Genomic DNA, 144,179 nt, shown 5'->3' on the forward strand with positions numbered 1-144,179 from the left:
AATTTCAAAAATACACTTTAAGACATAGATCATAACATATACCATCAGCAATAACCAGATTTGAACAGTTCTAAAAGCATTGATAATTTGAACATTGGATGGGATGGGGTCTAAAATTTGATACCTTAAAGCCAACTAACTCGTCTATATGTCATTTCAGATGCAAAACTGTAACGTAATTCCAAATGGCAAATAATATACACAACAAAGTCAGCAGGGGAGTCTCTGCTTGCAAAGGGATAATGTCGCTAACTTTCAATCACTATTTCTTACCAGTATAGGATCGACACCTGCTTGAGTCTTTGAATGTGAAAGTGCATCAGATCGTAGCTTTTATCCATATGTGCTCTCGAGACTTAATTAATCATGTGCGTAGCAAATATGCTTTCGTTGTGATAGTTGAAAATTGAACTAAAATGCTTCTATATACCTTAAAATCCAATTGAAAATGGAATGGTCGCTTTCACATCCAGGCGCGTAGCTAGGGCATTCTTCATAGTATGCAGAGGTAATGCGGTGGGGTCTTGGTATCCTCCCCATGATTTTTGTTTTCACCTGAGAACCGCAAATGGTGCATTTTGGCGTGTATTTGAAGCTAAACATTGCACAAAAACCTTATTCGTTCTTAATCTTTTATATAATATGTATTATTTTACTAGGTATGCGTGTAATATTGCACGTGCAATTTGTGGTTCATTGATCCATGTTATATGTGTGCAGTATTCAAAACAGATGGTTGGTGGTAACACACTTTTAAAACATCATTATGATTGGATAACAAGAGAAGTGTGTATAAGTATATATTCGAGAGTTGTTAAAAGGAATTTTGCCATACCTCCAAACTGAATACTAGTCAACAAAGACATGTTAAGTTTCATGATATTGCTACAAATGTACCAAATAAGAAACTGATGCCTTGCATAGGGAAAGTATTTCGGCGGATGTCATCGACGTCTGCATTATGTCAACTTCGTTAAAATGTATTATGATTTTTTCTTCAGCTAAAACAGCATTCTGCAAAACGTTTCTTACTCCTTTTAAATTATTTTGCAGTTTGCAATCGTGATCTTGCGCTTAGCGCTTAATGCATCTCTTTCTCTGGCGAGCTGTAAAGCGCGAGATAGCGGTGGTGAAGCCATCGTTAATTCGCGCTGTGAACACTTTGCGTATTGTGGAGCGTGAAGCGCGAAATCACGATGGTGAAGCTAAATATCACGGTGGTGAAGCGAAAAATTTCGAAAAAAAAAACAAAAAAAAACCCCTCCATTTCGTGCTTTGTCATTTTGATCTCGAGGTCACAACGACGAAGTGCGATACTATGAAAATTTCAGGCTTTAACATTAGCATTGGGCAGATTTCGTACCAACAATATTGAATCATAAAACAAATATTTAAACGTAGCGGGATTGTTGATATAATATTATGTAAACGACATCTAAAACCAATAAATTCTGTAAAAAGATCCTTTGGAAGCAAAGAATGCAACCAAGAATAATAACAGCAGACTCGGTTTGATTGAGTCATGAGTGGTAATGAAATGTGCAACACCTCTCACGCCCCCTAGCACCGGCTTAAGCGGAACTCTATTACATATGTTGAATGGACTCCATGATCCCAAAGGACCAGAAAATATAACAACACTGAATCCAAGTACGGGGAGACTTTTTACAGCCGCCACACGGCACTTAAAGATTGCTGTTGTGATAGTTAATAAAATCTGTAAAAAGATCCTTTGGAAGCAAAGAATGCAACCAGGAATAATAATAGCAGACTCGGTTTGATTGTGTCTGTTCATGAGAGTTAATGAAATGTGCAACACCTTTCACGCCCACTAGCACCGGCTTAAGCGGAACTCTATTACATATGTTGAATGGACTCCATTATCCCAAAGGACCAGAAAATATAACAACACTGAAATCTTGTTTTGATGATTTTTAAAAAAAAGTTGTTTAAGGTCTTCGAAATATTATGCATATACTTTAGTTACGTAATACGCATTGAAAATATTAAATCACCAATCATATAGAAAGAGCATATTTATCTCACTATGAATTGGTTGTCAAATACTGTAATATCGTATGACTTGTCCCGGTGTCAATAGCGTAAGATATAACTAGGTGTAATGAATGAATTTCTATTGAATTTTATTTTCTATGGAATAATAGTTGACAATTTCATACATTTAAGTACAATTATAACATACATCTATGATATCGGAGGCTGAGCGTGAAGCTATTATATCTTATTCATTATTTATATACCGTTACAATAGTTTCGCGCTCAGCTCAAGATAAAGTAAATATTATGCGAGACAAATTACGTCTGCGGTGTTATACAAAAAGTCATATTCAAAAGCTTTTAGCCTTGAAAATGTATTTTTTTTCCGATTTTTCAACCAACATTTTATTTATTGTTAACACTGTATTATAATTTTGTTATAGAAATTTCCTCCTAGAAAGCGTATGATTGTAATATTTCACATGGTCAGGATTATTACAAAATAAGCAATCATATAGTAGAACTATGAGATAAATTGCAAAACTGTACCTAAATTGTTATAAAGCTACAAAGACAATTGGTGAATTTCAATGCACGTTTAATCAACTAATCATATAAATTAGTTTGCTATATACAAATAATGTCTATAAGAAACAGGTTCGCTACATTTTTATTACAAACTCAGGTTATAACGAAACGCACTGCTTGTCCCGATGAGTTCGCTAAAACCGGAGTTTACTGTACTTCAAAGACAATATGAAGTAAGCAATGATAGTGTATGCGCATGACACTAGTCAATTAATTGTGTATGGTTGCCAGATTTTCACTACGCAGCTGCGTATTTGCGTGAAGGTAGCTACACGCTTGACATCTAACTTAATTTTAAACCCCGTCATTTCTTTTCTTCTTTTTCATTTTGTTTATTAAACTAGTTCTCACATTTCGTAAATCATAGCACTCGGTGTTGTGAATATGGTATTGTATATTATGAACAAAGTATACAGAATCAACTACTTTCATTTATTAATGATATATGTATCTAATGATTTAATTAAATGTTATAGTAAGTCTAAAAAGTAATTAAACTTAAATCAGAATAAAGTTATCAAACCTTTGCTTTCGATAATTGATAACATTATGATCATGTTGTACAAAGCCAATGCAGGTAAATTAAATGATCTGCGGTATTCTTGTCTTGTTATTACTAATGAAATTTAAACAAGTCATTTCTACCTGCCAAAAAAATAGGCTGAAGTCAAGGTTAAAAGTTTATTATTTAAAACGTTACACCATAACAAATACACTATTGACGTTAGGTGTATCTACGACTAATCACTTAACATTTTGAATACTTTATCATATGCTATTTTAACTTCTACATTTGAGCTCACCTGTCACGTAGTGGCAAGGTGAGCTTTTGTGATCGCCCTTCGTCCGTCGTCGTCCGTCCACAATTTCTTGTGAACACGATAGAGAATACCTTTTGCAATCGATTTTAATCAAACTTGCACACACTTGTATTGTCATAATATCCCTTCGAAAACTGGCCAGATCCCATAATGGGCTCCAGAGTCCCCTTAAAGGGCCAACATGTGCAAATTTGGCTTTTGAAGCCATGAAGACTTCATTTATGGTTTGATTTGATACAAACTTGCAAAATATCTTTAACAACAATAGGTCTTGGATTTACGGTGTGGATTACTTGATAAAATCGTTAGATCCAATCATAGGTTCTGATTTTACGGTCCTTGACTGACCCATGAAAGAGACAAAATTTGTTGTTTTTTTACCTTGTGAACACGATAGAAGTGACATTTTACATTCGATTTTAACTACACTAAAGTCTTACAAACAACTGAAGACACAATGAGATCTTTATTCCTTTTGAAAACCGGCTAGATTCCATCATGGGTTCTAGAGTAACTGCCCCTGAAATGTGCAAACATTTTCTATTTTGGCCCTTTCAGACACATGGAGGTTTCATTTATGCTTTGATCTGATAAAACCTGCATAGAATGTTTGTCTTGATGATCTCGAGGCCTTATTCGAAACTGGGTCATGTGGGGTCAACAACTAGGTTACCAGGTCAAATCAAATGAAAAGCTTGTTAACACTCTTGAGGCCACATTTTAAACCTATCATCATGAAACTTGGTCAGAATGTTTAACCTGATGATCCCTATATCCAGTTCAAAAGTGTGTCATCTGGCGACAAAAACTAGGACACACGGTCAAATCAAACGAAAAGGTTAACACTATTGAGGCCACATTTAAGATCCTATCACCCTGAAACTTGGTCAAAATGTTTATCCTGATGATTTCTAGACAAAGTTCGAAACTGGGTCAGTTAAGGTCTAAAACTAGCTTACCCGCTCAAATCGAAGGAAAAGTTTGATTTACATAGACTTTTTGTTTTTGAAGCAATGGCAAAGAAATTTAGACCACAAGTATAATGTTTGATACACATTTCAATACTCATTTTGAATAGTCTTAATCGTGACCTATTGACCTACCTCCTCGTTTTAGAAGTTACAGCATAGAATTTGGACCACATGTGTAATTTTTGATACAGATGTCAATACTGACTTACTTTTTTGTTTCTGAAGCTACAGCAAGTAGATGTGGACCACCTGTACATTTTTTCATACAGATTTCAGTAGTTATCTTGAATAATCTTTACCATGACCTACTCACCTACTTTTTTAGCCAGATATATTATTTTTTATACAGTTTTCAATACTTATCTTGCATAATCTGTTTAGAATTACACCAAAATTTGTCAGTAGCATGGATCTTTATCAAGTCTGTTCAAATGGTTTACACATTACCAGCCTGTATTTATTTAGTAGAATCTATTACCTGTTTGACCAAGCACTTAACTCAGGTGAGCGATATATGGTCATCATGGTCCTCTTGTTTTTCTTTTCTTTCTAATTAATGATATCTTATTAAAGTTTTGCCTAATATTAAATGTACTTGAATTGAGTACTCGCTTGAACAAATATTCAACAAATTTAAGATTACAACTTATGTTTATATATTAAATAGACATTTTGTTTTACGATCTATTTAGATATTTTCATTTTAACTGATTCAATGTCGATGTCCTTTCTGCAATTCAATCTTCAAAAGTGAACTGCAATTAAACATGTATCTAAAATTTAAAGTGCACCTGGAAATCTCATTCTGACAGTAGTTGCGATAGATACTTAGAATACTTTTAATTTGTTTCTCAAACAGTCGTTTCCCACAGAGATTTTCAAAACTCCTACACTAATAAAAAACGAAATTTATAGCGTAGCGTGCATTTACGTACTACTAACATAAATGTTAACATCGTACGAACATTTATATTTTCGCAAATAATATTAATCTTCCCAACAATTACATTCTACAATTACCCTAATAAAACCATGCGCTGTATTTATATAACAGTAGAAACTGTTTAAGCAAGCAATTAAACTCAGGTGAGCGATATATGGTCGCCATGGTCTTCTTGTTTAGCCTTAGTTTCTAATGAAAGATATTTAATTAAAGTTCTGCCTAATATTAAATTGAACTGAATTCTCACTTGAACAAATATTCAACAAACTTAAGATTAAAACTTATGTTTACATATTGAATTGACATTTTACGGTCTGTTTAGATATTAAAGCTGCGTACTTTTCAGCCGAACTAGTTCAATGTTGATCGCGTTTCTGCAATTTAATCTTCAAAAGTGAACTGCAATTATACATGTCTCTAAAATTTAAAGTGCACCTGGAAATCTCATTCTGACAGTAGTTGCGATAGATACTTAAGGTACTTTTAATTTGTCGTTTCGACAGATATTTTTATAACTCCCACACTAATAAAAACAAAAATAATAGGCTAAGCGTACATTTACATACTACTAATATAAATGTTAACATCGTAGGAACATCTATATTTTCGTAAATATAGATAAAATTATTCCTTCCCTTAACATTTTGATTCTACAATTACCCTAATAAAACCTGTGCGCTGTACCTTTAAAAAAACTCGAATGTCGCATAACTTCACAGAAACATTCACGTTCAGCCTTATTTATAAACACAACTGATAAGCGGAAGACAAATATAATTTATGTACCTGTACCTGCACATTCGTATTGCTATTGTATCATTTAGTAAATAGAAGAGTGATCCAATGCACACGGAAGTGCATTTAAATACTGATAAATGACTCATATCATGAAAGGTAAAGGTAATCGAGTAGTGTTTAAATATAGATAAAATGTTTAACGTTATGAAATTTTAAAGTGAAACGCCGGTTTATAAAACTATTTAAGGATGGCAGAGTATAGTAAAGTTCTAAAAGTTTATTGTGATCTTTGTATGTCTACCTTTGGACGGAGAAAACCAGCTGATGGTTACTGTGTTAATTGTTCTAACAACTTATGTGACGACTGCTGCAAATATCATAAAACTATCATTGCAACTAAAGACCATGTGGTGATTCAGGAAAGGTTTAGTGCTCAGTATGAAATACCTGTTGTAAAGGTCCAATTGAACAAAGAGTCACGGACAGTCAATGATCATTGTCCTTTGCATCAGGAAAACATCATTGAATATCACTGTGGTATATGCGATCACTTTATTTGCCGTCGGTGTAAATCGGAAAATCATAACCGGTGTGCCAAAGTAGAATTGCTAGTAGATACTACAGATGACAGTAAAGTGGAAACTGTTATTGAAACTCTTCAGAACATTATGACTGAACTTGAAAGACACAAGACGAAATTGATTGAAAATGAACAAAAGGTGAAAGATTTAAAGGAAAGGACCAACACCGTAGTTGAGGAACAAATAGTGAAGCTATTTCAATTAATTGACCAAATGAAGTCTGATTTTAAAAAGAGAATTGAGAAAATCGAGAAGGATAGCAAATCAAAACTTAGTTCCGTTTCTAGATTACATGGTACTCTAACGTCCGAGATTGAATCGTTACTCTCACACGTCAGAGATGCTAAAGAATTAGGTAAAAGATGCGAAATGTTTAAAGTTCTTAGAAAAGTTGATATGGATTTACCATCACTTCAAAGTGGTTTGGGAATGTTAGCGCGTGACAATGACATAGAAAGAGACTACTGCAAAAGTTCTACACATATCGATCAATTGGTCAATCAGATGAAGACGTTATTACATACGGTTCAAGGTGCGTGTGTAAGGAAGCAACATAATTGAGGACAATTCATTTTATTGCAGCATGTATACTTCATGTATTTTTGTAATGTGGAAAAATATGTCAGAGAAGAGAAAACAGATGGAAGGAATTTAACTATTGTAAATTATCTTTTCTTCCAAGGACTTTATTCATAACTGCGAAATCGCGTGTGTATTATGAAATAAATAAACGTTTGGCTTTTCATTTTAATTTGAACTGACTGAAAACAAAATGAAAGAATCATCAGTTGAACACAAATAGTCACAGTGTTAACCTGTGCAGACACGTGCAGAATTATTTAATTTAATTTTAAGCTTATTACGAATCATTTTACCTACTAAGTAGACTAAGACTGGTTTAATGGTTTCTTCTTTCCTTCTTTTTTTGAAACGTGCAAGTACTGTTCAATATCATTATGCAAATGGGACTAGGTAGACTCAGATAGTTTTGATGTTTTCTTCCTTTCTATTTTTTAAACGTGCAAGTACTTTTCAATTAACTATGCAGATGGAATTTAAGCGGAACAGCAAGCGAGAAAATACTGGTAGTGTTTGAAACACAAGTTATATATAGATATTTGAATGGCAAAAACAAAATGTTTCAAAATATTTTCATATGGACATCGTTTTTCAAAATTACTTCCCATTTTGTTCCATCAAAGTGTTTCTTTGAAAAGGATAAAATTGTGACGAAATCACGAATATCGTCCTTGTGTCTTATTAACCTGTTTGCGTAAAAATATAATTTCTGCTGACGACAGAATGTGAATATATTTTAGAGTCGAACTTCCGTATAGCAAAAGTTACTTGCACTATGATAAGAAAAAAAAGCAAAATATTATGAGTTTGTGTATTCGCTACTTATTTGATATTTTGACAATATACTGTATGATTTCGAAGGTATCGTGAAATACGTTTGTACGTAACGTATTAGAGCCTCCTGATGATTTATTTTGTAATGAAGTGTCACGGATTAAAACATGAAATAAAAATGCAAGCATTTTTAAGCTGTACTACTTCCGTCAATATATAAAGCACAGCTTTAACTTCTCTTATATTTCATGATGATATTATATAAACGATCATGATGTCATACAGGAAGCTATTAACACTTATATGACTTCCGGGAATATCCTTTTTTAGATATTATGATTTGTCATGTGTTTAGTTAGCCGGTTTATTGTTGTTTTTATCAAGAGGTAGTTTAGTTAAAGTTCCATAAGGCTTTTAATTTTCTGTTAAAAACAGATAAAGCTGTTGTCCATTTAGATGCATAATTACGTGGATAGAATGGCATCCTTTTCCATATTGCACATGAACTTATACAGTTAGGACCATAAAGTACATCGCTTATTACGCTACGCTTAGGATCTGAAAACGAGCTATTGATAGCCTCGTTTTGACGACCCTTCCGCTAGCCAATCAAAAGCTAACTTACAACATTCTGCAAGCTTAAAAATGCCTTGGTTTTTCATATCTACAATTCTTATGTCGTAAGATGTCAGATAGCCGGTTAGCTCAGTCGGTAGGGCACTTGCTGTATAAGCGAGGGGTCCCGGGTTCGAGCCCTGGACTGACTGCAAATTTTCTTACTCCTTGACATGCGAACAAGTCGTCTGATTGGTTAAAATAAAAATAGATTTGCGAAAACAAAAATAGCAATATTGGAAATCCAAAATATATAGAAGACGAATGTGAATGGGTCGTTCTCAGATCTTCGTTTAGAAGATAAAGTACTTTAGTCAGATTGGGTTTATTCATAAATGACGAATTCAATAATATTTTCTACGATTTAAATTGATATTCAAACCTTTGGAAAATATATGAGAAAATAATTATTGAAAAAATAGGATTTAATAAGAAATAGACATATTTGATGGTCAGAACAGAACATGTGGTAGCCGCATTTTGAACAAATGTATTATGAGCCTTTAAATACATCTATAAACTACTAAAATTTATAACTTCCCCTTCTGGGATGAATAAGTATGGGAAATTGTGTACTGTTTACGAACTTTTTGTAAATACATATACTTATCCCCAACGAGAACGTGATTCCCGCTCAAACTCGAGGACGCTTCCATTTTATGAAAATTGATCAAATAAGAATTCATATTGCTCGTTTATTACATTTAAAAGTGAATACTAGTATTTGTTTCACTTTAACTGTCCATTAAGGTAGTTCTGCACGTGTGATAAACGGGAAGTGATGGCATTTTGCAACATATTAGTGCCTCCTGATGATTTAAGTTTTTGTAATGAATTGGCACGGAATAAAAATATGAAATAAAAGTACAAGCATTTGTATGCTGAAATACTTCCGTCAATATATATTTAATATATAACGCACTGCTTCTGCATTGACTTCTCACTTATATTTCATAATATATAAACGATCATGACGGTTAGTTCAAATGTCGTTGATTCAAGAAGCTATTCACACTCATTCTATCATAAGTTTTATTATTAAATGCCAAAGGGCTTTTTCAAGTCCCTTTGATGCAGTTGATGGACAACGCCTTACAGATGTTATGACCTTGTGCCATCGTGACTCTCCTATTACAAAGCGTAACGTGTAATTCTAAAATGAGCAGTATTTTAGTGTACGGCATATAAAGTAATGATTGGTACTTTTCACCTAAGTGAACGAGAGTATTCCGATTAAATGAAGGCGTGATTTTATCTTATCTCGCGTAACATGTATCATACCGTTGCGAACTACCCATTTAAAACAAGGCCATTATTTGGCAGGTGCACTATATTTGCCTCTAAATAGATGACAGCGGATGTACCAAGGTCTGAGAAAATAATTCTACCATGCCCATAAGTTAGGAAAAGGAAACACCATCAGGGATATGTCAACAAATTCGGTAGAGCCTCGTTGTTTGGACAAACCTCATCCTTAAGTAGGATCTACATATCTACTGTAAGAGTTCTTCACTATTTCTTATTCTACGTACGCCTGCTACAATCCACATTTCTGCTAATACAAACTAGAAAGTAAAACACGTTTTAACATTTATATTGCCTTAGTTATAGACACAAAAATGTATCGAAATCAAGTCTATCTTACTTCCGGGTAAAGAGATGGCATGGTTAAATATGTCCGTCCACTAATCATAAACCTTCATAACTTCCTCTTATGGGATGAATTCAAACAAACATTGGTTAATTGTGGTTTGTTTGCGTACATAAACATTTAGTATCATCCTTATGATAATATATCTAATTATATCTTTTGTCTAAAATAAACAAAAACGCTACTTTTGTACGATTTAACAATACCATGATAAAGCCCTATGTTGATTTCGGTAGACAAGTGTTTAGTTACGTTAATATTCACTAGAATATCCTTAGAATTTTATATACTGTCAAAAGTTAGTTAAGGTGTAAATGTTGCACCACATATTTAATACACGATTGCAACCAAAATGATCAGAAATTAAAAAGAGTAAATCAGAAAAAAACGTTACGTTTCATTTCATCTAGCAACTGCGTTATGTTGCCAATATTGATTTAGACGTACCAATAACAACAAAGTCACGTCATTTCAGTTTAATGAGCACCAACGACTACGATGCGTATATTTTATCCCCACCCCCGCCCCACTCCATCTCAAAGGGGCATAAGGTTGGACTGCGTTCGTCTGTCAGGCCGTTCGTCATACTTCATATTCGGTCCATAAAGCTGCCACCCATTTAGGGATTTTGAAATTACTTGGCACTTCTGTTTTCCAGGCTGAGTCAATGTGTCGCAACTACGACCCAGTTAGTTAAATAGGAATATCGTGAAATAAATTCATTTTAAGTTCAAAACGGAAAGAAATGGCAGCCACGTGTTAAATAAAGGCATTATGAGCCTTTAATACAAATAACAACACCGAATTACACTGAAACCAGAAACGTCCAACACCGGTATTGAAAGTCTGTTATTAAAGCGGCAAACACATCCTTTGAATAGCATAAAAAGAAGGTTACAGAAGTTTTTTAAACACATATTGCAGACCATCTACGATTATACTATATTGTTTCTTTTTCAGATTAGCTTACAAAATTTTAAAATCTACTGGGACAGAGTTTGTACAGGACTAGCATTATTGGTGTACGATCTAAATAAATGTATGTTATACAACATGTTAAAAGAACACCGTTCAAAGCGTGCGGAATGTCGACATTCTAAAGGGAGATAATTATTCCTTTAAATCTCATATTTCAAATACTCTGCATTAGGAATTCTCAAAGACTCAAATTTTACATATTTGATAATGCTTTTAAATTGCTGAAAGATATGTCATAGACAACGGGGAAATTTAGTGTTTATCTGCTGGAATTCAACTTTGCTTATTGTTCCTGCTTTAGTGACATTGAATACAAAATAGATGTACTCAAATACATTCTTATTATTAAATGTTAGCACAAATTGTACGATAATAGAGTTTTATTTCAGTTAAATTAGCCATAACACCAATCGTTAAGTTTCGTGTCGTTATCGTAAACAGTTCCATGTAGTTGGACTTGGTGTTGCTATTCCTGTTACTTTTTTATATAAAGGTACGCTTTAAATAAATGTTCCGCTAACTACAGGGGTGAAGGGGGCATTAAAGGTGTTGCACTTTTTTTTCTAGCGGTTGTGACTTTTATTCACCGTATGATAACTCTAGTATACCGTACTGAATTAAGACTATTTAATTACTTCCCTTGTTCTTATGCAGAACTGTATGATGCCATTTCTTTTACTTTATTGGACTGTAAAATGTTTCAAACTTTGTAATTTCAAGTCATGGTATAAGTTGTTTATTAGATACAAACTGTGAACATTTTTAAGTATTTGCTAAACCTTTCAGCTGGCTGTTGCCGACTTATTTATTAGCTCTTTTTCTCTTCTGTTCAAGGAGACAAGCTAAAACCCCATCCTAAAACGGTACAGTGTCATTTCACGGTCCTGGACGGCCATATTCCGTTCTGGAGCTTTAAATATAAGTCATTTAAAGGCGTTTCACAGTTCTGGTAGCACTTTTGCGCATTGCATGTGTGAAAATTTCACTTTTCTGTATTTTGCTGGTCGTGTTTTATAGTCAAAATATGTTTTTTATTTACAAAGTGGTAAACAGACGGACAAATTCCAACCTGTGCCACTAGGGAAGGTTCCGACAGTGGCTTCCCGAAACTTTTGATTGATGGTCTTTATTATTTATAGTCGATAATAGATAATATTTAGGTAGAAGGTGTTTGGTTATAACTTTTGAAGGTTCTGATTTCCTACGTATGTGTTAATGTTATAGCGTCACATTTTCTATTTTTATTTAAGGGAGATATTTTGATTGATTATATATATTGTGTTTTAAAGGATAAGCTTTCAAGTCTTAAATTATTAAGGCCACTATAATTATGAAAGGTTGTTTTATCAGTTCTTAAGTATAGCACTTTGGGTTCGCTACTAGTGAAATTCTCATAAATGCGTTTATGACTGAAACTTTTCTACCATTAAATAAAAGTCATGAACTGTTTATCAGCTTGGTTCATTCTTTATTGGCTGGAGTTTAGAGTCAATGGATATACCCAGAGTCGAACCCAGGGGACAGTGACCGCCCCTTTATATCACAGCAAATCTTATTGCCATGGTCAGGCAAAGTTCGAAACCTATTGGGATAAGGTTCACATACCGAACACAGCTTGAACTCGAGAGACAGAATCATTCTGTCTCACGGGATCGGCTGGTGCGAGGTCATATAGCCATTCAGCATGTGACCGTTGTGTTCTACCGACCACACACAGACGAAAGCACTCAGGCACTTGCTTGACCTTTGACGGTAAAGAACCCAAAATGGTTACATTAGGATATAACTAAATTATAGAAAAGAATTTGTTGCAATCAAGGTTTTAAATCGTGTCTGCTTATCATTAGATTTAAAGAGTAGATTATCAAAAGCGTAAAACATGTTTAATTTTATAATTCACCAACAAATTATGTCTTACCTCTATGACCTTGACCAGCATGTCGATAATGTTTTTTCTTTAAAAAAAAAGATATAAAACATTCTAATATGCTTGTCTCTGTTAAAACACTCTTACGCTAAAATGACGCCACCTTAACGTGCGATGACGTTCAAGTTTTTTTTTGCGACCAAGAAAGAGCGCTACTATATTTTATCTACTGTTTTAGATTAAGGGCATATTAGAATCGGAATTTATAGAAAAACCGTGTTTTAACACTATTTATACACTCGGGTGGTAATACGTCGTACAAATTTTTTTACGCCCAACGTATAACCGTCCATCGTGCATTAATAATGTTAAAACACACTTTTGCTATAGATCTAAATTATTTCTTAAATCTTAACTCTTAATTATTCATGATTACATAATGACTTTACATTTAATTTAATGAAAGCTGGCGTAGAGTGACATGAACAACTTAGATATCTTGAACTGAAGAAAAGAATTGTAAAATATGAATTGTAGAACGGAGATTGTGCAAAAATCAAGTGTAAGTAAAGGTAAACAAAAAGTATTCATCTGCACCTTCTAAAGATGCCAAAATACTTTACGTTGATAACTTCTTTTACCTCAAGTGAATAATGTAAACGCTCTCGTTTGAGATATACCTTTTTAGATAGCTTTTTTAACCTTGAGGTATGTCCACAGCCTTTTCTTGTTACGAAACAAGTCTAGTTTTCTATTTTAGCATACAATTCCGTTGAATTTTAAGTGTCTATATCGTATGCTAAAGGTACGGGCTATAAACAGATTCCCAGAAAGGTTCAAATATCGAGTAAGGCGGTATCATCATTTAGATAAACAAATCGCATTTATTAGACAATTTTTCAGTATAAGATATTATATTTATTATGTTGTGCATATTTATTGATGCATTTTACTTGCTGACAATTAAATTTATTACATTTAAGGTGAAGTGCGACCTTTAATTTTTTTTTAAATACATCTATGAAAAATTAACGAAAGAAAATTGAGGATATTTCTGATTTATTCCCGTTTTCCGTTTGGCTCTTATTTAAGCCACATTTGTTTGGTGCGCTGTCAAACTTGGCCACTAATGGCACTTTTTGGGCGTCATTTCTTGGCGTCATTTTCATTGATTCTGTAAGGTTTTCAGCATATCCCTATTTCAGTTGGAAGCGGACACGAATGAAATTTATATATTTTTAAAAGATTTAAAATTCCCTTTCCTGTGATATAAATTTCGTGAATGTCTATGATGTACCTTAAGATTATGACGCATTAAAGCGTCAGACTTACACAAAATGTAACGTAGAGTTTAGCTGAGAGTTGTCCGTTTTTTTTAAGTATAAAATTTTTTCGTGTCGAGGAATTTTGTGTAAATTTCAATCATAAATGCGCAAGTATATTTACTTGCGTTTGATTAACAAAAAATTGTATGTCACCGAATTCGTTTTTTCAGTACGACCGATTTTGTTTCCCCACCCCCGAGCTAAAATGCGACGTTATTTGGTGGTATTTTTAAAGTTACGCTTAAGTTTCGGACGATTTCGGAAAACTTGTACTATGGAACAAGTTGCCGACATTTTATCCTAAAAATATACGTTCAACGAAAGCATATATTGAAATATAAAAAGTATCACATATACAGTAAATCGAATTATAATAGAAAAAAGAAGTAAACGCGATGTTACTTGGTTGTATTTTTAAAGTTACGCTGATAGTTTCGGAAGATTTCGGAAAATTTGTACTATGGAGCTTATTGTCGACATGATTTCGTTAATTTGTACGTTTAATGTTAGCATATACTGAAATATAAGAAAATAACACATAGGCCTCTAATTCGAATTATAATCATGATAATAGAAAAATGATGTCCCGGCTAGTTTTGAGCTGTGAATTTTCGGGATTTTTTTCAATTATAATTAACTTAGTTAGCATTCGAGTTTAATGTGTGATTATGATTGAATTCTTATGCGTAAGAATATATCACGAAGGCCTACGCAGAAGAACGAAAAACTCGGGTTATTCTACGATAAGGTCGCTGACTTCAAATCACTTGCCAAATGGAAGTTTTATAACAGAATGGCATAATGTTCAAGGCTAATTTCTGTAGAACAAGCACCATTAATTTTGTATTACATAAGGCATTAACTTTTAAACACATTAAAACATCAACATACTTTATCAATGGACAGAATGGTCATGTTCCAAAAGTTATTTCAAAATTGGACGCCAAAACTTTGAAAATGAACATTTAATTATAGCTTTAACTAATTTTTCTGGTGTCAAAGATCACAGAACACGACAGTATGAATTTGCACTGGAGTTAAAATATTTCAAACCAAAACCAGGAACTATTTTTATCGGAAGGCAAATTATCGTTGAACGTGGGCGGGCCTTTTTGACTGTTCTGTTATAGGATGACGGAAGGATATCTTGACATTTATTTTGATTTTCTGATATTTCTAGAAAGCAAATCAGTTATTTTTGTAGCAAGGTATCGTAACATGTAAATATTAGAACTGAATGCTATTTTTTGTGCGTTCATATGGTTATGAACCACACTGGAAGGCCAAGTATCGCTTGTGTGATTCATGAATTTGCAGGAAGTCCCAATGTACTTTATGCCCGTATAAACACACAGAAATTATTATTCAATTCTTAAATAAAGTATAATGTGTTCATACGTGTTACAACAGAATATATGCAAAGTACCTTGCATTAAATACTCTAGAATGTCTATGAACTGATCAGACTGCTGAGGGCAAACTTTGACTTATGCACAATTTAAAAACGGACAAAATGATGAAGCTATTTCAACAGATTCTTATTTCATTCTTTACCTAAATTTACGGTAAATTCTCTTTTAAATATTGCAGTTAGGAAAATGCTGTAAGCATTATATTGATCTCTAGACCAAGTTATTGTTTGCCATCTGTTGCATGTTTTTGATATCACAATCGTCTTCCTTTCCAAACTTCAAAACAGTTTCAGTGAAATGAATCACTACGTTATTGGAAACCATCAAGTAAATAATTATACAGAGACAAAAGTCTTGTGACAGGTGTAAAGGCTGAAATATTAAATCTATATCACGCAACAATGATAAAGGAATTGTGCAGACGATATTAGTAATTAAATATTATATTAACTGTTTCTGAGTATTTATTGCAGAGAGAGAGAGAGAGAGAGAGAGAGAGAGAGAGAGAGAGAGAGAGAGAGAGAGAGAGAGAGACAGACGGACAGACAGACAGACAGACAGTTTATTCAAACAAAAGGCAATATGCACATATGTATATCCTAGGTTTCTTAATTACTTTCTGGTACTTATAACATGTGTAAAAAAGTTTAAAATCTGGAAAGTAGATCCCTCGGAAGCACCGAGAACAAGGCAAACAGTGAAAATTGCAGACTCGGTTTGACTGAGTCTGTTCATGAGCAGTAATGGAAAATGCAACACTGCCCACGCCCCCTAGCACCAGCTTAAGCAGTATTCAATCTTCAAATCTAAATGAGTTGAAATCAATGATCCCGAAGGACCAGAAAATATAACAACACTGAGATGATTCTGCTCATCTCGGGGCTAGAGGGCTTGCACTTCCACTTCCGTCAATCAAACCGGACCTGCAACATTTTCGTTTAAGTCGTGTTGGGTGACCTGTGGTTTTCCACATTTTTATTTTAAAGAAATCGAGGTATCACCGTATTTCAAACGTATTAAGGTGTAGGACGTATAACCATTTCGCGCGTTACATGTATAGGATAGACAACGAGTGCCGTTGTCTACGGGATATATACAACCAGCAAAGCGAGTTGTATATATCCCGTAGACAACGGCACGAGTTGTCTATCCGACTTAGACCACGTGACATAAAAACTGCAATTATTGAAAACTGTCCCACGCGTTCTATAGAAATTAGGATTATACCCGTGTTTTTATAGTCATTGTACCGTTAGCGCTTATTTGTCAGTAGGTCATATGAAAGAATGCAGGTTAATTTGTATAAATTCAGCTTTATCCAAATACCGGATTTACTAAAGTTTGACGTTCATTAACACATTGGGTCAATTGCAATCGCAAGTGGTAAACAGTGAAATATGGAATTCCCCAAAATAATCAAAATTGAACTGCTGAACAATAAGTTTTTGTGAGGACTTGCATTTTGGCGAAACACGATGACAGATACGTTGATTAAGAAGATAGCCAGGTTCCGAAACTACAAAAAAAGCTGACAGCTAATCGGAGGTAAACATGTTGGATAAAAAAAAAATACTGTTATTTAAAGTAATCTGGTACATTGTATTTTAAGTATGGACTAGTGCTTACTGGTAATATATTATCAAATTCTATTAGAAATAACTTTCAGCAATCGGTATAAAATGACAAAATAATTGTGGTTAGATTTATTTTTGTTCCTATAAGAACACTTAGGAACCAGTGCTGGTGTTTATTTATTTATTTAACAGGATATAGTTACTGCGTAGATGTTCGTAGGAATACGAACCAATATTTCTATATCGTGCCTTTCTTGTAAGAATGTAATAGTTGTTCTACTTTCTAACAGGGCCCAGTTGTTCGAAACTTTAATGGGCTGTTAAACTAACCGCCTGTTAAATTTCGATTCAACATACTAGTCTTGGTGGGTGGGAAACACTAGTATGATGTTTTATGTTTACTGTAAAGATGATTTGGTGTTTATAATCCTTAACAAGTACATTTGTTTTTCCAAGTTTTCTAAACTGTCGAAATATAACTTAAAAAGTTAATCGACGGTGGGCTCAATCGCCTGTTCAAGTTTCGAACAACTGGATCTAGTTGTTTGCAAATGTAAGGATCGTGCTGACATGTCTTTTTTATAACAGTTGAACCTAAAAAGTTACAACTGTTGGAAACGTTTCAGTGAATGTGTGAATTACGTATTTACCCCGTTTGTTCTAAACTACAAATAGGCATGGGATGGGGTTTCTTGTAATTTAATTTGATTTTTACATGTATAGTTATTCCAGTCTTGTATTTCAGTCATGTGAACCCTTTTATTGATAGCCAATAGCATGGGGTCAACTGAATTTATCTCCTAGCGCATGCACCTGAAATTCTATCAATAATCAAGCCAACACAAGTATGAATAAAAATGTCCCTCTACGACGGTGAAAAACTGTGTTTTTTATTTAGAGAGGGGGTCTGTTTTATTCAGACTTGTGTTGGCTTGATTATTGATAGAATTTCAGGTTCCTGTGCTCCAAGTCAATCTTATTTTTATCCCATTTATAACTGGTGAGAATATTGCAAGGTCATTTTACTCCGGCGTTAGCCTGTATTGTTAGATTGTAAATTGACACGAAATTCACGCGTTTTTTGCCCCAGTTTCCCCCCGATATATATACAACGCTACTGTTGTATATGAAATATAGACGGGTACAAGTCTGCTTTGCGATTGGCTATTTACGGATTATCGTGGTCTAAGCCATGAATATACTATCATTTTAGATTCCCTACAGTTTGTTAACTCAGCACCAGGTTTTAGTGATTAGTACAGCCAGTCTATCTAACCCTATCTAACGAGAACTACATGCAGATATAGACTTGTCATAGTGCACTACTGCGGGAAATATTAAGTGGAAGTATTGGACTGGGAAATTCATGGCATGATTAATTTTGATTGATGTATTTTTTTCTACAATAAATTTTGAGAGATGAGTGTAAGGGCATAAGAAGAAGGCGGCTGGAATTGAAATTTGGTTTCTTTATACTAACCCCTCCCTCGACGGAGTGATGTAGGGTTGAGTAAGTGCGTTGCAGTAAAATGACACGGAAATATATAGTCATATGTTTCCAAGTAGAAATTAATGAAGTGATAGTTTATATGACTGAAATCGAGTGTTATACTATGGCAAAGAGGAAAACAAAGTCTAAATGTTAATTTATGATCTGTTCTTTTTGCTGTCGTTGATTCTCTTTGATTATGGGATAGGTAACTTGTTTTTATTTAGGAAATAATGCTTTGAAATTCATAGTCTGTTGTTACAGACACGGTTGCTTATCCTTCCAAATTTTACTAGTGATGGACAATTGCCTTTAAGCAAATTGTTCTTATGGTCAATAGCAGGTATAATATATATGCATCTGAAATCATGTATGTATTTAGAATTGTAAGTGTATTTAGATTTAAATATGTATTTACAATAACAAGTGCAAGTGGAGCAAGAAAAATCAACAACAAAATTTATAAATTTTGATCGAAATTTTGATAAAAGAGCAACAGCAATCTGCCGACTCAAACTTTATTAGTCAATGACCAAGACAACAACATACTCATATGCTATGACATTGTTCCTACCCCCATACTCACACCTAATCAGTTTTATATTGCTTCTACGGAGTGCGACGTTAACCCCGACCAAATATAAATATTCTACGCTAAATCTCACTTGGGAACTTCTTATTTCGATTCTAACACGATGCATGAGACCATTATAACACATATTCACATCAAATACTAATAATGAAGATAATACAAAAATTTAATGATGCGCTTTTTGACAGAAGTAATTTCATTAAAATCACGTATTAAAATCGAACGCTAATAAAGTTTATTATAATTGAAGTAAAAGCCAAAAGTTCGCACCAAATAACGTCGCATTTTAGCTCGGGGGTTGGGGAAACAAAATCGGTCGTACTGAAAAAACGAATTCGGTGACATATAGGCAATTTTTAGTTAACCAAACGCAAGTAAATATACTTGCGCATTTATGATTGAAATTTAAACAAAATTCATCGACCCGAAAAATGTTATGCTTAAAAAAAAACGGACAATTTTCCAGCTAAACTCTACGTTACATTTTGTGTAAGTCTGACGCTTTAATGCGTCATAATCTTAAGGTAGGTCATACATCATTCACGAAATTTATATCACAGGAAAGGGAATTTTAAATCTTTTAAAAATATATAAATTTCATTCGTGTCCGCTTCCAACTAAAACATGGATATGCTGAAAACCTTACAGAAACAATGAAAATGACGCCAAGAAATAACGCCCCAAAAGTGCCGTTAGTGGCCAAGTTTGACAGCGCACCAAACAAATGTGGCTTAAACAAGAGCCATACGGAAAACGGGAATAAATCAGAAATATCCTCAATTTTCTTTCGTTAATTTTTCATAGATGTATTTAAAAAAAATTTACAGGTCGCACTCCACCTTAAATGAATCTTGATGTGTCTTATTTTGCAGTTACTTGCATATGATATGATTCATCTTACCGAAATCCACCTACCCATTTTTCTCCCTTTTAAGGCAAGCTCGTTACTTTAACTGCTGATCACCACCCACCTTTCATGTAATTACAATCTGTGTATCATTTAAGGTTTCCGGGGGCCTCCGTGGCCGAATTGTTAAGGTTTCCGGGGGCCTCCGTGGCCGAATTGTTAAGGTTTCCGGGGGCCTCCGTGGCCGAATTGTTAAGGTTTCCGGGGGCCTCCGTGGCTGAGTTGTTAAGGTCGCTGACTTCAAAGCACTTGCCCCTCATCGTTTATGTTTAGTTTTTTTTTCCAACAGTAGATCTAATAAAGTGTTGACAAGGTTGAAATAAATCTACTCTAATGAAAACAACAGAAGAGACATTTCTTACTATAAGTTCAAACATTTCCTACAGGAGGCGTTTAAGCCAAAACACTCGACTACATCAAGATATTTCATTCAGTACGCTTGATAAAAACCCAAGAGTGATAAACTTTTACGCTCATGATGTCTCAATGTATTCATATCATTTTATCATTTAGATATAGTAAATGGTTTAAATACCTTTATTGAATGCATTTTCTTGATTAAATATTTATCGATGCTACATGAAATAAATTTACGATTGTAAAATTCAACAACAACACGTGAATATTTTTTTATGAAATAAATTTGTAATCCCATCATGATTAGAAGGCACACTACGAACTGTTGAAACATCAGTGGTGTCGTATTTTCTTTACTTTTTGTTTTCCTCTTCCTCATTTTTCTCCGCAATAAAGTATTACATCTTAAATAAAACACACATAATTCAATCTTCCGAGATGAATGTTTAAAAGAGTACTGAAATAAATGACCTATATCGTTGATGTGTACCAATCATAAGAGTAGCAGCTACAAACTTTAAAAAAGTAAGTTTAGACTATCATATGTAAAAAGCATAATTTCAACGAACAGTATCAATAGTCGCTCTTTAAATCTTGCTTGTCCGAAAGCGAAAATGACAAAGTAATTAATGTAGTTGTTTAGGAAACTATGGAGCTCTTTTTATATCTCAATGTTGTTGTTAGTGTTGGTTTGCCATGTAAGATACATGTTTGTAATTGAAAATGTAAATGAAATTTGAACTATCCCCTTCTTAACAATTTTAACTAAACGTTATCGGACTTTCATGCCCACGATGTCGAAAACCTGAGCGACATGCTGTGTTTGAACTGTCCGTCAGTCCTTCAACCCGTCTGTTTGTCAAACTTTCTTTCGTAAGCAAGGTCTCCTATCATTTCCATCCAATTGAAATATGTGGATTTGACTTCCCTGTCCAATTATTTTTCTCAAGTAACGGCTCTTTTTGAACATCTTTATAAGAATATTGTACTGCATTGCCATCGAACTGAAATGAAACTCGGTACACATGATCGACATGAAGTGGACAAGCGCTTATTATCAGCTCTTGTCAGATTATTGTCCATGAAGTGGATACGTGTATAATTATTGCCTGGACTTACATGTGCGATTATGTTTTCTGGAGTTACAGCCCTGCTGTCGATTTTATATGTTAGTCTAACAAGCATTTGCATGGGACATGTACATACAATACTGACACCACTAACAGTAACTTTGGCGGTTTTATAAATGTACAAACTAGTTGCAATTTATTCGTGGCATGATTTTTGTTTTTGTTTGCCAGATCTAGACTTTAATCAAGTTTTCTGGGTAAATAATTTAAAAGTAATCCGGCTTACCAAATTTGCAGAATTCCTTAAGTTTGTATTTGTATTAGAACATTAAAGGTTCATGTGTGCTAAAAGCTCACGCGGACAGCAATGCAATGTATGCAAACGTATAAACGTACAGACACTGAAGTTCGAAAAACATTTTATATCTATTTAGTTTTCAGTGAACATTATACATATCGTTTCAGAACAACTGTATTTTTACATTAACCAACAAAGTGCAAGAGGCAAAAATGTTTTTTTTTATGCAGACATGCCAGACAATGTTTTTGTTCTTGCTCATGCCACTACTACCAAATCTCTTGTTTACTTGTTTATATTTAACGTTTCATTTGTATGCAGAGTCTCAAACAAATAATAGTAGAACGTGTCATTTTATATGAAGATAACTTGTACCGACTTTCTTGTTTACTATTGTATATATTACGTTTCTATAGCAATAATACTCGTGGAACGTGGCATTTAAATTGATACCAACTTGCTTGTTTACTCGTTAATATTTTTAGTTTATTTAGCAAACAGGTTCTGAAAGGAATACTCATGGAACGCGGCACTTAAACTGATGGTAGCTATTAACAAGTTACTTGTTTGCTCAAAACCTTGTATAGATTACGATTCTTTAGCACATATGGTCTGATTTGTTCTAATATAATTTTGCTCTTGTATATAGCATACATGGTCTCAGAATAGAAAGTTCACATTAATACCATAAATGGTCCCAAAATAATACTGATGGAAAGTGTCTTGTATACTTATGCTAACTCAATGCTTGTTAAATACTTGTTTATTTCACTTATTAGTATACATTGTCTCTAAATATAATACTCATGGAACGTGTCTTTTATACTGATGGTAACTCATGAGAACCTGCTTGTTTACACATGTATATTTTACTTTTCTTCAGCATACATGACCTCAGAATATAATACTCATGGAACCTGACTTTTATACTGATGGTAACTCATAAGACTTGCTTGTTTACACATGTATATTTCACTTTTCTTCAGCATGGCCTCAAAATATAATACTCGTGGAACGTTACTTTTATACTGATGGTAACTCAAAAGACCTGTCTTGTTAACTCTTGTATATTTCACTTTTCTTTAGCATTATAATACTCATCGTACGTGATTTTTGTACTGATGAGAGCTTGTAGATCTTGTTTGTTTGCTATACTTTATATTTCATCTTGTTTTAGCATACATTGGTTTCACAATCATACTCATAGATGTCAAACGCTTGATTCAAACCGATGGTAACTAATAACAACTTGCGTGTTTACACTTGTGTCTATATAACGTTTCTTTAGCTTACATGGTCCCATTAATACTCATGAAATACAGTATTTTAACTCATGGTAACTAATAACAAGTTGTTAACTTTTGTATATTGTATTTTCGCATCATCTCAGAATAAACTGACACAAGAAAATACTTATTTATGCATGTAAAGCGTTTCAAGGTGCATTATTAACAAACAGAATCAGATGCATGTATATCATATGCATGAAATTCTTCTTATAAATTTTTGAATCAGTTTAATACTTTCAATTTATGTACATTTAAAATTACTGACAAATGAATGCTTACGTAAATTTAGAAATAGACATATGCCTGGAGACAAATATGATCACATTTCATCTTTTTACTGATATTCGGATATCTTAGGATATCTAAGTGACTTCTCCGTTGACGTCCCTTGCTGCGATCTGAATGGTAAACACATGAAACATATTTCAGCTCTCTTTTGAATATAAATGGTTGAATCTGTCAGTACTTACAAATGTAGAAAGTAGTGGTACGAACAGATACTTTTGAACTATGCAACACTGCAATTTCACACTTGACACCTTACGTTGAGCTAATTTAATGTTAACCATTTCTACTCTGTGATCTGTACTTACCTGCGGAAGTGAGGGCGGATGCAGCAGAACGAATACACGATGCGACAGAAGTACAACAAGATGCGTTGCACGACATTCCTGTTGCCTTATCGCATCGTATTATCATGCTGTCGCATGTGTTGTATCTATATCACCTTAACCTCTGCAGCGGTTGACATTTTAATAATACGACGGCCCTGTCAGAACACCAAAGATCGACTACATAGAGCCGCGGGTACGTAAAAAGATGTCATTTGATATAGGAGTATGTGTGTATCTTGGCGAGATTTAATCGCAATGGAAAGAGGGTTAATTCAGCACTACAGCTGAAATAAAATGATTCAAAAATAAGACAAATATTTGGTTTTTGTTACCTTAATTTAAAAGTTGATATTTTAATTTTATGTAATGATAACCTCATATTCATATGTCTTTTCATATATTGTTTGGTTTCATCGTAATTAAATTCAAAGATTATATCTTAATTGTACCCCACGACAACAAAGTTGTAAGGGGGGTATACTGGTTTCAGGTTGTCTGTCTGTCTGTCCGTCTGTCGGTCTGTCCGTCTGGTCGTCTGTCCGTAGACGCAATCTTGTGCGCACCATCTCTCCTTATCCCCTTGACAGAATTTAATGAAACTTCACACAAGTGATCAGTACCAACAGTAGTTGTGCATGGGGCATGTTAGGTTCTTTTAGAAAAAAAAATTGCAGAGTTATGGGACTTTGTTTTTTTTGTTACTATATACATAGACACAGTCTTGTGCGCACCATCTCTCCTCATCCCCTTGACACAATTTAATGAAACTTCACACAAGTGACCAGTACCAACAGCAGTTGCGCATGGGGCATGTTAGGTTCTTTTAGAAAAAAAATTTGCAGAGTTATGGGACTTTGTTTTTTTGTTACTATACTATATACATAGACACAATCTTGTGCGCACCATCTCTCCTCATCCCCTTGACACAATTTAATGAAACTTCACACAAGTGATCAGTAACAAGAGTAGTTGTGCATGGGGCATGTTAGGTTCTTTCAGAAAAAAATTTGCAGAGTTATGGGACTTTGTTTTTTTGTTACTATACTATATACATAGACACAATCTTGTGCGCACCATCTCTCCTCATCCCCTTGACACAATTTAATGAAACTTCACACAAGTGATCAGTAACAACAGTAGTTGTGCATGGGGCATGTTAGGTTCTTTCAGCGACAAAAATTGCAGAGTTATGGGACTTTGTTTCTTGTTAACATACTATGTACCTACAGTCTGCATATGCAGTCTTGTGCGTGCCTAATCTACCAAACCCTTACACACAATTTAATGAAACTTCACACAAGTGATCAGTACCAACCCTAGTTGTGCATGCTGCATGTTACATTCTTTAAGATAAATATTCTGCATAGTTATGGGACTTTGTTTTTTGTTAATATACTATATACTATACTGTATACATACAGTCTATATACATACAGTCCACATAATTATGCAATCTTGTGTGTGTCAAATTGCAATGTACTGTGTCAGTGCATGCGGGGGGTACATTCATCACCTTTAGTGATAGCTCTAGTTTTTATCCGGTTTTATCCGCTATAAAGCTGTATTTTGTATGTGTCAGTTTTCTGATTATTTCATATTCAGGAAGGAAATAAAAGCAATGAATTAAAACATATTTGTTGTTGTTTAGCTTATCTAGTTTATAAATCTATTTGAATTACATTCTGGAAGTGCTCCCGATATTTTTCAAAACTGGAACTGAAAAGAAGAAAGTTCTGATATTCCTACATCTACTTAAGCAAAAATAGTTTAATCATAACGAAAAGGCAACACTTCATCCAAGAAAGAGGAGTTGTATAAATTAAATCTTGAAAAATCCTAACATGCCGGCTGGATATTTACATCACAATGGAATTCTACACCCCAAACGAGTTTTCGAACCGATAACGGTGAGGAGCCAACCATTACTGAATTCATGTCGTATTACAAATTGATCTATTTACAGCAGTCCTAATTTGATCTTTCGGACAAAAAAAATGAAGGAGAAGATTTTACAGCGTTTCTTTAATGATTAACACATTGCAATGAAAATAAAACACACATTTTACGAATCTGTTTAAAAGGACATAAACGTTCTACCGTTCGTCCGAATGTGTGTCGTGCATATCTCAAAAAGTATTTGGCCCAGTCATCAAACCTCACAGGATTCAGCACGTTAAGTTGTGCACCGGTGTTTTAATTGGGAATTCACTAAGCAAGACCAGAGTTATGGCTCTTCACTTAAAAAATATGCATAAAAGGGCTAATTTTCTCCCTCACGAACATTAAAACGTATTTGACATAGAGCCATGAAACATAATAGGGATATTTTTCAGCATGTGAACTTGTGCACCTGATGTATTTCTTGGGATTTCTATCGGTCAGACCAGACTTATGGCCCTTGATTTAGTCAGAAATATACATAAAGGAAATGCAAGTTTGTATCGCATGTATCTCAAAACGTATTTAACCTAGAGTCGTAAAAATTATAGAATTGTTGTATAGTTCTTTTTTATAATTAACTCAGTCAGACTATAGTTATTGTCCTTGACTTATTGAATAATACATATAAAGTGCTTATAAGTTTGTGTTGCATATATCTTAAAAATAGTTCACCTTTACACTTGAAACCAAGCATGTGATTTTGCGAAGCTCAGTCCGTTTTGGAGTAATGTCCCTAGTAATTCTCTAGGGGCAGTATATGACCTAGACTTATAAAACATGTCATCTAATTCACTGGACAAAATAAGATAAATTGATCTGTTTGCAAGTTCCATTTATCACATTTTGCATGACATAAGAGTTGTTGTATGACATCATGTGATAACATATATACAGTGCGAACTTAGTTACTTAGGTTAGTCGAGAATAACGTCAAAACCCACGCAGCACCTCACAGACGCTATCTGATTCACAAGAAGATACTGGTCTGTTTCATTAAATTTAGAATGTCTATTTAGTTCAAGAATAAAAGACTTTCATCCGATGACTTGTTGAATTAACAGGAAAACGGGAGGTGAAACACAACACATTTTAGTAATATATCGCCATATATACCGCAATTTTGTAAACTTAAATATTTATTTTTAGTAACATTCAAATATACAACACCAAAACGTATACAAATTGATAAAATGAGTAATATTATCATTTCAAGTTTTTTAATAGAGAGGTTTTAAAAAGGAGTGTAACAAACATTGGAAGATAACTGTGTTATCAATTTACTTGTCATGTATAATTTGGGAAGTATTTGGATAAAATAAAGGTAACAATTACGTTTGTTTATCAGCGTAAAATGCTATAATTATAAAAATCTATGATTTCTATAATTGAACGCAATGCGTGTGTGTCCTAATTACTTTTAAATTTAACTAAGTAGGTGCGAATTATGACTGACTGAGATTTAATGTCGGATTTTTAAAATAAAAAAGTAGAAAACCAAACAATAAAACAAGCGTTTATCTTATCATAGAAAAATGTCTAAAAACCGATTTATTTTAAGGGTAATTCGATATACAAAGTAACAATACACAACGGACATGCGTATGTAGCAGTGGACCCATTTAACCCTAGACACAGCTGGATGAATTTCATGTCTCCGCCTAACACTGCTTTTATGGGGAAGGATTTATCACTTACCAGAACATCACCCTCTTTAACGAAATCATTGATTTCGCGAAAAATAGGTTCACATGAAACCTTTAAATTCTCATATTTACAATTACTCAAATAAATACAAATGAACTTGTTTCAAAAATTAACTACTGGGAAAATATTAATAAAAAGCAGTAGAAAATATTTACTTTATCAAATAAGTCATGGTATACAGTAGATTTAGGATAATGTGACACTAATGTAGTGGAAAGGAATTACAAAGTTTATTCATAATAATTATCATGATTATTGTTATATATAAGGGGTTACAGCTTTTTCTTTTCTTAGCGCGTGCTATACCTGCTTGAGATTAGCCGTGCGTAAGTACTAAATCGCTGTCACATTATCCTAAACGGTAATTAATACAGACTATGTATCTAACAACACAACATTTGTACTTGATTAAAAAATGATAAAATATATTTATAGTGCATGCAAATCTCATCCATTAAACATGTTACAACTTTCAAAATGCGCGTAATAATAATTATGTATATTACATGATTGTTTTTGTAATTGTATTGGCTATAAATGTGTATTTGTCATTTTATGCCAAATAAAGTATATGTTATGTTATGTATATATATATATATATATATATATATATATATATATATATATATATATATATATATATAACAAATACAAAATTACAAAGTAGGCAAAAGGCATTTTACAAGAGCAAAATGTTATCAATGACATTTACATTCTTAATAAATTGGCGAAATAGATAAATTTGGCTAAATTTCTTATTATTACTCTGGATTTTTCCGACAAAAGATTTGTAATTTTTGAATATTTGGCCACGTATAATAATATCGTTTTAAATACTTGTTTCTGAGAGTGCTGTATTTGGGACATATGAGAAGAAAATGATACTCAGTCTCAATCATACCTGAATTACAATTATTACATATTCTTTGATTTCGAGGTTGATTTTGGTACCTTCCATGCTCTATAGACAAGTCATGTGATGAAGTTCGGAATTTTGTCAAGGCTATTCTAAATTTATTCTCTTTGATGAATTCCAGGTGTTTTTCAAAAGAAAACGAGTGTTTAAATAGACAATATGTACTAAAACGTCTTGAATTATTGATACATGAGTACCAGCTTTGGTAATATATATCAAGAATTCTTTGTTTTAATTGTTTATAATCTATTAACATATTATATTGGTTTTGCCATAGGTAAGATAATCCACATTCATCGATTATAACTTTTATCTGGTATGCCCAATTGCTTTTATTACACACGGAGTTGTTATCTACATCTATTTTAAGCATATTATACGTTTTAAATAGCAAAGATTGTCTATTCAATTTTAACCATTTTAACCAATATTTGACCATCAATAATTTTCTTCTAACAAATATAGGGGTTCTACCAAGTTCTCCATAGAGTGCATCTAAGTTAGTGGAACGTTTAACACATAATAGTTTTCTACAAAATTTAGAGTGTAGAGTTTCGATATCACGGCCCTCGTTGTATCCCCATACCTCGGCCCCATAGTTAAGGACTGGAACGACCAGTGAATCGAATAATTTTATCTAATTACTTATAGGCAAATCTAACTGGTTGTAAACCGTGAATAAATTATGAAGTGAAAAGGATGCATGTTGTGCTACTCTTTTTTGTGTTCGATTCCAGTTGCCATTTTTAAAGAGATGAACTCCTAGGTACTTGAATGATTCAACTACTTCAATTTTAGAGTTATAAATGAACAAATCATACTGCGTATGTCGCCCATTTTCAAATATCATTATTTTTGTTTTATTGACGTTTAGACGTAGTCCCCATGTATTACAATAAATTTCTAGATCATTCAACATGGAATGTAAAGATACTGGCTCATGAGAAAACAAAATCGCGTCGTCTGCAAATAGAAGTAAAAAAAAGTTGAAGTTCATCTATTTGAAGAATACCATTTATGTTGCTATTGATATTACATAGAATATCATTTAAGAAAAATAAACACAATAAACTACTGGCCGGATCTCATTGTTTAACGCCAATATTTGAATTGATAAACTCTGATTTAGAACTTCTATAACGCACATAAGATTTCACTATGTCGTACATAGATTTAACTGCTGTGATGAATTTTGAGCTGACTTTTTCCTTTAACAGTTTTTGCCATAAGTATGCTCTATTTATTCTATCAAACATTTTTTCCCAATCCAGGAATGCCACATACAGTTTCTTTTTACTAGCTAATGTTTTTTAAATAAGTGCATGTAGAATAAAAATACAGTCTACGGTGGACTTCTTCTTTTGAAAACCAAATTGGTTATCAATAAGCTTTCCATGTTTGTCGGCCCATTTCGTGAGTCGATTATCTAATAATTTTGAATAAATCTTCGGCAAAATATTGTTCAGTGTTATACCTCGATAATTTTTTGCTTCGTCCAAGTTACCTCCCTTGAAAATTGGTATTATGATTCCTTCTCCCCAATTTCTTGGAAATACACCGTCAGAGAAAATTTTATTGTATAACTTGATTAGAAATGGCGATATGATATCAAAAGAATGTTTGAACACTTCAGATATCAGGTGGTCAGTTCCAGGACTCCTAGAATTACTCTGGGCAAAAATTGCACATTTAAGTTCTGAATACGTAAATTCTGCGTCTAATTCTCCATTGTATAGATTTTCCGTTTCTAAGTAGGTTCTGTCTTCAGATTCATTAGTTTGTGACCCGTACAAGCCATTGAAATGATCATACATGTCATTTGCGTTAAGTTTCTCCGAATTCATACTGTTCTTTTTATACTGTGTTTTAACATTTTTCCAAAATGATTTTGAACTATTTTTGGCTAAATTTGCAATTCGTTCTCCTTCTTGTTTTCCGTAACGCCTTTTAAATTTACGTTTTATTTTTACATAGTTCCGTTTTTTATCTAAAAACCGCAGTCTATTTTCGATAGTTCTATCTCTAATAAATGTATTTCTAGCTATATTATAAGATTTTCTTGCTTCATAACACTCTCTATTAAACCACTGTTTTTTACCGTCACGTGCATTTTTTATCTGAGACATTGTATTTTGTTTACGTACTTTTCCGAACACACTGAATGCAGTATTTTGCATAAAATCAGTGAACGACTGAACCGTTTCATCAATACTACAATTGTACATACTATCTGTTATTTGCCGAAGCGTGTCATTTTTATCCGATAATCTGATTCGAAATGTATCAATCCGCGAATCAACCCACGCAATAAATAGTTCTTGTGAAGATGCGTCATCTGCACGTAAACATTCCGGCGGACATATACGCTTTATACAAATGTTTAATGCGCAATGATCGGAAAATTCGTTCAGTGGTAAAATTTCAAAATGTTTAATAATATCAAAGTCGCCGCAGTTCAAAAGAAAATAATCGACTACGCTCGCGCCGTTTCTGTTCATAAAGGTATACTCTCTTATATGAGCGTCAGTACATAAACGACCGTTTCCGATCATTAAATTTGTACTTTTACATAACTGGAGCAGACGTTTTCCATATGTGTCAAGCACGTGATCTTTGTTTACTCTCGGAATATTGTAAACATTATACTCTAATCCTACGTGATTATCTAAAAATCTATCATATGTAATGAAATCATGTTCATTTGAGGTTCTACTGTTTAAATCCCCATTTATAAATACTTTACCTAACAATTTATATTTTTCAATGCCAGATTCTATTATTTCAAACAAATCAATCTCGTTTTGATTAAATACTCTCGACTCATTGAGTGTAATATATGCATTACAAAAATAGACATCCGTGTCAAACTGAAAAAGACTTCTGTTAAGTTTAACCCACATTATGCCACACTGTTGTTTTTCAATAATATGAATTTTGCCTTTGAGGGCTTGTTTATAATAAATAGATATACACCCACTATATCTGCCTTTTTTGGCATGATGCGATTTGTTTTCATATAAATGATCACAACAATAACCTTGAATATCTAAATTATAACAAGTTTTGGGTGATATCCAAGTCTCTAACAATATGATGACGTCATGGTTAAAGATAATGTTTAAAAAATCGGTATCACCTAATTTTCTGACAAGCCCGTTAATGTTCCAAGACAGAATGTCTAATTGCTTTTCTTGACGTTTTTTTTTTTTTTTTTTGAATTTGTGGTAGGGTTGTAAATTTTACCATTAATGTATAGTTTTTCACCAATAAATTTCACTGTTTTTCCTTTCCTTTTTTCACTCTGGAGAACGGGGTACAATTCTCTGCGTGCATCTCGCCATTCCTTTGGCAGCTGAACATCAACTCCGTGACGTGTCTTTTTCAGTTCATCCTTGACATCGTATAATGCGATCCGAACCCTTTCCCGCTCATGAAAATAATGAAATTTCACAATAATTGGGCGTGGCTTTTTTGACTTTGACGCATCACCCATTCTGTGTACACGATCAAAGATCATGTGTCTTTAATAAATTGCTTAACGAGATGTTCACAACTTTTATATATCGGTCCTACCTCTCCATCTTCGCCCATTATCACTTCCGTTGCGCCAGATCTCATGCTAGATTCCACGGGCGGCTCCGGAATGCCGTAGAAAATCAAGTTCTCCTTCATAGAACGAAATTCCAAGTCCGAAATCTTACTACTCATATTAGCTTTTTCCTCTTCTAGTGAACGCATGTTGTTTTTCAAATTGGTACATGATTTTTCTAAATTCTTTACTTCCTCTATAATTGATTTAAGCTCATCTGTGTGTATTTCATACTGCCCATTCAAGAAAGTACTGGCTCTCTCGGCGTCAGTTACTCTTTTATCAATCACTTGGACTTTTGTTTCAAGTTCGCTCATTTTTAAGTTTATCGAGTTGACAGTTTTTTCTACAGACTCTATTCTGGCTACAGAAATTTTAATGCTTTTAATATCATCAATAATTGTTGTTGCCCAATTGGGCGGCTGAGAAGTCGGTGAAACAACTGGTGGTACGGCCGAGAACTGCGGTGTATATTGTACCGATTGCATAAATTGTCCTCCATATGGTTGTGGGCAGTTCATTGCCATATTGTTCATGTCAAATATAAAATATTTTGGAGAAGAAGGATGAAAACGTTTACTTTCACTACTCACTGTGTTACCACTGTCCGGTTGATCAATTATTCGGGTATAAGTAGCAGAACCAGTTTTGTCCGTGTAATCCGTATTGTGTACACTGTGTATAAATAAACTGGTTTGATAGTTCCTCCGACACAAAACATCAAATGTCATTATAAATTATTCCCGCATTATCATTATAACTTCTATAATTATCTACAATAATATAATATAAGATGCACACCTGCTTAATTGAATACTTACCGCTTCTTTTGCACAATATCTTTGTCGTTAAAGCAGATTAATTAAAAAAAAATAAAATAAAATTATAGATAGTTTACATACTCTAGCTTATTTTCTAATTATACATTAAGTCATGGAATTGTTATGTCTTTCCTTTCTTTCTTTCTTTTTTTCTTTTATATTGTTGCATGCAGTAAGAACTACCAATTAATAATAATACTCTGTTAACAAACAGCTCTTTCTGTATCATCGGCATCTTAACTTAGGACGAGTTCGTACGTTTCCGCGCGCGTTAAGAAATATCACGAACACGAGCAGATGAAGAATTTTTACAAAACTCATCAACTTTTAAACGTCCAGGGAAGCAAGAAGACATTAAAATAATTTCAAAACAAAAACATATATAAAACAAATATTGTCTGTAAAATACTTCACTAGGATAATAAATATTAACAAATGACGAATGAAGTGACTACAGAGGAAAGAATAAGATATGTATCACAGGGTTTTGTTTATTTTATTCAGTAACTGTATGCCGTAAAAGGAGATTGCTGGTGGTGTTTTTAAATCACCAATGGAAGCAATTATTCTTCATTTTAAATAAATAATTGTTATATCTTTGTAAAGAGAAAAGAATGACGAACACTTCAATAGGATAATAAATATTGTGCGTTCATTCTAATGAAAACATATTTGTTAAAAATTCCTTCTTTGTTTCTATTGGAAAATATCAACCAGATACAAAAAAAAAATCGATATCGCCCAGCCAGGTGTTATCAAGGGGGATAATTTTACCAATAAGACGGCAATTTTACCTAATTGTTGATCATGACAAAAAGATCCTATAGAATAATATTGTTCCGTCACCCTTAATTTGTCGATCTATTATATTGTTGTGTGTTCGCCCCGTCGACACGATAACATGACAAAACATTCTCTGTATTTGTCGTTCTTTTTATGTCGTCTTGTCGTGTCTTCTCCCCGCCAAATTGGCAACTCAACATAGCAGAAGTCAGTCACAAAATGAACCGCATATGATTGTAATTATTGAAAACTGTAAATGAATGTTTATTTAGGTGTAATATCGAAATACCTTTCACCGAGTGATCACTAGATGCTATGTATTTACGAATGGCGTAGTCGCGTATGAAAGTGCGAAGTGTAGTTCTGTGTGAAATATCAAATATATTTCACTCTAATATTTCAACATTTCGCTTAAGTTAAAATATCAAGAATAAATATATGTTTTAAATATATTTATCCCACGGCATGACAATAGAATACGTGCAGACTTTATTACGTACAGACTTTATTACGTACAGACTTTATTTTTGTAGTCAAAGATCATTGCCAATATAAAAATTTAATGTTTAATAAGCAAATAAGAACTCTTTCTCATAACTTAAAAACAATCGATAAAACCAGGATTTAAAAAATGGATTTAAGAAATAATTTATAGCAAAAGGGTGCTTTAACACTATTTATGCACGATGAGCGGCTATACGTTGGGCGTAAGAAATTATTTGAACGACGTATTACCACCCGAGTGTATAAATAGTGTTAAAGCACGCTTGTGCTATAATTTATTTCGATTCTAATATGCCCTTAATCTAAAACAGTAGATAAAATATAGAAGCGCTCTTTCTTGGTCGCAACAAAAATATTGATTCTAGCGTAAGCGTGTTCTAACAGGGGACAAGCACATTAGAATAAATGTTATTGACTGTGATGATTTTTCGTAATATTGCATGACGGCGATCGTACGCAATATATTTTTTTCTGTTTAGAACAATACAGATAATACTCCAACTACACAACATATCTTTTCATCAAATAAGTAATGTTCTCTCGTTTTTGAAATACAAGTACATACTGTCAGGAGAGCACCTGGATAATTTTGAACTGGTCACCAGATATGAGCAGCATAGCTACGAACCAAGCAGATATTGTGCGCGTGTGGGGTATGTGAGGGAGGGAGTCTATATCTCCTGGTGAATTGTGTTTTTGGGGCCTCCCCTTGAAAATGTTGAATCGTTCTCTTGCTATATTCCAGCGTCAATATATTTTGTTTGTCACATTTGTACTACAGATTTCAAAGATAATCATTTAAGTTCATAGTTTATCACCCCTCACGCTTACCTTGTAGGGATCGTGACAGTGTCTGTATTTACAGCTGGAGCAGCCCCGAATATTTTGAGGAATATAACCATTTTTCATATAGAGGCCTATGTAAATTTACCCTGGAAAGTGTGTGCTTCAGTAGCTCGATCGCTCTGGCACAATACTAGTATTCATTAATAATTTCATCTAAGATTTTAAAATGATTGATATATATATATTTTGCAAATGTCTGCTTGAATTACTTCGATACAACGATACATAACAAAATGAAATATGCCATGAAAATGGTGAAAAGTCAGAGTTCTGTGAATTTCTCTTTACAATACACTCCACGATCAAACAACTTTAAATCAACAGTAACAGTAGATGTATAGCTATCTTTCAAAATATTTGCGTCACTGAAACACTGTTTCATTCTATGATATATTTTATTGTACAACTCCCAAGACCGCGCAGGCATATTGTGTATCACAAAAGGAACCTAATAATGCGTCTGTTAGGGTAACTGCATCTAAAAAACTATTACCTAGTCCCAACTGCTACACATGTGTATAAATCGCATATTCGAACTATGTGCAAAGTTGTTATTATCATCAATTTATTTATGTATTTATTTGTTTATTGATTATATCCTTTAATATTTGAAGATTGCATACTAGGCAATACTTGCACATTAAGGATATACTAGTTTTTTGTTGTTGTTATCGTTGTTGAAATCTTCGTCAATGTTTAATTTAATACATGACTTCTGCATCCGCATTTTGACATGTTTTTATCAAATGCATCTATCCACACATTGCAAATATTTCAAGTTTTCTCATGCGAAACGTAACTGGTTTCTAGTTAACGTAAACAACATCTAATATTTATGGTGGCTGATTTCTGCCATTTCGTGTGTTCGTGTCGGCGAGGCGAAATGTCGAAGTAACGAAAACAAGAAAGGTCGAAATAATGCATATTTTTTCGTGTCGGCGGGTCGAAATGTTGAAGACACGAAAACACGAAAGGTCGTAAACAGCTTACTTGTCGTGTGTTCGCCTTTCGACATTCGAGGCGAATACACGAAGTAACGAAACATTGAAGGCGAAATAACGAAATTTTAGAGACGAACACGAACTTTTGTATTAATCACTTTTCGTGTCGACGTGTATCAAAACTTCGTGTTGTCGCCCTTCTTTTGTCGTGTCTTCGTGTATTCGCCTCGAAAGTCAAAAGGCGAACACACGAGAAATAAGTAGTTTTCGACCTTTCGACCTTTCGTTACTTCGACCCGCCGACACGAACACACGACAAATGTGCAATTTCGTCCTTTCGTGTATTCGCCTTCTGGTAAGCATGCGCATAACAATTACACATATGCTGCTGAAATGAATATGCTATCTAAATAATGTGTTTACCATTTATAACATAATATTTGTCCTTAAAGCAGCATGCCTCCAGATTTGGCTAAAAAGTAGTCTTTCTTTCAAATTGAAGTTTGGTCATATTATGAACATTAGAATATGAATTTTTGTTTCTAAAATATTTTAAAAGTTCCAAATCAAGAAAAAAAGATGACAGCGTCGGGAATCGAACCCCGGACCGCCGCGGCAATAAAGACATTTTCTCGTTTTGTAACCAATAGCGCTATAGCTGAAGTAGTGAATAATGACTTCAAAATATAGATATTTATAATCGAGACAGTTTAAGCGTTTCGATTTTCATCGTAAAAAGCAGTAAATCAGCCAATTCTAATGTGTGTCCGTAATATAAAGTTTGTCAGTAATTAAGTTTTAAAGTCTTCTTAAGAAATATAGCATTTATTTCAAGATATCTAAAAAAATATATATATTTTTTTGTTATTGAACGATCTTGAGGCATGCCGCTTTAAACGAAAGCTAATGATTTATATTCCATAAAAGATCTCATTGTGTAGATATTTTATCACTAATATTAAATTTACATGCAGGCTACATACATTAAGCTTCTGTCAGTCTTACGGGGCATATCATTACGCCAACCTGAACTTTGAGTGCTATCTAGATAATGTGTTTTACCATTTATACATTTTTTTCTCAGTTTATGATAGAAAATGTTTCATATGCAATAAAACATGTCGCTCATCAAGTATTTCAGTTGGTATAAAATTCATATATGAGCCGCGCCATGAGAAAACCAACATTGTGCATTTGCGACCAGCATGGATCCAGACCGGTCAGGATTCATGCTGTTCGCTTTCAAAGCCTATTGCAATTAGAGAAACCGTTAGCGAACAGCATGGATCCTGATCACAATGCGCGGATGCGCAGGCTAGTCTGGATCCATGCTGGTCGCAAACGCACTATGTTGGTTTTCTCATGGAGCGGCTCATATACATTACGCCCCAGTTTGCGCCATTATTATAGCGTATTAAGGCAGACCCTACACGATATATTTGTCGTGTGTTTGTGTCGGCTGGTCAAAGTAACGAAAGGTCGAAAACAGCTCAGTTTTTGTGTGTTCGCCTTTCGTCTTCCGAGGCGAATACACGAAGTAACGAAATATTGAAGGCGAAATTATAATATAAACGAAGTTTTAATACCCGCCGATACGAAAAGTGATTAATACAAAAGTTCGTGTGTCCGCCTCTGAAATTTCGTTATTTCGCCTTCAATGTTTCGTTACTTCGTGTATTCGCCTCGAATGTCGAAAGGCGAACACACGACAAATAAGCATTATTTCGACCTTTCGTGTTTTCTTTACTTGGACTATTCGCCTCGCCGACACGAACACACGAAATGGCAGAAATCAGCCACCATAAATATTGGCAAACGTAAATCCAAACTGCGTAAATTGCTAAATAGTATTTTGGTATCCAGATTTGGATAAAGATTGATAGATTTAATTGCAACCATTAACAAGGGGATCATTGTGACCCTGGATCGCTCACTTGAGTAATATGAGCTACATGTTTCAAATGTAAAACTGATGCTAAAATATTAAGAACGTAGGTCAATAGGTCACATTCATGGTCATGGAAAGTCAGTGTTAACTGTATATGTCATCCAAATTTCAAGGCTGTATCTTAAAAAAACAAGAAAATAGGTCAGTAGGTCAAGGTCAGTCAAGTGACCCCTAATTACTTGGGTTTATGTAATTATAATCAAACAGTCTATGAAATATGATCAGATAATTTTTGAAGTAATTTTTCCTATATAACTCAAATACAAGTGAACCCCGGGTCGGGGCCTCTTTTCACCCTAGAGGCATAATTTGAACAATATTGTTAGAGTACCACTAGGCAATGCTACATACCAAATACCAAAGGCCTAGGCCTTGAACTTTCAGACAAGAAGATTTTTAAAGTTATTTTCCTATGTAAGTCTATGTAAAACTTGTGACTCACAGGGCAGGGTATTTTTTTCACTCCAGGGGCGTACTTTTAACACTTTGGCAGAAGATCACTGGGCAATGCTACATACCAAATATCAAAGGTCTAGGCCTTGCACTTTTAGACAAGAAGATTTTTATTTTTTTTCCTTTATAAGTTTATGTAAAACTTTGGACACCCAGGGCAGAGCCTCTTTTCACCCCAGGGGCATACTTTGAACATTTTTGGTAGAGGACCAAGAGGCAATGCAACATACCAAATAACAAAAGCCTAGGTGTTGTGGTTTCAGACAAGAAGATTTTTAATTTTTTTCCTATATAAGTCTATGTAAAACTTGGGACACCCGGGACGGAGCCTCATTTCACCCCAGGCGCATAATTTGAACAATCTTCATAGAGGACCATTAGTTGATGCCATGTGCTTAATATCAAGGCTCTATACCTTGCGGTTTTGGACAAAAAAAAAATTATTTAAGTTTTCCTTTCGTTTGCCATAGCAACCTGAGTTCTATGTGGACTTCAGTTCTTTGAATAATTTTGAAACGGGGCTACCCAAGGATCATTCCTGTGAAGTTTGGTGTAATTCTGCCTAGTGGTTTTGAAGAAGAAGATTAATTTAGAAATTGTTGACGGACGGACAAAAGACGACGCACGATGGACGACGGACAGAGAGCGGTCACAAAAGCTCACCATGCCTTTGGCTCAAGTGAGCTAAAATGTATTCAATATCAAGCCAAGAGTGTTATATTTAGCGTAACTTTTATCTTACTTGAGGCATTGTCTGATCATTTTATTCTCCTGCTGCTCTCTTGATTTACCAATAAAACGCATGTCATTTGAAACTTGAACAGCAGAGTGAGACGGGTGTCCTGTTTTTGTGCAAACAAATTTTCCGACATGCCTAAATTGAGTACATCGAGGTTCAATGGTCATACGTAGTGTTAAGTTGGTATGTTTGTAGAGTCGTTGCCGTAGAAACTTGAATGCACAATAGATTATTTGGGTATAACGACGCACCGACACAAATTTTGGTCATATGGGAAATTTCTAGCTTTGATGCTGGGGGAAGACCCCAGGTATCCCTCCGTGCATTATTTCATCACGGGGGGCTACCCAGATAGAACCATCGACCTTCCAGAAGCCAGCTGGATGGCTTCCTCACATGATATCCACAATAGAATCTTTTTTTGTGACAGAGTATCGCAACTTGGAGTTTGTGACGAAATGATTCCCCTGAAGTGGTGCTCTAGATCTAAAACATCCAATTACTGGTAGTATACATATATATTAAATAGAAATCATTGGCTAGACTTTTTGTACTAGTAATAAATAATTATACTGTGTTTATCTATACCTGCATTTCGTCTTATTTTAAGCATATTGCATAGTACTGTTAATTGTATGTTTACATAAACTATACATATGTATTGTTCTTATTTTCAAATGTGAAGTTCGGATCTAGTGTACCTTTGAAATATGGTCTGTAGCTCGTATCCGCTCCTTTGTTTGAAACCCCGCACGAGGTGTTCATGGCTAAGGGAGGCACCGGGGGTCTTTCTCCCAATATTAAACACTGTTTAAAGCTTGATTATCATAGTTCTTTTGAGACAGAAACACGAACTTGTAAAATACTGCAAGCTTACTTTAATTGATCATATTATACTAAACTTTCTGAACGTTTCAGGGTTTACCCGCATATTTTCCATGGCATTAATACACTTGCTTTACTTTCTTTGTTCGAATGTGTTTACTTAAGTTTGCCACTTTGGCCATTTTGGTTCTTGTGAGACATATCTATGCGAAGTTTCTTCTGTAGAAACCAAGGGATGTCCAATATATATATGTGTAATCAAGATCATATGACATGGTTGTGAAAACCTTTACAAGTTTAATTAAAAAATTACAATATTTTAAATAATTAATATAATATTATCGACACCAGTTGTTATGTCCGTACTCACTATTCGAGGTTTGTTCACTTTTGCGCTATTGGGTACAAATAATATTGATTCCACTAATGAAAATTGATGATCATGAGAACTGCATACTGCAAATATGATAATGTCAGTAAGACCAGCCTTCATCTGTAAAACTGCTTGTTTATGCATTATATGATTTAGAAAGAAGAAAACTGAGCCGCGTCAAGCTAAAAAGGTCCTTAACGTAATTGATGTTGTTTTGTGTAAATGACGTCAAAGTTATATGAAATTTCTATTTCATGTAAAGAATATCATGTACTTATCAAGTATGCAAAAATGTAGAAATGGCATCAAATTACTATAAGGTCCCCTTTGCTTGATGCGGCTCAAATATAAATAAATGTATCAATCGAAGGTGTTGCCATTGGCCCTTCCTGGACAGTGCCAAATGTGTTCCTTTATCCGTTCGTTTTGTCCTCAATGTCAGTTTGTGTACTTGTGAGTGCGTGCATGCGTGCGTGCGTGTTTCTATTTGTGGCAGGTCTATTCGGCGATCTGTGTCTCTGACTGTGTTTGCTGTATTCTATGCTTCCAGGAAATCTACACCTTCCCTTTATGTTTTTCTATATTCACGATTATTAAAAGAAACACAGATCAGTCTAATATTTCAAAAACGAATTTGATAATCTCATTAAGATGATATTGTTCAAATGAAGAACTTTAAATAGCCACCTAACCTCCTCAGGCTTTACATTTTATTGCACTTTTAGAATTTTAAGCCTTTTCATTTTCACGATGCCGAATTTGAATTGTACGCACAGGCGTATAGGCGTATGCCGAGGTACGCCCATGACCGTAATTTGTATAATAGTCTGCTTTCCTGTTCCGTTCTATTTTCATTCTCACATTGACTTGTGTGACAGGATGGACGTTCCCGGAACAATAACTACCAGAACAACTTAACACCCATTACAATATTTACAAGTTTATTTACAGAAAATGATTATTTACAATGAATGAAGGAAAGAAAATAAATCTTATTATAAGAAAAGAATAAACAGAAAAAAAAATTCTGAGCTTAGTATCTCTTTCTAGAAGATGTACAGTTCTAAACATTGCAGTTCATTTCTACCATGGCATATCACAGGTGTTTCCTTTTTCGTCAAACTTAAAGTAGCACAAAAAAGTATCTTCAAACAAAGTCCCTCTAAACCGTGAAAAACGTTGACTCCTTTTTGGCTCCCTATGTTGGTAGGTGTTTGTATCCCTGAGCTGTCTCAGTGGTCTACAAAAATCATCGTCTTTGCGGTTAAGGCACAACCATGGGACGAAAGCTCTGCGCTGGGAAAATCACATCCAGGCGAGTGAAGATAAATTAACCTCGGGTATTGTACTTCCGGATCGTGACATCATCACCAGGTAAAACTCGTCTGGTGGAAGATGCTAAAATATATAACATATGGTAAGCACCATAGCAAAATCAAATAAGGGCATAAAACTGCTCCTTTGGGTACACCATACCTCCGTATGCTCCCATAAATAATACGTGCTATTTATACAAAATATGAGTGCTACTAAGTTCATACGTCACGTGATTAAAATACGTCACTTAGTACTTCCATTATTTCTCAAATTAATTACTTACTAGTCTGATGTTAAAGTACAGAGAAGATATTAACACAATGCAATGCAAATTAAACGTTATACAATAGCTGGTATGAATGTAATATCAACTACCATACAACAAAACGAACATTGTATTTATATGCTATAGATTGGCATACAATAATTTCAAATTACAATTACATATTAAATAAACGTAACTATACTTGCCAACATATACATTTATATATTACAATACAATGCAGTACCGGCGTTCAATAATTTACAATAAAATGTTTGACATTTACGTTTTATGAAAAAGAGTACTTTACAATTATCATGTTACACAAATTTCAGTACAAATCGTACAGCTTATGCTAACGAAACATTTTAGATTCCTCTTTCGAAATAATTTACAAAAGTCTGAAACATTCAATATATTAGCCTGACATACCGAAACTAGGTAATTTCCTGCCGAAATGTAAACGTTTTTACAAAATTCTGTAGAACGAACAAAAATTTACTAAATAAAAATCGTTATTCAAAAATTATACAAAAATCTAGCAAATAAATTTCTTACTTCGATCGAGCAAAATTTTTACCAAGAAAAAAAATCGAAGTGACATTTCGTCTCAAGACTGTCAGAAATGGTGTGCCCTAAAGATATCTAGTCCAGTCTATTTGTAGGGTTATATCCCGCCAAATATTAGATTTCACGGAACTCACGGCATATGCGTGAACTCAGACTATTTACATTTTCACGGGAATCACGATATAGCCGGGAAATCCGACTACTTTTGCGCGGCTATGAATTTGACAATTTAAGGCCCGTTATAGTGGTTTTGGGGATAAAAACATAAATTACTGACGTTTAGAAAATATCAACTTTCTTATTACTGAACCAAATTTAATAAAATTTACATGGAAATTTAAGTTATGAAATACAGAAAAACATGAGAGGTATTTTATGCGTAAAATCTGTCATTTACCTCGATAACTCAAAAATTTACAAAAAGATGATGCAATTCCTGCATTTAAACTACAGATGCATTGAGGCCCGTATGTCAGTTTGTGACAATTTGACAGTACCAATACTGTACATTGGGTTCCGATAGTTAGATTTCCCTATGAATATAGTTATTAGGCAAATTAATTGACATTCAAATGACAGGCTAAATAAGGGGTTATTATGTGTTTTTCTTGTATTGCAACATCTCATTTTAAACCATGTAAAACATATTGTATAAAACATAGTTAGTTTTATATGTTTTTCAAGACAATTAATGACTTCAAGCTAAAGCATTCCATCATCCTAATTCTTTCTTGATAACAAAAGAAAATGGAATGTGTACTCAATATATTATTGTATTTATTATTGCTAGTGTATATCATATTTAATAATAGTTATTTATTTTAATTTGATTCAGATTTCAAGTTCTAGAATAAGTCTATATACCGCTTTCTTGAAAAAGAGCACTTGTATCGTATGATAGATTGACCTTTGTACGGTTTGAACCAATGACCTTTGTATTGATCTGGCAACACCTTTACCACTAGACTGCCTCTCAAACTGAACTTACTACAGACCACATGAACAGGATGAGGACAGTTTAACAGAATTTAGAAAATCTTTAGACAAGGTCACTAAACTCAAAGGCAAAATTTGGATTGTCAGAGACTTCAATTTCCCAAAACTGTCCTGGGACCCCGAGGGCACGCCAACTCTGAAACCTGGCTGCTCTCGCAATAGAATTTATAAAGAATTTCTCTCTGTCATAAATGATTTCTCCCTCCAACAAAATGGTTAGTCTTCCTACAAGGTTGAACAACACTTTAGATCTCTTCCTCACCTCAAACCCAACTCTGGTTAAGCATGTAAACACTATGGTGGGAATTTCTGATCATGATATAGTACAAGTGCACTCAGATGTTAAGCCAAGGTTCAATAAAATGATACCCCGCCTAGTTCACTTATATAGAAAAGCAGACTGGTCAAAATTTCAGCAGTTCGTAAAGTTTAAATCCCCTTCTTTGTTTAAAGGTTATAACACACGGTCAGTTGAAGACCTATGGTCAGAATTCAAAGAGGAACTATCTGAAGGTATGAATCTATTCATTCCAACCAGAGAATAGGCTCAAGACCCCAACTACTATGGATTACCCAAAGTATTAAACGTCGGATTAGAAAACGAAATTAGATGTTCCAAAAGGTCAAAAATATCACTAATCCAAAGGTCAAACAACATCACTTAGCTCTTTCAAAGGTCCCTTGACACGGGCACTATCCCAGCTGAAAGGTTCAAGGCCAATGTCACTCCTCTGTTTAATAAGGGCGACAAAAACAATCCTGCAAAGAACTATTTTCCTAATTTGTATTCTTTGTAAGTTACTAGAACACATCATAGCTTCTAATATTACCAAGCATTTCCAGGTTTACAATATCCTCTATGACCTACAGCATGGGTTCAGAGAGAAAAGGACATGCGAAACTCAGTTACTGGAACCTGTAGAAGATCTATCTCGAAACTTAATTCAAGGCCACCAGATGGACTTAATCCTTCTGGACATCTCTAAAGCATTTGACAAGGTTAACCATCTGAAACTTCTACACAAACTTCATCACCATGGTGTTCAGGGCACCACGTTGCAATGGGTCAAGTCTTTCTTGATTGACATGCGCCAATCCGTCATTGTGAATGGTGAAACATCAGATGAAGTTCCAGTAACGTCCGGAGTCCCACAGGGCTCCGTCCTAGGCCCCCCTTCTGTTCTTACACTACGTAAATGACCTGCCTGAAAATCTGATTTCACAGGTTCGTTTATTCGCCGATGACACTGCTGTCTATTTAACTGTAAATAGTACTGCCCAAGAAAACACCCTCCAGCAAGACTTGAATAGGTTACAGTTATGGGAAAGTAAGTGGGACATGGAGTTTAACCCCTCAAAATGCAGTTATGAACATAACAAGGTAAAAAAAAAACCTTCCAAATCAAAGTATACACTCCACGGCCAAGTCTTGGAAACAGTTCCTGATGCAAAGTATCTCGGGGTCACTATATTCTCAGATCTTAATTGGAATAAACACATCAATTTAGTCACGTCCAAAGTTACCCGAATACTTAACTTCATTAAGCGAAATATCCCATGCAAAAACCCAAAAGTTCGGGAAGTAGCTTATAAAGCTCTAGTCAGGCCACAGCTTGAATATGCTAGCAGAATCTGGAACCCTTATGCCCAACATAATTTCCACCAAATCGAAATGATTCAGCGGAGGGCAGCGCGATGGGTTAATGATCACTACTCCCCTTACAGCAGTGTCACAAACATGCTAAGTCAGCTGAGATGGCGTACCCTTGAAAATGGGAGATCTGATTCACGCCTCCTTATGTTCTACAAAATAGTGAATGGTTTGGTTGCTGTACCACTTCCTCCCTATGTCAGCTCCCCATCCCGTCTATCAAGACATATGCATCCCCACTCCTATACCCAGATCCTCACTCCCTGTAATTACTATAAGTACTCTTTTGTTTCCAGCCACCATAGTGCTTTGGAATTCACTTCCAGTACAACATGTGCAAGCCCCCACCCTGAACCAGTTTAAGCAGGGTGTGACCAAACTTTTTGGTACGTGGCATTCCCTGTTTGATATTTGTTGGGGTTTTTTTTGCATACAATGCTGAACATGATAGACCTGTTTTTAAACTGCTTTTATCTGTAAATCCTTCTTGTTTTTAACACTATCAACTGTATTCATATTTGCAATACACATCGTGTATTACTTTTATTCTCCTTTCCATTCTACTTTTAAATTTCTTGTACAGGCGCGCAGCTGCACGTAATACTCATAAAGAGGAGTGATACAGTATAAATAGATAGCTAGCTGGAAAGATTGGCTGGTAAAGCGATGAGGTTACATTACTCTTGTACGAATTTTATTACCTGTTGTATTTGGTAATGTGTGTATGGGTTTAGCGTCTTATTTTAAATTTTTCAGTCGTATAAATGACAGTATCTTCTTGTAGCAGTGAGAGTCATGCCCAACTTTATAGTGCTGCCTTAGTAGAATATAACGCCATAAACAAGGGACATACCCCACCCAGTCACATTATACTGACACGGGGCTTACCAGTCAAAGTACTATCCTCTGAAGGAACATGTAAAGCTTTTGAGACAACCCTCGGGTAAATTTTCATTTAAGAAATTCTACCTGACAGAACCATAATATTTATAACATATATATTTGGAATTGTTCAGAAGAAGTAGAAAATAATTTCTATTAAGGTCATCTTGTTCGGTGATATGTATATTGTATTTCGACTGTCCACGCTCTACTTTGAAGAAAATATCAAACTTCTTTTTCAAATATTTGTTTCTCTAAGTTTGTTTTTGTTGTTTGTCTAACATACTTATCTGGGTACTCCGGGAAAATGAAAAAAAAGTAACTTTAGAATTTTTTTTTGTCATTTTGACAGCAAGCTATTACGTTCTCTACTTACACTGTCATTTTCCAAATTTTGCATTTTTTTTAAATGAACATGGTTTGTCACATTTTCAACTCCCGGAGTACCTGGAGAAATATGTTAGATACACAATAGTCATTAAAGTAATAACAAAATACTTTTGAAAACGAAGCTTGATATCTTCTACAAAACAGAACATGAACAGTCGAAGAACATGTGATACAGGACAAAATGTATTGTTTAATAGAGAATTACCTATTTTGAAAGGTTCTTCATCATCAGCTTGAGTAATTGCCTCCCTCCGAATGAAGTATATTCGCAATTGGATAAAACTGTATAACACATGCGCAGCGGGCAGGACTGACTTCTTCCAAATAAAAATTCCTCTATATACAGTAGGATAAAAATTGATAAAAACATCTCTAAGAGACTAGTAGTTGTGCTGGTTGGCCAGAACCAGTTGGAAACCTTCCACAGTTGTCTGGACAACAGCAGTTTGAGGCAAATTGTTCCATAGGATGATGGTGACTGGGAAGAAGCTGTTCTGATAGATGTTTGTTCTTGCACGAATTTAGTAGTAACGCTGATTATAGCCTCTGGTGGTCTTGTCCCCATGAAGTGATGGGTCGGGAGTTATGATCTTGTAGTTGTAGTCCTTGAGGAGGTGCGTCGATCTTGTAGGATGTCCCACCTCAGTTCAAAGAGCATGTTGGCAACGCTACTAGTTCGGTCGTAGTTATTCTTCACAAATCTAGCATCTCTCCGTTGGACCATCTCAAGTTGGTTGATTTGACTTTCGGAGTGAGGGGACCAGACTGATTAGGCATGCTCCAAAGTTGGACTGACATAGGTGTTGAACGCATTGGACTTGACACTCAGGGGACTAGAACGGATATTTCTCTTGATAAAGGACATGGTGGAATTTGCCTTTTTAGTGATGTTATCAATGTGCTTTTTCCAGGAGAGGTCATTTGATATGACAACACCAAGGTATTTTGCGTTGTTTGTTGTTTTCAGTTGAATGCCGTGAATGCTGTAGGGGGCGATTTCAGGGTGTCTCGTTGTGGTTATGTGTACAACTTCGCATTTGTCAGGATTGAATGCCATCTGCCAATCATGCTCCCATGATGCAAGGTTGTCAAGGTATATTTGCAGCTGGCGGGTATCCTTCCTTGGTGTTGACGATCCTGTTTAGAAGGCAGTCACCCGCAAACAATTGAGCTGTGGACTTAACTTTGGACGGAAGAGGGTGAAGAACACTGCCCTTGGGAACACCGGAAGTGACGGAGGAGGTAGCTGAACTGGAGCCCGCAAGGACAACCTTAGGGGTTCTTGATGACAAAAAGTCTTCGATCCATGAGTAGATGTTTCCGCGGACACCGGAGTGATCTAGTTTCTGTAATAGAAGCGAGTTTGAAACTTTGTCGAAGGCTTTGGAGAAATCAAGTAGTACGGCGTCAATCTGATGGTTGTTGTCTATGCCTTTGGCGAGATTACTGATGGTGGTGATAAGTTGGGTGTCAAAGGAACGCTTTATGCGGAAACCATGTTGGCTGTCCGTGAGGATATGGTGTATGTCAAAATGGTACATGATGTTGCTGTGAATGATGTGTTCAAGAACTTCTACTTATATTCCTATGGTAAACCAAGGCCTATGAGGCGTAAAAGCTTAATCAAAAATTCCCACGAGGGAAGGTTTCAAAAGGTTTAACAAGAACATTAATGCTGAGCGCCACGTGAGGAAGCTGCTAGTACCATTTTCACGTCTCAGTGTTGTTATATTTTCTGGTCTTTCGGGATCATTGATTTCAACTCATTTCGATTTGAAGACTGAATACTGCTTAAGCCGGTGCTAGGGGGCGTGGGCAGTGTTGCATTTTCCATTACTGCTCATGAACAGACTCAATCAAACCGAGTCTGCAATTTTCACTGTTTGCCTTGTTCTCGGTGCTTCCGAGGGATCTACTTTCCAGATTTTATTTGGTATGACACGGCTAGGTATCGAGCCCACGACTTATCGCACTCAAGGCGGATGCCCTACCGAAGGACTATAACATTGGTAAAGACTTGAACATGTAGCAGTCACAACCGATGGATATCCAGCGTGTACATCATCATAAATAAGTTTTTTTTTATCAAAATGATTGCTGCAAATGAAAATATTCAAAGCTATTTCATTCATGCATGCTACAACCTCCAACCATTTGTATGATACACATTTGTAATGTAATCGACCTTGCGGTAAATCAGATATTGAGTCTCAGTGTCGGTATGCAAATAATCTATACATAGGCATATTGTGGTTTTTCTTTATTTTCATCCAATATTTCAATGCTGTCCTTTTCAGGATAACAGATAATGGAAAAAGACCAAGTTCTCCAAAAAATAGCCAAACTTGGGGTTTGATTACGCACACCCCAGACATACTGTCAAAATCTTAAATGTATTTTATCGATTTCTTTAAAGTCGTATATTCCCCAAATACCAGCAGAATATGTGCAACCATTGTATAAAAAGTGATAATCTCGTTCTATCATCTAGAATAATTCTACTAAATAGAGACAGCAAATTGCTCTTGGTCGGAGAGATTCTTTACAGCGTTTTTCATATTACCAGTGTATGTAAAGTTTACACCAAGATAGCAAAAATATCTACAATTTCTAAATTCTTACTATTAACATACCATTCAAATGGATGATTTTGTTTTCGTTTTTCAAAAATGCAGACTTGCATTAATTTTAAGGCCACATTGAATAGAATATTGATAAATACAATCTAGCTGTGCTATTTGCTGTGAATGAAACGATGCCATCTGCAAAGATTAACATAAACATTGATAACTGATTTAAATCATTCTCTGTTAATCTATACCAATACTTATATCGTTTAAAAATAGGCATTTTTTATCATTACCTGGATATTATTAGCTTGATATTTTGTTTAGCTCGATGGGATTTTCAGTCCCGCTATCTTGCCTGTACTGTTTCTACACCTGTTTTCGTCGATATCACAGCTTGTCATTTGTTTTAGTTTTATTCAGTTTTTATTTGTTAACGCTGCGCTGCGTAGTTAAGGCCGTTTCAAGCCAAAACTAATCAATCGTAGACCCGGCGAGATTTGAATTTTGAGACCTGATATCAAATACAGGTCGATGCCTGGATATGTTCGAAATTGTAATAGATGTATTGTGTGTAAAAGGGGGCCTTAATTCAAGGCACAGGTGTTATTTTAGAACATGTCTGGGTACTTGTGGAGTTGTTTTAATTTTGTTTTTGTAATGTTTCTGCTATTATTTTCCAATTAACTTAATTTACTAAATTAATAAAGGTTAAATACATGAAATAATGCCAAATGTATAAAGTTGTGTTTTAGTATTTTTGTTAATAGAATCATCTATAAAGAGACCCGCGGTCCCCTCCTGTCTTACACTTTTCGTTATCAAAATGATTACTCAACAAGGAACATTATTGCTGCATTGCCAATGTTTACATGTAAAATTTAAAACAAGTTTTATGTATGTACCAATGTATAAAGATGTTTTATTTATCAATAAAAGTAAGATCGTATTTACGTTTATATTATTTTTTTCCCCTTTCAAACCCTCTACAAGTAGCATGCGATGTAAAGACAATATAGACGTCCAATGTAGCCGGATATCGTTACGTCGAACTTAGGATACGTCGATGCAATTTTTGCAGTCTCTTGAATATCGAGCTAACGGTATTTTCTAATGGTAACAAATGAGATGAAAAAGCAGCACACTTGGATCCCTCGAGTAACTGTCTATTATTACATCTTATCATATTTTAGGCTTAATAAATGTTGAACAGTTATCTTAAATTAGAAACCAACAAATATATTAAAACACACAACTAATCTTTGTTGGCCTATACTCTTGTCATTGTAAGAGGAAACGACAGCTGGTGACCGTAACGTATATATTGCGGCAATGTCAAACTATCGTGTTTTTTTTTGTTTGTTTGAAGTTCTTCAAAGAGAAACTCGGGCAAATCGCCAAACGGAGATCTTTGATCTTCTTAACTGGTAGTAGTATTCTGTATATATTCATTAGCGACTGATGTGGGGATAGTAAAAAACCATTATAACAACGTAAGAATTTTATTTTCTTCTATTTTAGGTGCAATGAAGTTGTGGCAGTTTAAAATACTTGGAATTGCTGTACTGTCATTCGGTGGTCTTCTGTTTGTTTTCAATGGAACTGGTAAAATATTTACAAGAATTGGAAGCTGCAAGGAAGCTCTTAATGCTTATCAATTTCAAGAAGCGAATGGAAATTCATTGAAAGAATTAATGAAAACGTGTCTCGAAGACGGAGTTGACTTGAATGGCAATATTGATTACATATATTTGAAACGAAATTTGATAAATTTTAGTTGTCCACAGTCATGGAAATATTTGAGTGCTCCAAAACCACTTGTAGCTTTAGCTAGCTACCCAGGATCAGGGAATACTTGGACAAGAGAACTTATAGAGACAGCGACAGGTAAATATCATTTATACGCGTTTGAAGAAGGTTTATAAGCAATATATCAATACTGTAGGACACCGGAATACACTTGAAAAGTTTTGTTGTGGCAGTGTAAATCTAGTCGGGCAATATCATAAATCAACTACATTAGTATTAATATAGAACTTTAATTTCTCATATAAACATGTTATGTGCTTAGTTACTGTATGTATGAGAAGGTGTTTAAATGTAAGGATTTATTCTAACCAGATGTTTATCCACCCTCATGCATATAGATAATTAATCATAAACTGACCTTTATTTATTGTTTTAGACTAGAAACTGTTTAAAGTTTTGAGTCTTATAAAATGAGCCGCGCCATGAGAAAACCAAAATAGTGCGTTTGCGACCAGCATGGATCCAGACCAGCCTGTGCATCCACGCAGTCTCGTTAGAATCCATGCTGTTCGCTAACAGTTTCTCTAATTGCAATAGGCTTTGAAAGTGAACAGCATGGATCCTGACCAGACTGCATGTTGGTCGCAAAGCCACTATGTTTGTTTTCTCATGGCGCGGCTCAAAGTTACTTCTTCTTCTCTTCTTCAAAATAAAGGCAAAGTCTATACACTATCCTTATATTTTTGTTGTCGCCGACTGACCCAGCGTATTAAGAAACGAATGAAATGTAATTGTTGACATAATCGGGAAATGGCTCTTAACTTCAATTACATCGGCACTTATCTCATTACCTCAGGTTTGAACTTGAAATATTTAGTTGCTTGTTTAAGATTCAGCAGTATATCACAACACAACAGAAATTATAAGTAAACGAACAACATCTTGACAAACAACTTATCTGTCCAATGCAAGTTTTACTGTTCTGTCCATAGAGTTGGATACTTAAAAATCTAAAGGAATTGTCCCCCTTTAAAGACGTGACATTTGTAAAGAAATAAATGTAAACGGTTGTCAAAAACGATGTTTTACCTAGTTATGTTAAGTTTAAATAGTGGTACATTGTTGCAAACGAACACTTGTAACAGCTTTTCAAAAATGGTGAGTTTTTAAAGGCGCTGAACCGTCCAGAAGTGCGGCCTTTTTATGTAGACCCTTTTCGGTATACTAAAAAAAAAAAAAAAAAAAAAAAAAAAAAACAATGTATACTGTACTGTTACAAATGAGCCTAGCATCTCGATTTCTACATTACGATGCTTAGTAGAACGGATGGATCAAATGTTTGCCAATTCCGAGTGAGTGAGTGTGTGAGTTGGATTTTACGGCAAACCGACACAAAAAGGCCATATATCGCCGAAAACAAGCGTTTTGAAAACGCAAACCGCAAAGTATCTCCAATAACCATGCAAAATATATAAACATATAAAGGGCCAAAAAGCAAATTGTAAAGCATGTCTAAAAACATTTATGTAAAAACGCACATGCATACATGCCAAAACACTAGCGACAAACAAGAATGCTGCAAAATATGTGAATAAAAATATTTGATGTTCAGATTTGGTGATAAATGCCTATCTGCTTTAAAAAGACCAAAATATTGCCGACTGGAACTGTTTCAAAGAACTCTTTCAAAAGATTTAACGTCATAGTATGTACTGTGCTGTGGAGCGAAGTCTCCTCAGTCGATTAAAACATGTTTAACCTTTAGTCTGCTGGCGGCAAGAGATTCTGCCTTTGCGACCAGTGCAGACCAAGATCAGCCTGCACATCCGTGCAGTCTGATCATGGTCTGCACTGTTCACTATTCAGTCAGTTAATTTTCAGTGAACACCTCTTCGAATAATAAATGGTATTGCCCAAATGGAATGATGGACCAGTCCATTTAAGAAATTTAGCAGGCTAAGGGTTAATAGTAAGCGGTGTTTGACAAGGTACGCATTCAGGTTGTTCCTCTTTGTTCAGAAGATAAGAATGAGTCAAATGGGTATGGCCTGTTCGACAACAGGAAAGAACATTTTGCTCCCCGCGGATAGATCTGTTCCCTTGGTGCTATTCACCTAAGGTAGGTTTAATATCATGAAGTTTATTGAATGAAGCATTGTTCCATTACGATTGCCATTTAGATAAAATGTATTTGGTATTATTTGGTCTAAAATATGTATTTTATGGTAATTTCAAAATAGATTGAGGTAATTAAAGGGATTTCTGTGCTGCAGTATCAGCATCCTTGTTTCCATGAATACTAACATGACTAGGAATCCAACAAAATGTGATAAAATTTTCAAAAGATAGTGCATGAACTTTGAGAAGAATATTTTGAATGAAAGAATTTTCCATATTTCGGTTGTGAATTGAATGTAAAACAGACGCCATATTGTGCTTTTAGGACATCTAGAAGAATGTCGTGGTCGAAAGTGTCAAATGCCGCACTTAAGTCAAGCGCAATAAGGGCCGCGACTTCCTTTTTCTCCATACCACTTAGAAGATCATTGACCAACCGAAATAGTGCAGATTCACAGGAGTGGTATTTCCTATATGCAGACTGATTCTTAGGCAAAAGACTGTTTTGATTTACATGTTTATTTAATCTGTAAAGAACAGCTTTCTCAATAAAGATAGAAATGATAAATTACTCACCGGACGATAATTGGAAAGCTCTAGTTCAAGACCTGCTTTTTAGCAGAGGTCTAACATCTGCTTGTTTGTATTTCACAGGGAGGGAAAACACCTTGTAATGAGAGATTCACCAATTTAGTGATACTAGAGAGAAAAAAAAAACAAAGACAAATATCAAACAGGGAATGCCACGTACCAAAATCGCAGCCTCCCCAAAACGAAACCAACAGCACGCAGACGTGCACACCACAAACACAAACACACATACATATACACGGAAAAGTTCATCTACATGTGATTTCAGAATACGTGTTGGCAAAATATCTTACTCTAAAGACGTAGCATTCAATTCATTGATGAGATTTTTCATTTCTTCTTGAGTCAATTCAGTAAATTGGTTTAAATTTTGTATATCCTTTACTTGAGGTTCAAAGTTTTGGTAATCACTCCGGGATTGACGTATTTTTGAGATTTTTGCCATGAAAATGTCAGCACATTTTTCGGCCAATGAATTATTAGACTCTCCTTGAGGTAGTGTGTTTTCAGGTTTGATACCAGTTAGTCTGGAACATGCACAGAATCAGTTTGCGTAGACGCATCAATACATTTTGTTGTTTTGTTTGTGTTACATTTCGTAATTGAAGAATAGGTTGATGTGAGTGATGGGGATATGAATTAAGTATTGGCAATGTGTCTAGCTTCCGGAAATCCAATGCCCTGTGTAAATTTGACATGGAGTACCTCTTTTTCGATCTTCCATGTCTTGCAGTCACGAGACTGGGCCGAATGTGCAATTCACACAAAGCAGTGGACGACTGCAGGTATCATGCTCATGAGAATAACTATTTTGGCCGCACTTTGGGGAGATGCTGTCACCTTTACAGTTCCTTTAGTTATGGCCAAACTTAAAATAATTGTAGCACTGAGGAGGATCTGGTATATAGTAAAGACTTCTGTACAAAGATAGCCAACATTTACAAAAAAAAGGAAGAAAAGGAATGCCAAAAGTTAAAATGATAGTGTTAGTATTGATTTCTTTTCCAAGTCGTCCGATTTTCATGCGCCTTGCAGTAATGACAGTAAGTCCTTGAACAGTTTACGTCTCCGATACCCTATGCAAGATCAGGACAACGAATGACCCCTTCGAGGAATTCAGAGTACGGTGCGCAATACACTTACATGGGTGATTGATGTCAAATATGTCATGCCTAGTAGATTCTTGTGCATGAGCTGCTTTTTCGACCTCTGTCAGCAGGTCCCCTGTACGCAATTTCTTGACTGATTTTTGAGCACCAGCGACACTCTCTAGTGTTACCGCAATCACAAAAGGAGAGATACGTGTCATTTTGAATGTTCCGTCGGTGGACAGAATCACCAGAAATCTAGGGAAAGCTATCTTCGAGATGAATGATCGATGAGAAAAATTCTCACCTTCAGTGCCGTCAGAGATTGTTTCGGTATGCGGTCTTTTATCTTTATTTATAGTTTCCATATTGAATGGTTTATAAACTCGTCACTTGCAGTCCCCACCCACCAAAGAGTCCATCAAGGGAACATGTGAAAAGAGCGTATATCCAGCTCCTACAAGTTAGGGATACTGTGGAGATATATATTTGGTCAGGTATTTTGCAATATTTTTATCTCACTATCTGCATTACAAAAATGCAATTAGGGGATTCATGGCATTGCTACTTTACCCAAACAATTGACCCCACGCCACCGCCTTCTAGGAAATAGAAATTAAAATACATATTGCAATGGAGTGTTCAATAATTTTGTGTAAACGTAATGTAATAGGTCATAAAATAAGAATTGTCGAAGGTCTAGAGTATCAGTGTAAATTATATATTATGTTCTTATATTTTAATATGCATTTTCCTCTATGACCTATACATTCCAATACAATACTCTACTGACGGATGCCGTACCATACTAAATCAGATAACCCTTCCCGTGAACCCCTTTGTTATTGTTGTCCGCCATTATCTAATAGATAGATTGATAGGCATTGTATTGCAATAAATATATTATGTATATATTTACAGGTACGTTCCATCTATTATTTAATACACACAATATATGTTATGTCTTACATTGTTTTATACTGCAATTGTAATACGCTTTTAAATAAATGAGAAATCGTATGTTATGTTTTACGTGAACCTTTGTTATTGTTGTCCGCCATTATCTAATAGATGGGATGAAAGACGTTGTATTGCAATAAATATATTATATATATATTTACAGACTTCCTCATACAGAACCCATATAGCATAAAAATCCCCCGTGAGGTTTCCTGAACGCAGTGGAAAATATAACGATAGAAGGAAAGTACATTTGAGTTTGTGTGACGTAAATTTTGCAAAAAAGGCCAGATAAGTTTGCAATGTAAATATGAAAACAAAGATACAATTTAATATGAAGAATAAGAAGAAGTAAGCGTAACTACAGTGTGAAATTTCCTATGGTTTGACATGACTAGCCGGTTGATCGTATCGGGCCAATTCGACCGCAGAAACCGTCTAGACCAAATTAAAGGCCAAAGATGTGTGTTGGCACCCATACCCCGAAAAGGAGATGAACACATGTAAACAAGCATGCATTACCATGGGGCACCTCAATATCCAGGACCCTCCTCTCCGGCTTACGGGCCGCCAATCACGACAGACGGGTGGCTCCATTTTCGAGCGAGTCGTAGCACTCTGTATGGAGATTTTCTATTCCCCGAGAGTATAAAGAACAAAAACACGCATACACAAGAACTGCGACCGACTGTGACTCATTACTTCACTGACTGAGATCGATTACCATATAAAGAAACTGTACTACGATGTTGTGTTGTAAATATAATTGCGTGACCAACAAGGTGAAGCGCTGACCAAGTTACCTGGCCATGTGTTAGACGCTTAGTACGGGACCATGAGAAAACGGACTTATTGAGGACAGGTAAACTTGCTTATTATTTACATGTTATATATGGGATTTTTTTAACATTAAAGTAATTTATAGGTAACAAACAATGTGCTACTATTTGTTAAGATTTTCGTTAAGATTTGATTTGCTACATTTGATAAAAGAGTGTAGTTGAGAAATAAAATGTCACATGGCCAGCATTGTTTGTGTTTTCAAATAATATTTTCTGAGTTTACAACTTTACACCAGTACTTAATTATTCTTGGATATCTGTTTACATATAATGGAAATCTTACATGTTCAGCATACACTCCCATGTTGCTACTAAGTCCTGAGGTTTTTATTCTTAGTAGGCTTTTACAAAATTTTAGATGTATACGTACTATTTCTTTTGACTTTGACAAAGCCCAGACCTCCCTTGCATAACTTAGTGTAGACTCTACGAATGCGTCGAACACATGACATATGATTTTGGGTGTTAGTTTATATTTCTGTATATTATTGAAGTGGACAGTGTGGGCTGTCAGTCCCACTCCTGCTAAATTTTCTTGTTTCAGTGCAGTTTCCAGTGTAATTGAAAACAGTACCCAAATAGTTAAAATCATTTACTACTTCAAGTTCATTACCACCATAATACCATTGCTCATTAACTCTCTGATTTTCACGTCTTTTGAAAACGATTACCTTTGTTCTACTTGAGTTTACTTCTAAACCCCATTTATCACAATATATTTCCATTATGTCAAGGTTACTACTCTTGCACAGTGTTACCAAGTACTACAATGTCATCAGCAAACAACATTAGGATAAAGGTAATATCATCTTTTGTCAAGTCACTTGTTTGGTCTCTTTGAAGAAATAACTCTAGGTCTTTTACAATGATAATAATGGAGTAGACATTACCCCCTCCCCCACCTTGATTGAGCCAAACTGCTTATTAAAAAAAAATCTGAAAATGTATTACAACCCTGTATGCAACACTTCTCATTATTGTACATACTTCTTATTACATTTCATATTTTCCCTTTATATATTCAAGCTTTGTATAACTGGAACCATAAACCATTCAGGTATACGCTGTCGAAGACCTTCGTAAGAGCTACGAATACACAATATAGTCTACCCTTTTCATGTAAGACTTTTTGTATGACAGCATTTAGAACAAATATAGTGGACCTTCTAGATCTAGTCAAATTGGCTATCACTTAGTACATGTTTGTTTTCTACCCAAGAACTTAATCTGTTATTTTGTACACCTGTGAATTCTTTTTGCAAAACAACTTACTAGTATAATGCCCCTGTAATTGTTTACATCGTTTGGGTCATTTTTCTTAAAATAATGAAATATTTACACCCTCGGACCATTGTTGTGGGAAAAAATGCAAATGCTTATAATTAAAAAAAAATATTTCAGCAAGTAGGACCAAACCTCATATAATGTTTTATTATTTTTGCTCATAATGTTTTATTATTTTTGCTCACCCGATTTCACCCAGTAAAAGCAGATATTTTCCCTTGATATGTTTCGGGAAATAGCTGAATATGCTTATATTATAATTCATAAAGTATTTCAGACAGAATTACCAAGCTTCACAAATTATTAAGTAGCAAATGACCTTTGCTTACACATAGTGTTACCGCTTTTTACATAGATATGTTTGGATTTATTTTTCCTCTACTTCATATTGAAGATATATTTATTTCGACAAATAACCTTTACTGCAGAGTATGTCCGCTTGATTTGGGAAAAAGGATTTTTGACGGTATCTATTACCTATTAAATTATTTTCATGAAACTTTACGCACATATAGATCAATATAGGGCAGTTTTGCTCACGCAATTTTATCAGGATCTCTTCATTGACCAGAGTTATTGCCCTTTATTTATTTCACATTCCATGAATTCCAACATAACAAAGTTACTAATTAATGTATCTTCATGAAATTAGAAATAAATATAGGATGGTGATGCATGCGTATCTTTCATCAGACTCTCTTCAGTAACTTTAAGTATTCAAAAATTTATGAATTTCCACAAACCAAAGTAATCGATTGATAGATCTTTACGAAACTTATAGATAAAGTGTAGTGTTTTCCACCCTGATATTGTAAAAAGTAATAGAAAACAACCAAACGTTGCACGGTCCTTTTGTATATACCTTGTGTACATATCTGCAAATAAAATATTTCTCAAGATATTCCCGCTCATTCACAAAACTACTTACATGGCTTTGTAATTTGGCTTAATGGCCTAGATATTCACTCCGTTTTAAAGTTAACATACAATTGAAAAAGGCAAATATTCTGACCCGGTTTCATAAGATCCAGTAAAAAATATGGCCTCTGGAGTGTTGTATTGTTTTATTTTCTATGGTACAGCCTCATGATCCCGTTTTAATTGCAGACAATCCAATTCAAATCAATATCAAAACAGATTCTAATCACTGTTGTTATATTTTCTGGTCCTTTTGTATCATAGAGTAAACTCAATTATTATACCCTTACAGTAACAAAATTCCGCATAGGCCGGGGCTAGGGAGCGTGAGGGATGTTGCACTTACCATTACTTCTCATGAACATACTCAATCAAACTGAGTCTGCTAGTGTCTTGCTTGCTTGCATTCTATGCTTCCAAAGAACACTTATTATAGATTTGATTTATAAAAATCGAAAATAAATCACGGCCTCTAGTGTGTTAACGTTGTGCAACTCAATTAGATTTGAAGATTGAATACTGCTTAAGCCGGTGCTAGGGGGCGTGGGCAGTGTTGCATTTTCCATTACTGCTCATGAACAGTCTCAATCAAACCGAGTCTGCAATTTTCACTGTTTGCCTTGTCCTCGGAGTGTCGCAGACTTAGCGATTGTATAAAATATATTGTTTAAATTTTCTGGCGGACTCTATTCTTTTATTTACATGTATTTCATGTTTTTCATGCCTTTCTTTTGTTTTTAAATAGTATTCTTGGCGGGAAAGCCTTATATAAATAGAATGACTTGTGTCGACTAAAAAGGACTCGAAATAAGTTGGATTTAATTACGGAAGGTTGTGTTCATGATAAAATAAATAGGTAAAAATTAAATGAAATAACTTTGATAATAAGGTTTTACTTTTATTTTATATCCAATGTGTGGATAAATAAGGTATAATAAAAAATAAAATCAGGATATCCACAACATTGTTTGGCGCCGGAATCCGGGAACACAACTAATAAGGAGTTGAAAAAAAGAATTGGGAATAAACATGACAACTGCTGCATATGCCAAAGGTGTTCGGACTAGATATATGACCACTCTTACAGAAGAGATAACAAAAGGTAATTACTTTATCAAATCTGACATTGATGATAAAGATTTACTAATTTCAAATATTGAAAAATGCATTGAGAAATTGAAGTTGTACATTTGTAAACTTGAGATACAATCAGAGAAATTAGCTTCTGTATTATCCGAGTTAGAATCGGAAGACACAGAACAAATACAAAAGATTGTAGATGAAGATGAACATTTACGTTCAGTGGCAATTGATTGTCAATTAGATCTTAAGAATTTAAAAGACAAACTCCTGAAAGAAGAGGAGAAACCAAGCCCTTCTTCTGAATATAAAGAAATCATTGAAATGCAAGAGCAGTTTCAAAAGCTTGTGGTAAAACAAATGAAACAACAAGAAGACTTTTATGAACGACAAGAAAGTAAAGAAAACGATAAAGCAATGACAGTGAAATTACCAAAGTTAGATATGTGCTCCTTCAACACAAAATTACTCTCTGAACGTTATGGAAACGAACAGGAGTTGATCGATTTACACTACAACAAAATTATCAACATTCAAAGTGCATACAATAGTGTGCAAAATTTGAGAACGTTTCTTGATACCATGGAAAGGCATCTCCGAAGTTTAGAGGTGTTACATCAAGACATTAATCAAGATGTGTTTATTGCAATGATTAGAGCAAAACTTCCAGAGAACGTGCTCGTACAACTAGAAATGTTGAACGGAGCAAACAATAAGTGGACATTGCAATCACTCCGTGGGAGACTAAAAGACTACATAGTTGCTCGTGAGAGAGCCGAAAAGAAACCTAACACGAATGAAAACAAACCAAAGGTAAACACTGGGGCTCAGAGAAACTCTGGTGTTGGATATAAGAAAGACGTCTATGGACCAACGTCAAGTTTCGGTCCAAGGAGAGGCATACAAGGAGAACAACGAAGATTTACATCTGGTGAAGCTTTAGTGGCTAATATTAGAGAGTTTGAGATTTCAACCTTCGCCTTCCCCTTCAACGTCTCTCATATATATTTGGGGTAAAACGTCACCGATATGCGTGTATTTTATTTATATTAGACGTTGCTTCTAAAGTTTTCCATGTAATATCAAGTAAGCCTAAGACTTCGCTTCATTACTATGTGAAATAAAAAGCTTAGTTTCAGGATTTCTGCTTATTAAGTTATTCGATTATCCATATGTATAACTGGACTAAATTTAATGCGAAACACTATCAATAAGTATAAGAATAATGACGTTTTCTTTGGCTAATGATTTTAACTAAATACATTGAACTGAACCTGGAAGTATGAAGTTATCAATTGATTTTGAGAAAATTTGAGATTTTGTTCAGACTTTAACTTCTACGGCATATTCGTGTCCTCAGGCGGTATTGATTATACCAGAAAGGCCTTTTTGGCGTAAGAAGTGAAATTCTGAACGTCCGAAGATGTGATATCACGAAAGTCAAAACTTCAGTCTTTGTACATCTACTCTGTCCACATACTCGGCATCAAAGACTGAAATCTGGATAGAGGCATATAGCATGACAGTCATTTTACTTGAAAAATTAATGATAACGCGCGACTATCATTTGGTGGAACATTTTATTTTAACTTCCAAAAAAAAAAAATCCGTTTCTGTCGGACACTTAAGACAATTGCGTTTTAATTATAAACAGAAAATGGTACTAGTAAGACGGGAAAAAATGACTGAAGTATCAGACAATCTCAGATCTATGATATCATGATGCGAGAAGTTTCCTGTTAGCCGTATGTGATAACTCCATTCTTTACATGCACGGACCCAGAGCCTGGCAGAAGGGCATTGTGGGTCAATCCCCCTTTGATTCTTACAATTTACAAAGAAAATAGGTCTTGAAACTTGGTGTGACTAAGCCCCCCCCCCACCTCCCCACATGGATGGGTGACCCCTCTTTAAAGTTGGTGTCCCTCTAATCAAAATTCCTTGATCTGCACATGCTTTACTTATGAAATAGTATATTCAAACAAATACGTGTATATGCCCACATGTTATTTCGTGCGACAATTTTCGTCTCCACCTAGCAGTTCTTGACTGTTTCGCTAAACACATGGTGACTTGGCACGATTGTATTGTGCTGTCTGAGAGTTTGGCATTATACAGAGTCAAACTGAGTGCCACGATGCCAAAACGTATGATATCACGAGTGTATCAAATCGCTTGTTAAATGTATTCATAAATTGTGTATATTGGCTCATGTTATCAACATATCTTTTAAAAGGTTAGATTTTCAACAGGTACAGTCTACAAGTAAAACGCGTATTTTAAGGAATTCGATGTACAAAGTACCAATTCAAAGTAAAAAAAAAGAAACTTTAAGAAAAACTATGAAGTACTAGTCAACAGTCTTTTGTGTTTGCTTTATCTCATATATTTAACTTAACTTCAAAGTATATCGGGAAATGCATTTGTAGTAGTTATGTTTTTGTTTAAAAAATATTAACTGCAATATCTTTCAAGAACACCGTCAACAAAAGAATACGTTGATATTATTATCATTTTTATTTCCTATCATATATAATTTACAATCGTGCATTGTATACTGACATCATTTTATATAAAATGTTGTTTTTTTTTGTAATCACACTAATATCCATGCGATGATTATGTTAATTGAAATGTTTTTATTTAATTTTCATTTTTAAAACCTCTTGTAAAAGTCATGCACTTTCGGACAATTGATATCAAAATGCACGAGAAAAACGATCATAATTACAGATAAATTGAATGGGCGGATTAAAAGAAGTAAGGTTCATTGTAAAGTTTGAAATCTCAAGGAATTTTAATCGAACTTCAACTTCATACGTTAACTTCGCAGGAGACGTTGAAGGGGAAGGCGGAGGTTGAAATCTCAAACTCTCTAATGCTAGCAAAAAACGTCCTTCTAATTCAGCTAGTAAAGACTATTCTACACTCTGTAGATATTGTGGAAGAGGACATTGGAGCGATGAATGTCCAATGTATCGGTCGATTGAACAGAGAAAGGGGGTATTAAAGGACAGTTGTTACAAATGCCTCAAAATTGGACACAAGTCAAGTGACTGTACAAGAGGCAAGGCATGTGTTTATTGTGGTGAAAGAAACAGTCATCACAGAAGTTTGTGTCACACCAAATTTAAAATATCGAACTCAGCACACATTTATCAGGGGAAGTAAATAACGAGCAAGTATATGATTGTGATTCACCCGGAACTCCGGAGAATGGAAGTTCGCCGGAGAATGCATAAGTTTCATCTGGAGAAATGATACTTATGCAGACTGTTAAAACTAAAGTAAATAACTGTCAAAGTGACAAATCAGAAAATGTCCGAATACTGCTTGATTCGGGATCTCAACGTTCATATGTATCAGAATCATTAGCGAAACGACTTGACCTAAAGACAGAAGGTACCGAAGAAATCCATGTAATGACTTTCGGTAGTGGTAGGTCAAAGAGTGTGAAAACAAAGATCTCATCTTTGCAAATACAGTTCAGAAATGGAGAACATATGGGCATGTCTGTGAACATTGTGCCTATTATTAGCGGGTTTATTCAAAGAAAACCTGTTGGACAGTTGTCAGAGAACGCAAACTATATACTCCAATCTGTAGACTTAGCTGATACAGTTGCAAATGGAAATGAATCTTGTGAAATCGAGATGCTACTAGGCAACGACTACTACTTAGATATCGTGTTGTGTCAGAAACTCGAGATTCAACCGGGACTTTATTTACACAGCTCCAAGTGCGGGTGGATACTAACCGGACGAACTCAAAAAGTTGACGAAGACAGTTATGATGTCAATATGCTGATCTTGACACATGGTAGTTCTTTGGCGAAGACATGTGCGTTCACAGGTGTTGATAATTCATTGCCAGTTAAACCAAACTTAGAAGACTTTTGGAAAGTGGAGTCGATTGGTGTAATGGACAACCCAGAGATGTCTAACGATGAAAGAGCTATGAAAAACTTTAGAAACACCTTGGAGTTTTCTCAAGGTAGATATCAAGTAACATGGCCCTGGAAGGACGAAGAGCCACTTCTACCGATTAATCGCGAATTAGCCTATGGTAGACTTAAATCTACTATTTCAAAATTGCAAAAGAAACCAGAACTCATGAAAATGTATGGTGATGTGATCGACGAACAACTTAAGAAAGGGATAATTGAAGAGGTTGATAAACGTACTACAAGAGCTGGTCTCATACACTATATCCCTCATCATGCAGTTGTTACGCCAACAAAATCAACAACTAAACTGCGTATTGTGTATGACGCATCCGCAAGAGCAAAACAAAGCGACAGAAGTTTGAACTTGTATAGAGGTCCGGTGATGTTACATGACCTCTGTGGTATGCTCATGAGGTTTCGGCTTCATAAAATTGCGTTGGTAGCCGATATAGAGAAAGCGTTCTTACAAATAGGTCTTCGGCCTATTGATAGAGATGTGACTCGTTTCTTGTGGATTAAAGACTTCAATAAACCAGTTACAGAGAAAAACAACATTACCGAATATCGGTTTTGTCGAGTGCCATTTGGAGTCATATCATCTCCATTTTTGCTTGGAGCAACCGTTGAATATCATCTAGAATCTTTTGGTACTCAGATAGCTGAGAAGATAAAAAACGACATTTATGTTGACAACTTAGTAACTGGTACAGAAACTATATCTGAAGCGATCAATATGTATCAAGAAGGAAAATCGATGTTCGATGAAATCTCTATGAACTTGAGAGAATGGATCACAAATGATGAACAATTTAATGCATTCATTCAGAATAAGGACAGGGCAAACCACCGCGTAATGAAAGTGCTTGGACATAATTGGGATACAGAGACAGATGAACTTTCAATAAAGTCATCTGTAGTGGTACAAGATACAGAAATGAAAGAAACAAAGCGTAGTGTCCTAAAAACGGTTGCATCAATTTTCGATCCACTTGGTTTGTATTCTCCCACTATCTTACAAGGTAAACTCCTTCTCCAAATATTATGGACTAAAAAATTAGAGTGGGACGAAGATATTGGCGAAATTGAAAAACTTGAGTGGATATCGCTTAAGAAAGATTTGATGAAAATTAGCGAATGTAAGATACCTCGATATGTGATTTCAGTTGAAAAAACCGAAAAAGATAGTAAAAAATGTCTGACTTGTTTCTGCGATGCTTCAGCAAAGGCGTACTCGTGTTGTGTCTATCTCCACCAAGAAAACAGTTGTGGAACTAAAGCGATGCTAATATTTGCTAAAGCAAGACTTGCTCCGGTGAAGAAATTGACAATTCCAAAACTGGAATTAATGGCTGTTCTAATTGGAGTTCGCTGTTTACAGTTTGTGATAAAGCAGTTGAGTCTCGATCTCGATCAATATTTTTTATGGACAGATTCTCAATGTGTGCTACACTGGATACGTTCGAAAAAGGACAAGTCGGTATTCATCAGAAACAGAGTAACAGAAATCAACACACACAAAGATATCACATTTGGATACGTACCGACATCTGAAAACCCAGCCGATGTCGCGTCTCGTGGTGTTAACATAGATACATTACAAAATAGTGATATTTGGTGGCATGGACCAAAGTGGTTGTCTTTGGCAAAATCAGAATGGCCTCATTCGGATTGTGGCGAGCAGAATTTAGAGGAAAATTCACTGGAAGACATTGAAACGGATAAATTACAGACAAAACAATCTCAAATTCAAACCGTTAACAGCATGTGTGTGAATTCTGATGCAGGACCTATCGGAATTGATATTGAAAAATATTCATCAATGACAAAAGTATTGAGAGTGACAGCCTATGCTTCTAGATTTGTAAAGAACATTCTTGGCAGATCTAATAGAACATGTGGTAATCTAACAAGTGAAGAAATAAAAGATGCAGAGACAACGTGGCTGAGGTGCATTCAAAGAAAATATTTTTCAGACACTATAAATGCGACATTAGCTAAAAACCCAACAACCTACAACGTCAGCTAGGATTATTTGTTGACGATAGTGGACTTTTAAGATGCCGAGGTCGACTTGAACATTCGGATCTCACATTTGGTGCTAGATAACCAATATTACTTCCAAAAGGTGATACCTTTACAAAACTGCTGATACGGAAAACACATGTAGAATTGTTACACAGTGGTGTTTCTCAGACTCTCAGCAAAATAAGGTACAACTATTGGATTGTCAGAGGTCGTGCCACAGTGAAATCAGTAATCAAAAAGTGTTACGTGTGCCGCCGCGTAGAAGGCGGGCCATACAAGATGCCGTTAATGCCACCTTTACCAAAGTCACGCGTCTCAGAATCTGCTCCATTTACTCGAACAGGTCTTGACTACTTAGGTCCGTTATTTATCAAGACGCAAAATGGTCCAAAAAAGATATGGGTATGTTTATTTACCTGTTTAGTAACCAGAGCGGTTCACTTGGAGATAGTTGAAGATATGACTACAGGGGAATTCCTAATGGCATTCAGAAGATTTATTTCATAGAGAGGATCACCAGACATTGTGATAAGTGATAATGCGTTACAGTTTAAAGCTGCAAACAAAACGCTAGAAAATGTTCTTCGAAACGTAGTACATTCCAAAGATGTTCAGAATTATGCTGCAAATGCAAACATAAAATGGAACTTTATCGTCGAAGTTTCACCCTTGATGGGAGGGTACTACGAGCGATTGGTCGGACTGGTAAAACGAACTCTCCGGAAAACAATCGGTTGTACTCTAGTTACAAACATGCAAATGCAAACATTTTTGAAAGAAACAGAGGCTGTATTAAATTCTCGACCCCTCGTGTACGTCGAAGAAGATATAGATTCGTGCATAGCAATCACGCCTGGACATTTTCTGTCGTTAAACAGAAATCTTGGTCTTCCAGAAACGGTCAAAAGAAACAAAAGTGACGAAGAATACTTGCCTTTTGAAAGTTCTGAGAAAGAAATTTTGAAGTTGTGGAAGAAAGGTCATAGACTTCTAGATTCCTTTTGGCAACTGTGGCGTAATGAGTATCTCCTGAGTTTGAGAGAAAGAACTCAATCAAAATTGAAATCTGGAAAAGTGCAATCAGCAGAAACACCGTTTATCGGTGAGGTCGTCCTTATAAAGGAAGATTTACCCCGCGGATGTTGGAAATACGGAAAAATAATTGACTTGCCAAAGAGTTTTGACGGAGAAATTACATCAGCAAAAGTGATGGTGTCGTCAGGCCGAATCGTTAATCGACCTTTGAATTTATTATTTCTACTAGAAACTGCACAACATACAAACAAAATAACAGCAGGCATTGAAACTCCTACTGGTCATGATAATCTACAGTCATTAAATAGCTCCGCAAGAAAATCGGAGCGAAATGCCGCAAAAACTGCGAGAGATAAAATAAAACAAATCTTTGACAATTAAGTGTTATAATTAGTACTATAGGACTGTTTCATTCACGGAACTGCGAGTACATAATACTAAAACTGAATAAATACTAATTACAATATCACGTGAAATTGTATACTTGTTTAATAGTGCGGGAATCATTTTTACACAATATATTAAATAAACTCCGCCGTAGAAAGTTATTGAATAGAACGCACGAATTTATCGTGCACGGGTTTATACATGTATTAAGTAACTATTCATTTATATTCTTGGTCGACAGGTAGTCGTGTGCATTATTGAAGTTAAAATTTGTGGAGAATTAAGATAAGGAAATAAAAATGTACCGATGTGATACATGTGAGAGACAATACAAAAACTACAGGAATCTAAGACGACATATCTTAGAAAAACACAGTTACATTGAAAAATACTGGTGTGTGATTGAAAATTGCAGATCATCATTCATTCGTAAAGGATATCTAAAAAATCATCTATCCATGATACACGGTGTTTCAAGAGCTGACATAAACCGATATACGTTTAACATTAAAAGAGGATACCATCAAAGGAGATACACGGAACCTATCGTGATGGATGACGCTATTAATGATTTTAACATCGATGTTATCCTAGACGAAAATGAACGCAATATGAATGACAGATTAGTGGTTGAAGTCGAGATTGATGATAATAACAACGAAGTGTTACCGGACTTTGATGATAGTGAGCCTGATGTAAGCATAAACGGTGACGTACAGGATGACGCAGAAAGTGTGCAGAATGATGACGTTCTGAGTGGCGTAGTAAGTGTGCAGGATGACGATGTGCAGGATGGTGACGTGCAGGATGACGTAGTAAGTGTGCAGGATGACGATGTGCAGGATGGTGACGTGCAGGATAACGTAGAAAGTGTGCAGAATGATGACGTTCTGAGTGAGGTAGTAAGTGTGCAGGATGACGATGTGCAGGATGATGACGTGCAGGATGACTTAGAAAGTGTACAGAATGATGACGTTCTGAGTGACGTAGTAAGTGTGCAGGACGATGATGTGCAGGATGATGACGTGCAGGATGACGTAGAAAGTGTACAGAATGATGACGTTCTGAGTGACGTAGTAAGTGTGCAGGACGATGATGTGCAGGATGATGAAGTGCAAGATGACGTAGAAAGTGTGCAGAATGATGACGTTCTGAGTGACGTAGTAAGTGTGCAGGACGATGATGTGCAAGATGATGACGTCGATAGTGTTACATTCTTGGACATAGACAATGTTCAAGATATAAGGAGAATCACTCTCTATCATAGTCTGACGTGGCAGATGATCTATACTTACAGAGGTGAAGAGATAATCGATGAACAGACTTTTGTGAGTTGTGATAGATGGATTATTCATAATTGATAGAAAATATGATATTGTTGTATCTTTCTTGGTCGCCGGGAGTGTCGCAGACTTAGCGATTGTATAAAATATATTGTTTAAATTTTCCGGCGGACCCTATTCTTTTATTTAAGTTCTCCGTCGGCACTTATATTAGTGGATTACATTTAACATGTATTTCATGTTTTTCATGCCTTTCTTTTGTTTTTAAATAGTATTCTTGGCGGGAAAGCCTTATATAAATAGAATGACTTGTGTCGACTAAAAAGGACTCGAAATAAGTTGGATGTAATTACGGAAGGTTGTGTTCATGATAAAATAAATAGGTAAAAATTAAATGAAATAACTTTGATAATAAGGTTTTACTTTTATTTTATATCCAATGTGTGGATAAATAAGGTATAATAAAAAATAAAATCAGGATATCCACGACACGGAGCATCCGAGGGATCTACTTTTCAGATTTTATTTACTTCACAACAGCGGGTGTTAAATGCTGTGTAAAGGCCGTAAAAAATCGCCCCGACTTCATCTCAGTGTTGTTATATTTTCTGGCCCTTCGGGGTCATTGATTGCAACTCATTTAGATTTGAAGATTGAATAATGCTTAAGCCGGTGCTAGGGGGCGTGGGCAGTGTTGCATTTTCCATTACTGCTCATGAACAGACTCAATCAAACCGAGTCTGCAATTTTCACTGTTTGCCTTGTTTTCGGTGCTTCCGCGGGACCTACTTTCAGATTTTATTTATTATAAAGTCACCTAATTATATTAATGTTTGATCCTAGATAATCTTATTTCAAACTTGATGTAGATTTTATTAGGACAAATATTCTGACCTGGTATTACATAGATTCAGGAGAAAATAATGGAATCAGGATTATTGACAACAAGGCGGATGTCTCTAAATTGTTTTTTTTATACTTTTAGCATGTGTAAATGTTGAGTTCTGCTCAACCCGGGGTTAGAGGGCGTGAACGGTAGCATGCACTACCGTCCATGAACAGGCTCAATCAAACCGAGCCAGCAACATTTTCGTTTTTGTGTGTTGAGCGACCTGTGGAGTTTCCACTTTTTCTATTTTGTCTATGATCTTACCTAGTAACTTTATGACCCAGTGTCATACTTTAGCAAAATTTTCTACATACCATTCTGACTAAGTTGGACTAAAATTGCAAGCTCTAGGGTGTGAAATTGTGGACGAAGAACGACAATGGACAAAGACAAACAACGAACACGGCGCAACATCAATAGCTCACTTAAAGAACATGCTTAGATGTGCAAAATCGTGGGTGCGCAACTCCAGATATTAATAATTAACAATTTCATGACTGTCGTTCAATACGTACTACAAATTTTCTCTGAAGAACAGATGGATGGACGAATAGACAAAGCCAAATATACATCCCCACTGCATAGTGCTACATCCCTACTGCTTAACGGTGGCATTATAAGCCAGGCATATCACGTTTAAGTATTTTCCGTCTACACGTATTATAATTTAGTAATGTTGAGATGGCACCCGTGGAAAATCGGTCGTCATAGGTGTTTTCACTCCACTTCGTCTTGATTCGCAAATGTCTATTAGTCCATATCTCATATATCAACGAGATTTCATAAGTACAGATTTTACTTCTAGATTTATTGTCTTCCAGTTAATCCCTGGTGAACCCGTTGGCGTTTCTAAGAGAGAACCCGAAGATGGGCACCGCGTCTCCCTAGCGACTCGCACCACGTTTAGAGACAGGTGCTGCAGCTGACCGGGGACCTACAGCTGCACCTTCATAGATTGCCCAAAAGCAGTTATATCAGTGACAGGCTTACCATCCACGTAGAGTGTATCGTAACTTATCCAAGATTCCTTATTTTTCTCTGTTCTTGAGGTACGTGAATGTATCAGTGATATTCCATGTTTAAGGAACCACCACAAGTCCGTGAACCAGAGGCCGGTCTAGGTCAGACTTATGTGTTGGACAAGGCTGGCCAACAACAGAGGCATTTGAGGGCCTATCTCCAGGGATATCTGATTCAAACTTAGGACGTTCCAACGTAATTTTCATCTAGACCCTTGTCTATTATGAAGGATCGCACTAAAGTTTATTTCTTATAACAACACGAAAGCAGGACCCACGCTATCGTTCGCCGCCTTAGCCAATTCGCCGCTGGCGAAAATGGATTTTCTACATATGTTTGTTCTGAATCGTAATCTTTCTAGAATTTTTGACAATATTAGCAGTATTCTGTTTGAGTTAGCTCACCTGTTTGAATGCTAGTTAAAATTTGATTAGAAACCTTGTGTTTCTACTATTATAACACTTGTAAAATCTAAAGCTCATGTATTAATAAAACGTCAAACGTAGCTGTTTTTACCCTCATTTTATTCGGTAACAAATATGAGGACATACTTTAATCTGTTTAATCACTAGTACAAGTAAAACAAAGTTTTATTCCAAATACTAAAAGTATACCTGTATGACCCCCAAAATTTGGAAATGACCCCCAGATGTGAAACAGTGGAGGTCACAATGACCCTCATTGTCAAAAGCCAAGGGAAAATACTGCTCTTTCCTCTCCGTGGTCTGGGGTTTTTCATTTCTCTCCTCAGCGATGTTGCTATTAAATACTAATGGAATGAGAAGTGAGATACGATAACCTGTCTTCCTTTTTTTTTTATGTCTCCGCTTCCAAGAATTCAATGTGTTTATTGGCTTGCCTCAACGCTAACGATAGATTATCGACACTATCTGAAACTTTATTTATTTTTTCATCAAGCACTTTTATATTGTCCTGTACATAAGTCCATAGTTCTTTCAGTTCGGCGTCTAATGACTCCAGTGTTTCTAATTTTGATCTCAACATGAAAAATTCTACCTTCTATACGTTTCAGATAGTTCATTGTGTCAGAATTAGATGTAACTTCCAAATCAGTGCTTTGTGAACCTTGTGAATCGCTAACCTTATTATTTTCACTCCATCTCCGTTTATGAACTCCCCGTATGTCAAGAATCACTTTCAAAAACCGAATTTTTCAATATGTTTAGATTAAAGTCACTTGAACCTCCATCCAAATGGAACAGAATTAGCGTCTCTTATATCGTCCCTAATTGCCGCAGGTGAATATTGATCAGAATGATCAGGTAAAAATCCGCCATTACGCACGCTTTTTTTTAAATCAGGGATACTACCTTTACTGCTTTCCTTCTGATTTTTGTCACGTTTGTTACCACTTTGTCATTAAGGACACATGTAAACATCTCAGTTAATACATATTAATTGTTATAAACCCAATTTTGCATCAGCTTGAAAATATTGAAATTTTTCGAGAGCGATTTTCAAACGACCACCACATTTATTTGACCTTGACCCATCCATTTGACCCTGACCCATCCAATACCAGCTAAATGTTTAGATACAAGACATTTTTGTAGTAACGCAAGACGAAAACATCATTATGTTAATCTATTGTAATATTATTTGCAGGATTACACACAGGGAGTATCTACACAGACTGGAACTTTGTTGGTTCTAAGATGTGTCCAACGCGTGGAAAAATATTTATAGTAAAAACACATTTAACGAGTAGTACAGCACATCATCCGGACTGTCGGAAGATAGGCGTGTCAAATTTAAATTACTCAAAGGCAATATTCATTCTACGAAATCCTTACAACACACTACTTGCTGAGTTTAATCGACAGAATGCGATACAACCATCAATCAAGACATTGTTTTTCAACACGGGAGAAGGTCTTGCTCCTGCAAAGATGTTCAGTAGTGAGAGTAAGTTATGTTTCATTTGCTTCAACATTATAAACATTTAATTGATTTACAGAAGATATTGATATCAGTTAGTGCTTTTAGTAAAACCTTGTCCACGTCCTATTCAACACAACTTGTATTTTATCTTCAAAAACAGAATCCATTTGTCATTCATAAACATATTAATGTCCAAAAACAGTATGTTCATCTTGTGATCAAAGCAAATAAAGAATTGCTACTTATATCTCAGTACTTCTTCCGAAATTCTTACAAAATTCAAAAACATTTCGACAAAGTAAGGTTCATGTAAGTGCGTGTGTTTAAAACTGGGGCTTTTTAAGTAAGTAAACACCAGTGGCGGCGTCCAAAGCATGTCCGCTCTCTAAGTCGAACGGTTTTCATCCGATCTTTACCAACTTGCTGACAATGTTTGCGGACATTATAGCTCGGCTAAGTTCTATAACCAGCCTATTCGCATCGGGCACTCTTGCATTATGTCCCTTGAATTATTCGAAAAAGTGCGAATTTAGCATTGTCCGCTCTCTTAGTCGAAGAGTTTTCATCCGATCTTCACAAAACTTGCTGACAATGTTTATGGGCATAATATCTCGGCCAAGTTCGATAACCACCTGAATCGCCACAGACACATGGATTATGGCCCTTGAACTACCCGAAAAACAACGGATTTAAGTCTAAGTCCAACAGTTTTCATCCGATCTTCACCGAACTTACAAATATTTGCGGGCATAATGTCTCAGCGAACTTCGATAACCACCCGAATCGCCATAGGCACTCTTGGATTATGGCCCTTGAATTAGGCCAAGTTCGATGACGAGCGTATTTTATGACTGTCTTGCACTCTTGTTTTCTTTTCAAATAAGAGGTTAATACAGGCTTTGTTCATTAGAAAGGACTTGGATAGGTTTGACTAGTAGGCCCTCCCTTCTCGCGAAATCCAGAAATTAACTACAGTACAGCCTCTCAGAACTACCATCATAGGTATTATAAAACTGATTGTTCTGAAGAGAGGAATCTAACTATTGCATAATTCTTAAAACTAGAAACCTAAATTATACTTTTCCGAGCAAGTTTTTGCTCTAGGAAGGTGTCGTTTAGGGAGGAAGACTACGTAGACTAAGGCAAAATAATTAAGAAATGAAATGATTTTTTTTTGGTGTTCATGCGAAATGAACGACAGAATAGGATCGGCAAATCCATGAATCGCGCTAGCGATTCAGGTTTAATTTGTTTGTCGTTCATTTCGCATGAACCCCGAAAAAAAATAGTTTCATTTTTTATATTCATATTATATTTCCTTTCCATTTGTAAACTATATAATATAATAAATTGCGTACAATTTGTAGCATTTAGCATTAAAATCAGCTTCCCGGCCATTCTGTTCACCAGACGGAACAACTGCGACGACATCTAAGAAACGTTCTCACTGACTATACGCGGACGTCGTCAAAACAACGGTCGGTTATCACTCAGCATCGATGACGTAACTTTAGCTTCTTTCCTTTTGCTGTTCATACGAAATGAACGTCAAAAGTTTCAATGGAAAAGAATAGAGCTATGTAAATATTGTATAATGTTATTTTAAACATTTTGCGATAACTGCCATATTGATTAGGCATCCATACATGAAACTTTGTGTTGATAATAATTTTCTTTTTTATTATCAGTACTGTGTTATAATATTGGACTGCTTTCAGTGGGTTACAGTTATGTATTTGAATGGAATCCAGCTATTGCTAAATATTCCACTACACGAGTAAATTGAATGTGTTTATTGAACGTTTTCCTCGTGCAGTCCAATATCAAATTAACAGTGCAATATTAAACAATTTGGACTCCAAGTGAAAAATACAGTACTGATTCCCATTGAAAGCAGTCCAGTATTAAAAATACAGTACTGCGAGTACAAAGGAATGACGTCATTACAGTGTTTTAAGTCCATTTAAAGTCTGTCCCATCCCAGAGGTTTATCCCAATTTCGGTGTCAGATGACAAAACTTATCGGCAAAGTAAACATGGTTTGATGTGAGAAAGCTCGACAACCTTTTCCTGCTTCAGGTATTCGCCTACAATGGCCGTTTTGTGTGATGAAGCATTGTCATGAAACAACCCGACACCACGAAGACCAGTTGCTGGTCGACGGTTTGCGAAATAGATCTTTAATTTATGAAGGACCTTGCCTTTGTAAAACTTAGCATTTACAGATTTACCCTTTCGCACGAGAATTTGAATAGCAGTACCTTGATTTGTAAAGAAAATTACATACATTACCATTTTTACGCTCAAAGTGTGTTTTGCTATGCAAGGTCTTTGGCTTCCTTTTGTTGCCCGTATTTTGTTCTGTATCTTTCGCTTTGGGCTCATAAAAGTGAACCACCGTCTCATCGCCAGTGATGATATATCGATTGTTGTATTTTTAGGGAACTGTGAAACCAAAATACACGGAAAAGTGTTACATATCTGTAATTTCCTTCTTATTACAATTTAAAATATCTTTGGAGGGTCATTTACTTCAAACCTGGATAAAATTCTACTCGGAAGTGACTGATATAAACGAATTGAGATTTTAGCAGTTAAAATATTAAATTACACGAAATACAAAAACATTACTGCAGTTCAACTAATTTGAATTTACCCTAGTAAAAAGGTAACCTACTTCCTTAAACAATGCTTTTTATGACATAACCGATAGAGAAATACGTATAAGACATTGGCGTAAAATATTCATAAACTAATCCGCATTTAATAATAGTTGCTGTATGATTATTGAATACTCTGTCTTCCTCACATGAACTGTTTAACGCCACGTGCGAGGCTCGAACCCACGTCGATGAGGGGTAAGTGATTTGAAGTCAGCGACCTTAACCACTCGGAAATGGATGCCCCTGAAACCACCATATCATACCTTTGAATATGGTGGCTGAACTAAAAGATTTTGGCGATCAAGCGGAAATGTTTTAACGAAATTTTTGCGTGTCGTTTTGGCGCACGTGACAACTCGACAAAACGAAACTATTAATGCGACAAACAAAATATAATACGTAACAAAACGAAACAGTTTATTGTGCATTACCATGTACACTATTAACAAATGTTTCGTTTTGAGGTCTAGCTGCGTAATATATAAAATGTTCCGATATGTTGCGTTTGCGCGCACCGGGCTATTTAGTACACTTCGAAGTGTCGTCTTGGTGCACGCGCCAATGCAGACAAGGAAAGAAAATAATTCATTTCGCTTTGGAGCACGCGCCAACACGGAATCTTTCTTAATGGAGCGCACGCCATCGCACAACAATAAAGAAGCGTTTTGTTGTCTTGACGTGCGTGCCAAAGCACCAACACTAAACTTGACTTTGAACCACTTACCCCTCGGCGATGTTGGTTCGAGCCTCACTTGAGGCGTTGATGTTTTTATGTGAGCAAGCCATCAAGCTGCCTTACGGAAGGTCAGTGGTTCTACCCAGGTGCATGCCAGTAATGAAATAATGCATGGGGTCTTCCTCCACCATCAAAGCTGAAAAGTCGCCATAATACCTATAATTTTGTCTGTGCGACGTTAGACCCAACAACAACAGCCCCAGCACGACATAAAATGATTCGATCTGTCGCGGTCTGTATCTCATTATGTCGCATTGTTGCGTTGATAGTTTCGTTTTGTCTTGTTGGTGTCCTAGCCAAAACGACACAGAAACTTTCAGTTTCGTTATGGCTCGTTTGTACGCGCTCCAGAACGAAAATGACGAAGCGTGCATGCCATCGCGGCGTAACAAAATGCTCTAAATTAGCCTCCATATTTGACTGCTACGGTTATTCATATACAGTTATAACATTTAAAAAAAAACAACACTGCGTTGTTTTGAGCGTACTGTTGAGATTCTATTTTATTCCTTTTCATTTTAGAATGGAAGGCATTTGTGATGAATGGAGCAAATAAATGGAAACATATGTCACTCTACTGGTTAGACAAATTTGATGGGCCAGCATACGTTCTGGTATATGAAAGAGTAAGGGAAAATACACTTTCAGAAATTTACAATTTGACGAAATATTTGAATATCAGCGTGCCTTTCAATCATTTATATTGTATTTCAAGTAACACAACTGGAAACTATCATAGAATAAAACCAAAATGGATGACAGTAGAAAAACTATATGATGAAAAATTAAGAAAAGAGGTCAATATTGTAATAGAAGATGTCATTGCAAAAGTTGGTTTGAGAAAGAACATTACGGATATATTACATTCGTATCTTTTGCCTGTTAATTGAATTAATTGAAATAATTCAGCTTGATTTCAATGATTTTTTCTTTGTCTATAATAATTTGTTAGAAAGCACTCTGCAGCTGTTACTGCGCAGCCTTTTGCGCAGCAGCCGCTCCGTTACTTATATATTCTGTTTTTCGTTAAATAGAAAGTTTATTTTTCAAACGGTATTACAGTTAAATACCTATTCATGTTTAGGCATTTTTAAGTGTCCCATAACAAACGTGTTTAAAAGACGATATTATGAATAAAACACCCAGGGGATAAATCAATGCCGATGAATAGTAGAGTAATGGCCCCTGAAAAACTGAACCAAATTTTTCGATATATCTTAATATCACAGAAAAAGTAAGGATACCCATATCCCTTTTCTTCTCTAGCTTCCTCGTTCATTTTTGTTCACGCTAGAAAAGTAACGCTTCTTCATTTTGTGATAGACCTTACTGGGTTTTGATAAAAGAAATCAACTTAATATCGGCGAATTTAGCATCAGAATTCTACTTGTATAATTTATATAATGAACTGGAATTGAAGAAAATGCAGAGCGCAAGAACCATAACTCTATATGGAATATTTGATAGATTAGTCCGATTTGCACTCTTCGGCTGGGAAATATCATTTCGGCAAACTTCATTACTTGGTTTCACTTATTTACTGCAGATCTCTTTTTACAAGAATATAGCGATAAGAAATATGACTGTCCCACAGTCTGATCAAGCAGTTAATGCTCCCTATATTGTGTGGTGAGCAAGTTACTTTAACATTTTGTAGACAATTTATGTTTTGATGAAGTATGATACCTATTTTGCGTTACAGAAGTAATCTTGATCCAAGAGGCATGTTTAATCACAACAACGATCACATCCAAAGATGAAGTAAGGGGTTTATTTTAGGAGACTACTTGGCTTTTCCTTTTTGGTGATATTATACGTCCTTGTTTTACTGAAACATGGGACATTACCCGGATTGATGTAGAGTTTGTATCTTATTTAAGATATTTTATTGGAAATCCTGCATAAACCGCTGCATGATGCGCTCTGATTAACGAGCAAATTATTAAAATATAGCATGTAATACCTTTAGAATACATAGCGCTTACAGAAACTAATTAGCCGACATACGGCGTAACAAAACAAATAACAGTTAAATGTATATTCTTTTATAATCATCAAAACACAACAATCGAAACCGTCTTCGTGCAAGGAACATTTCAAAAATTTAAATTAATATACCGACTGTTTGTATCCTTCACTCATTTAGAAACACTTTCCAAATGCATAAATATTACCCTTTGAGCCATGATACAAGTAACAAGCATCACTCTTATCTCCCTTGTTTAACCATTATTACCACAAACAATATTTAACGCATAACATTATCATATTTCGAAACAGCTGTCGTTAACATTGTTTGTTGCCCTTTAACTGCAGTCATTATCGGCGGTAAACAGACGAGTTGCGGCAGCATGCAATATCACGACTGATAGTTTTAATATGCACAGCTGGCAGTACTTGATTTTGTTTAGACTGCATTGTAATTACTTTTAATACAGATTTATAAATACTTGTTCGAACTTATTTTTGTTGTTGCTGCTGCCGTTGATTTTTCATAAAATTTTATTAGATAGAATCCATTTACTGACAAAGTAGTACATGTATTTTAGACCAGGTTGCACTACAAAATCAGAATTGGTTTTTAAGATGATTTTCTAATATTTCCATTTACAATTACGGCACTTTTCACAGACGCTGATAAAATTAAAACAGAAAAAGTATTAGAACCCAGCTATACAGTTTTAACAAGGGAACTTTAAATATATCTTGGACAATGTAGTTGTATAATTGCTAACTTCTCTCGATAATAAGGGAAAATAATCTGTGTTATGGACTTCTCTCTGTAATAATTATTTCAATAGATAACCTGTGGTTTTGTGAACTGTATATGACACAGGTCTAAATGTTTCAAATTGATTCATTTTCAAATGGCAGGAATTACAGATTCTTCTTATTTATTGTACACCAAGTCACTGACGATTTTTCCGAATTCGAGGCTACGAGAGATATAACTCAACTTAGACTGCATGTATCGATTTACAGTAAAATATAACAAACGGCGTGATGATAGTAAAATGATTTAAACAATGTAACAAAAGATAATAGGTAAGGGTACAACAAGTTTATATTTCTTAGATGCAATGGCGTCTAGGCGGGTCATGATTTTACTATTATTCGGCAGCCTCCTTCTTTGTTTACTGCTAGTTTTCGAATGGACTACTGAAAGACCTACGACAAGAATTTGGGGCTGCAAGGAATCTGTTAATGCATATCAGTTTCAAGAAGTGAATGGAAAATTATTGAAAGTTTTAATGAAAACGTGTCTCGAAGATGGAATTGACTTGAATGGCAATCGATTTAATTTTGATTATTTGAAACGCAATTTGATAAGTTTTAGTTGTCCTCAGTCATGGGAATATTTGAGTGTTCCAAAACCACTTGTAGCTCTAGCTAGCTACCCAGGATCAGGGAATACTTGGACAAGAGAACTTATAGAAACAACGACAGGTAAAGTTTCATTTGTAACAGTACAGTTTATATAGTAATTCTTTTGTAAATCTACAGATCTTTTAAAACCTCTGGTGCAAAGATCTAAATCGTAATTCTGTAAATTTATGGGTATTTGTTGCAAACTTGCTATAGTAGGAGTAACTCTGTAAAAACTAAACATGATTGTCACGTTTTAGATAGATTTAAAACTATATCTTGCACTTGTATCATAGCTCGGTGTTTTTTCTTAACAAATTTGATGCAGGTAAATCGTTTACACTGAGCGCAGGGTGTGGTAACTAAAAGTGTGCAGGTATTAAATATCCGCACGCTAGTTACCGCACTGTTGGATTGGAAAGTATGCTAGCGTGTATGGGCGTGTCTCTAACAGCACACAGCGACGTGCATTTTCTTGATTTTCTGCGCTCACATTGGTTTATTTTACCTGAGCTTTACTCATTTGTAAAACAAGGATTTTAAGTACTCACTTAACTGCTGTATATTGCAATGTGGAACGCCTACTGAACGACTATATATGGATGGCTATGATACAAAACAGAAAGAACATTAAAACTCTCGGATAAACGATTTTTACTCGGGGGCTACGGCCCCTCGTACAAATCGTTTACCCTCGAGTTTCAATGCTCTTTCTATTACGTAAAATGATGTATTTATTCGGAATAAGCTTTGTATTTATTCGGATACTGATAATTCCATACGAACGCTCTATATAACTGCGGTTTGAGGTGTACTTTTGTCGTTCTTGTTTATTGTTCATTTTTGAAAGAAAATGTAAAACAAAAATATTTGTTGTAATTAATGAGTATCTGACGTCGCCAAAAACACTTGTTTGACGTGCAATTAGATATACACCAATGATATTGAAGATGACAGCCATTCAACATGCCATTAGAACATGCCTTTCGTTTCTTAATGCGCTGCGTCAATCGACGTCAACAAATATATAAGGATAGTGAGAAGATTTTGCTTTTGTTTAGATACAAGACATTTGTATAGCAACCCAAGACAAGCATATGTCTCATAATGATATTTTATTATAATATTATTTGCAGGATTACACACGGAAAGTATCTACACTGACTGGAACTTCGTGGGTTCTGAGATGTGTCCAACGCGTGCAAAAATATTCATAGTAAAAACGCATCTAACGAGTAATAAAACAAATCATCCAGACTGTCTGAAGATGGGCGTGAAAGATTTAAATTACTCGAAGGCAATATTAATTCTTCGAAATCCTTATAATGCATTACTTGCTGAGTTTAATCGACAGAATGCGATAAAACCAACAGACACGTCCTTTTTCAACGCGGGAGAAGGTCTTGCTCCTATAAACTTGTTCAGAAGTGAGAGTAAGTTATGTTTCAATTGTTTTAACATTAGACCTATAAACATTTAATTAATTTAAGTAAAAATTAATATTAGTTAGTTTTAAGTAAAACATCGAACACATCCTTTTCAAAACAACTTTAACATTTACAGTAGATGCCTACCTTATATATATGTAATCATTTGATTGTAAAAAAAAAAACAAAGACAAATATCAAACAGGGAATGCAACGTACCAAAAACGCAGCCTCCCCAAAACGAAACCCACAGCACGCAGACGTGCACACCACAAACACACGCGCACACACACGCGCGCGCGCACACACAAAGCCAACACATGAGGACAAAAAGAACAAACAGAGGAACACAGTGGGGCACCGCCTTGGAACGGTCAGTGGGAAAAACACCCGACAGTTACTATTATGTTAAAGTTTCATTTGATTTATAACACGCACGTATGTATATCTGGCATTCAATAATGGAGATATTCAAGGGTTTCGTATGGTATATTTTCATAAACACGAAATTATGTCACACTGCACAAATTATGACCATCACCTTTATTTCATAGACATGCATGTTTCCAATATTTGTATCAGTGCTTGAATACAGTGTTTCAGAAAAATAAGTACCTATATCTATTCAGTCCATTCAGTCTTTGATGTCCTCGAAACAAAAGTTATGGTGCATAATAAAACATTCAAATTCTGACATTTTTTAAGTTACACTGGAGATCTTTTAACATAACACTTTCCCGAAATGTTCTTCAATATTATAAGTTGCGCATCTGCGACAAAGTTGAAATGATGAGCTAGTCTAATCGCAATGTATCCGTATTCCATCGCCGTCGTCGTCCGACATGAAAAGAATCTAAACTGGGTCAGCTGGGATCAAAATGTAGGTCAGCAGGTAAAACATTGTGAAGACATTGTGAAGACTGTAGAAAACGTAATATCTTGCGTCTCCATTCCTTTGTTGTTATTATACGCCCGAAGGGACGTATTTTGTTATACCCCAGGTGTTCATCTGGCCGTCTGTGTGTCCGCCTGTCCGTTAGCAATTTCGTGTCGACTCCGCTCTGTAACTCGTGAACCCCTTGAAGGATTTTAAACAAACTTGATACAAATGTTCTCCACATCAAGACGACGTGCAGAGCGCCTGTATCAGTTGACTCGCTTTAAAGTCAAGATCACACTAAGGGGTCAAGTTCATATGACTTTGTTTCGTGTCCGCTCTGTAACTCTTGATCTGTATACAGGATTTTAAAGAAACATTGCACAAATGTCCACCATATCGAGACGACGTGCAGAACGCATGTTTTGGATGGCTGGCTACAATGTCAATGTCACTCTTAGGGGTCAAAGGTCATATAACTTTGTTTCGAGTGCGATGTGAACTGCTTGAAGGATTTTAAAGAAACTTGGCCCAGATGTTCACCACATTGAGATGACGTGCAGAGCGCATGGCTCGCTTCAAGGTCAAGGTCACACTTAGGGGTCAAAGGTCACATGACTATGTTTTGTGTTTATGTTGCTTTGCATTGCGGTGCTCTTGTTTTTCTTTGGCAGATCCCTTTTTTGTTCATTTCTCTGGCGAACAGACGGACGGACAGACAAATCCAAATCTTATCCTTTGCGGTTACATAACGAACAGGACCACGATGATTCTGGGCAGCAAATCACGAAACTTGTTTTAGGGGAATCTGATTTTATTCAAATTAGTGAGATGCTCTATCTAAATTCAAACAATCATTTGGTTGCCCAAACTGACTGCGCACAATATACAACTGCTCAGTGACTGTCTTGGTCTCGCGTCAGTTATACAATAGCATGTCTCATGATCAACAATCATTGTAGCGACATGTATTTGTAGCTCTAAGTTGTGGCTCTATATATGTAACAGTTATATATGTGAATATATATATTGTCTGTATACACATGTTAATGTACTATGACATAATATTTTAAATCAGATTCCACCAAAATAGTTTTTTCTAAATATGTAACAGTCATATAAATATTGTCTGTATACACATGTTCATTGTACGTCTGTCATTTTCAAAGTGTATTTAAATATTTCTAATGTACATTTACGCATTATTATTATGTGGTGTTATAGTTGAAACATATTTGAATTTATGTGTATCAATCGATATGTAACTGTCATAATGGTGAAATTTTATCTAGACGCTTCTTTAGTACGTATGTTATTTACTAAGTGTAGTTAAATATTTGCATTATGGTGTTACTTTGTCTAGACGCTTCGTCCATGAAGTCTGCCATTTACAATGTGTATCTAAATATTCCTATAGTTACTCATTGTTGTAGTATGGTGTGTTAGTTGATACATAATCGACAGTATGTGTAATTCTGTTTAGACCCTTTGTCCGTCCGTCTGTCACTTACAACATGTTTTTGAATATTCTCAATGTATATGTACAATACGCATTAGTGTGCTATGGTGTACTAGTCGATACATAATTGACATTATATTGTAATTTTGTCTAGACGCTTCGTTCGACCGTCTGTCACTTACAACATGTACTTAAATATTCCCAGTGTACAATTCACATTAGTGTACTGTAGTGTACCAGTGGATACATAATTGACATTATAGTGTAATTTTGTCTAGACGCTTCGTTCGCCCGTCTGTCATTTACAACATTCAAATATTCAAATATTCCCAATGTACAATACGCACTATGATGTACCAGTTGATACATATTGACATTATAGTGTCAATATGGCTAGTTGCTTCGTTCGTCCGTCTGTCATTTACAACGTGTATTTAAATATTCCTAATATACAATACGCATTAGTGTACTATGGTGTACTAGTTGATATATAATTGACATTATAGTGTAATCCTGTCCAGACGCTTCGTCCGTCTGTCTGTCATTTACAACATGTATTTAAATATTCCCAATGTACAGTACGCATTAGTGTAATATGGTGTACTAGTTGATACATAGTTGACATTATAGTGTAATTTTTTCTAGACGCTTCGTTCGTCCGTCAGTCATTTATATCAATATCATGTATTTAAATATTCCCTATGTACAATACCCATTAGTGCACTAAGGTGTACTAGTTGATACATAATTGACATTATACAGACGCTCGTCCGTCTGTCTGTCATTTTCAACATGTATTTCAATATTCTCAATGTACAATACGCATTAGTGTATCATGGTGTACTAGTTGATGCATAATTGACATTATAGTGTAATTTTGTCTAGAGGCTTCGTTCGTCCGTCTGTCATTTACAATATGTATTTAATGTTTCTCAATGTTTAATACGCATAGTTATACTATGATGAAGTGGTTGTAACATTATTGACTTTACGATGTACCAGTACTATACGTATTGTTATATTAAGATGTAGTAGATGTAACATAGTTGACCTAACGATGTACCAGTACAATAGGCATTGTTATTCTTTGGTGAACCAGCTGTAACAGAATTGACTTAATGATATACCATTTGATACTAATTGTCATAATGTGTACTTTTGTGTAGACGCTTCGTCCGTCCGTCTGCCATTTACAAAATGTATTGAGATATTTCCAATCTACAGTCTATATTTCGAATTGTTATGCTAAGGTTTCATAGGAATACAATTGACATTATGGTGTTTATTCTCGCTTAGAATATGAGTATCTAACCTCCGAAATAAAGTAGCATTTTGATTCTGATTGGTGCCATGACACCAAAAGTAACTCTCATATCCTACACATTTTTACTTTTTAAGTTCTCTAAATCCTAAGCAAATTGCTCGAGCAATGATTCACAACGCTTTCCAACCCACCACCACTCCATGTTAATACAAAGTCATAAAATGACAGTATATCCTGTTAAAGTTCAGCTTCTCATTGACCCGTCCCTTTATTGCCGACCAATCTGGATTCATTTCAACTGTATGCATGACCTTTTCATTCCTCCTAATGAAGTTTTCAGTTAAATGAAGTCGTGCCCCTACTTATCCTGCTTTACGTTAGTTCTACTGATTGGTCTGGTATCTCGTGTATTTCAATCTTTTTCACGATTTCGGTAGGCAACGTGAGAGCTTACACAGTCCATACTCAAAGTAATGTAAAAATATCATCTAATCATCCACTAAAAAAATAACGACCCCATAGTCCATCTTATTTTATTGGTAGTGGTTAGCATGGCATTGTTCTCTTTACACTTTCTTCTTCTAATTGCCGGTGATATACATCCAAATCCTGGTCCTACTCTTTCTGACTCAAGTCTTTCTTTAGATACATCTAGCTCTTTCCTTAACATAACTAACTCTGGTCGTAGCATCATGCACTTGAATGTGCAGAGTTTACTTCCAAAGATAGATATTCTCCAGAATGAATCACAGCCTTATGATATACCGGTATTCACGGAAACATGGCTTTCAGATACAACCACTAAAGATAGTATTCTTAATCAAATATTTGATGCTCCTTTCAGAAATGACCGGACTGGCAGATTAGGAGGAGGAGTTGCTATCTATATACGATCTGGCCTCTGTGCTACTCGTCATCATGATCTAGAACTTCCAGGTCTAGAGGCGGTCTGGATCAAGCTTTCTTTCCTTCACAAAAGTCTTCTAGTTTGAGCATTCTATCGACCACCTGACTCAAACAATGACTATTGGACCCGTCTAGAAGAGAGTATAGACAGGGTGCACAATAACCATCTTGGGGGATTTCAATATCGATGTATCAAATGATAAATCTAACAAACTGTCTAGACTTTTGACGTCTTATAGTTCAGTACAGCTTATCTTCGAGACCACTCATTTTGTCAGTTTGATAGTTTTCGTGGGGAACTAAACCAAAACGACTGGAATACCCTCTTAAATATTGACGACCTAGATTTATTAGCAGAAAACCTAAATAAAACAATACTTAAAGCTGCAGCTAAAACAAAACCGTCTAAAGTTATAACTGTGCGTCCTGCAGATGTACCGTGGTTTCACTCTGGAATTCGAAAACTTATAAGACAAAGAAATAGACTTTTCAAAAAAGCAAAGCTACGTAAAACTTGATGTCAAAACATGGTTTAAAATATCTAAGAAAATCGTGAATAAAACTTAACCATCTTCATTACCTAACCTATCCTATGAAGGCAAAATAGCATCAGACGACAAAGATAAAGTTAATAATTTCCTAAACTCACATTTTTGCAAACAATCAACAATTGACGAAAGTAATAACTCAACACCAGCAATCCCGATCCGCCGCCACACATCCTTGACCATACACACATTTCAGAACAAGATATTAAGGACGCAAAATCCTCAATTAACCCATCTAAGTCCTGTGGCCCAGACTTGGTCAGTCCTAAACTTTTAAAGGAAGGATGTACAGTCTTAGCAGCACCGCTCTCTCTATTTTTCAATAAATTACTCACCAGATCTTATTTCCCTTCAGTCTGGAAAAAGGCAAATGTAACCCCGATTTATGAAAAAGCCAATCCGTCTGACCCCGAGAATTATCGACCAATATCCCTTCTAAGTTGTGTTGGGAAGCTCATGGAAAGATGTAGCTTACTTGGAACAACCTTCTTAGCAGTTACCAGTCAGGGTTTATTTCTGGGGATTCCACAACTAATCAGCTTGTGTATATTTATAATGACATATGTAAGGCGATGGACGAAGGCAAGGAAGTTCGAGCAGTCTTTTGCGATATATCCAAAGTATTTGACCGGGTTTGGCACAGAGGTCTCCTGTTTAAACTTTCAGCAATTGGTATAAGTGGGAATCTACTCCGCTGGTTTAAATCTTATTTAACTTTCAGAAAGCAAAGGGTATTATTTGCAAATGCATCTTCCGACTGGTCATCTATAAGTGTTGGTGTCCCTCAAGGTTCGATCCTAGGGCCAGTACTATTCTTAATATACATTAATGATATCGTTCTTGATTTACGTTCAAATGTTAGGTTATTCGCAGATGACACCAGTCTGTATATTATTGTAGATAACCCTGTTTCAGCTGCCCTAACCCTAAACCGAGACTTGGAAATAATGTCTAAATGGTCAAAAACATGGTTGGTAAACTTTAATCCTTCAAAAACGGATGCCCTGACCTTCTCCAAGAGGTAGTACTCGTTAACATCTCGGCATAATACTTTCTGAAGATTGTAAATGGAATGCACACTTCGCAAACACTGTTAGTAAGGCCTGGCAAAGACCCGGGGTGTTACGCTCTCTAAAATATCTTTCTACTAGGCAGAATCTTGAACGTTTATATATTACTTTTATCCGCCCTTTACTGGAATACGGGGATGTTATATGGGACAACTGCTCCGACTACTTAAAATTTGCATTAGAATTCATTCAAATTGAAGCTTTAAGGATAATTACAGGTGCAACAAATTATTGCAACGTGGAAAAGCTCTACAGTGATACTGGGGTAGAAACGTTAACTAAAAGACGTAGGAAGCACAAAGTTACCTTGCTTTACAAAATGAAAAACAAATTCTTAATTATTTAAGCAACCTAATTCCCGAACGTACCCAGCACAGATTTGACCTAAAACAACCCGAGAGGTTACCATTATTACCCTGTAGAACAGAATTATATCGAACATCCTTTTTGCCTTCTGCAATAAGAGAATGGAACAATTTACCATCTACTACAACAGGTCAAACAACCTTACATTCATTCAAACATCATCTAAACGCAAACAACAACTCACAACCCAGCTCTCTGTTTAAAATCGGTCAGCGGAAGCTACAAATACTTCATACACGCCTTAGATTGTCCTGTAGTGCACTCAAACACGATCTGTTTCGACGCTCACTCATTGAATCTCCTTTTTGTACCTGTGGTGCAGTGGAGACAGTAAGTCACTTTTTAATATCCTGTCCTAATTACACACAGCAAAGACACACCATATTGGCTCATCTTCCTTGTCCATTAACAGCTGAGAACGTTTTGTTTGGCAACGAACACCTAACTTCTGAGCAAAAATAAGCAAATAAAATCCCAGAAATACATGGAAGCGACAGACCGTTTTGAATCTGATTAGGTTTGCGATTGGATTGACCAAGGGTCATTAAGAGCTGAATCTTTATTTTCTTTTCTTTCTTTTGTTTTTCTTTTTATTTTCCTTTCTCTTTCACCTTCCCACTCCTGAGTGTTTTTTTACACATTTCCCTATTCTTTCTTACATACTTTTTTGTATTATCTGTTCATATATAATATGTTTCTTTTGATTTCGTTTTTGTTGTGCACTGTATAGTCAATCTGTCATAACAGTTTAATATGTATAGTAACTAAAGGGGAAGGACACTATAATTACACTGTAACTTTTTTCCTAATCCATATTTTATCTGTAGAAATGTTGTATCATGTTATGCATATTTGAATAAAAATACTATTTAAACTAAACTTACACGACACCTGAAACTCAAAGTTTGAAGTTTCGTTATAGCGCACCAGGATGAAAAACAAACGTACACCGCTCGCGTGCTAACGCCTCGTTACGAAATGTTCTAAATCAGCCACCATATTTGACTGCTTAGGATATTCTTGAACAGTTAAAGCGGCATGCCTCCAGATCGTTCGACAAAACAAAAAGTATTTTACTACTTTTTACGATGAAAATTGAAAAATGTTTGTCACGCTTTTTCTCCAGGTAAACTGTCTCGATTATAAATATATATATTTTGAAGTCATTGTTCACTACCTCAGCTATAGCGCTATTGGTTACGACTACGGGAAAATGTCTTTATTGCCGCGGCGGTCAGGGGTTCGATTCCCGACGCGGACATCTTTTTTCTTGATTTGGATTTTTTAAAATAGTTTAGAAACAAAAAGTCATATGCTGATGTTCATAATATGACCAAACTTCAGTTTGAAAGAAAAATTATTTTTAGCCAAATCTGGAGGTCAGTGCCTTTAAAACTTTGAAATCCTTGCGTCGTGTTGTGCAAGCAAACTTTTGGGATTTCATGCTATATTCCATTTTTTTTTATTTCAGAATGGAAGACATTTGTGATGAAGGAAGCCAATAAATGGAAACATATGTCACTCTATTGGTTAGAAAGATTTGACAGACCTGCTTACGTGCTGGTATATGAAAAAGAAAGGAAAAATACACTTACAGAAATGTACCATTTGACGAAATATTTGAATATCGCTGTGCCTTTCAATTCATTATATTGTCTGTCAAGTAACAAAACTGGAAATTATCATAGAGTAAAACCAAAGTGGATGACAATAGAAAAACTTTATGATAAAACATTGCGTAAAATGGTCAATACTGTAGTAGAAGATGTCAGTGCGAAAGTTGGTTTGAGAAAGAACATTACGGATTTATTACAGTCCTATCTTTTGCCTGTAAATTAAAGTAATTTAGATAATTCATCTTGTTTTCAATAGCAGTTTACTTTCTCTACCAGTAATTTGGTGAAGGGCATTCCGTCAGTTGTTACTGCGCAACCTATTGCACAGCAGTCTGTCCGTTACTTACATATTCCGTTTTTCGTTAAACAGAAAGTTGAATTTTTTTCAGACGGTAAAGAACACCACGTAAACAGAAATAAACTTGTTATGAATATGTTTAATCGGTAAAATAAGAACTGGTCGTTTTTTATCAAAAGGAAATGTAAATGCAATGAAAACGAGATGTCTGTTTGCAAGTAAGACGACAGGAAGTAAATAATAAATAGCTTTTTGCGGATGAATGTAATTACAGTTAAAACTTATTCCTTAACCCAAAATTGCTAGGTCGAAAACAGGAGCATACGTTTGTAAAAAATGCAAAATATCATTACGGAACTGTGCAATGCACGCCCGATCTTCAACAATTAACAGTTATAAATGTTGGCTTCATTACGTTAGTGGATGCTGAGATACCAGCTTACATACAGAACGTTTGTAAAAATGCACAATAGTATTTAACTGTTATGGAATCTGCACAATACATATCCGATGATAAAAATAACAAGTTTGTGAAGTTTTAATCCATTACTATATGGAAACTGAGATACCAGCTTGCAAACTGAGATACCAGCTTACAAACAAAAGCAACGACATCATAATCATCCTTCTTCGTAAAATGCGGGTATCATTGTTTTGTTTGTTTGTTTGTTTTGGGTTTAACGCCGTTTTTCAACAGTATTTCAGTCATGTAACGGCGGGCAGTTAACCTAACCAGTGTTCCTGGGTTCTGTACCAGTACAAACCTGTTGTCCGCAAGTAACTGCCAACTTCCCCACATGAATCAGAGGTGAAGGACTAATGATTTCAGACACAATGTCGTTTATCAAATAGTCACGGAGAACATTATTTGCACGTCAATTAAACTTGCTTATCCGATAAATGACGTCTAAACAACAGAAGAATATATTTCACAGATATAACCTACTTCTCGGCTCAATAAACACAAATACAAATTTTAGAGTTTTGGACCAGGCCTACTATGAAACCATACCAAAATAAAAAGTTGTCCAACTTTTCATCGCAAACGTAGTCAACTGAACGAAGACGTATGAGTATCGTGATAAAGTAATTACGTCTACATCAGTTAACACTATTTATCAAATTCTGCAAGCAAACCTTACAATAAATTCGCCGATTTTTACAAGCCACTGTTAAATCAGCATCATTTCGGCGGCCATTGTTGAATAGCTACTGCGAGATTCTCGCATGACGTCACCGCGCGAACCGCTAAAAATATACATATAGAGCACCTTGTAAACAAAAAAAAATAGTTTATACATACCAGTTTCCTTAAGGATTTATCTATGAAAATAATAAATTAAATCAATTTCAATAAAAAATAAATATTTTCCAAAGTTTTTTCTCACCGGGATGCTGATGCAACTTCAAACACGAAGCGGCACATGGTAGTGCTCTCTTAGCGGTTCGCGCAGGTGAAAGGTCAGTCTCGTATTTCAAAGGAGCAAGATGGCGGCGTAGAGTAAACGTTTCAGGCCAGTTCGAAATTGTCAGGTATTTCTGCCTTCAGTTATGGGTTTTGATGCTATAATATGGCACAAATGGTAGATTTTACTACATATTAACTGATTAGAAAGTGCTGCTGCCGATTTCTTGTAATATGTACAAACGCGAGCGCGTCAGATTTCTGGCACGATTATTGGCATGATTTCCCTACAGAGTACACTTCAGCGCTCCCGTCCAAATCCAGCATATAAACCGGGAGCGCTGAAGTATCTTAAGCTATTGAAAAACTTTTCAAAAAGGTGAGTTTAAGTTTACATCTGAACTTATTTTCACTTTTGATTCCTTTTAAGTCTCTTGGAAGGGCATTCAACCATCTTGGACCTATTACACGCAATGATCTATCTGCAAATTTTGTTCTTGTTCTTGGGATAGCAAAATTTATTTCATTAGATGATCTTGTTTTGTATGTAGTATTGTGAACAGGATGAAGAAGTTCACTAAGATATTTTTTTCTGTAGCTAATATCAGCATATGCACATACTATAATCTTGCCTTTTAAATATATAATACATTTTAAGAAGAGAAACATTTTTTTTAAATGAACATAGTTTTATTTGAAAATAGATTTAGATATATTTCTATTGATAAACATTTTTTCCTGATGCATGTTTTTCATAGATAGTGTTTTTTTCTTTCAATTAAACCCGGACCCCAGTGGAAATAAGTCTTCGGACTTTTCTGGGCTTTCCCAGCATCAGCATACTATTTCAAGTCAGGATCTTTGTCATCTTGGATTTTTTTAATCAAGTAATTTTAGCATGAATTTAAAGAATATGATTATCTAAGAACATCTTTCAAAGTCGATAAAATTCTGTATATTTTCTGTGATCATTATAAACTGTGTGATATAATTATTTTTGTTATTGAAATTTTATGCACAAATTTTTATTTTCTATCGTTTTATTACTATGTAATTATGTTATATATTTGTATGCTATTTCTGATGCTAAATAAAACTATCTATCTATAGCTATATTCTGTCATATCGAGTTGTCATGTTGGCGGGGGTAAGAAACGAAAACACGAAAGCTCGAAAAATAAAGGGCGCAAAGAAATATTTTATACCCGCTAAGTAAAAATCTGAACGAACAATTTGTCGAGATTGTGGCCTTTGTATATCGTTATATCCTGTAAAATATTTTGGCCTGTTGTATTGATAGGTCCTTGGTCTGTCAACACGGAAACCCGTAAAATTCAGAAAGGGTTTTTTTCTGTCGTACTGGCATGTTGGCGGGGCGGAGGTACAAATATACAACAGAGTGTAAGAAAGACATTTTTATATCCACCAGTACGAAATCACCAACCTGTTTTGTAATTATGTCGTGTAAAACCTGTTGAGCTGTCATATTGTCTTATCTGAGCAGCATAATAGACATTTGCGAATTAAGTCTCCGTGGACTGTGAACACCTAAGACGATCGATTTTTCAAGGGGACCGTCTCAACATGATAATTCTAATTTATGTTTGGTAGGAAAACATTCCTATAATGATGATAAGGTCTGGCTTATTATGTCACCGAATAGAATAATATTTGGATTTGTCTTTCCGTCCGACTGTTTACCAGATAAATGTTTTGTTATACATATCGCAAAAAGTATTTTATCTAACGTCATAACACTTTCCTGAAATGTTCTTTAATATTATAAGCTGCGCATCTGCGACAAAGTTGAAAAGATGAGTTAGTCTGATAGAAGTGTATCCGTATTCCATCGTCGTCGTCGTCCGACATGAAAAATATCTAAACTGGGTCAGCTGGTATCAAAATGTAGGTCAGTAGACCTGTAAATCATTGTCAAAACTGTAGAAACGTAATAGCTTGCGTCTCTATTCCTCTGTTGTTACTATACGCCCGGTGGGACGTATTTTGGGATACCAAATGCGTTAATCTGGCCGTCTGTCAGTCTGTGTGTCCGTCTGTCCGTTAGTAATTTCGTGTTGACTCCGCTCTGTAACTCGTGAACACCTTAAAGGATTTTAAACAAACTTGATACAAATGTTTTCCAAATCAAGACGACGTGCACAACGCCTGTATCAGGTGGCTCGCTTCAAGGTCAAGGTCACACTGAGGTGTCAAGGTCATATGACTTTGTTTCGTGTCCGCTCTGTAACTCTTGATCTGTTTGAGGGATTTTTAAGAAACTTTGTTCAAATATCCACCACATCGAGTCGAAGTGCAGAGCGCATGGTTTGGGTGGCTAGCTACAAGGTCACTGTCACACTTAGGGGTCAAAGGTCATATAACTTTGTTTCAAGTGCGATGTGTAACTCTTGAACTGCTTGAAGGATTTTAAAGAAACTTGGCACAAATGTTCACCACATTGAGACGACGTGCAGAGCGTATGGCTCGCTTCTATAATTTTGGCGATATGTGTAGCATACATCTCTCTGATGGACAGAAACACAGAACAAGACAGCGCGCTCGACTTTTCTCAGTGCATGACTCTGAATTAGAGCTTTGCCAGTAAAAAATCCAATTTAAAACGGACATAACTCCGTCAAAATTAAAATCAGAGTTTTGGGGATTGTTTCTCCTGGTGAGGCATCTGATGTTAAATAAGTACTTTAAGTTTCAAGTCAGAAGCTTTGATAGTAACAGAGATATTTGACTTTATCTAAACTTTTAACAAAAAATTCTTAGTGAAAAGGGGGCATAATTCTGTCAAATTTAAATCAGAGTTATGGAGATTGTTTTCCCTGGTGTAGACTTTGACAGTAGATATTTTTTTAAGTTTCAAGTCAATAGCTTTGATAGTAACAGAGATATTTGACTTTATCAAATACTTAAACCAAAAATTCTAAGTTAAAAAGCATAATTCTATCAAAATCAAAACAGAGTTTTGGAGATTGTTTCTCCTGGTGAGGCATCTGATGTTAAATAAGTACTTTAAGTTTCAAGTCAATAGCTTTGATAGTAACAGAGATATTTGACTGTATCAAAAATTTTAATCGAAAATTCTAAGTTAAAAAGGGGCATAATTCTGTCAAAATTCATATCAGAGTTATGGGATTGTTTTTCCTGGTGTAGACTTCGATAGTGAATATCTATTTTAAGTTTCAAGTCAATAGCTTTGATAGTAACAGAGATATTTGACATTATTAAAAACCAGATATTCTATGTTAAAAAGGGGCATAATTCTATTAAAATTCAAACCAGAGTTATGGGGATTATTTCTCCTGGTGAAGACTTTGATAGTTAATAACTACTGTAAGTTTCGAGTCAAAAGCTTTGATAGTAATAGAGATAATTGACATTATCAGAAACTTTAACCAACGGCGACGCCGACGTCGGAGCGACTGCAATAGCTCTACTTTTTCTTCAAAAAGTCGAGCTAAAAACAGGTACTCCGAATTTATATCACGTACCGCATAGTGATGATATAATAACCCAAACCATATTGTCGTTATAAACCCCTTTTCCTTCCGCGCATAATATAATCAAATGTTGAGACGGTCCCCTTGAAATATCTATCGTCTTAGGTGTCCACAGTCCACGTAGACTTAATTCGCAAATGTCTAATAGAACTACAACTGTCTTGTCGAGTTTTCGTGTTGACGTATACCAGCAGATATGTTCCCAACAATTACTTACCCTCTCAAAATGATCTATGTTTTAAAAGTTAAAGATTAACCATGAATGGTGAGCAATAACAGGCTAGGTGAAGGCCAAGGTATCTTCAATCAGATACAATCACAGGCTGTTTGTAGCAGTCCTGGTCGCAGATCAACATTTGAAATTGTTCAGGTCGTAGAACAACATTCAATGCAGACCCAAGTCCTCATTCGTAAATCTACAAGCGAAACAAGTCTAGATCGTAGAATAACATTCGAAACAGTTCAGGTTGTAGATCGACTTTCGAAATTGTTTCGGTCAATGATCGACATTCGGAATTGTTCTGGTCGAAATTCAACATTCAATGAACATCCAGGTCTGCAATCGTTGATCGACATTCGGCGTAGATCCATGATATGTTTGATGTCAAGACAAGGAACGTTCGGCCATCCCTGAGAAAAATGTGATATGCACATCTACACCGCATAAAGATCATGTGTTATCCCGCCTGCTTAGCTCAGTAGGGAGAGCGTCGGTCTACGGATCGCGGGGTCGCGTGTTCGATCCCCGGGCGGGGCGTATGTTCTCCGTTACGATTTGATAAAAGACACTGTGTCTGAAATCATTCGTCCTCCACATCTGATAATTCGTTTGGGGAAGTTGGCAGTTACCTGCCGAGAACAGGTTTGTACTGGTACAGAATCCAGGAACACTGGATAGGTTAACTGCCCGCCGTTACATGACTGAAATACTGTTGAAAAACGGCGTAAAACCCAAAACAAAACAAAAAGATCATGTACAAAGTAGCAAAAGAAGAAAAATATTTTTACTTTGACTGAGGAGAAAAGTATATGTGCACCATTCCCAAAAGACTCCTAGACAAAATGTGTCACGTGTTTATTTACGTTTCGTGTTGAAGTTTAATTGGCATCCATTTCAATTGTTGAAGTAGTTCTCACCACAAACTTATGAATGTTGATCTACGACTACAGACATCTTCATTTAACTTTAATCTACGGCCTGAAAAATTTCGAACGTAATCTACGACCTGGACATTTTCAAATGCCAATCTACAACCTAGTCTTGTTTTGACTTGATCTATGGTTACAGAAATGGGTCTATATTAAATGCCAATCTATGCCAATTGATTGTTGATCTACGATGGCAGAACTTGATCTACAGTGAATGTTGATCTACGGCCTAGATTAGTTTTAAACTTGTTTTGAACGTTGATCTGCGATTGCAGACCCAAAATTGACATTTAGTGTTGATCTACGACATGAACAATTTTGAATGTCAATCTACGACCAGAACTTTGTCTCATGCTGTTCTAAATACTACAGAAGATTTTTTTTCGAATGTTGACTTATGATTGCGGACCTTGGTCAATATTAAATGTTGATCTGCGACCTGAACAATTTCGAGTGTTGATCTACGACCTAAAGCTGTTTTGAATGTTGATCTAAAATTGCGGACCAGGTTCGACATTGAATGTTCATCCAAGAAATAAACAATTTCGAATGTTGATCTACGATCTTACTTTTCTCGATGTCACTGCCTGACATTGACTTGGTTGAAATGTCGATTTACGAATCCACACCCGAGTTACATTGAATGTTGATGTGCGACCTGAACAATTTTGAATGTCGATCTAGGACATCAAATTGTTCGAATATGAATAATTTCGAACGTTGATCAATGACCTGATCCTTTTCGAATTTCAGTCTGCGACACAGACTAGTTTTGAATGTCGATCTACGAATGCAGACATTTGTCTACACTGAACGCTGATCTAGGACCTGAACAATTTTAAATTTGTCGATCTATGACCGAGGTCATTCAAAAGTCAGCTAGGACCTAGAATTCTTCTGAAAATTGCTTTACGATTGCAGACCTTGGTCTACACTGAATGTCGATCTACTATTGCTGCCCTTGGTCTGTGTCGAATGTTGATTTACATTACAGTTGCAGACCTGGATCTACTTCAGATTTCGATCAACCTATACAATTTTGAAATTTTGATCTAAGATTGTAGATCTCACAGCTAACGTTACCCATTTGATATACATGTTTTCATGTATTTAATAATGCCTAAACAATTAAACGGACAAAGTCATATGTCGCCGGTGCAGGTGCACACTTAAAAATTGCTTTTATATGAAATAAGCTTACAGTTTTTAGTAATGACTCTTTGCGAATTCTTAAATATCACATAAAGTGGCATTGGATATCTATATTTATGCTCTGAGATATGAGAGAAAGTCGCATTTTCAAATTTAGGCTGTCCCCTGAAATTTTTGGACTCGTCAAGGAATGCCTGTCGAAAAGCAATGGATTTATATAACTTGGAAATGTTCCGGACGTACAAATACTGGCAATTCGTGAGAGGGACGGGTGGAAAAAACTGATAATGTTTTAGTATGTAGCATCTTTACTGAATAAGTATCATAAAATAAATATACGCATATTTCTTTGTGTTTTTCGCTTATTTCACCTCACGAAGAGGGTAAAATTGAAAGAACCATTTACCTTTGATAATGAAAAGTATATATCTTTAGATATACCTTAATGGCAAATTTGTTATACGCCCGAAAGGACGTTATGACGCCAGTGTCCGTCCGTCCGTTAGCAATTTCGTGTCCGCTCTGTAATTATTGAACTAAGAAACTTGACACAAATGTACACTACACCGAGACGACGAGCAGAGCACATGTTTTGAATGGCTCACTTTATGGTCAGTGTCACACTTAGGGGTCAGAAGTCATATGACTTTGTTTCGTGTCCGCTCTTTAACTCTTGGACTGCCTAATGATTTTCAAAGAAACTTGGTACAAATTTTCACCACATCGAGACGGCGTGCAGAGCGCATGTTTCGGATGGCCCGCTTCAGGTCAAGGTTACACTTTGGTGTCAAAGGTCATACCTTCTGGTGTATATTGCTCTGCATTGCGGTGCTTTTGTTTTCAGTACGTTATCACAGAAAATTAATTATTACTTTTCTGCATCTCTTTTTGTATAAAATTCCGTTTATCTTCTAGTTATCAAATAACTTGCCAAAGCGTTTTTTTTTAAATAGTTATTACAATATGAAAGCTTTCTTATGTTATTACATTAAAGTCCCATATACACAGTTATAAAAAATTTATATGTTTGTCCAGATAACCCTTTCAACAAGGGATCTGGCCCAAACTTACCTGAATCGAACTGACGTATCTCCAGGACGGCAATGTACCATCAATGTAGGAGATATGGCACCTTAAAATTTTAGAGATGGCTGTATATTGTGCAATACTTGTAAAAGCCTTCTTGAATAAGTGGAACGGTCGTCTAGTTGTTAAGATGTCGGCCGCTCATCCCAGGGGTCATGGGTTAGAGCCCTACTGGGGTTACGACCACGCCTTTTTATATGACAGTACTTTTTTCTAGGAAACAGACTCGAGAGTGGTTCAAATAAGCTTTAAGCTTTTATTGCAATCGAGCTAAAATAACTTAGTATTAAAACAACCAAATAACTACTAAACTACTCTAACGGTTTTTTTACATTTAAAGTAAAAGTATAACTATGAAGTGAATGTGCGTACTAATATTAACTGGACACCCATGCCTGGTTTAGGAACTATGGTCCTTTAAACTTTTCAAAACGCCGTACTGTGTTCTATAAATGACTCATGGTACAAATTGTAAGGGACCATACGCTCCAACTGCCCCTGAATTTATTTTTACGTTAAAGTACATCTCCAGTTAACGCTACGCTTTGGATCTCAAGACTATTGATAGACTCGATCTGATGACCATTCCACTAGCCAACCAGAGCCTTGCTTTGAACATTTGAAAGTGAAAGTAGAAGTTTAAAAAAAATAAAATATTTAGCCTTCGTTTTGCATGTTTATAATTCTTACGACGGCGATATCATGACTGCGCCCTCGTGTTTTGAGAGTTATCATATCTAGCCACCGGGATAAGCACTGTTCAGTTCGCATGCGCGGGGAGACTTTTCTACTGTTTTATCTACACTTCTGTAATATCAATATCTGTTAAAACAGTGATACATTAAAACCTTATGATAGGTATTAAAAGCTGGTGATAGTAAGAAGAACCCATTCCCCAGATGTTAGGCATTAGATCCCAGAGGACTGATATTAGAACCCCGTTGACAGGCATTACAACCCCGCTGATAGGCATAAGAACCACGGTGATAGATATTAGAACCCCGGTGATAGGCATTAGAATCCCGGTGATAGTCATTAGAACCCCTTTAATAGTAGTAAGAACCCAGGTAATAAACATAAGAACCCCGTTGATAGTCGTTAGAATCTCGGTGGTAGTTGAAAAACTTTGGTAATAGCAGTAAGAACCCCTTTGATAGTTAAGTTAGAACCTCAGTGATCGTAGTAAGAACACCGGTAAATAGTAGACTTTACCCCGGTAACAACCCTAGTGATATTTTAGAAAACCATGCATGGTCTATCTAATGTCTATCACTAGGGTTCCTTCAGCTATAACTAAGGTTGTAATGCCTATCACCAAGGTTTCTTACTACTTTCACTAGGCCCACATTTCCTGAAAATACTTAAGCTTGTTAATTGACTTAAGTACGGTATGTTAATTTGCTTACGCTTTTACTTTTGTAATACCCCGTCACACATACGGCGGGAATAGCTACGTCTAGCAATGGATAGAAACGTAGTAATCCATATCGATCTGTACCTGAGCCGTACCTCGAAGTAATAATCCGTATCAATCCGCACCAACACTTGGTCAAACGTATTCAAGACTTTTCCCAAACTTGCAAGTTTTTCCAAATATTGAACATGCACAAAAGTTTGAGCGATCGTAGCAATTTAAGCGGGACTTTAGTCCAACTTGGTTGAATTTTATTTATCCGTAGTTGAATGTACTAAAACGTAGTTATTCGTACTGAAACGTAACTTGCTGTAGCTGAAATCGAACGTAGTTATCCGAGGCTGTCCGTACTTGAACGTAGTTCACCGTAAACCCGTCAATGCGCTGAACAAGTTGCCAGGCGCAGTAAAACGTAATTCAACGTAGTACCCCGTACCTATCCATACTTACACCCCAGTCACACATACGGCGCGGATAGCTACGTCTAGCTACGGATAGAAACGTAGTAATCCGTATCGATCCGTACCTGAGCCGCACCTTAAAGTAGTAATCCGTACCAATCCGTACGGCTCAGGTACGGATTGATACGGATTACTACGTTTCTATCCGTGGCTAGACGTAGCTATCCGCGCCGTATGTGTGACTGGGGTATTATTCGCGTTCTGTACTTAATATCTTCGTTAAATCGGGCCCAGGGCACTAATATCTATCACCAATGTTGTTTTGCCTATCACCGGGGTTGTAAGCATATCACTTCGATTCTTACTATCACCGGGGTTGTAATGCCTATCATCGGGGTTTAAATATCTATCACCTGGGTTCTAATGTCTATCACCATAGTTCTAATGCCTACCAACTGGGCTGTAATGCCTACACCTGGGTCTTTTTTGCTATCACCGGGGTTCTATACCTTTCAACGTGGTTCTTACTGCTAAAATAGGGGTTCAGTTGCTTGTCACCGGGGTTGAAATATTTATCATCGGGCTCCTTTAAATTTCTTTCTACAATCACAACGGTCCGGATGTCTATCAAAGGGGATACTTTCCGCTATTACATGGGTCGTAATGTCTATCACTTGGGGTGTAACTACTATCACCGGGTTTCTTATGCCTATCACATAGTTTCAGACTGCTATCACTTGAGTTCTGGTGTACCGAGGTTCTTAATACAATCAGCAGGGTTCTAATGTCTATCAAGGTGGGTTCTTTCTGCTATTACAGGAGTTGTAATGTGAATCACCGGGAGTCTAATGTCTATCACCAGGGTTCTAATGTCTATCACCGGTGTTCTTACTGCTATCACCGGGGTTCTTACTGCATTCACTGGGCTTCTAATGTCTATCACCAGGATTCTTATTGCTGTCACCGGTGTTCTTACTGCTATCACCGGGGTTCTTACTGCATTCACTGGGCTTCTAATGTCTATCAACAGGATTCTTACTGCTGTCACCGGGGTTCGTACTACTATCATCGGGGTTTTTACTGATTTCACTGGGCTTGAAGCCTTCTGATGCTTATCACTAGGGTTCTTACTGCTTTCTACGTTGATTCTAATGCCTATCACTGGCCAGGTGTTCTTACTGTTATCAACGGGGTTCTAGGTACCTGAAAATGTAGTAATACTATGCTTATCAACTGTTTTAGTTCAAGAAACATCTTACAGTATCAAAGTTTGAAATACATATTTTTAGCTCAAAAACTATATTGAATAGATGGGGAATCAATCCTACACTTAGCGACGAAAATCGGGATCGATCCCTCTACGGTAACATGCGATATACCGAATGAGATATTTACTATCGAATTAAAAATGTGTCATTCCTTGCTCCTTTCAAATGTTTTGTGATGAATTGAAGTCGGATCGATTCCCGATTGAAGCAGTGCCTTATTTCGTATTACCTCATCGACGCTGTTTGGCACAAGACTACTTAAGCGTAGAAATTATATCATTATCGTGATGTTTACATATTTCATAATGTTTTGCAATAAAGTATTTCTTAAAAGTAAATATGCAACATGGTAAAATAATTCCAGTTAGAAAGAGCTGGTCGAACATGATGAACTGATGAATAAACTTTTAAAAATGAGCTGCAAACAAACAATTATGTACAATTCGAATAGTGTTTTATGATGAAACGAATGTCATTTTGGGCATAGTGACGTCATCAATATTCCTTACACATATTATTACCATATATGTTCAATAAGTAACAACTGTAATATTCATACGAGGAGTGTTCGATATGAATTGCTTATTGTCCTCTAGCTCGATATCCACATGGGGCACGATAAAAACCAATACCTACCTGTATAGGGTTATTCAATACCTACACAACGGTGTATAAATGTACATGTTAGACTAAGTGTAAGACATAAAATTTGCCATTTGAATGCACGCAATCATTGACCACTGTAGTAAAAATGGTTGGTAGAAGCGTCGACAAGAAAGATGAAATACGGGCTTACATTAAAGCTCGCTCAAAACTTGGTTGTTCTTTGAAGCAGCTGATGACTGAACTTTCTACTGCTTATGGACCTTCTTGTGTGTCTTATGACACAGTTCGGCGGTGGAAAAAGAAATTTGAGTCGGTGTAGAGTCCATCAAAAATGCACCGAAATCAGGTAGGCCAAAATCTGCATCTCGTAAAGAAATCGTTTCCAAATAAAGGAAATCATTGAAGGAGATGCCAGATTTACAGTTCGTGATATTGCACGAAAGGTAGGCATATCACTATCAACGGTTCACCTTATTTTGAAGAAGCATTTGAAAGTCAGAAAGATTTCTGCTAGATGGGTGCCACATCTGTTGACTGATGAGCAAAAGAGGCACGGGTTAAAGTGGCCAAAAAGCTGCTTCAAATGTTTCCAAAATATGACAAAAAGCAGTTTGCCAATGTCGTCACAGGTGATGAAACCTGGGTCCATTATTTTGAGCCCGTCAGAAAGGTTAGCAATAAGATCTGGGCCACTAAACACAGCAAACGCCCAATAATTGTGAAACGTTTCTTTGAGTGCAAAGAAGGTTTTGTATGCAATCTTCTTCTCTTGGTGAAGGAGTCGCAATAAAAGTGCCGGTGAAAAAGGGCAAAAGCATCACGGAAAGTACTACAAAGACGTAGTCGAAGAAACTGAAAAAGTATTATCAAAACGACGCCCTGCCACTGGTTTTAAACATGTCCGTCTTCTACATGACAATGCCCCCGCTCATACCTCCGCAATAGTTACGGCGTTTTTGAAGAAAGAAAAAGTAACTGTTTTGCCTCACCCCCCCCCCCCCCCCCCCCCCCCCCCCCCCCCCCCCCATTCCCCAGACCTTGCCCCATGTGATTTCTTTTTGTTTCCGAAATTGAAATCATTCCTTGCTGGGCGGAAATACCAGTCCCGACAGGCACTTGGATCTGCCATTCATCAGTACCTTATTACTGTGCCCAAATCAGCGTACCGTGACGCCTTCAAGAAGTGAATACATCGGCTGAAACTTTGCATTTCTAGCCACGGGGAGTACTTCGAGGGCATGAAATGAGCCCTTTTGGGCTAACTTGAAATTTGAAGTCTTCAGATAGAAATAAGCAATTCATTTCGAACATCCCTCGCATTTGTTTGTCATAATAAATAACAAATCTTAGTGTACTTGTTTAAGTAAATTTCTCGAGTTTAATCCACACACCATTGTGACGAAAATAACATACTTTGCAAAACCCCTGAAAATCGATAATGAAGCGTCAAGGATCAACAGCATGATTAATAATGATGAACTTAATTTATAGATTCTTTGATATGGTCATCTAAGTATTTATCTTTAGTAAAAACTGTTCGTTATATTTGGGTCAGACAAAACTAAATACGTCAGGTGCCGTATTTACAAACATGGCTGATTAAGAGTTATGTTAATATTGTAATCTGATTGGACAAAAAGTTTGCATTTAATTTTTTGAAACTACTAGACAAATACTTACAATATTTGAAAATAATTTTCCATAATTCTTAAGCATTCCTTGAATATTGTAAATAGTTTGTACAATCACAGTTTTATCTTGGGATATTCCTGCTCGGGTTCAGTATCATTTTCTGGGTGAAAGGTCACACGAAAGGTAAAATAATAAATCATTCTTATTTATCTATTGAAACCGGGTACTATTTTGTTCAGCAGGATGTAGAAAACTGTCCACTTTCTTATAATGCAGTCCTATTATTGATACATTTATACATGTACATGTGCATCGAACTATTTTTTAACGAAAGTCCGAATTGTTCCAAATCTCGTGTATTATGTATATTATGCCTCAAACGGTAATATTTGTGAAATTGTAGAGCGCTTATTGAAAATTGTAATGGAAATACTCAACATGATCATTGATTAGAGATCGTTTGTGTTTCGATTAGTTTCTTTTGATGTGCTATTGTGAAAGGGAATACGACTATCTGTTATTTGCCTCATTGCACCATGTGTCATGTTATCGAAATAGCGTTACCGTAGTGTTACCTTAACAATGTCGTAAATAACCTCGTAAATTCAGCGATATCGTAAGTTTCGCCACACAAGTACCTTAACAATATTGGGGCCATATTTGATTAAATCTGAACAGAAGTGCCTTTTAAATGTCAGTTTACTCCATTGGATAAGTTTTTTGTGTTTGTGTCATAGAGAGGACATATATAACATGCTGCAGATGGCGCAGCTACGAGTGACAACAAAATAGTTTCATTTTTTTATCGAATCAGATTTCTTATTCACCTACTTTAGCGTTGTAGTTCTGTAAATGAGCAATTCCGTATGAGAGCGATTACATTTGATATATTATAAATCGAATGCCTGCCTTGCTTGTAGTACAAGCAATAACGCTAACACAGTTGAGAATGAAACAAGAGATAGAAACAGATGTTGATGATACAGAATAAAACATGCTGTTACATTTCCTAGGACAAGAGGTTTATATATTATCTGATATTTGTAGCCTGTAGCCTCCTGGTGCGTTGGCATGTGCGCTAACCACAATTGTTCATTTTGAAAATGTCACGAAAGTTTTCTAATGGACAAATGGATCATATCGTAATATCTGAAAAGTTTGATATTAAAGACAAATATTCTACTCTTCAAGGAACAACTTAAATAACAAATCAACAATATCAAGCACCAAATAATTTTTACTGTTCTATGATCAATAATAAACAGAAAGTTAAAAAGAGGAATTAAAATATCAAATCAATAAGTAAAATTAAAAACTTGGTTCTGTTGACATTTAAAACCTTATATGATCATACCTGCTAAAATAATCATTGTTAAGAAACACAATTTTTAGAAAAGATACATTTAAAAACATGAAATGTACAAAATTTATTGCAAAATCTGCTCCAATGACTTCATTGATTCACATTAAATATAAATTACAACAAAATATTGATCAACTGAATAAAGCACTTAGTGAAAAGCTTAGAACCAATGGAATCAATATCACACCTTGAAACAGCATATTAACCTCTTTCAGAGGTGTACGGTAACAGAGCTACCTTTCAGAGGTATACGGTAACAGAGCTACCTCTTTCAAAGGTATATGGTAACAGAGCTGCCTCTTTTAGAGGTATGGAGTAAAAATTCTGTCGCAACCTCTAGCTAGTACAAGTCGTGAGAAAAAAAAGTCAACAAAGTGTCATCATATGTTTAGCGTTTTAGGTGATCATTTGGATTTATCGTCTTTCATTTAACGACCTTATCCCTCTAAGATTACTTTAAATACATTTTTACCAGGGTAAAACCATCAAAATAATATACAGAATGTTTTATTGTACTATTTTGTATTACACTGCCACTTCGTTGAAACACATTATGCGAAAGTGTGCTTCGTTTGTTTTAATCTCTTTAAATGTTGCCAAATTTCGACCATCTATAAAAACAAAATCAAACATCCTACTGCAGCGTAGCTTTCTTAAAAACACTTGCTAGCTGGCCATGCTTATCACTATTTCATTGCTTTGTCAATAACACTTTGAGGATATTGGTACAGATAAACATTCTTCTTCTTTGATTTAACTTTACAGACAACTTGAACTTGGCAAATTTATTCTAGATTTAAAGTCTTAGCGAAATCTACCAGCATGCTGATTTAGCGGTAAACTGGACTTACAGCGTTTTGAATATTAAGCTGTAACAAATGTGCAGGCTGATCATGATCTACATTGGTCGCAAAAGCTGAATTAGCCGCGGCCTGCATGGTTAGGGTTAACACTTATGCATCGATAAACGTGTGTTGCATTTTGCATGTGTGGTACTGATCGTATGTCAAAATGTGTAGGCCTCTCATAATGTAACATATTTTCGAATGTTATTTAAGAAATAACAAATCTGTTCCTATACTTTATCAGTTAATAAAATATGGACAGGAGTTTGGATGCGTAATAATTAAATCACGAGTGCTCATATTTTATTAACTGATAAAATTATTGGAACATATTTATTATTTCGATTCTAACAACGCAAACAATTCGTATTTTACAGTACTACATTTTCAGCGTAATACGTCATTCGGATCATATGCAGTTACAATTTACCCCCATGGTTAGAAAATGTTGCATAGCCAATAGAACGTATAGAAATTTGTTCCTTTTTGATTAGAATTTTGAGAAGTATTCATAAACTAGTTATCTAACAGCTCGCAAATTATTTATCAACAGAATAATCAAATTAGGTAAGTTTTCATTTGTGACGAAGACCTTATTCTATTTCTCTCTTTGACTGGTTGTAACTGTTTCCGTTAAGTCGGCATTTGTCAGTATTAATAAAAAAACAGCTATGAAGATGTGAATTTACCGTACACCTCTGTATGAATAACTCACCGAGGTACTCAGGTATGCTCTCTGTCACTGATTTATGATGCCCATTTAGGTTTAACATTCTGCTGAAACAATATTAACTCTAACACGACCCATTCTATTTTCCTATTAAACAAAGAAGGCTGAAAATTGTGAGTTATTAAACAATTATTCATTTTTCTGATATCTCAATTATTAAGTTATAGCGTCAAACGGCATTGCAGCGCGCTGGAAAAAAAACCTCAAAAGACAGGCAACTGTTTAATGGATGTCGTCCAGGATGTACTTTAAAATCCTTCGTCACGTGTTAGAATCGAAATAATATATATCTCATTTAGTGATTTGCTCTTGAATACAATCATTGTTTGACGTTCAGGGGCCCTCGTGATATAATTCCTCCGCATCTGAATTCCAAACAATGATTTTTTTATTCAGCGACAAAACAAAAAATGAGATATATTGTTGCTTAAACAATAACGAAGAAGTCATTTAAAAAAGTAAAAAGTATGTGCTCATTCGCTATTTCCAATACATTTTCACTGAAAATAGAAATGCGTTGTATAACTTCGGATTTTTCGGAAGAATCCTCCGAAACGAGACTATAATATACAGCTGTACTACAAGTTTTCGGGAGGACAATTTAGGCCCTTCCCGAATAAAAGTATTTTCACAACTTCGTCTGCAAATCTTTTCAGTTAATCTCTTTCCAGCATAGTTTTAAGAATATAAACGAATAACTATCTTACACTGTAGAACAAAATGTGACTGAAATCTACCTAAATACACTGATTTATGTACATATGGCTACATTAATTAAAAAAAAATGTAGACATTAAACACATTGTCTTGGCCTAATATATGTCACTGTCAATTTGAAACTAAAAATTTGTACATCTCATATTTTTCATGCAAATCGTGTATAACTACCATAATGGAAATACAGTTATTTTGTCGCGCGTCTTCGTTTGAATTAATTTTAAAATCACGTGATCCCTAAGAATTTCCGACCGATTACGGAAAAGCGATAAAAACGAAAGTAAGATAAAAGGACCACCCATGTCAGTCTAAGAAAATACAGAAACAATCATTTGTTTCTCTGTACATGTGTTGATTTCAAGGGAATATTGCACGGCTATCGTAATGTTTAGTAGTATATTTCAAAATGTGTAGTCTTGTTTTAAGATTTATGTCTATTCATTTGTCTTTATTTTGCACCTTTAAATGGATTTATTGACACTGTGTACATTTTTTTGTCATTTCTATGTCTTTAATAGTTGTTTTATCTGTGTTTTTCAGGACTACATTTCTGTGCGGAAGGATTAAAAAACTACACCAGAATGGCGGCCATGACAGATGTCAGTGGGAAATTTAAACATGGACTAAATACTTTGATGTGTAGCAAAAACTTCATTGTTGATGATAGTGTTTTTGTGTGATATATTGACTGGGATAGTATTACTCTTCAGAAATACAGAGCTGTCAATGCTGCAGTTTAGTTGTGAAATTCACAATCCATGGCCAAAAGTGTTTGTTTTACTATTCAACAAAGAAGGAGAAATTGTACTGGGCCGACAATAGGTAATAGGTAGACTGCACGTGATTACAGGATTAGCGGTAATACTGATACACGTAAAGAAACATCACGCACCCCTCAGTTTTCTCAAACTCCTTATTTACAAGTAAATGACTTCTGAAAAAGGTCATTTTTGAAGTAAACAACAGCTTGAATGATTTGACATTATAATATTCTCAACGAAAATGATCTAATTCATTACATTTATTCGTAGTGACCATTACAACTTTTGAGACATATATTAGCGTGTTAGGGTGAAGTATGAATCTTATTCCGGACCTTTAATGCGGCTTTAACTAAGTGCTTTTGGATTATCATTGTATTATGATGTGAACTGTGAGCTCAGCTGATGCAATCACAGTCATTTAATACAATGGAACGGTGCACTAACAACCATTAACGATTTATTTGAAACAAATTGTTTCAACCAAAAAATGTTGTAAAGAATGAATTCACCTGTCTCTATTCATTTAAACCATATTTCATGTATTTATAATAAATAGAAATATTTCTACTATCTATAAAAGAATGCATTCACCTTTTCCTTGTCATGTTTATTATAGTTTATTCATTACAGTATTGATCATGGAACTATCAATGGTATTTTTTTCTTTCATGAACGGTCATAATTTTGCCCCGTTTATGAAATATTCCAGTAAACATATAAAAACCTAACCCCCTCCCCCACCAATAAAAAACAAACAAACACAAAAAAAACACCTAGTCTGCCGTACAGTAGGTATATATGATTTAAGCTATAGTTACTTTCCAACATCAAAGAAACTAATTAGTATAAATTTGAATTTTAGAAACGCATGTGTATTTCATACAACTAATTAAACTGTAATAAAAATAACTGCTGGCGCAGTGGTGTGCAGCATGTGAGTCAATACTTTTATGCATGCATTCTAGGCGAATGTGTCGTTGAAATACTAGTAGGCTAATAGTAATACATAGTCTTTACAAAATTTAAACAAAAATCATCAGTGACTTTATTAAAATCCTTATGAATACATTTTCCTTTGGAAGAATATTGTTAAGCTAATATTGATTCCAAAGCCAAGAATCGCGAAGCTGGATCAAACATTAATGAGTTACATGTAACGCATCTTTGGAATTGTTCATTATTACTGATTATTGTGAATATCTTTTTTATATATTAATTTGCTTCTGTATCATTGCTCTTGTTAACATGCTTCTGAAAGAAATATGAGCCGCGCCATGAGAAAACCAACATAGTACGTTTGCGACCAGCATCCGCGCAGTCTGGTCAGAATCCATGCTGTTCGCTAAAGGTTTGTCTAATTGCAATAGGCTTTGAAAGCGAACAGCATGGATCCTGGTCAGGATCCATGCTGTTCGCTAAAGGTTTCTCTAATTGCAACAGGCTTTGAAAGCGAACAGCATGGATCCTGACCAAACTGCGCGGATGCGCAGGCTGGTCTAGATCCATGCTAGTCGCAAAGCCACTATGTTGGTTTTCTCATGGCAAGGCTCATATGTCAGTACCTTTGCGACAAACATAACTGGTTTTAGATCGTTTCAAGATGATGTTTAATGGAACATTTTCTACTGATTTATAAATGAATAACAGTTCAACAGTGGTGAATAAAAACTAGTTGGTGGTAAATTTGATGAACTATTCAATATTTACATCCTTAGCCCGCTTAGCTCAGGAGGGAGAGCGTTGGTCTATGGATCGCGGGGTCGCGAGTTCAAACCCCGGGCGGAGCGTATGTTCTCCGTGACGATTTGATAAAAGACATTGTGTCTGAAATCATTCGTCCTCCACCTCTGATGATTCATGTGGGGAAGTTGGCAGTTACTTGCGGAGAATAGGTTTGTATTGGTACAGAATCCAGGAACACTGGTTAGGTTTACTGCCGGCCGTTACATGACTGAAATACTGTTGAAATATTGATAAACCCAAAAACAAACATTAGACCTTGCGCGACGGGTTCGTAAGCAGTCGAAAAACATACTTTCGGTTTGAAATTGGCATTTTTTTGTTTATTTGTTGGTTATTCTTGAACATATTCATGACTACTTGGTTAGACCCGATGTAGTGGGTCATATTTTCAGTAAATAGGAAGTTTTGGCTACAAACTCTGGTTTTCATGTAATACTCGTTCGGGTATTAGTAGTGGACCTTTAAAATTTAACAAGTCAAAAAAGGGGTAGCTTAAAATTGGGAACTTCAAAATTTCAAAGAACTACTTCCTAGGATACAACGACCCGGAAGTAATTCAATACCGAGGTGACACCATATATAATGCTGCAGTAAAGAATATTCTGTTAGTACTTTGAGTGTAAATCCTTGGGGATCGACAATGTTTTTTGGAAAAAATTGACTTCTGTATTTAATAAATCTAGTATCTAATTTTATAAATGCTACGCTACCTTTAAACACGGCATTTGCTGCTTTCCTCGACTTTGATAGTCAAAATAAAGAGCTGGAGAGATGTAGGCGCACTTTCTGACAGAGCTTGTTGAAGAACCCTTTCCCTATTTAGCTTATCTGATTGTTTAATGTCTAATAACTTTGACATTATTGAAGGAGTCTACGATTTGAAAACACAGTCAGCTTAAAGCACTCAACGCTCTTCCAGACGTACAAAACACTGACCTCGCGTTGATGAATTGTAAAATCCACCATTGTTAATTAACGTTTTTACTTAATACTATAAAGAATTACCACATATTCATTATGTACTTGCCACTATGCTCACCATTTAAAATGGAATTACCTTTCTTTTTTATTTCTATTTTTCAAATTTTCTATTTATAATCTTCGACCAAGTGCTATCTTATAAAGTACAGTTTTTTTTTGTTTTTGTTTTTTTGTTTGTTTTGTTTTGTGAGTGTGATAGATTTATTGAAGTATATCTTCATCGGCAAGAGAAACAATGCAATATATTCATGAACATAAAATGCCAGAGAATTGTCTCCTTTACCGACTGGTATAGAGATGGCACTGAAACAAACATATTTTATGTTTATTTCATGCATTATTATTAAAAGTAAACGAATTTTCTATTTATTACATGCATATAGATAGAAACAACACATATTTATTTAATTTGAAAATCTGGGGCAAGTCATCTAACACTATTTATGAGCTAAGGTAATTATTGACTCTATAAACATTGAAACAAAATGTATGTTATTTGAACCGTTAATCACGATGACCTGCTTGATTATATTTTTGACATGAATCTCACACAAGCAAGCAGGGAAGAGTATAAAGACATATAATGAATCATGATGAATAAAGAAAACATCAATACTGTCAAGTCGTCAGCTCGTAAATATAAACGGACACAGCAATCAAATTGGTGTTCTGTCGCCAGCGAATGATTTGAAACGTAAGTTAACAGTGTGAAGGATGGTTGAATGACTGAGTAAATTTAAATTCATAGAGCATTGCTATACTTTCCGCTCACCTCTGGTTTACTGAGCATGCGCATTAAACACCAGCATCTGCGCTTAGTTATTTGTGACTTTTTTTTTTCTTGAAAACTAAAAGGGGTAGCCTTCCCCCCCCCCCCACCCCACACAACAGCCCCACCTAGCATGGGGGCTACCCTGCTCCCCCCCCCGCACACACCCCATGTACAAGTGCCCCCCACCCCCCCCCGCACACACTACATGTGGCTAGCCTGCCCCCCCCCACCCACCCACACCACTCGCATGTGGTACCCCTGCCTCCTCCCCCAAACCCCTCCCACACACTCCCGCATGTGGCTAGCCTCCCCCAAAATCCCACCCCCCACACAACATGCATGGGCTGCCTGCCCCCCCAACCACCCACACCCCACCCCCTGCAGTGGTACCCTGCACACCCCCCCCCCCCCCCCACACTACTGTGGCTCCCTGCCCCCCCCCCACCCCCGGAACCACATGCATGTGGCTAGCCTCACCCCACCACACCCACAACACAACTAGAATTGGCTAGCCTGCACCCCACCCCCACCCACAACCACACACTGCATTGGCTAGCCTGCACCCCACCACACCCACACACCACACTAGCATGGGCTACCTGAACCCCCCAACCCCCACCACACACTGCATTGGCTAGTGCCCCCCCCCCAAAACCCCGACACACCTAGATGGGCTAGCCGCCCCCCCCCCCACCCCCCCCGACACACACTCTGGGGCAGCCTGCACCCCACCACACCCCACACACACACACAGCGTGGCTAGCCTGCCCCCCCCCCCCCCACCCCCCACACACTAGCATTTGGCTACCTGCCCCCCCCACCCACACAAAACTACTGTGGCTAGCCCCCCCCCACCCCCCCCCCCGAACACAAGCATGGGCAGCCTGACCCCACCACCCCACCACACAACTGCGGGGCAGCCTGCACCCCACCACACCCACACCAAAACACTAGCATGTGGCTAGCCTGCCCCCACCCCCCCCACACACACACCTAGCTGTGGCTAGCCGCCCCCCACCCACCCCAACACCACACAAAAGATGTGGCTAGCCTGCCCCCCACCCCCCCACACCACACACTGATGTGGCTAGCCTGCCCCCCCCACCCACACACCACACTAGCATGGGCTACCTGCACCCCCCCAACATACACACTGCATGTGGCTAGCCCTGCCTCCCATCCCCCCCTAGCTCCCTCCCCCCCCCCACACACACTAATGTGGCTACCCCTGCCCCCCCCCCCCACACACCACTAGCTGTGGTAGCCTGCCTGCCATCCCCCCCCCCCCCCCTACACACCACACTAGCATGGGGTTAGCCTGCCTCCTACCCCCCCCTACCCAACACTGCATGGGGATAGCCTGCCCTCCCCCCCCCCACACAACACACTGCATTGGCTAGCCACCCCCCAACCCCCCCCACACTTAGCATGTGGCCCCTGCCCCCCATCCCCCCCCTAACCTGCTCCCCCGCCCCCCCTACCACACACCAGCAGGGGTACCCTGCCTCCTACCCCACCCTACCCACACCGAGAGGGCTACCTGCCTCCCCCCCCCCCCACACACACATTTGCATGGGTAGCCTACCCCCCAAACCCCAACCCCCACACCTCTAGAGGGGCAGCCTCCCTCCCACCCCCCCCCACCCCCCACACACCATTCATGTGGCTACCTGCCCCCCCCACCCCCCCCCCCACACACACATAGTGTGGCTACCCCTGCCCCCCCCAACACTAGCATTGGCTACCTCCCTCCCACCCCACCCCACCCCCCAAAACAGCATGGGCTAGCCTGCCCCCCCCCCCCCCCACACATGCAGTGGCTAGCCTCCTCCATCCCTCCCAGACACACTAGCATGTGGCTAGCCTGCCTCTCCCCCACCCCCCCACACAACACTACATGTGGTACCCCTGCCTCCTACCCCCCCCCACACGACACACTAGGTGGCTAGCCTCCCCCCAACCCCACCCACCCCCACACTAGCATGGGCTCCCTGTCCCCCCCCCCCCCCCCCACACACATGCATGTGGCTACCTCCTCCTTCCCCCCCCACCCCCACACACACGCATGGGGGCTAGCCTGCCCCCCACCCCCCACACACACACCTAGCATGGGGCTACCTGCCTCCCATCCCACCCTGGGCCTTATCCCCCCCCTCCCCCACACACACACTAGCATGGGGCTAGCCTGCCCCCTCCCCCACCCCTACCCACACACTGATGTGGCTAGCCTGCCTCCCCCCCCCCACAACACATAGCTGGGCTAGCCTGCCCCCCCCCCCCCCCACACAACACAAAGCATGTGGCTACCTCCCTTCCACCCCACCCTAGCCTGCCTCCCAGCCCCCCCCCCCCCCCACACCATAGATTGGCTGCCTGCCCCACCCCCCCCCTACCCACACACTAGCTGGGGTACCCTGCCTCCACCCACCCCCCCCACACACACTAGCAGGGGTAGCCTACTCCCACCCCACCCCCCCCCCCACTAATATGTGGCTAGCCTCCCTCCCACCCCCCCCCCACTGCATGTGGCTACCCGCCTCCACCCACCCCCCCCACACACCTAGCTGGGGCTAGCCCCCCCCCACCCCCCCCCCCACACACATAGCTGTGGCTAGCTGCTCCCACCCCATCCACAAACACACTAGCATGTGGCTACCCGGCCCCCCCCCCCCCCACACACCACTGCATGTGGCTAGCCTGCCCCTCCCCACCCACACGACACCTGCATGTGGCTACCCTGCCTCCCACCCCACCCCCCCCCCCACACACACACCTGCATGTGCACCTGCCCCGCCCCCCTCCCCCCCCCCCCAAAAACCCCCACACACGAGCAGTGGCTAGCCCCCCTCCTACCCCCCCACACAGACACACTGCATTGGGCTCCCTGCCCCAATCCCACCCCACCCCCCTCATTGGTAGCCTGCCCCCCCCCCCCCCCACCCCCCAAAAACACTAGTGTGGTAGCCTCCCTCCTTCCCCACCCCACCCTACACACACTGATGTGGCTGCTCCCCCCATCCCCCCAGCTGTACCCCCCCCCCTCCCACACACACACTAGCATGTCCCTAGCCTCCCCTACCCCACCCCTACCCACACACTAGCATGTGGCTAGCCTGCCCCCCCCCCCACACACCACCACACCAGCATGTGGCTAGCCTGCCTCCCCCCCCCCCCCCCCACTAGCATGTGGCTAGCCTGCCTCCCATCCCACCCTAGCCTGCCTCCCCCGCCCCCCCCCCCCCCACACACACTAGCATGTGGCTAGCCTGCCTCCTACCCCACCCCTACCCACACACTAGCATGTGGCTAGCCTGCCCCCCACCCCACCCACCCACACACACTAGCATGTGGCTAGCCTACCTCCCACCCCCACTAATATGTGGCTAGCCTGCCTCCCACCCCCCCCCCCACTAGCATGTGGCTAGCCTGCCTCCCACCCCACCCCCACACACACACTAGCATGTGGCTAGCCTGCCTCCCTACCCCGCCCCCACACACACTAGGATGTGGCTAGCCTGCCTCTCACCCCATCCACAAACACACTAGCATGTGGCTAGCCGGCCCCCCCCCCCCACACACACACACTAGCATGTGGCTAGCCTGCCTCCTACCCCACCCACACAGACACACTAGCATGTGGCTAGCCTGCCTCCCATCCCATCCCCCCCACACACACACACACTAGCATGTGGCTAGCCTGCCTCCGACCCCTCCCCCCTTCCCCCAAACACACACACACGAGCATGTGGCTAGCCTGCCTCCCACCCCACCAACACACACGCACTAGCATGTGGCTAGCCTGCCTCCCACCCCACTCCCCCTACACACACTAGCATGTGGCTAGCCTACATCCCACCACACCCCCCCTACACACACTAGCATGTGGCTAGCCTGCCTTCCCGCCCCCCCCCCCCCCCCACACACACACTAGCATGTGGCTAGCCTGCCTCCCCCCCCCCCCCCCCCCCCCCCCACACACACTAGCATGTGGCTAGCCTGCCTCCCCCCCCCCCCCCCACACACACACTAGCATGTGGCTTGCCTGCCTCCCACCCCACCCCTACCCACACACTAGCATGTGGCTAGCCTGCCTCCCTATTTAGAATTGTTTTGCCTAACGTGACTCTTGTTCGGCTAACACAACATGACCATTATAAATGCTGTCCTGACCTTGTTTCTTTGAAAAGTTGTTCTGCATCAGGAGAAAACATCCCTGCATCCAAAGAGTACAAAGGGGGTAATTAAAAGTATTTGGCAAGAAGCAATTTAATGTGTTTGCGGAGAAACGAATTTCTGTCTCGGTGAGTGATAAAAGGAAATAGTTCATTTGTAGTTTTCAGTCTTTCACCAACTATCATATACCTTAACCCTGGTAAATTTCTAAAATGGACTGGTCCATCATTCAGTCTGGACATTTACTGACTGAATAACTTGGTCTGCACTGGTCGCAAAGGCAGGATCACTGGCCGTCCGATTTTATATTCAATAAGTAACCTCTCAATACTTCAGTGATAGGAAGTCCGCTTTGAGTGCGGAGGATGGGGGTATGGGGTTCGATCCCCGACCACGTCATACCAAAGCCGTGAAAACTGTACTGGTGGCACCCTCGCTTAGCGCTTGGCATTTAATGTTTGTAGGTAACATAAGTTCAAGTAAGTATCTGTAATTGGATAGTTCATATCGCTCTAGAGTTATATAGCTCGTGTTGTATGTTGATTATATATGCGAGATTAAATAACGCTTACCATTGTTATAAAATGTGATATATGTACATTTTTGTATAACAAATAAAATTGAATGTAAAATTATTTCAATATTTATTATTTTTCGTTATTGAATAACTGGTCATATCTAGCAATTTATTTCGAAAGATATCAGGGTAAAATAATATTTAAACACATTTTTATGAAAACGGCATGTATGATGTACAAATGAAACACGTCAAAATTATAAGTATAACTTTCTGGAAGAAAAATAAACTTGCACTGACATTAAAGGAGTCAGTTGGAAATATATTATACTTCCGTTTTCACTCACTACACACAAAAAGTCTTGCTTTTCGAAAATATAAATTGGATGTAATATGCATATTCATAGTAGCAAAAATATCGCATATACACTTTGAAAAACTTATAAATTGATATAAGATATAAAACGTCATAGCAGTTAGAATACTTCAGTCATCCTGTAAAAGATAGGAATGTAAAACATCCGTTAGATTCCTTCTCAAACCGACTTTCGCGTTGACATTTTTTATTACTGTATTGACCATTTTACGCATTTCTTTGTTATATAGGTTTTCTATTGTCATCCACTTTGGTTTAACTCTGTGATAATTTCCAGTCGTGTTGCTTGAAAGACAATATAAAGAATTAAAAGGCACATTGATGTTAAGGAATTTTGTCAAATTGTAAACTTCTGATATTGTATTTTCCTTCACTCTCTCATATAGAAGCACGTGTACTGGTCTGTCAAATTCATCTAGCCAGTAGAGAGCCATCTTTTCCCAGATATTGACGTAATACTTTAAAAACTCGTTCCAAACTGAAATTAAAAGGCAAACAAATTGCATGTATAGAAAGACTATCCCGCCTGCTTAGCTCAGTAGGTAGAGCGTCGGTCTACGGATCGCGGGGTCGTGAGTTCGATCCTCGGGCTGGGCGTATGTTCTCCGAGACTATTTGATAAACGACATTGTGTCTTAAATCATTAGTCCTCCACCTCTGATTCACGTTGGGAAGTTGGCAGTTACTTGCGGAGAACATGTTTGTACTGGTACAGAATCCAGGAACACTGGTTAGGTTAACTGCCCGCCGTTACATGGCTGAAATACTGTTGAAAAGCGGCGTTAAACCCAAAACAAACAAACAAACAAACATTCTAATATTTAAATGATCGGTGTGCAATTTTTAAAATAATGTATATTATATATGTGTTTAGATTAGTTTCTGTCAACCGTCATATCAGTATATGATATGACAATTTCTAGTTTTTGAAACAATTATTGCAAATAAAGTATGGAAAATACAAAATTTAACTACTTCTCGGGTTTATTTATAGTTACGTTTGTACTAACATAATGATCTAGAGTATTGCCAAACTTTCAACTAATTTTCTAATTACCCTGCATGTGATATAAACCATCATTAAAGTTGTTTTTTTTTAACATTTGACTTGTTTCTTCATATTACATTACACCTGAAGAGCTTAAAGTATTGAATTTAATAAATTAAAAAAAAATCGATTCAACCGCAAAGTCAGTAGTCCAACAACAGCCGTTTCTAAAGCAGCATGCTTCCAGATCGTTCGACAACAAAAAAATATTTTTTTTAGATGTCTTAAAATAAATGCTATATTTCTTAAGAAGGCTTTAAAACTTAATTACTGAAAAACTTTATGTTACGGAAACACATGAAAATTTACTGTTTTTACTACTTTTTACGATGAAAATCGAAAAGCGTTTGTCACGCTTTTACTCCTTGTAAACTGTCTCGATAATAAATATCTTTATTTAGAAGTCATTATTCACTACTTCAGCTATAGCGCTATTGGTTACGACGACGGGAAAATGTCTATATTGCCGCGGCGGTCCGGGGTTCGATTCCCAACGCACTCATCTTTTTTCTTGATTTGGAACTTTTAAAATACATTTTGTATTTTAGAAACAAAAATTCATATTCTGATGTTCATAATAAGATCAAACTTCAATTTGAAAGAAAGGTTATTTTTAGCCAAATCTGGAGGCATGCTGCTTTAAAGCTACACGTTCTGTTTGTCTGTTCTGCGCGCTGTATTCGATTCAGTCGTGCGATACAACCAACAATTTTTTTAACTTTATGCAGTTTTTGTTTTTCAAGTGATTCAATTATAAATTTTACAAAGAAAATCGTTAATTACACGCGCACGTGAATTCCGTCCAAAACGTCTATTGTGGGACTTCACGGTTGATCTTTTTTAATTTAACGTGTAGAGTTTTTCTAGTGTAATGTGGTATAAAGAAAACAAGTGAAATTTATAAATTTAAGATTCTTTATTAGAAAAATAGCCAAGTTATACATCTGGATTGTTTCTTTTTCTGTTCAGTATACATACTTTGTGTATGTATATGTAAATCGGTTGTAATTTTCTATTGTTAAAACATAACATACCTCTATTTCTGAACACCCTTGTAGGAGCAGTACTTTCTCCCCTGTTGAAGATTTTTTTGCCTGATGGTTTCCGTGCAGTCTGTCGATTAAACTCAGCAAGCATAGAATGGTAAGGATTTCGGAGTATATATATTGCTTTTGAGTAGTTTAACTGCGACACGCCCATCTTCGAACAGTCCGGGTGGCCGTTTGTTTCATTATCCCTAGAATGTGTTTTTACAATAAATATCTTTCCACGCGCTGGGCACAACTTCGAACCGACGAAATTCCAGTCTTTGTAGACACTGCCGGTGTGTAATCCTGAAGATGAGACATGTCGATTTTCTTCAGTCTATAATAAATGGGTATGTAAACGTCTTGTCTGAGAACCACATGCATTGACACATAACACCTGACCACTACTGTAACGCTACTTTATTCACAAGTATAAAGCAACAATATATTATGACATATATTCTTTTTGTGACGACATTAATGTTAACTGATTACTGCTTTTCAATAAAAATGACATTAACTGATTCACATGTTAAACTTTACACATGTTCGATATCCATGAGCCACCAATAACATATGGCCCTTTTGTTTCCATCAAACACAGGAGGATATTGGCCAAAACAAATCTCGAAGCATTCATAAAGTAAATTATAATATGTTTTTCTTTGTTAAAGCACGCTAAGGCTAGAATGACGTCACGTTAACGTGCGGTGACGTCAATGTTTTTGTTGCGACCGAGAAAGAGCGCTACTATATTTTGTCTACTAGTTTAGATTAAGAGCATATTAGAATCGAAATATTTTATACCAAATAAAATCTGTAAAAAGATCCTTTGGAAGCAAAGAATGCAACCAAGAAGAATAATAGCAGACTCGGTTTGATTGAGTCTGTTCATGAGAGGTAATGAAATGTGCAACACCTCTCACGCCCCCTAGCAACGGCTTAAGCGGAACTCTATTACACATATGTTAAATGGACTCCATGATCCCAAAGGACCAGAAAATATAATAACACTGAATCCAAGTACGGATTTAACACTATGCACTCAGGCGGTAGCATGTCGTACAAATAATTTCACTCGGGCTGCGACCTCGTGAAATTCTACGCCCGACGTATATCCGCCCACCTTGCATAAATAGTGTTAAAACACTCTTTTTGCTATAAATTATTTCTTAAGTATAAATACTTCAGATTATCTTATGCTATAAATTATTTCTAAGATATAAACAGTTTAGATTATGTGATACAGACTGCAATTTACGTCTTTTAAGTTTGAAAGATATTATAAGTGTAGTTGTATTGGTAGCTCTACGATATCAAAAAGGAATGGTTAACTAACAGTTACTGTAACAAAACATTTTCAAAGTATTCTTAAACTTCTTATTTACCCGTGGCTGTTTCAATAAGTTCTCTCGTCCAAGTATTTCCTGATCCTGGGTAGCTAGCTAGAGCTACAAGTTGTCTCGGCACACTCAAATATTTCCGTGATTGAGGACAATTAAAAGTCAACAAATGTTGGTTCAAGTAACTAAAGTTAAATCGATTGTCAATGCAGCTTATACCTTCCTCGGAACATGAATTCACTACTTTCTCCAACAAACTATCGCTAACATACGCACGTTGGTATTTATTCAGCACCTGTTTGCAGCTCCAATTGTCAATCATCACGAACGACGGTCTACTAAGTTTACCTGCTAGAATGTAGCCAAAGACAGGAATACAGAGCACTAGCAAAACTTTTATAAATGTTTCAAATCGCCACGTCTTCATAAAAGAAAGACATAACATTGTGACACTGCTTATATTGTTATTCTATCCTAGCGTTGCGTTAGTTATAAATTATATAAAGAGCAATAACACGAACAACCTTGCATTACCAGTACAAATGTTACTATAATGTTGCTTAGTTGCGATCGCAGTTTTTAAAGTGCCGCGCGGAAGCTACAAAAAGTCTTCCGAACTTTGAAGAGGCGACTGTAAAACGTCTTCCCGAACTTTGACTCTAGCGTTCTTACATATAACAACGGTAGTTTTTTTTTTTCAGTGCAGCGTGACGGCTGCAAAATATCATCCGAACTTTGACTCCAGTGTTTTTACATATTACAACGGTAGTCTTTCAGTGCAGCGTGTCAGCTGTAAAAACGTCTTCGCGAACTTTTACTCTAGTGTTCTTACTTATAACAACGGTAGCTTTTCAGTGCAGCGTGACGGCTGTAAAATGTCTTCCGAACTTTTACTCCAGTGTTTTTACATATTACAACGGTAGTCTTTCAGTGCAACTGGCAGCTGTAAAAACGTCTTCGCGAACTTTTACTCTAGTGTTATTACATATAACAACGGTAGTCTTTTCAGTGCAGCTTGGCGGCTGTAAAACGTCTTTCCGAATTTAAACTCTAGTTTTGTTACAATTTCTTGTCATTCGTGGTAATTAAGAACTACATGACTGTAAAATAGTGTCATCTGGTGCTCGTTTTATGTAGTGCATACATTATGTGTACTATATCGTGACTCCTTCCAAGATATCTCAAATATCAAGTTGTATGTGTCTTTTCCTTTCTTTATTACGTAAATCAACACCAGTGAAGTCTACAAGAAAAGTCTGAATATACAGATAATCAATATTTGATTTGACATTAAAACATTCATATAAAACATATTAGAAAATTTTAAAATGAAAAGTATGACTGAAATGTTATGTTGATTTCCCACATTTGAGTTAATTTTGCGAAATCACTATCAAGTCATACACGTTTACCAATAGATACTAAAAAGCAAGATAGTGAATGATTTCTGCATTAATTAATTTCAAAAAACAAACAAAATTAAGATATTGATGACAAACGAGCTTTTTCCATATTCATTATTTTGAATGCAAATTTTAACAACAAAAACGCTACTAGAATGATATTTTCTTCCAAGTAAAAGTGCTCATCTTTACCGACAAGTGCAGCTGCAATTTCTTGTCGATAGAGACAGTCTATCAAGCAGATAACCTTTAAAACATTTGTAAAAATACTTAAAGTACTGAATACCTATTAAAACATATCAATGAACAAAAACATGAACGTTTATTAACAAATTAACACAACAGTGCACATCTGCCAAAATGCTTAGTTATAGACAAATTATCTTATAGAAACATTATTTTGCGGAAAATCATCATTAATAATCAACAGTAATTTCTTACCTAAAGGACCAAAAAATGCCTTAAGTACTGGATCATTATCAAAAATATATGAATGAACAAAACCATGAAAATTGTTTAACAAACAAACACAAAAGTTCACATCTGACCAAGTGCTTAGTAATAAAAATATTATCTTACAAAACATTATTTTGCGGAAACATTATTAATAACTAATACTAATTTCTTATCTAAAATACCAACAAAATGCTTTAAGGACTGATTTATTATCAAAGATGTATGAATATTTTCAAAAATATATGACTGAACAAAACCATGAAAGTTATTTAACAAATAAACACAAAGTTCACATCTGGTCAAAACCCGAAAAGATATTATCTTACAGAAACATTATTCTGCGGAAAAAAAATCACCAATAATCAATAGTGATTTCTTACGTAAAATGCCAAGAAGAGGTGTATGTGTCTTTTCCTTTCTTTATTACAAATCCAAAAGAGGCAAATATAATAAAGTAAAACAACACAAGTAAAGCCTACAAGACTTTACAAATGAAAAGACACTCATTTAAACTCAAACGTTCGACAAAAATGTGCTTTAAGAGTTTCCGCTCAATGATAATTAATGGTATTTTCTTACTTAAAATACCAAACAAATTGTTTTAAGTACTGAATTATTATCAAAAATATATGAATGAGCAAAACAATGAAAGTTACTGAACAAATAAACACGAAAGTTCGCATCTGGCTAAATGCTTGATCATTGATCTTGATTATCTTACTGAAGCATTATTTTGCGGAAAACAATCATTAATAATTAATGGAAAAATATTACCAAAAAAAAAAAAACAAAAAATGGTTTAAGTACTGAGTTATCATCGTAAATATGTGAATGAGCAAAACCATGAAAGGTTTTTAACAAATAAACACAAAAGTTCACATCTGCCAAAATGCTTAATTATAAAAATATTATCTTACAGAAAAATGATTTTGCGGAAAAATTATTAATAATAAATAGTAATTTTACCTAAAATACCAAAAGATTCTTTAAGTACCGAATTATTATCAAAAATAAGATAAGATATGATAAAAGCTTTCGGTCCGGTTTTATGACAATAAAAGACGTTATCAAGATTTTACCAAAGATATGGATTTTACCAATGTTATGGTTATAGCCTACAGGCCTAAAATTGTTTTGATATAAAACATATTTAAAACTTGCAAACTTCATAACCAAAAGAAGATAATTGAAATTTAACTACATAATAAACAACATAAAACTGGGAACGTAAGAGGAGTTGCACATATCATTACCTCCTCAACAGATTCAATGAAACCGGACCTGTCCTTATATAACTATAAATCAAATGTATTTGTTGTAGGATTTTGAAGCAACTCATCTGTCATATCGTGGGCCCATCTTGCGAAGCACAGTTCTCTAGCTGTGTTTGGGGGGCCATTTTGCGAAGCAGGGTTCTCTAGCTGTGTTTGGTGGCCCATTTTGCGAAGCAAGGTTCTCTAGCTGTGTTTGTGGTGCAATGTGCTTCCGAGAAATATATTTTAAAACTTTATTGATATATCTGTTTAGGTTGCATTTTTTGTTTCCAGTGGAACTTTTCACAGGTTGTATTAATTACGATGCTCCGTTAGGACCAGCGCTTGCTCCCTGTGAAGGCGAAGCACGAAAGTACGACGGTACGATGGCGAGGCGCGACAGTTCGATGGTGTAGCGCGACAGTACGATAGTGACAATACGACAGTGCGATGATGAAGTGCGACAGAACGATGGCGAAGCACGACAGAACGATGGTGACAGTCTGTCGTACTGTCGCGCTTCGCCTTCGTACTGTCGCACTTCACCATCGTAGTGTCGCGCTTCGCCATCGCACTGTCGCACTTCACCATCGTAGTGTCACCATTGCACTGTCGCGCTTCACCATCGTAGTGTCACCATCGTACCTGTCGCGCTTCGCCATCGTACTGTCGCGCTTCGCCATCGCACTGTCGCGCTTCACCATCGGAGTGTCACCATCGTACTGTCGCGCTTCGCCAATGTACTGTCGCGCTTCGCCATCGAACTGTCGCGTTTCGCCATTGTATTGTCGCGCTTCACCAACGTACTTTCACTCTTCACCATCGTAGTGTCATCATCGTACTGTCGGCATTTGCCATCGTACTGTCGCATTTCACAATCTTTTCTCTGTTTACATAAATTAATTTAATTAAACTCTGCATTGTATAGTATTGTCAGCTCTGTCCAATGATCAAATAATTGGAATGCTTTTCGGCACGGGTATTATTGAAATAAATATCACCAGACCTGATGTTATTCAAATGAAAATTGGCATGATGATATCAACAAAATATCATACTTAATATTGTTTAAAATGTACTATACAGAGGATATTACATGAGTGTCTAGCCTCGCATTTTATCAATTTCATTCAACGAGTTTAATAAATTCAAGCGATTCATGTTTAATTTGCCGATCCTATTCTGTCGTTCACTTCGTATGAACACAGAAAAGCCATGAAACCTAATAAAATACACCGTTGTGTATAAATTTTGCTTATAAAGCTTTTGGGTAAATTTTATGCAAAAGTGTTAATAAGGTCTAGAATGCAGTTGTTTGTTTCCACTTACCCGAACGACCCTGTATTGTTCCCACCGACCATTTTTAATTGAAGATACGCATCGGATAAAAACGTAGATTTATGTAAACAATATTATTAGTAAGTAAATCCAAAGCACGTCCCACCCCAGCCCCCGTCTGACTGTAAAATTCTATACATTAAAGTGGGCAGTTAAGTAAACAGAGAAAAGTTGGTAAAGCGCAACAGTACGATGGCAAAGCGCGACAGTGCGATGGTGACACTACGATGGCGAAGCTCGACAGTGAGATGGCGAAGCGCGACTGTACCATGGTGAAGCGCGATAGTACGATGGCGAAGTGCGACAGTACGATGGTGACACTACGATGGTGAAGTGGGACAGTGCGATGGCGAAGCGCGACAGTACGATGGATACATTACGATGGTGAAACGTGAGGGTGCAGTGGCTAAGCACGACACTACGATGGAGAAGCGCGGCAGTACGATGGCGAAGCGCGACAGTACGACTGACTGTCACCATCGTGCTGTCGTGCTTCGCCATCGTACTGTCGCGTTTCACCATCGCACTGCCGTGTTGTCACCATCGTACTGTCATTCGCCACCATCGTACCTTCGAGCTTTGCGTACACAGGGATCAGGCACTGTCCCTAACGGAACACCGTAATTAATAGATAAAACACTGAAGGCCTTACATATGCTGTAAATTTGACTTGAAACTGAAGACATTATGCCTGTAGTCAGGCGCTTTTTTCTTTTGTCCATCTAAATGTGAAAGATGTGGCTATACTAAGTGCAAGTAATTTCAACGGATATATTTGAAACTTTGTATTTATCAAAATGCCTTATCATTTGACACCAGTACTGGTTTCGCATGTAAGTGGACTAAAGGATAATCCTTTTCATCGCAATAAATATAAAATATAGGAGTATAAACTAAAAAAAACTTACTGTGTATCCGTTATATGTATCTCGTCATATTAGAGTTATTAAATATTTGTATAAAGTGAGAAAATCTACAACCTTGTTATTTCTGAAATTGTCTATAATGAACGCTTAGATGACTGTATTAATGCTTGTACAACCTTGGTTAAAAATGTAGAATAGTCGTTATTTACTACGTTTTCTTTTTCAAATACTAGAAATCACGATAACTTTCCTGACATTAAAGTGTTTTATTATGTTTTCAAATAAAGAGTGGTAGATATTTTTAAGCGAGAGGGGACTGATACATTGGATCAGAAGATTAAGATTTAGAAGAATACCACTTTTGATGTGCAGATCTTAGCTTTTGAGATGTCCGTAAATGATATATGAAAAATGAAAGAAAAATAATTGTCATATTAGACCATATAGAGAAAAAATTATCAAATTACTGAATATTCAAAATAGAACTATATTGATAAAGATACCCAATCATGTTAAAGAACCTATGCCATTAAGAAAAGCTATTTTGAGTATATGTACTCAATGTAGTCATAAAACAGTTACGTATATCGTCATTAATAGGGGTGTTTTCCCGATTCAAAAGAATACTTCATACAGGTCTCGATTTTTTTTCAGATAAACAAGGAAAAAATCAGAAACTTTGTGTTATAATGCAACAGACATATTTGTACGCCGTAGTTATTATGCCGTGAGTTCAAAGTTGGAAGTTGTGAGATATCATCAAAAATGTAATCGAAATAATACACATGCATACATGTGTTATGTTTCACTCAGGCGGCGTCCTCGTGATATAATTCCTTCGTATATGAACTTTAAACGAGCACTCACCGTTAAAGATATTCATTTTTTTTAATTATCAAATGAAAAATATTGTTATGTAATCATCTTCGTGTTTGTTTTTCATTCACTTTTAGATAATAAAAGATATACGAAAGAATATTTTGGTGCATTCATATAGTTATAACAAAAACCGGGTAATAAGGATAGTGTCTGGAACCAAGTAGATTTGTTCTTAAATGTGCGTGCCTTATTCTATATAAAAGATCAAAAGTCAGAAGCAATAGTAGACATATTTGGCTGATAGCTTTGGATAATTAAGAATCATGCATGTTTCTTGTTTTTATATTTTACAAACTAAATTTGAATTTAATGAATAAAGCATTGATTTGATTTTACCTTTAATTTATGTTTAAAATTACTAACATAAGAAACTGAAACTATTTTATATTTCTTATTCAACGGTGTTTAAAAAGCCGTGTAACTACGAAATACAACAAAAATAACCATAAACATATATACAAATTAAAATAAGGAAAGCATCAAAATACATAGCTCAACAAAACGCAAGATTTAAACGATTGTTCCCTAAAAAAATGTAATTAAAAAGCTATGAATATGTCTAAAATTATTTCAAATTCTTCTAAAAACCGAATAAATACAGCCTAGTTAAACGGATAACAGGATCCCGTCCGTTTTCGTTTGATAAAAATCTGTCTGCAGATATGTATTCAAATGTTTAGAAAAATATCAATTCTTACCTGAAAATGTGAAAAATGCATATGATCTTATCTGAAGCGAAGTAAACCGAAAAAAGCACGGAACGTTTATGGTAAAATTTCTGAAACACATGAATGAACCTATAGTAAAAATTATATTTAAATATACGCCAATTTTATAAATAATGTGTCCATCAAGTTGACACCAATAGCGGTTAAAGTGTCAATATGACAGGTTAGTTTGGTTTAAACAGTATTTTATTGACATAATTACATCTGTTTACACTAAATTATTAAATGTACTTACATATAGGGTTGAGTAGAAAGCTGCGATTACAGGCTAATTTCTCACTTCCGTATGGATATAGAGGATATTACACGAGTTTCTTTTCATATAGAATTTATGAAGCGAGTTGAATACAATAATAAAATGAAAGGTTATGTCGAGCATTTAATCAGTTATATTCAACAAGTCTAATAAATTAAATGTGGAAAGTCACAAGATTAATGTAATATTCTGTTTATCATATGTTAGCTTTTCCTGTCGAAACATAAGAATTCTATTTTCTTGTACTATATAATCAAGCCAATATGACCAACTCTCCTATACTATAAACGACGGTGACGTCAAAGCTTTATTACACTAGACTAAGTGTATTATCATTTATATTTGTTTGTGTCAGTGCAAGATCGAAATATATTTCACTGAGTGAACACTATAATGCAATATTTTCACGACTGGTGCAGCCACGAGGTAAAATATAAGTGGTGTTCACGATTGAAATAAAATTTCGATCTTATACCACAGTCACACATACGGCGCAAATAGCTACGTCGAGCTACGGATAGAAACGTAGTAACCCGTATCGATCCGTACCTGAGCCGTACGAATTGGTACGAACTGATACGGCTTACTACATTAAGGTACGTCTCAGGTACGTTTCAATACGGGTCGATACGGATTACTACGTTTTTATCCGTGGCTAGACGTAGCTTTCCGTGCCGTATGTGTGACTGGGGTATTACACTGAAACAAACAAATTTTCTTTCTACGAGGAGTGTTCGATATGAATTGCTTATTGTCCTGTAGCTCGATATCCACGTGGGGCACGATAAAAACCAATACCTACCTGTATAGGGTTATTCAATACCTACACAACGGTGTATAAATGTACATGTTAGACTAAGTGTAAGACATAAAATTTGCCATTTGAATACACGCAGTCATTGACCACTGTAGTAAAAATGGTTGGTAGAAGCGTCGACAAGAAAGATGAAATACGGGCTTACATCAAAGCTCGCTCAAAACTTGGTTGTTCTTTGAAGCAGCTGATGACTGAACTTTCTACTGCTTATGGACCTTCTTGTGTGTCTTATGACACAGTTCGGCGGTGGAAAAAGAAATCTGAGTCTGGTGTAGAGTCCACCAAAAATGCACCGAAATCAGGTAGGCCAAAATCTGCATCTCGTAAAGAAATCGATTCCAAAATAAAGGAAATCATTGAGGAGATGCCAGATTTACAGTTCGTGATATTGCACGAAAGGTAGGCATATCACTATCAACGGTTCACCTTATTTTGAAGAAGCATTTGAAAGTCAGAAAGATTTCTGCTAGATGGGTGCCACATCTGTTGACTGATGAGCAAAAGAGGCAACGGGTTAAAGTGGCCAAAAAGCTGCTTCAAATGTTTCCAAAATATGACAAAAAGCAGTTTGCCAGTGTCGTCACAGGTGATGAAACCTGGGTGCATTATTTTGAGGCCGTCAGAAAGGTTAGCAATAAGATCTGGGCCACTAAACACAGCAAACGCCCAATAATTGCCAAACGTTCTTTGAGTGCAAAGAAGGTTTTGTATGCAATCTTCTTCTCTGGTGAAGGAGTCGCAATAAAAGTGCCGGTGAAAAAGGGCAAAAGCATCACCGGAAAGTACTACAAAGACGTAGTACTGAAGAAACTGAAAAAGTATTATCAGAAACGACGCCCTGCCACTGGTTTTAAACATGTCCGTCTTCTACATGACAATGCCCCCGCTCATACCTCCGCAATAGTTACGGCGTTTTTGAAGAAAGAAAAAGTAACTGTTTTGCCTAACCCCTCGTATTCCCCAGACCTTGCCCCATGTGATTTCTTTCTGTTTCCGAAATTGAGATCATTCCTTGCTGGGCGGAAATACCAGTCCCGACAGGCACTTGGATCTGCCATTCATCAGTACCTTATTACTGTGCCCAAATCAGCGTACCGTGACGCCTTCAAGAAGTGGATACATCGGCTGAAACTTTGCATTCATGAGGAAGAATTGACCTCATGACCGATATTGCAGAAAATCGATATCAGGGGAGACAACAGCTATTTGGTATTGGTAACATATATTGGTAACAGGTGACCGGTATTGCGATGTCGACATCTACTGCCTCCGGTCACCTGGATGTTTATTTCAATATCAAGTGTAATAAAAGGGAAGGTTTTTCATAAGATAATTAAACAAGCTTCAATTATCACTGGAGTTACAAATTATGGAAAATGGTTTTTTATTAGAAATAAAAGAAGTCATTTTTATCAAATGAATGTTTAATATGTAATTTTCTGAACCATAGCATTTTTAACATGTTATTTTATAATAATTAAATTTATTTTTATATCAATAGACCATATCTATCAGCAATAAAAACCATATTTTCATATAAAATTATTTTCATACATATTCTTATATAAGAAGAATGTATATTTTAACATGTTTTCGAAAAACAATGTAACAAATCGGTTGAACATTTGATATCTGTAAACCATTTAGATTCAAGTTAAAGGCAAATATCGATGAAGTCTTTTATTTATTTATTTTTTTCATTTTCAATCAAATCTGAAATGTAAATGACCCTTAATCTCTAGAAAAAAGGAGGTTCGTACCCATAGACACATCCTTTTATATTTATATAGCACTAGCATTGATATTTTTACGGCGTCTCCCATATATAAAATATGCTGTCGTTGAAAAATAAAATCTGACATATATATTTAAGAAATATAATCTGATTTTACATTGTTTTAAATAACGCTGTCTTTAAGTATAATATGTGTAAAAGACCTAGGTACCACGGCCCCTTCACCCCTCCCCTCACACACACACAACAAAAAAAAAGAAGATCGAACCATGTTTTATCCGATTTTATAACTTTTACGGCCATAACACATTCTTGTCCAAAAAAAGGAAAACAAAGACAAATATCAAACAGGGAAGTCACAAAATACTAATAAACTTGACGAATATATTTTAAAATTGTCTGATTGATATGTATTATACCTGCTGCCACTACCACGTCCATTTTTATGTCACAAAAATACATACGTAAGTTATTTTGTTGTTGTTTTTTTTTAAACAGCTGTTTACAATTTATAATTACACAGGTGTAGGTTTTGAATTATTTTAATCTGAAATGATTGAACATCACACGTATATCAATTCAGTAATTCTTAACATATACACAAAATAGGAAGTTTAATGAATCGAAAATTATGGTATGTTTGTAAAATTAAAAAAAAAAAAAGATAGTGTCAATCAGCGTGGTACAGGTATTTTGCCGTATCCAGGCAGACATTATTCATTTTAATATAACTACACATATTCCACCAATATATGAAAACTGTTTGCAAAATAAAAATATGCAAAAGATTAAAATCGCATGATAATTTTACCTTGTAATTACAAAACAAATACCCGTATTAAATTCAAAACGCAATTATAGCCTTATCAGTATTATAATCGTCTGTGTTGTTTTAACGTTCCTTATTTAGAGGTAATTGGCAAGTTTTATTACAGGTCCAATAAAAAGTATTTATGCGTGATGCATACAACATTTTATTACTTCTATATAGAAATTTGTTTCATGTAAAATTATCTTGAATTGAACATGTACAATAAATTATGAAAGTAAGTTAATCACGACGACATTTATGATAACTGAAAAGATCATGAAACCAGGTAAAATGTTCACGAAACAAAAATATATCATTAAGTTACTGAAGTAAAATTCAATTCTGTTTTAAATGCAGATATTATTCGCATTGCAAAAAACATTCTTGTACACAAAAAAAAAATGCTCCGGACATATTTTCCAGCTTTAATTTGATCAAGGCGGACCTTGAAATTTATTTACTCAAATTTATTAAGTAAAATATGTACAAAAAATTCTGCATTTTACTTTTTTACGACAGTTTGCATTTGTGATCCAAGGGTCGATAGGAAAGCTATCTCTTTTAATGTTTAATTGACATAATTGGCATAATTGACACTTGATATTTAAATGTATATGAAATAAGGTGAGAACAACAACATAAGAAGAAATGCGCATCTCTTTCTTTTTAGAACCGAAATATTAAAATGCAATAATTATCTTATATTGTTTTTGTGATATTAACACAAAATGAATTACTCATTACTTTAACCTTTTGATCACAATACCGCATGTTCACGCGGCATACTATAATATCGTCTGCTTATGACGCTACAACAACAACTTCGTGCTGAAGTTAATTTTTCTTCGAAATTAGTGGAAATAAACCGTCTGAGAACGAATCAAAGTTTTATTTCACAAAAATGAAATAAATATCATTCAAAAGATAAATTCAATGAGAGTAGGAAAGTTCTTGCACCTAAGCTTTCATATCAATGGTTTTATACAAAAAAATGCTTTGAAGAAACGCATGTTTGAGATTTTTGCACATTTTATATGGAAACAAAGAAGGAAAAAAATGACGAAATGATGGCATCAAACTTCATGTGAAGAACGAATAAAAAATTAAGATAAAATTTAATTTAAAAAAAACCTTGTGATGAATCAAATGTTGAACTTTGGTAATATGTTTGCACCTAAGGTTTCTTATTTTTAGTAATGTTGTTATTAAGTAAAATGTGTACATGCCCTTCTTATTTCTATATAGAAAATCTGACCGCTATCGATTATTGGCCGGAGGAATATTCTTCGGTATGTCTAGCCACGGGGAGTACATCGAGGGCATGAAATGAGCCCTTTTGGGCTAACTTGAAAATATGAAGTCTCCAGATAGAAATAAGCAATTCATTTCGAACATCCCTCGTATTTTATGCATTTTTAATGATTTTAACCCAATTATATCCAGATTGGCCGCGCATCGTAACGCGCACTGCATCATAACGTCATGATGTCGTACGTCAGGATATCTTTGTAATTAAACTGTAAATAGTTCTATTATTTTACCTGATTTCTGTTCAACACTTTGTTATGAAAGAACGTGTATATTCATGATCCTATTAGTATTTCTATACATCTATATCTTTACTGAAGTAGATCTATTGTTTATTTCCATATAGGAACCAAGCCGGTTTTAAACATGACCTTAGACTGTGACTTCCGGTTGAACAAGTGTGCTTTATTACTGTATTGTAACGGTATGCAACTGTAATGGAATTTGGTTAAAAATAAGTTAACATCTATAGCCAAAATACGACATTTTAGTGCTTGTCCTTTACAACCATTTTGCAATTTTTACGAAGAATTACCTAATTTGATTGAATGAATGCCTATTGAAAATGATTTAGCTTCTCCTTTGAATATATATCGTAGAAACCAAATGCCAACAATGTACCCGAAAATCGACAGAGAAGACAGAAAAAAATATTTTTAGGTGACATATTTTTTCAAAATCGACAGCTGCCTAACATTCAAGCATTATTCTGCCTAAAAATTGTGACCAAAACGTCCTAGATAATATATCTACTTCCCTGCGAGCAATCAATTTGGAAATAAATTTGATGAAAGTGCCTTTATAGTCGATAATTTCAGATAAATTTTTATTTTTCTCTTTTTTCATGCAGAACATCATCATTTCATCAATTAATTTGAGATAAATACTATCTATGACAAAAATCCATAATATCATTAACAAGGGCAATACACAGTAAAAGTCAGTGTGTCAATTTTATTTTTAGAAAACGGTTGCAGTCACAAATAATTGACATAATAAAAGTAAATTTCAGGCATATTTTTTCACACAAAAATGTGTTTAGTGCGTATAAATGTGATCAGGCTGAGCAATGGCCTTATTGATTTCCATGATTTTCGCGCTTAACGGAAACGTTAAAAGCACTGATTCACAAACATTAAATTTATGCTTAAATCTATATGCATACATTATGCATAATAATTATAATTCACGATAATATCGCATATGGGAACTAACTGAAAATAAATTTGGACTATTTTCCTTCGGAAGTATACATGTTTGTCTTGTCAAAAGGCCTCCCTCGTGTTTTACATATTTTTGAAAGGTCGAGTAGTTCTGGGACTAGGAACAATGGGAAGTGAAAAGTTTATATAGATTTATATAAATTAATTATTTTTGCAACGAGTTCAAAGTAAGGTTATTATCAGTCGACCTCCGATTTCAAGATCTGGAAGATGTGTGCCTATTTTTGGCGGAACATTGCATATGCATGCTTGTAATGTATCACGCCACCATAGATTATCATTAGATCCACAGTTATACAACAACAAAATCATTCCTCAGATCTTGAAATATAGTCCGATGCAGAATTACGGATTGTTCATAGATAGTGAATCGATCATAATAGACAGAATAGAGCATTGTCATAGAAAAAAAACCTGATGTACTTTGCATTCATTGACAAAATTTGAACATAGACACTGCATTTATGCAATAAAATATTTCTGATCCGGACGTGCTGACTCATCCGGCAAAAACCAGCATATTTTAAGTAACATTAATTAGAATCAAGTGACACTACTGTGCATTTAATCCGACATGTGTTTGTTTCAGAAGAATAATACCTGCACGCATGGAAACCAATGTCATTTGGGGCCCCCAAATATTTTGAAACCTTTGCTGGGCGTTCACATTGAGATTTCTTTCTTGTTCAACAGGAAAACAAGATGTCGACAAACAGTACAGCTAAGGTAAATGTCAATTGTTCTATATAAATTCTACAATAATTTAGTAAAAAAAGAACAATTTCTATAAGAAAGCCAAAGAAAGGACACTCTGCATAGACTGACAAGGTCAAGGGTCTGATGAAGCATGATCATGCACCAAAAAAATATCAACAAATTTATACAACGGAATGAATAACATACAGTAGGCCTATATTACAGCAAATGTGATTAACAAATATAATCATAATTAATTTATTTTACATGCATGCATAATTGTTCAGCTCATAGAGTCAACTGTGCTGTAAACCTACAGAATCATCAAAAGAAAATGAAGCTACATGATAATTTAAGAAACACACTAATGCCACACTTGTCAAATTCCATATATAATGCTGATTTCCTTCAAATGTGGGTTTTCAAAATAATGAATCTTTTTCTTTTTTTTCACCTTACTTTAATTCAGTTCAAGTTTTATAATGTGTTTGTACCAAATCAAATCCAAATCGAATTTATTCAAGAAATGTTTGCATTTTCAGATGAATGGCTCAGCAACATTAAAGTTATGTTAAAAATATAGCTAAATTTTGTCCCCTCTGCACAAAAGTGTGAACATTTTGCATAAAGGATAGTTTCAACAGTGTTTTACTATTTCAACCAAACTAATTGTTACAGCTTTGCTTTTCTTATGGAAATTTAAACACTGGCACAATTTAAAAAACAAAATCATCTTTTCATTAACTACATTTTATTCTTAACCATAGTTCATGTCCTTGTGATGGAAGCCCCTTCATAAAAAAAAAATGATACATTTAAAAGTTGAACACTACAATTTTCATAACCCCATTACTTTTCTTAAGTCATAATGTTTTTCTAAGATCTTTATCCTTACAGCTTTGAAGACACCTTCTGAATTTATTGTTTTATAAATCAACTTTCTCAAAACTTCATATATGTTTTATACACCAAAAAAATGTCCCTTGTAAGTAATTTCTTTAAATAAAATGGGTTTCCATTTAGAGGGAAATAAAGTAAAAACCCAGATGTTTTACACGGATTTTTGTATGTGTCCCCCTGTGGCATCTCTTAAAAATCACCAGACATTTTTGAAATTTGGAATGTGATTATAAACCTGCAAAATGTGAAAAAAAAACAGTTTTATAATAATATGTTAATTATTTTCATTCAGCAACAACTTTTATCTAGTAAAATTTTAAATTTTATGTCAGATTTGCTGCAGAAAGGGTGATTTAAAAACAAATCCACAACATTTATTAATTAAGTTTCAAACTATGCACAAACACCTATTCATATATGATGAAAAACATTTACTGTAAATACATATTTCCTTGTCATAAAACACGGGGCAATATTTATCACTCCATCTTACTGGAAATTCCTGAACTTAGATTGAACTGAAGCCTGTCAAAAAATATTATCTGATTGGTATTTCTCAACACTTTACCCAAAGGTTGTATATTTCCTTGAAATTGAATTATTCGCTAACATAAAAAATAGTGACCACCAAAAGAAATAGGTTTGAACTTCCAACCCCTGTGTCCACACACTTTGCTTCATTCTGAAAACTGCCTATATGTTTCCTCATATTGGTTGGTGTATATACTATAGCTTTATTTCAATGAAGATATAAATTTAATTCAATGAGAAATAATGGAAATGAATGCAAAAATTGCCAAGATGAAGACTGGCCAATTTACACACCATTTTATACAGGTAGTGTTTAAAAGTGTTGAAAATAGATATTGCATTCAGCATTTATTTTACAAACTATAATAACTGATTTTAGAATTATGTTATCTACATTGTACTTTTAAATTGTTTTTAATGAAAGAGTGTCAGAAATTTATAGAGAAATTCACAGTTAATGTGAAAGAAAAATTTATATGAATATATAAATATTAATGAACATGTTGGGCTTTTTTTTGTTACAGTATGATATGGTGAACAAAATGCCTCAATGCAGCCAGTTCTGGAGCTTTGGCTAGAACTATTAACAGTAGACATCAAAGGTACATGATAGATTAGAGCTGCTTTTATTAATTTTTTATGTAATTACTATTTATCAGTTTCAAAATGAAACATGGTACATCACATGAGTGGACAGGCCATATTGACAGGACTATCAAATTGATTATTTGTTTCTTCAGTTATTATGGTCATTTTCTTCCTATTCTTTTTCAAATTGTCATATCATAGGCTTCCTTCATACTTTTTGCCATTAAACTCTCTTTCTGCCAGATACCATCACATTCAATGGATCCTGGTATACTTCATGGCCAAGTATCAAATTATACACATCCTAATATGGATTTTAACATCGATGACAGATTTCTAAAGTTATGTCCTTTAGAAGCTGAATTAAATGAAAGAGTTACAGTTTCTTTTCTTTTGGTTCTTATGTACTCACTCCTCCCCCACTTTACTATCCAAGGCCCCTTGAAACTTGTAATTCACTTTACCGTTAAATGAAAAATTAAGGCCTTTATCTATTTTAGCCTAAAATCTAAATTTGGAGTGTTATGCCCTTTTTATATTATAAGAATAAATTTCATCTCCTCCTACAGTTTTCATACTGTGGTCACAAGTGCAAAAGTAAGTTGATAGAAATGATCACATGAAGTAGCATGCACATATGCAAGACTTCATTTCAGGTTACTTTTTATTGAGTGATGTCCTTTAAAAATTCACGAATACACTTGTACATTGTGTATGCCTACTCACGTTTCAAACAATACATAAGAAATTTATATACATTATGGACATGAAGTGATCATGTGCATAAATAAAGTGTTATTGAAAATGGAATGCAATGAAAAGACATACAGACAAATATATATCATTCTTTTTGCATTCAAAGCTGTATTTTCTTAGTCTTTATTACTTGTGTAAGGTACTATTTTTTCACTATCTTAATGACAATTTTCTGATAATGTCTTCAACTGATAATATTATAATGTAAATTTTACATCTAAAATTTTTGTTCTAGAACATATAAAACATGTTAAATTTATACTAGTGTAAAATGCTAAATTTTTCCATTTCAGATGATCATCTGAAGGGCCCAACAAATGTTTAAAGCACTGGTCAAGCCAAAAAACTGAACTATTGATGGATCAAACATCGCCGATTAACTACCATATTTCCAGAATCAGAGAAATAGAAATAACAAGTATTAGAGAGAAAGAATAGTATGCTTCAAGTATATGAACTGCCTAAGAATAATTTGCAAAATACATTGAAATGTAGCACTTGCTAATAGCATAAGGAAGTTAAGGAAGTGTACGTTCGGAAAAATGTGTCCAGTGCAACATTTCTTTTCCAATTTTGTGAGCAATAATTCTGATAAAATTGCAACATGGCACAGGTATAATCAAAGTTTAATCTTATTTCCAAACACATGGGGAATCAGAGAAAAATTATCAAAGAATTAGAAAAAGAAATAAATATGTCATGAATGAAGAACTTACTTTTATTAATTTACAAAATACTTTTTATCTCTCACAACTGATCATGATATTATGAATAAGGAAGTTAAAGTGTGGACTTTGAATTAATCTTCCCTCTCTGAGCATAGATTATACATTAAAAATTGTAACTGTTATAAAATAGTCTTGTAGAAAAAGTTTAAGACTTCATACTTGTATTTAATAGAAAATGTTTCATGATGGTTTCAATGTAAGTTTGCAAGACCCAGACACTACCCCTAAGTCAATACACTTAGATGCAAAGTTAAAATGGTCCTTTCTGTCTGTCAATAACTGCATACATAAAGGTATTGGAATTACTACTCTGGCATAAATGTTCACCATAAAGAGACAACGTGTTATAACTCAAGACTCAAACCCTTGCTCCAAGGTCAAGTTCACACTTAGAGGTCAAAGGTTAATAGGTCTTTTGATGTCTTGGTCAATAACTCTGCCATCCATGAAGGTGACCTTTTAGATAACTGGCATAAATGGCACCATAAAGGAAACCAGTGGTCATGGCCCAAACCAGACCCCTAGCTTAAATCGTGGCCGGACATAGATCACACTTGGAGGCCAAAGGTCAGATACAAAAAAGACTTTGTCCGTATCAATTTCTTGTTCATGCCATGATGGATATTTATGTACAAAAATGTTCATCATCAAGAGATGGTGTGTCATGAGTAAAACCAGTCCCTAATCCTTTGCTGTTTACTAAATCGCTATTACTGTAAAGTTCTATTCTATAAACCCTTAACATGCTGAACATGAATATATTCTGTCTTTGCGACCAGTGTAGATCATGATCACCTGCCCATCCATGCAGACAGATGATGATCAGCACTGTTCGCCCATTCACTCGAGTATAATTTTGTAAGCATCCCGTTTAACATTTAATCGTAAGCTGTCCAAATTGAAAATGGACAAGTTCATATAGAAATTCAGACAGGTAAGGTAATATTAGACCCTAGATAAAAATTGTGATATTAAATTTTATTACATTTCTACTTTTCTGTAGTACAACACGCATGTTTACATCCAATTAAAAAAGGCTACCTGATAAGTACTTTTGTGTGGACTTAGATTTTTTTCAGATAAACTTCTCTTTGGTTGTTCACTATAAACATATATAGACAACTTTTTATAACTGTCCGTAGGGAGAAATCATGACCATTTTTTAGCTCCACTATTTGGAGAATATGGTGGCTATACTACTCGCCCCGGCGACGCGTTTACCCTTCTTGTTAAAGTTTTTTTTGGCAACCTTTGTTTTTTTTGTCAAATCTTTGTACTATTGCTTATAACTTACTGTTACGACACATAAACATATGTTCAGTAACAAACAAGCATGTGTAGGGGCTGAAGCCCTTATACCCAAGGTCAATGTCACCAAGTGTTATAACTATGTATTTTTAAGGATAAAGTTTTTCGGCAACCTTTGTTTTTCTGTCATATCTTTGTTACTATTGCTTAATAACGTTCTGTAAACTCACATAAACAAAGTCCATATACAAAGCCAAGTATGTGTAGGGGCTGAGCACATTAAACCCAAGTCAAGGTCACCAAGGTGTTATACTTAGGTTTATTTTTAAGAAAGTTTTTCGGCACCTTTTGCTTTCTATCATATCTTTGGTTAATATTGCTTAAATCTTACAGACACTCACACAACATTGTACCAGTAACAAACAAAGTATGTTCCGGGCTGGGCCCATTATACCAAGGTCAAGTCAACAGGTCTTACACTTAGTTATTTTTAAGGTTAAAGTTTTTCGGCAACCTTTTGATTTTTCTGTCCTATCTTAGTTACTATATAAGTTATTTAAACATTGTTCTGTAACTATACGGAGAGTATATTTGGACGAGTACCCAGCTGAGAAACCCATAATGGACGAGCCGCTATGCTAGTTCAATATAGGTTTTCTCACGGGGGGAACGAGGGTCCCAAATATATCTCGTATTGTACAGTACAATGTTAAATACCTTTTATTCTATATCTATTTTATCTTAATATAAATAATATTTAAATTTACGAATATATTCACTGAATATTTTATTCCCCAGCCTTTTTCTATTTTTTTCCCAGCCTTGTATGAGTGCAAACATGGTATTATACAGAACAATGTTAGACATTAAATAATTTTTTAATCTATATTTAATTCACTTCATACATAATATACGTAATTCATCGAATGTTGTTTTTTCTGCTATCGTCTTAAAAAAAGTATATGGTGCAACCTCCCTACAACAGCCATTTGTCCCGATTAGTGGTAATAATACTTGGCTGCGATAATATCCCACAAACATTGTCAGCAAGTTTAGGTGATGAAGAGGAGATCGATAAAACTGTTCGACTTTAAAGAGCGGACAGGCAAAATTCCCCCGTAGATCGAGTTATTCCAAGGAATATAATCAAGAGTGCCTGTACTATTTGGCCAGGTTATCTAAATTGGCCGCGAGTATTGCCTCCTCAAACATTGTCAGCAAGTTTGGTGAAGATCGACGAAACCTGAATTAAACAGCAGACATGTTGTGATGCTGACCGCCGTCCGCTGCCATTCAAATCTTCTCCCATTTTTGTTTCATAAGGCTGGGCTAATCCCCCATAACCCCCAAGTGTTTTTTGGTAGAATTTCCCCTTTTTTTACTTAACTTTTTAAATTTCTTTTCTCTGAATACACAATGCAATTTAAGAACAAACAAATTGCATCTTATTATACCCAAAGGTAACCCCCCAAAATTAAACTTGGTTTTTTTTTGGAAATTTGCCCCTTTTTTTTCTTTAATTTTTTACAAAATTTTTGTTTTCTGGAATAAATTTGGGAAAGGTCCCTCTAAGAAAACCCTTTTGGAAACCTCAATATAAAACCCCTTATCTCTTCATTTAGCATGTTTTAAACCCAATCCTAATTAAATTTAAAAAGATTTTGTATTCAGGGAAATTTTTTCCCCTTTGTTTTTCCCCTTGGGTAGGGGTCCTTTTTTTCAAAACATTAAACTTTCTTTTTATCTTAATTCCCCAAAAATGAAACGACGTTGTTTTCGGACGCTCTTGTTTGGTGAAACCCTTTCAAAATTTTAGGTGAAATTTTTAAGGGGTAAGCCCTTTTCTGGTAAGGAGTGTTTTTGGACTTAAAAAACAAAAACTTCTCCCTTGTTGGAAAATTCATAATATAAAGGGATTTTTGAAATTTTTATAAAAGGGGGTTGTTAAGAATTTGGAAATATGTCCAAATTGTTTTGGCTTCGTTCGTCCAATAAACTCTATGTTTTGAAATAAAAATGTTTTTTTAAAATATAAATTTCTATTCTTGGGAACGAGCATCATATTAACATGTGACCTCTGTTTAAATTTTGATTCATTTTTCCAGATGCTTTTTATTTGGAATCGTTTTGTGTTTGAAAACCTTAAACCAAAAAATTTCCTTTTAAACAGGGGACTTCTACCTTTACAAATTTTGTTTTGTTTTTCTTGTTGTTGCCCTATTTAAAAAATCGAAAAATTTTTACTCCGTGAAATCGGAAAACGTTTTGTCGAACCAAATCCATAATTTGAATTGGGGAAAATAAGTTCCTTTGAAGATAAAATAATATGTAAATTGTTACCCTGACTTTTAGATCAAAAATTTTGTAGGAGTTGGTGGCCCTATCTTTTTTAACGGAAAGCTTTGTTTATAGACATATCTTTGGTATTTTAAAAGAAAAATGACTTGAAATTAAAAGTATTTGTTTATAAATCATCTGCATGTGTGGCTACATACCCCATAACTCTAATTGTGTTTTTGGTAAGATTATACCCCTTTGTACTTAAATTTTTTTGCAATCTTCGCTCTCTAAATACTACTTTAATGCAATATAAGAAAAAGACTTGAAACTTTAAATGCATCTTTATCATCATCATCTCATGTGTGGTAACAATCCCCTAACTCTATTTGTATTTTGGCCAAATTATGCCCCTTTTTAAATACTTAAATTTTTTACAAACTTTGTTTTCTGGACATAAATTTGGTGTTTCTATAAGATAATGACTTGAAACTCAAAATATATCTTTATCATATCATCTGCATGTCTGTAAAAATCCTAATAACTCAGATTTGTGTATCTGATGGAATTATGCCCCTTGGTGTATCTTCCTTTAAAGTAGAGGCCCTCTTTTTCAACATATGTTCATTTTACTGTCAAATCCCCGAATAGTGAAACCGCTGTCTTACGGACAGCTCTTGTTCTGTGTTACTTTCAAATTTTAGGTGTATTTTAAGGTACCTCTTCTGGTAAGGAGTTTTTTGTGGACTTAAAAAATAAAAACTTCTTCCCTTTGTTGCTACTATATAAAACGATTATCTTGAAACTTTTTATGATGGTTTTTTAGAATTGGATATGTCATTGTTTTGGCTTTCTGTCTACCAAACTTATAGTTTTGTACAGAAAATTTTTTATTATATCATCTTTCTGCGACAATTTTAACATCCTGGGACTCTTGTTTAAAATTTTTTTCTGCCAAAAATGCTGTATTGGCATACAGTATGTATATGAAAATGTCCTTAGGCAGGACAAATTTTCCTTTTGGGAGGGACGTTGCTAAACCTGTTACAAAATTTTGTTTTTTTTTTCTGAGTTGTTGCCCATTTTATCTTAACAATCATCACATCGTGAACCGTGAACTTAAATCGAACAAATCCACCAACTGAATTGAAACTGGATACACAGAAGCATAAAAGAATATTTCATGTTGCCCTACTTTATATCGATTATTTTTGTCTGGATTGTGGCCCCCTTTTTTAACGAAAAATTTTTTTAAAACAATTTTTTTTTTTTAAAAAAAAAAACTTAAATTAAAAATTTGTTTTGACATTGGGGTGACAACCCCTAACTCTAATTTTTTTTTAAATTATACCCCTTTTTAAATTAAAAATTTTTTTGCAATCTTCGCTTTGAATACTTTAAAAAGCAAATAAGAAAAAGACTTGAAAAAATTTAAAATGCCTTTATCATCAAAACTGCATGTTTGTAAAATCCCTAACTCTATTTTATTTTGGCCTTATCCCCCTTTTTTCTTAAATTTTTCAAAAGTTTTTACAAAAAGGGAAAAAAAAAAAATTGAAACTAAAATATTTTTTTCAATTCGCATTCTTGTAACCCTCCAATAACCAATTTTGGACATGAATTATCCCCTTGGTTAACTTCCTTTTAAAGGGGTCCTTATTTAAATAATTATTTTACTGCAAAACCAAAAGTGAAACCCCGTCTTACGACACCCTTGTTTTTTAATTTTTAGTTATTTAAGTCTTTTATTGGTAAGATTTTTGTGGATAAAAAATTTAAACTTACCCTTTTTTCCTACTAAAAACGTTTCTAAACTTTTTAAGATTTTAGTTGATTGTCATGTTTTGGCTTTTGCCTCCAACTTTTAGTTTTGAACAAAAGTTTTTATTCATCTTGACGGCATAATTACATCCGAAACTTTGTTAAATCCATCCAAACTGAATTGATAAATGGTATGATGGTTCCTTAGGCAGGTACAAAATATTCCTTAGAGGGGGTTGCAACCTGACTTTTGTTGTTGTTTTTCTGGGGTTGTGCCCCTATTTACTGAAATAACTACATGTGTGTGACTTATCAACAAATCTTTTTTCCCGGAATGAAAAACTGTATTCATAAGCAAAAATGAAATTCATTTTGCCCTGACTTTAATGAATTTTGTCTTTTGTGGCCCTTCTTTAACGCTGAAACTAATTTAGTTTCTTCTCTTCTTAAATAAAACTTAACATCATAAACTTATTAGAATTTTGGGGATTTTTCTTTCAGTTGTTTTTACTTCTAAAAATTTTTCCATAACTATGACCGTCGATTTAAAATTGAATGCTTTTTTGTCGACAACTTCTAACGGGTTTTGAACCTCGGAAGAATATTGTCAAACTTTTACCGTAAGGGAAGATTTTGCTTCCTTTTTGTCAAACTGAAATAAAGCATTAGTGCCTTGATATTACTTTTATTTGTCGTGAACATGCATCATTTTTATCTCAAAATAAACATCATACAAGGATTATTTACTTTTCAAAAATTTCATTTTTTATCAAATGCCACCATAACAAAGAGCTGTATTACTAAACATTTTTTCAAAATCAGACCCTTCCCATACCAGGGGGAAATTTAATAAAAAAATTTTAAACTTTGTGACCCCACCCCATTTGGGCTAGTTAATTGACAAAAAATTTGTTAACAGTGCCCTCCTGCATAAATAAAGGCATTTCTGATCCGAACAGCCTGGAAGCCGTTGACAATATTGTCCAGAAGAAATCCTTACCTACATTAAAAGATCCAACTTAAATTGTGCTAATTAATTTAAATTGGCATTCATCAGTTTCTGATATTTAAATTCAAAAAATTTTTTGAAAGGTAGAAAAATGGTTAGGATTGTAATGGCCAGCTAGATCCGACCTGCCTTAAGATGATAAAGGGCCTTTAAGTCGATTTCGGAAGAGGATCTACAAACGTTTTGCAAAATTTAAGCTTTTCACGACTTTGGCAAGCTTATGAATTCTTATGTTGTCCAGGCTTAAAATGCGGCATACTTAAAATCAAAACGAAAGCGGTTGTTTGTACAATTAAAACTCCATCAACTTTGAATAAATAGTTCAATGGTTATGAATGTTGTACAGGGAATCATTTCGCGTCAGACTGAAGTATTACCATTATGGATTCATAGCGGAGGGGTGGTGGGTGTGGTGGGGGGGGGGGGCCCGGGGGCGCTCCCGCCCCTAAATCGCAGGAAAGGGAATTTGTCGATTTGTGGGAAAAAAAATTTTCAAAAATACATTTTTTCTCGCTCGCTAAGCTTGGGTACATAATTTGTCTTTTATTCTGACTAAGAATAAAATATGCTTTTTCCGCTCGCTCGCTCGCACTAAGATTGTTTTTGTTCCGGTGAAAAAAAAAAATTTTTTTTCTCGCTTGAAAGCTCGAAAAATTTAATTTGTCTTCGTTCTGGGTTTTAAAAATAAAAAATGCATTTTTACTCTATCTTTGGAATTTGCTTATTGTTTTTTTTTAATATTTTTTTTTTTTATGGAAAAAATGCATTTTTTTCTCGCTCGCTATCGGGACTTTTTAAAAACTGACAGTTTGCATGAGCTCTAAAAAATTATTTCAGTCCAGGTAAACCCCTCCAGAAAAACCCAAAAAAAAGAAAGGCTAAGAAAATTCCGAGTACTCGCGCAAGAATAAGTCTGACAATTCATAAACTGACTATAATTAGCACGTTATTTGTGTTTATTTTTTCTCAAAACCTTCTTTTTTCAATAACAAATAACGTACCCCAGAATGCACCCAAAAGGATCCTTTTTTATAGTTTTCCGGGAAAACATCTCCCGGGCCCCCATTTTCTCTAGTCTTCAAATATTTTTCGCCCCCCCTTACCCATACTGATCCGCCCCCGAGGTAGTCATTTTTTAAAAAAGTTATGGATTAAGAATTTTTTTACAAATTTGGACGAAACGTTTTACATATAAGTAGACCGTTTGAAAAAAAGTTGGGGTAGTTCAATGAATAGATATTCTATTTTTTTTTCAGGTTGTAGAAAAATTTTTAAAAAAAAAATTTGATTTTTTCTTTCGAAACTTTTGACTGTACTATTTAAAAATGTTATTTAAACATAAAATCCCGGAATGATAATGATAAAGAACTCTCCTACGGGAAAAGGGGTGAAGAACTATCCTTTATTAATTTTGGGGGGATCGAGCAGTTTTACCGTGCAAATTTTTAAAATTTATTAACAAAAAAGTATCCGTCATGTAAAAAAACACGAGAAAACAACGTCTGAAGCATTTTAAAATTATTTTCAATCGTAAATTTGCACCCCTTTAGAAAAATTTGGGGAATTTTAAAAGGGGGGCAGGAACTAATACATGTCTTTTGTTCTATAATCTTTTTAAATGGACTCCGCATTTTTGAAGCATCCCTTGATTTTTTAAAAAAAAGACCAATTTTGATCAAAATTCGTCGTCGTCACTTATGAAAATCGTAGTCGTAGTTTTTTAAATTTTCGTAACCGTTCCAAGACGAATCTATTGGGTAACTTTTTATACTTTTGCCATAAAAACCCCCAATCTTAATTTTTAGACCCCATTTTTTCCGAAGAA

At 35.9% G+C, this 144,179-nt stretch overlaps 3 protein-coding genes across 6 annotated transcripts; 2 read left to right on the forward strand and 1 right to left on the reverse strand.

Annotated features, from left to right (window-relative positions):
- The first annotated feature begins 6,307 nt into the window (after nt 1-6,307).
- Nucleotides 6,308-7,201, forward strand: LOC123559260 (E3 ubiquitin-protein ligase TRIM71-like). The gene has a single exon (XM_045351060.2). The coding sequence runs from the start codon at nt 6,308-6,310 to the stop codon at nt 7,199-7,201; it is 894 nt and encodes a 297-aa protein (XP_045206995.2).
- Nucleotides 7,202-27,139: 19,938 nt separating this feature from the next.
- Nucleotides 27,140-88,701, forward strand: LOC123558006 (WSCD family member GA21586-like). 4 transcript variants are annotated; one of them, XR_008371140.1, is made up of 6 exons: nt 27,140-27,293; nt 50,571-50,936; nt 71,891-72,190; nt 76,088-79,012; nt 80,068-80,364; nt 88,320-88,701. XR_008371140.1 is itself a non-coding variant. In XM_045349866.2 (3 exons), exons 1-3 carry the CDS (start codon nt 50,576-50,578, stop codon nt 88,685-88,687), a joined length of 1,026 nt encoding a protein of 341 aa, XP_045205801.2. In that variant the 5' UTR covers nt 50,410-50,575; the 3' UTR covers nt 88,688-88,701. The 4 variants fall into 4 exon arrangements, 2 of the variants coding, with proteins under 2 accessions (XP_045205801.2, XP_053400361.1); XR_008371139.1 differs by lacking the exon at nt 27,140-27,293 and having other exon boundaries at nt 50,415-50,936; XM_045349866.2 differs by lacking the exons at nt 27,140-27,293; nt 71,891-72,190; nt 76,088-79,012 and having other exon boundaries at nt 50,410-50,936.
- Nucleotides 88,702-115,145: 26,444 nt separating this feature from the next.
- LOC123559261 (WSC domain-containing protein 1-like) lies at nt 115,146-117,741 on the reverse strand. The gene is made up of 2 exons (XM_045351061.2): nt 117,451-117,741; nt 115,146-115,846 (listed from the first exon to the last, which is right to left on the reverse strand). Exons 1-2 carry the CDS (start codon nt 117,614-117,616, stop codon nt 115,479-115,481), a joined length of 534 nt encoding a protein of 177 aa, XP_045206996.1. The 5' UTR covers nt 117,617-117,741; the 3' UTR covers nt 115,146-115,478.
- Between the last annotated feature and the right edge of the window lie 26,438 nt (nt 117,742-144,179).

Source organism: Mercenaria mercenaria, chromosome 5 (genome assembly GCF_021730395.1).
Source record: "Mercenaria mercenaria strain notata chromosome 5, MADL_Memer_1, whole genome shotgun sequence".
Lineage (NCBI taxonomy): Eukaryota > Metazoa > Mollusca > Bivalvia > Venerida > Veneridae > Mercenaria > Mercenaria mercenaria.

Bases quoted from the DNA above. Each gene is read 5' to 3' on its own strand.
- LOC123558006 (XM_053544386.1), top strand. From the start codon at position 78,646: ATGGCGTCTAGGCGGGTCATGATTTTACTATTATTCGGCAGCCTCCTT. The intron at 79,013-80,067 runs GTAAAGTTTCAT...TATTATTTGCAG, and splicing joins ACTTATAGAAACAACGACAG to GATTACACACGGAAAGTATC. The intron at 80,365-88,319 runs GTAAGTTATGTT...TTTTTATTTCAG, and splicing joins AAACTTGTTCAGAAGTGAGA to AATGGAAGACATTTGTGATG.
- LOC123559261 (XM_045351061.2), bottom strand. From the start codon at position 117,616: ATGGGCGTGTCGCAGTTAAACTACTCAAAAGCAATATATATACTCCGA. The intron at 115,847-117,450 runs GTATGTTATGTT...TTTTAATTTCAG, and splicing joins AAGGGTGTTCAGAAATAGAG to TTTGGAACGAGTTTTTAAAG.
- LOC123559260 (XM_045351060.2), top strand. From the start codon at position 6,308: ATGGCAGAGTATAGTAAAGTTCTAAAAGTTTATTGTGATCTTTGTATG.